The following is a 144,179-nucleotide window of genomic DNA, read 5'->3' as shown; positions in this document are numbered from 1 at the left end:
CAGGGCTCTGCTGGTCGAAAGGTTTTGAAAAGAGACAGATGAATAAACAGCAGCAGCAGCAGCAGCAGCAGCTTTCCCCGGAAGGTAGGAAGGTATTAGCAGTAATATTAAGCCAAATATAAAGCTGCTTTTAAGTTGTTTAACTCACCTGAGGACACACAATGACAATGTAATATGTTTTGGAGGCTCCCATTAGACTTCATTAATGGATTTACTTATGGTGCTATGTCCTTCCCTATTTTAATTGGCAAATTGTTTATTTGATGTTGTTTAGCTGTTGGATGATAGTATGAGGAGAAAATAACAACTTGAATGCCCCAAATTTCTATCCTAGTTTGGTGAGGTCCTCAAGTGGCGTTCAGGGACGACCCCGGGCTGTTTGTGGACGTTCTGAAAGGTTTTGAACAGCCACACACAAATATGTCATTAAAGAGGATTGTCCAAACACAGAAATTATAGAAATGAGCCGTTTACAGAATTGGGCAGTCCCTCAATTTTCTCAGTTGAATCGGATGTGTCTTTTTAATACAGAGATTATATGATTATACTATTCGCAATTCTACTTGACAATCAGATAAGTGCATTGGAGTTACAGATATGTGGCCTTCCGTCTACATGAAAGCAGAGTTTTAAATAGTTGAAGATCGAGGCCTTCCAGGATGAAGAATCTTAGTTCGGTAAAGTCCTCAAGTGGCATTCAGGGACCGACGACCAACGGCTGTCTTTGGACGTTCTGGAGCTTTTGAACAACTACACTTGAAAATAACTGAAAATGGAGCTTTTGGAACAAGCCCTCCAGGGTTGTGCTCTTATTTGTTTTTACGGCATGCACCATGAACCCATCATGGATGGTTGCCAATGTGTTAACATAAGTTGTACGTTTTCATAAGGAACTGTCAGGCTTAATTGTTTACAAGTCAACTTAGCTTTACTACAACATTACTACGCAGAGCTGAGGACAATCAATGTACTGTATTGTGAACCAATAAATAAATCCGTATTGGTTGTAATTGTTGCCATTTCCATGCATGCTTTGCCGCTAACTCAAGAACATGCTCAATGTGTCAAATTGTTCCTCTATGGTGTTTGATGTGACACATTATCGCCAACTACTGGTCTGGCATGATTACGTCAGTGTTTTACTTGTATCCTTTTTTTTTATTTTAATGCGCACTGACTGACTGACCAAAACAAATAAACTAAAAATAAACTATGGCTTTACATCTACTGCGGGTACTGATGATTCCAATCATTGACTTTCAGTGGGCAGCACTAGTAAAGAATGAAAACAAAGGCTTGGCTAGCTGTTCTAACCCTGCCAACACACCTGGCCAATCGCTGCATGAAGTGGCTGTGAAAATTATCCTACGCAGCCCTCCCAATTCCACTGTTGGAAAGGTGTAGGTGGAGAGGTCCCCAAAGCCATTTGACCATCTGACAACCACTTCTGATGGAGCACACATGCCTCACAGTTCTTGCCTCACAAAGAAGACACCCACTATTGTTTTTTTTATGTCATTATATTTTTCAGTGTTATATGTGCACCTGCAGTCTAAGCGTTGGCTGGGTTTCAACTAAATTATCCAACTCAAATAGACTCTTTGGTCTAATGTGGCTCCATTTCAGGTTCTTGATATGGAGAGGTTTGAGAACACTCTAGAGTAAAGTATATGGACTTCTCCTTCTCGCTTCCATTTTAAAATTCATCGAAAACAGTTCAATTTTGACACTTTCGACATGCCAATATTTAGTCTTTTTGATTCACCCTGCAAAATAAGACTTTTTGCCTGCCATGACGCCATATGTGTGTGTGTGTGTGCGTCTGAAGCCTCCCCATCACGGCCCACTATTGTTTTTTTTACTCTCTGTGAACTGCAAAGTAGGAGGCAGAGAGGCTGTGAGAGGCTTTGTCCGAGTGGAATGGAGCCTCACTGACAGTATGGCATTCACTCTAAATGTAAATGAGAGGGTTTTAGGAGTGTGCTGTGGCCAGGTAACATACGCCTACAGTAGATCGTGTTCCTTAGGCGCGGCTCTCAAACGATGACAAACGCTGTTACCGAGGCAGGAGGCCCGCCAATTGCCATCACACTCCAATCTCTTCCAGAAAACATGTGTAGTATGGAGGGCAGGCAAACAAAACCCCAGTGGAGACGGGAAGGGCCGTGATGCACATGCATACACTTGCAAGGACACTTTGCGCTCAGAGGCAAACAATAAGGTATTCATCAACAGGTAGACATGGAAAGTACTTTACCCACACATGGACACCTTTGCAAATAGACATCGTACAGTATATACACAGAAACAATTGGGTGAAAAGGGATAGTTCAGTATTTTTGAAGTGTCGTTGTCTCAGGCTCTTATGCCTAGTCAGTCTGTGACCTAATAGAGATGGCTATCAGCGCACTAAAAGGAGTTTAGGGGAGGTGTTGCCACATATACAAATGCTTCCCTAAAAAATGAATACCCTTTAAATGTTGTGCAAAATGTGGGATATTTCACTGCTGATTTACAGACTGATAAGCTGGAAATAAGCTGGTTTAGTGTACAATTGAACTGATGATTATATTTTAGGTAAGCATATATATTTTGCCCTAAAAAAACACTGACTTCTGCTGCAGCAATGTCTCCCCCAAACTCCTGAAAATGACTGTCCTGACAGCCATCTCCATAAGGTAACAGAATAATGCAGAAGCACCTGATACAACCCCACTTCAAACATACTGAACTATGCCTTTGAGAGGAACAGATGAAAACACAGCCAGACTAGTACCTTGAGAGCAGGCAGGAATAGGAGAATAACTGCAAACATACCCGTTGCCAACTATTTTATATAAGGCATCACATCCTTTAGTGGCTTTTATATGTCTTTAATGGCTTGGTCGGTCGGGTTAAGACTACTTTATCTTCGCGTTTGCATTCTTAATTATTCAAAAGAACAAATTGAAATGACCTGGTGAAGCCATTAGAAAGCTAATTTAGTCAGGATGCCCCTACTTTGTGCTCTCCAACCCAGTCTCACAGTTAAATGTGTAATAGCTTCGTTGTTCCACAGTGCAAAATGTAGTAGTTTCACAATAAAGACCCCCCCTCCCTCCCCCCCGCTATGCATTTGTAATGGGCAGCGTACATGTCACGTGACTTTCAAGTCCTCCCGGCCGAAAGGAAATCCAAGCTGTGACCGCCATTGCCACATTGGGTTTTTGATAACATTGTTAGTGAGAAATGTTTGACTTACTTTCACAATCTTCACTCAGTGAATGTGTACGATGTAGTTTGATGGTTATCACAAATATTATTCTGGACATTGCCAAGAAAACGTTAAAATGCAACATTTGTTTATGGTTGATATGCTGCTTTTTTATTGTGAAACTTCTACGTTTTGCGCTGTGGAACATCGTTGCTATTACACATTTAACTGTGAGACTTGGTTGTGCTTGCAGTACTACTCTTAAAAAGAAACCTTGCCATATATCAAAATAACTTGGAGAAACAATAAAAGCAATTGTACATTGTATTCCTACTAAGTATATGCTGAGAACATTTTCTAAACAATCCGTTTAAGGCCGTAAGCTATTCGGCTATCCACTCGCTCTGCTTCCCAGAACATTATGTTGTTTTCTGCAGAGCAGTATAGCTGTTTATCAAGAAGCATTTGCTATTGTGTTGCATTAAATCAAGCTTACATAACTTCGCAGTACACCTCCTGGTATCACAAAGGAATGTAGTATCCAAAACAAGCCTCAATAGTAGCTATACACTAAATCAAATAGTACATGTATCTGCCATGGGGTTAAATTTGGCCTGGGGTGTTGTGTAGGCAGAGATGGCAGTAAGTTAGGTACTAAGGTCAGTTTAAGGGGCCCTTTACACGGTGAAAACGTGACAGTTTTCCCGTTTTTGGTCTCAAAAGTTAAACCGACGCAATTTATTTGAAAACTTCACTCGTACACATGTTTTCAGAGGAAACGGGACGAAATCACTGTTGTAAGTATGCCAAGCCAATAGTCAGCGGTGACAGTTAGCCTAGCAGATAGCTCTTCCGGTACAATTTGATGCATATACCTTACTGTAACCGAAAATTAATGCCACTAACGTTCATAAAGCGTTTGGTGTAAGCTTAGGGTTACAATCGTTGTTCATGACAAGGTTTCTGTCCTCTTATTTCACCATATTGAACTTGTGAAAACAGAAGTCATGCTGATAGTAAAGGGGCTTTGTGAGCAGCTACCTTCCAAGCCCCATCCTCAGCGATTTTTACCAGCATCCAATAAGGAAGTGACCAAAACTGTAGTAGACCGGAAGGGCCACTGGGGGTGGTACCAAGACTGAGCAATTTTTCTTTGACTCACTTGTTAGACAGGCCGTTTTCAAAGTCTTATCAAACCTATTTACATCCTGGTCCACAAAACCATTTTAGTCTGTATTTTTAGGTCATATCTCCATGACAACACTGAGGGGGGTGAATTTTTTTGGACCACGCTAGTTTTAATTCTTTTGGAGGTTAAAATGTATTGGCGCAATCTCTTCAGTGACAGCTCTCCGCCCGTTGTCCCTCACTTTTCGGAGGTATACGTCAGCTATCTCCCTCCCCCCGACGTGAGGCGGAGTAAAAATCTCACAAAATGGTGATGTGCACAAACCAGGATTATTGGATGCCGTGTGAATAACTGAGGTCAGCCCGGATGCCATATTATTTACAATCTATGCTACCTTCCTGTTAGGCGTACTTCAAAATAAAAGTCAACTCACGTTTGTCCAGTGAAATACTATTAATGTTAAGCCAGTGAAATGCTTTTTACTGTGAAGCCGTAGCCTTAATGCTCCTTTTGTGTGAACAGTAACTTAACCGCTGCGCGCTGAACTATAGATAGTGTTTTTTTAATGTAGAGAGAGCCGTGTCCCTGGCATATATGGTGACACACGTTGATTTTGCTAGAAAAACCGGCAGAGCACAAATCTTTCCCCAGCCAAAGTGGCGGGTGGTCTCAATAACTTACAAATCGCTCAGACTAAATTGGCGAGTGTTATATTTGAGCCCTGCACGACACTCTCCGCTGATCACAGTGATGGTGCCGCGGAGACACTGTGCATGTTATGTTGTCTTCTAACTTTATAACTCGCGTGTGGGTATTTTGACAGCATATGTTATAGACTATGCATGTGTGAAGTGGAGCCGTGACGTCAGCGTTACCAGGGAAAATGGTTTAGAAGAAACCAAAACTGTTGTGTTTTCCAAAATTTCCTCCCTGGGAGTTGATCTCAAAAACTTGCGATTTCATGCCTGCATTTGCTGTTTTCATGTAAATTATATAGTGCATCCACCGTTTCGTGTTTTCGTATAAACAGCACCTAAGTTGTTTTTCACATTATCTTTCCATGATCAGTCACACCTTTGGAAAGAGGGGGTCATCACTAATGTGAGATCCTAACTGCATTCAAATGAATGTTAAGCTAAATAAGTTTACAAGAGGTTATAAAGAGAGCAGTGCAGGGGATTGTGTAAGGGAAATGCAGTTTAGTAAAGTAAAGTAACCGTTGACAGATGTGTGAACACAATCTGCTTCTAAAACGTTCATTGTGAATAACAAGCATTACACAAATTATACAAGTAGGCACTGCGCCCCTAATGACAGCTTTGTGATATATGTCTGCAATTTCTCGCCTATAATCCTAATTGTGGTAACAACAATGCTTCATTCAACTATTTATCCAGTTGTATGTAAGGGGATGCTATGATTTAGGCAGACACACACATAAGAACAGGCTGGTTTTGTGTTTCCATTTGTAATATGTATGTTTTTATCCAATGAGAGGAAATCAGATAACCCAGAACAATGACACAGAGAGAACATATACAAACTCCACAAAGAGATAGTGCAGCCAGCTATGAGGCATCAATGGAGCAGTCCAAGGCCTTTTCCCAACCGTCTCTTGGCTATAATACACCGCTGTCCAATCCTTTTATGTTGTATGTTTTTGGCAAGAGGAGCTCACCCTCACGGCAACATCTCATGTGAAACGTTTGAAGAAAGAATGCTCTGTTTCAAATGGTTCATTTGTTATGTTCTGTGATAATATAAATCAGTCCAGGCTAAGATGCTGTCTATGTTTCGGTGTCAGTATCTACTTAACATACTGTATTTGTTCCCTCTAAATTAAGAAGTGTTGCTGACGTAAAGACTTGCATGCTAGATTTGATGATTTTAAGACACCTTTAGCATTTTTTTTTCATTTTTTTTTCTACCTTGAATAGGTTTCCCCCAGTGAATGTGCTCTAATGCAGCGATGGCATATGAAATAGCATTACTGGGAAAGTGTCGATTTAGGAGGTTTTAAATGAAAGAGTAAAAATCGTTACATTTTAGTTGGAATTGATTATTGAAAGTTTGGGGTCTGGCTCAAAAGACTTGCACCACCTATGTTAAGGCTGGCTCCAAAATGTTAGATCAACATAGCACAGCTCCATGCCAATGTAGGAAACAACAAACAACAGTAGAAGCACAAGCTTTTCATACAACATTAGTGATGGCTACGTTAATTATGGACAGTGAAACAAGAGCAGCTAAAGTAATTCATGTCATCATTCATTTTTATCATTTATAACTTTGCTTTTCCTACTGTGTCCTAGAAGACCGCCCTGTACTATGACATCATATAGCCTGCAACACCCATCACTGGGGGGAACACATTGAATACGGTTCACTAAGTGGTTACTTGACCATAGCTTCGGCCTGAAATCTTTACTTTTTGAAGACAGTCCCAAAGTTGGTGGATCAGAGAACTCTGAAATCCCCTGAGGCCAGGACTGATGACACATTCAAAGCCATAAAATATGTATTTGCTGTAAGAAAAGGCATTTTGTGATGCAAACATATGATCAAAAAGCAGTGGAGTGTTACTATCTAAGGAACATAGTGGAGCTTTAGAACACCGTAGGGGGGCTGGCAGGCAGTGTCACAGCCTTAACAACATGTGATCTTCTGCTGGGGGGAGGGCGGGGCTTGGTGTGTGTGTGTGTGTGTGTGTGGGTGGGTGGTGGGTGTAATGGAGCGTCTGAGCCAGGTAGGGGGCAGGCATGCTAGCGGGTGGGGTGTGCTTGTGTATACTGTGTGTGTTGGTGTGATCAGGCATTGAAACACACATGTTTGTGCCTCCCCGCAGGTAAGTAGGGTTAGTAAGTAGGGGGTTGAGTGGCAGTAAACTACCTTGGAGTTGCCATCCGAGCACCACCTGCAGGAGAAACAAATGCTTTTCACAACACATAAACACACACACACATACACACACACACACATACACATACACATGCTCTTCTACACACACACATGCTGAGGCCTCCTTCGGGGCAGCTTTCTGCAGACTGTCAATCTGTAGGGCCCCCTCTCCTTTCCGCAGGCAGTTGGTCTGAGCAAGAATTTTTATCTCGCAAGAGGCACCTAGAGAGGACATACATATAGCACCAAGTATTAAGAAAAACAAATTCCCTATCACAAACAGCCTCTGGCTAATCTTTGAAGGCTCCTATCAGACTCCTTTGAGTATCCAATTCAAACACAACGCTTGTCGTGCCAGGCTGTCAAATGAATGATCTGTATTAAGGTAGCGCTCAGAGAAAGATATTGAAGAAAACAGGTGAGATGGAGTATATTTGATAATCACAAAGTTTTATGTTGCTAGAGTATATCTCCATCAAGTTTACCATCGAACATGAAATTGACCGTTGGTATCATTGAAAGAGAACAAACCATTTAATATTTTCAAATTCATAATCTCAATTAGCATTGAGCTGTTTTCTGTCAGTGTGCGGTGTGTTGGGGGTTATTGTTGCCATGGTAAACAAAAGAGTCAAGTCCTCTGGGTACCTTTGATGGGGTAGGCCGCTTAATCCAAATGTATGCAGCTCAGGTAGAAGCTTCAGGTCAAGGACAGTGTGGGCTCGGATCCCGACAGGCATGTTGTAAACAGAGCAGCCACTTACCTGCCAATCACCGGCCCATCGCTTGGAGGACCGGACACGGATCTGCAATATCCACAGTCAGCAGGCAAACAAGACGCCTGTGTGTGTGTGTGTGTGTGTGTGTGTGTGTGTGTGTGTGTGTGTGTGTGCGTGTGTGCGCGTGTATGTGTGTGTTGAGGAGAGAGCTTTTGCATCCAGAGTGCTTTTGACCTCCAGGGTGAGACAATTTGGAGTTCCTTGGAGCAGTTTCAGTGGAGCCGGCATGGCAGACCTCGCTGGCCCCCCGTCCTCCTCTATCACACCGCCGGTTAGCCTTAATCAGAACCGACATACTGTCTGTCCATCAGTTCATTCAGCGGACATGTTGCCTTCAAAGTCTCTGCTCTTGCCAGAAATGACTCTCTGAGTATGAAGGACAAAACAAAAGTTTCTAAATGTAAATGTGGAAGTGCAGCTATACATTGAATTACTATGTGTCGAAACAGTCATAAGTCATAAAAAATACATATTGTACCTACATGTTGCATTTACAGTATATGTAGCACTTACATGTGATTAAAGCTATATGTGTTGTGTCTGAGTTATTCAAGGTTGAATGTAGTTATTGGAAGTCGCTAAAGCGTCAGCTAAAAACAATATTATGTAAAAGTACATATGCAAAGAATACAGCTCACACAAAGGCAGCACTATGGTATTTGGTAGAGGTGTCTGGAAACACAGACACTCTTCTTGTCTGGCCCTGATTGGTAGAAGGAAATCCAATGAAATGTCCAAATGAGATTTGTCTTTTTAGTGCCGAAAGTAAAAATTACTGAACATACAGTAAATAGAATAAGCGACCTAGATGTACATGCAATAAAGCCTTGAGCTAAGCCAGGGCTTTCAAATGTTTAGGTGCTGGGCACCGGCGCTTGATTATATTTTAATTTTTATTTACAAACCTAATAATTTCATATCTGCAAATGTGGGCCATTTGTAAAACACCTACATTATGAAGCTTTGCAGTCTCCCACAGGTAGAGAATGGTGGACTACTGAAACAAGGAACTCTGTATGGTATTGTAGCCTACTGCCTCTTTCTTCTTTGGTTGGGCAGAGGCGTACTGCAGTGCAGAGAGCGGTCAAATCTATTTGTGTGCAAAATGTTTTAGCAATGGCCACTGCCAGTGAGAGAGGGATGAAAGTGTATACGGTAAAAATACACACAAAAAGTGACACGCATGTCAACAGGTACATGACACGCGCCTTTAAACAAGTTCATTAAAATGTAGACGCATTCTCCTTTGGGGGGATCAGTTGAAAACAATTGTAAGGAAAGTTAGAAGAAGAAGATATCAAATGTTCTTTGCAGTGAAGATTGTGGCAAAGTTTTAGAAGTTTTGAGTGCCCGAGAACAATATTCATTCATTAATTTCTGTGATTTACTGGCTCTAGAAAATCAAATTGAGATTGCATATCCATATAATAGATGGAGTCATTATTACCATGGGGAGATATAAGGACGCGCACAGTTCCATTCCCCTACAGCTGCAGTACAGCTTCTGTCTCAATGTGATTGCTCAATTGCATGTTTATCATCCATGACATTGGCAAAATGTTTCTTTTCTCCGAGTCACCTCATAAAACCCTCATTTACAAAAAAAGTTTAGCTGAGATTAGTCCATTAGCCAAATTACCTAGCCAAGCAGTTGATTTCCGAACGCAGTCTTCAATCTGCGGCACAGCGTGATACCTCGCTCCGAGAAGACATAAGAGGAGAGAGTGGGAGACGGAGGAGAAGGCAAGGAGTGCACAGGGAAAGCTGCTGCATTGCATGATTTAGCCAACCTTCACCTTTCCCTTGAGTTCAACCTTAAAGCCCCCGTAAACCCAAATCCACTAAATCCTTCTAGCTATGTGATATGTTGAGGTAATCGCATGGTAGTACACATCTGAAAAGAGTTGGGTTAGGGTTATTTATCAATCCAAATTAAAGATTTTGTCATTTAAGTTTGATCAGCTTTACAGAAATTCGGTTTGGATGAGGCAGGCTATGCTCTGGTTCTTATGACACTTTAAGTATGTTGAACCAAGCACGGCAGTTCTCTGCCCGAATGTTCTATAAAAACAATGAATTTAGCCATGGAGACCATTTGATAGTCCTTTCAAACGGTCTAGACAGTTAAAAAGGCTGTTTTTTTTAACAACCTTTCATAATATTTATAGAAATGTATTTTCATTCAGATTTTGATTGAGACACCCAACTTTGATATCATAAATTGATTTTGTTCTATTTTAGACCAGGCTCCCAGAGGCTTTGAGGAGTAAAAGACACATATTCTAAATGGTCATCACCGTGTACGTCTCACAGGTAAAGCCCCTATCTCACTGGGCTGCGACTGTTTGCGTCAAGTTGGAGACTGCATTCGCGAGGGAGTCTCTAAACTGTCTCTAAACGTTTGCGGCGGTCTCAATTTCCTCTCATGAGTCGCAGAGCCTCCCAGTCCTGTCGCTTGAATTTTGAACATGTTCAAAAAAAGTGTGCGACAAATCTAGTCTGAAAATAGTCTCAGAGTCGTCGCATGTGCCTCAAAACGCGTTGCAAACCCCTTCTCAATTTAGTTTCCGCAAGTCAGAAAGTGCGAGAAATGTGAGACAACTTTGCGAGGGTTTGGCAACATATGAAACTAAATAGCGACTGATTTGAAACAAAAATGAGACTGACATTCCGTTCGTGCGACGCTCGCCAGACGGTCACGAGACATAAATGCGACCTCCCGGCAAGTGTTGGCCAGGACACTCTGTGAGACTGCAAGTGAAAATTGTCGCTAATTCGCATCTTTTCTCCAACTTGTCGCACACTGTCGCAGCCCAGTGAGATAGGGGCTTAATTGAATATGAGGTAAGTCAAGGAATGTCCTTCACAGTGAGTGAATATCAAAATGACGCTGGGTATATGTAGAATGGATTTCAGACATCTCTCTGACAAGGGCTCTGATTTATGAGTACATACTGTATATCTAGAGTGGGAAGGAACTCCTGAAAAGTGCACTCTGCAGAGGATGCCTCAGTTTGGTTGCCCTCATATTAGGTCAATCATAGCAGTCTTTTTTCACACATGCCCATTCCGCGCGTTGCATACTCTCAATGCTGCCTCTCCTTTTCCAGCTTTTCATTACATTATCGCTCAATGGCTGAAGGACAGATTAAAAGGTATTTAATTCAGAAGTACAATGACTCAATTTTTTATTTTCCCCATGCCACTCTTTCTCACTCTATTCCTATAGTCCTGCTACTATATACACTTTGGGACAGGTCTGGATGTCCAAATTCTAAGGCTTGACCTCGTATTTGAATAAGTTAATGCAGCAGTGGCCTGTTTGTGGGGAGAGAAACGGGGAGGAGGTGGTGGTGTGGGGGAATGCCTGTATCAGTTCCATACAGTTGGCTCCGGGGAAAATTTGATTCCCTTTCAACTGTCACTCTCAAGGTGTCATTCTCCACCCGAGGTTGTTATCGCTATGCAGGCCCTGACAGCTTCAAGCCGCTTGCTCATGGAGAAGAAAAAAAAAGAAAAGAAAAGAAAAAAAACATTGCAAAGCTCTGAGATGAATGCATTTGGAAGGAGACTGAAATGGCATATCGTTTGTGAACAGACTTCCACTGATGCTCCATTATACACCCTCCCAATAAACATAGAGAACCAAAGCATTTTGTTATGTTTGTGTTATTCAAAGGTATTTATTGGATTAAGTTTGTAAATTCATGTTAATTCCAATTGTAATACCTATTGTAACATTGGTATGCCTTGGAAGGGTAGTGTAAACAATGTCATGCATATGGGTTTTCCAGTACGCTGTGGTTAGATGCAGTGTTTAACAACCGTATACACTGGCAAAGTGGCCTTACAAGACCGCAGAGCTGAGCTGGAGCCAAGAGTAGACCACGATGTGATCAAATCATATTAATAATGTTCAACTAATAACGGCAACTCATTTGGAAAGTGCACTTCCACGAAAATGTGCAAATGAGAGCTGTGATGACAGATTATAATGACCATGTAGGAGCAGCGGAACACACTGGCATGTTAAATTGATATGGAGAAAGTGTAAGGAAAAAGTTGCCTCTTCACTCAACCAGCATTAACATATTTTTTGGAGTTGTGCGTCTGTCCACCTGATGAATAACATCTAAAACCCTGCGTTCCAAATCATATACTCATTATTTATTTTTTATTCTACCTACTTCAGCTGATCATAAAAAGTAAGTTGCATGTAGGGCTACAATTGGGACATATCTTTACTTACTTATTGCATCAAAACATCATACCTTGAACTTCTTGCTTATCTGGGGCTTTGCTGGTGGTTTTCACACGACGGCTCCATCGATGTGACATTACTTCTATGTGGCAGAATTCCCAAAAAAATGCTGCTGTTTTTCCAAACTAATAGTTATGCCCCGGATGCAGTAGAACATCCAAGAATTTCGCATGCTGCATCTGACCACAGGAATTGGGGCATCCTAAATATTTTTCGAAATTACTAAGTAGCAGGGAAGTATGGGTATAAGATTAAAGAAATAAAGTATTAAGTTGAGCAAATGCATACAGTAAAGTTTCCAAGAGAAAGACGAGTGAAGGGAATGCAGCAAACCTCTAAAGAGCTGAAGGGAGACTCAGCTCTCTCTCTCTCTCTCTCGCTCTCTCTCTCTCTCTCTCTCTCTCTCTCTCTATCTCTCCCTCTCTCTCTCTCTCTCTCTCTCTCTCTCTCTCTCTCTCTCTCTCTCTGGGTGTGTCACCACAATATATTCCTGTCATGTTAGACACAGACCTTTTATCAATCGTTTTTTTTTTTATTTATTTAATTTAGTTTGACTATTCACTATAAATGTCTAGGTGCAGGTTGTGGAATGAAAGCTAATGACAGAATGACTGTATGAGACCAGTTCTCTGAAACTGTATATGAGCGTAATCATTTCCCAGAATTAAGACACACTAGACATAGTTTTCATCCATACAATAATACGTGACCGAGAAGTGGAAGCATATTCTATCAGTCCACCTCATCTGCCACCTGGACTGTGCTGATCAGAGTGCAATATATTGCATCAATCACTCTCGGGAATCCCTTGAATGAGTTCCAGCACACTGAATATGCAACACGCTGCATTCATTATTGATAACTGCGGTCGGCTAATGTAAGCGACCTGCATTGTAACAGAAGTTTGCTCATACAGGCCCATTGGGAAAGTGGTCTGAAAAAAAGGCAACAAGCATTCAAAACAACTGTATCTGTGAACAGTCTGGAGACTTGTGTGCTGTCTGATAATAATAGTATGTTTCTGTTCCTCCAGAGCAGTATAACCTTGGTTCAATGCTTTCATCTTGCTTTCCATATTCAAGGAAACAACTACAACAGGTCCTGACAGATATCAACTGTGTGCAGGTAAACATGCAGTATACTATGAGGGTATCATTAAAGGTTAAGAAAGTGAACTATGTAGTTGAATTAACTTGACTTCAGTGTGCTCTATTTTTAAGTGTTGAAGGAGATAAAGTAAGCTAGATAAAGTAAGCTATAGAGCAGTTAGCGAATGTTGTGGTTTACCAGTGATTTGGCTGCATTGGATTCAGATTGAGTGAATAGTTGTTGGAGTTGTCAATGCTGTCTCATTCCTTATATATATATTTTTTTTTTAGCTGTGCTAGATGCATTGTTCAAGGAATGGCAGTATTGGTTCACTTCAACAGACTTAAATGTGTCAACACGTTATAAAAAATGGTCATGTCATTGTTGTTTTGCTTTGTTTTTGATTGTAAGACATCATCTGAAATGTCAGGCTCTGTTGGGAGTATCAACATCATACAACAATAGAATCCATAAAACGCTGGATGTATATCCCCCAAAAAACTACCAATGATAATACTGTACAGTATATACCAAACCTAATCTGAAATGATATTAGGATAGTGTTGAGTCTGTTGACTGGATCAAACACATACTGATCATAATATCAGCCTTGCCTCCATGTGGCACACTATATGGCCCATCTCATATTATTTGACTGCTCAGTAGAGACAGTGCCCCCCCCCCCCCCCTGCCCTGCCTGACACTTCCAGTCTGTCTTCACATCTCTCCAGGAGAAGGCAAATAGAAACACACAGTGACGCCGGAAATCCCCCAACACCCACAGATTGTAATAATCTCTCCTCGTCTTTACATTCTTCCCATTCCTAATACGTTCACACAAAAAACTCAATTTATGGTAATCCCCCCCTGTCGCATATCCATAGCTGTTGTCAAAGCCACATGAGGGCAGCCAAACATGCTTTTTTCCTCTCCGTTCTGTATTTGGTAAGTGCGGCAGGCACAACAGCATTGTGCTCTGTGATAATTACTTCAAGCACACTTTCATTCACACACACTTTAGCAGCCCCATTCAATGTAGATTTTGGATTACCATATCACCGCAGTGTATTTTGAAGAGCGCACATAATTCAAAAACTCCTTGGATCTAAAGGCCTGCATTCCTTATATTGTCCAAGCCAGCTGAACACATGCTAATCTGCTTTGATGTTCTAGGCATGTATGTGTATGTACAGGCTCACATAAATGGACAATGGTCTTTGTCACATTCAGAAGCAGACATGATAAATCAACATACAGAATGTGAGTGGCGCTATAGCTTATTAATGAAGCAAAGCTGTTGTTGGCTTGGTAAATTCTGATAGCAAGCTCAATGTATTCCTCGCAGCTAACTGGCAACCACATGTTTCTGTATGCATGCAAGTCTATGTGTATCTATGTGTGTGTGTGTGTGGGGGGGGGGGGGGGTGTGTATGACTGTGGCTTTGACACAACTGCCTGTCAAATGGCAAATATGCTTTTGATATCATCATAAATCAAAACTAAATTATTTTGGGGGCACCTATAACCAATTCTAATTCTAGAATATATTTAGTAACCGAAACAGTGGGCCCCTTTTGCTGGAGGCTACATCAACAGTGAAACAGTAACTTTTAAGGAAGCTTTCTAACTTCAAACAGTGTGCAGGGATCCAATTTGCCCGTGGAAATTTTGTTTATTCAGTTATGCAAATATGCCTTTGGAAATGTTCATTTCTCTGACACGCCCAAAGTTACATAGTGCACCTTTAAGCTCACCTACTACTGGCTCCATCTACATATTAACTGGGCATCAATCATATCCCCGCCTGTGAGTATATGCTGGTCAACGTTTGTGTGTGTGTGTGTGTGTGTGTGTGTGTGTGTGTGTGTGTGTGTGTGTGTGTGTGTGTGTGTGTGTGTGTGTGCTTGCGTGTGTGTGTGTGCGTGCTTGCGTGTAAAGTTTGTGCTAGCAATGGACCAGTGGTATAGCTTTCATATATAGGGCTGAGCTGTGGGAGGTTGGCTTGCTAATAGGTTTTGGTGTGAGTGGCCCTGCTGCTGAAGGTAATATGTCACAGTCCAAGTCCTCCCAGCCGTGCGCTCTGTCTCACCGGCGTCCTGCCCCACTCCATCAAGCCCTCTGCACACACCAGCCTCTAGGGGAAACGCCTGCCCACCAGTGTCTACAAGTCTTTAGGTAATGTGTGTGTGTGTGTGTGTGCGTGTGTGTGTGCGTGCGTGTGTGTGTGTGTGTGTGTGTGTGTTTGTTCAAAATAAACCACTTCCCGCAAACCACTCTCTGTTGAAGGCGGGCATATAGCCTTCACTGTCAAGTAAAAAGAAAGGCTCACAGAGACAAATCAAATGGATAATTATTGGAAGGGCTCACATTCAAGACCATATGCTACTTCAGTTTTCTTTTTTCATTTCTTTTTTTCGTCAGTAGCTAGAGGCCCCTGTGTGTCATTATTAATCAATCTGATTCAGAATCACTGTTGTTTGGATTTTCACCACCAAGCCCATATGTTCTGACATTGGGTGTTAAATTGTGATGTCTTAGTAAACCGGTGAACTTTCTATTACAATATGAGCTGTTAAGTGTTAAGGTATAAACGTGCCCCTGTAAATGTGTCATGGATACACTATGAATGATTTTCCAACCCGGTTTTTACTCTCATATTTGATCATTGTGGCTGTTGTTCAAGGCAACATGTTATGCCTCACTTTCATTGTAGGGATATAGGGCCGGTTTCACAGACAGGGCCTAGATTAAGCCAGGAGTAGGCCTTAATGTGGACTAGTTAAACTGGGACGTTTAAGTCACTGTCATGGATATGGCTTAAGGCTGTTACTCCGCGAGAAGAAAGAACAAAGTTCTCGGTGACAGAGCTGCGAGAAGAAAATAACGTAACTTTCTTCTCCCAGCTATTGTTTAGCTGTTCTCGCAGCTTGTTCTCGACACATCACCCGGGCCGAACTTTCTTCTCGCAGCTTGTCCGAGAACTATTGTGTGATTGGTCAGTCTGAAGTCAATGAGGAAAGCGAAGTGAAATCAGCTGGCGCTACTGAGTCAATTACCATGGTAACAAAGCGCCGCGGTGAGGAGTTCGGCAGTTGAGTTCTCGTGAAGTATGTAATGTCAGACCAGAAACTTCTCGCAGCTCTGTCACCGAGAACTTTGTTCTTTCTTCTCGCGGAGTATGTAACAGCCTTTAAGTTTGGCTTAGTTTGTCTGAGACTATGAAGTCCTGGAGTAAGGTAAGTAAGCCTGATTGTAAACACCTGCCCACGAGCACATGCTGCTGTTCCAACGGTGATCATAAAAACCCAGAGTGGAGCAGAAACACCATTGCTTGTGAGAAAAAAAAAATGGCAGAGGCTAAAAAAATCCCGTCAATAAACTTTAATGAATTTGAAAAAAATCTCTTAAATAAATAGTTTGAAACCATCCGGTTATTGAATCTAAAAGCCATACTGCTGGGACTGAGCAAATAAATAGTTGGGCCGCAATTTGCAACAAATTCAATTAATGAAAATGTTACTAAGAGAAAAATACACCAACTTCAGGTTATCTTCATTATTATCGGTATTTCACATCTTTCTCATTTATAATTTTGACATTATATTTAATGATATCTGCACTGATAGACTCTGGGGAAAAACCCGAATCTCGCCTTAAAGAAGAGCTTGCCACAACCTTTCAACAAAGGACAAAAAATGACGTTGCATGAAAGTTAGCCCGAGAATTCCATGAACAGAAAATGCAATATCTGAAGGAAGTATGACATGAAAATGAAAATTCTACAGGTGGAATTGGACATTATTTAACCTTTATTTTGCCAGGCAAAATTCCTTGAGGTCAAATGACCTCTTTTCCAAGCAAGGCCTGGCAGAAAATGGCAGCAGTTAGAATGAATGAAATATAAGACAAACATAAGAAGAAAGCACAGACATGAGAAAACAGAGACAAATACATTCCAGAAGGCGAAGAAGAAGAACAATTTTGAGGCAATGAGAAAAGTTTTAAAAATCATTCTTAGTGATGAGTTCCTGCAATTTGAGTGTTTTTTTTAATAGTGTTCCAGGCGGTGGGAGCAGAGTACATGAAAGCCCTCTTCCCAAACTCAGTACGGGTTCTGGGGACAGAGGTGGAAAGAAAGTCCAGAGAGCGTAAACTGTATGACATGAAGTTGGAAGAGCGAGCTATGATTCAAACAAGATACAGTACTGAGACAATTGTGATTACTAATCACAGTGAAGATATAAGTAGAAAATAAAAGGTGTTCATGTTGTGTTTTGTCATTTTGTTATTCATGTGTGTCAGTATTTTAAATCACAACAACCACATTTGAAAACAGAATTGTTTTAGACACTCATTTTATTATGCTGAATACATCTTCAATTTAAATGCATCCATCTAATAAGCTCAAGTAAAGTTGTTATTTTCAGTGCATTTTCCATATTGAAAGCGGTCTCAAAATGTAAGTTTGTCAAATAAATGTTAAAGGTCACATATTATGCTAAATGCACTTTTTAAATATGTTCCAACATATCCATGGGTCCACGGTGTGCCTAGAGACTACCAAAATATAAAAAAAAATAACAATCTCTCCTTTTCTCACTCTCCCCCTTTCTGAAACCCCCACCCCTCCCCCCCAATATACTCCAGTCAGAATTCTCCTCGTTTCTGACCTCACAAACTGGAAAGCCAGAAGCTTCCACTGTGCAGCCCACACCCCTATTTCTTATTGGTCCACGGCCCTGACAGACAGAGGGCGAGGCGTATCTGGCTTCGCTTCCGGACAGGGGGCGGGGGGCGGGGGGAGCTCAAAGATTGTATATTTACGAGGGGAGCTGCAGCTCTTTTTAAAAAATAGGCCATTGTGAGATTAGCTGAACATCAGCATAGTACAATAAATTATCTGAAAGTTTTTTTCAGCAAACAATTAAAGAAAAACGTATTAGGGACCACTAAGACCATATAATATGGTGTATAATAGTACCGAAAAGTGTATAATATGGGAGTTTTAATAAGACCTATCCACAAGTACTCTTCTGCAGTGGGAGTTGGTCTTCATTTAGATATTCCAAATAGTCCATGCTCTCTCATAAACACCACTAAACTGAATTTAAACTCAAATTTAGACCTAGAGTAGCTCTAGTCGTCCGTCTTGCAATTGGCTTTGTTTAATCCAGAATAGCTTTAATCTAGGACTATTTTAAACTCAATCTGTGCAAGTGGCTTTGAATTAATCCAGCTCAACAGGCATTTTAGTCTCGGACTAGGCTTAAGCCTTGTCTGTGAAACCGGCCCATACTGTGGTAAAAGGCTAGGAGAATGGCCATGAGGACACGATGGTTTAGAACACCTTGGATTTCATACATTGCCCAAGCAATAAAATGGAAGGGTTTTCATACGCTGTAAATTGGCAATCACCTAATTAAAGGTGAAGTAAGCGGTTTATTTATGTTCATATAAATCACTCTTTATTCATACAGTGATCACTTACATAATGTGCGCGTTTAATGAAGCCGATCGTTCAGTCAGCTGCTCTGCATGTAATCGGCAAATAAACTTTTCGGGGATCCAATCACAAGAGAGAACGCTACAAACCGACAACCGTCTCACTCATGGCACGCCAGAGCGACACATGGGCAAATGTTTATGCGCCTACAATGGCGGAGCAGGTAAAAATCCTTGTCTGTCCCAATGTCTGTTTTGATGGTAGTTATCATGTTTTATCACACTTATGGATCTGAGCTGATGCTAGATAACTCGCTGCTTGAAGACCGCAGTGCATTAATGTGGTGACATGGGGATGAGGGATGGGGACTGCTAACTGCAGTAACTGACAGGGAGTTAGCTAAAAGAACCATTCCGCTTACAGCACCTTTAAGATATTGACGAAAAACACATGATTGTCTGTACAAATGTTTACATGAAATAGAATAGGCACTAAAATAAACATAACGTGGAAGCGATTGAATACAAAATGCCTTTCTTTTTTTGTATACAATTGATTCAGAGCCCAATTTAGATGACGGACCCTTAGTCAGTCAATTCTATATGGAGAAAATCCAGCATTTTCCAGTAGGGTGTTCAGATTTGAAGAACTTTCCAAACTTTCAAGACTGTGTTACTAACCCCGGAGGCTAAAATCTGATCAATAAGATGATCATAAGGGCCAAAACCCACATTTATTTTAGCTCTAGGGGAAAATAAAAGTCCATTCTGCCATACTGAGAAATACAGACAGAGGTTTGGTGGAGCTGAATGGCTTAATCAACCTTGTGTCACCTCGTTTGGCAATGGCTTGAATGTCACCGACATTAATTTCTATGAAAAAGTTACACATTATAGCTTTAAATCATGCTAACCAGTGTGTGCATGGATACAGTAAAGTGCTATTTTGAACAGTTTCTTGTGATATCCAGGAGGTTTGGACTGTTCAACACTATCCACATGAATGTGTTTACTCTCTTTTTACGCTAATTTCCCTGTCATCTCTCCACTTTAATAGTAAAATGAGAACACAATACCTGAGGCCAATGTGCACACTTTGGAGCGGTGGATATTGAAACCATCTCCCATTGACTTGTCTTTTTAAGTGGCAAAGAAAGTCAGAGAAATTCAAAAGACATTTGCACGCCCTCAAACATTTTCTGCAGCAAAGTGTTTTGTGTTGTAACATTATGTTCTCTTGAAAATATTCTGCCTTTGCTTTGTGAGCTCCGACTGGCAATTTATCACTTTGGAAAAAGAAAATCAGTATGTCATAGCTGATGTGCTGCTAACAAAAGGAAATGCACACGGTATAGGTGTTGTTGTACCCAACAACTTTTATCTCTCAGCTTTGGCATTAGCCAACACACCCTCGAATTGATTCTCCCTCCCTCCCTCCCTCTCTCTCTCTCTCTCTCTCTCTCTCTCTCTCTCTCCCTCTTTTCCCCTCTCTCTCTCCCTCTCTCTCTTTCTTTCTGTTTCAGTGGAGGTATTGAAGGACGCTGATTCCCCTTTCGCAGTTCAGGCGAGACCGGCCCGCTGTGTTTGCTGGTGGAGCAGACAGGGATGTATTGGAGCGAGAGAGAGAGAGAGAGAGAGAGAGAGAGAGAGAGAGATAGAGAGAGAGAGAGAGAGAGAGAGAAAGAGAGAGGTCACCGATATGATTATCCCCGAGTGTCAATACAAAAGGCAGACGGCAGGAGAAAAGGTCCCCGCTGAGCTGGAAAATGAACGGCTTTGACCTCATCAAACCTGCGGAAGTATCTCCAACTCGCTAATTAAGATTGAGTGGGAGAAAGTCATCAGTGCACGCAGGGCCCCGGCACATCTTCAGCCCAAGTTAATCATAAGAAAAAAAAAGGCGCACTCCACTTCACTGCCTCTTTGTACCCATCAAAAGAGTTCGCCCGGGACGAAAGAAGAAGGAAAATAGGGGTGATGTAGTTTTGAAGAGCTTTCATAATCATGGTAACAGCATTATTTCTGTATAACTACCAGTCCAGCCCACCCCCCCCTTTAAGTCTCCGGTACGAGAGCCATGCACTGCATTGGGGGGGTTGCGTGCTTTTAGTGTTTGCCCATTCCATCCACATGGTTAAAGGGTTTGATGTCCCAATAACAGGCTCGCTATTCACAATTAAATTCTCAGGCATCCATCACACGCTGCCATTGTAAAACCAAGCATAGGGCCATTATTGACTCCCATTAATACTGTATATGTACAAGCAGATGGCAATGGAGTGGGGATTGTGTTGGTGTGAGCGGGCGGGTGGGGGTAAAACAGCATAATGCAGCTCTGTATCTGTTTAAATATTCAGAGTTTGCGAAAAGCCAAGTATTTTGATTAACGACACAGACGCACATAAGCGAATGCAAAGGAGAGCGCATGGACTTGTCAGCCACATCATTATATGCATTGCGCAATTAGTAGAACAAACAGCCTGTTATCATCATCGAGTGCCCAACCCAGTCTCACAGTGAAATGTGTAATAGCTACGTATGTTGGTCCACAAACGTAGTAGTTTCACAATTGTCCTGAAATTGTGAGTAAGTGATGTGTTTTTTTATTTATTGTAACAGAAATAACATACAAAGATATTGATTCAAACCGCTTCTGGTTTCAGCGATAGTTGAACAGCAAACATGACAAACGTTACAAATTGACAAACTTTTCTGCCGATCTCTAGAATAATCTCCGTAATATCTTTCAAACTCAAGATGGTACACATTCACTGAATGAAGTTTCTGAAAGTTAAAAAAAACACAATTCTCCCTAGAAATATTATCATAAACACATTTAATAGCGATTTAACATAAAATATATCATTTTTCACAGATACTTAAGAGTTGCGTAAAATGTATGCTGCCTGTCCTAAAAAAAAAAGAATAGGGGAAATAAACATAAATAACTCTCAATTTTGAAGGCTGTGAAACCACTATGTTTCTTGCGCTGTGGACCAACGTAGCCTAGCTACACATTTCACTGTGAGACTGAGTTGGGCTCACGGATGATAACAGGCTGTTTGGTTGGTTACAGAGGTAAAACAAATCCTTGACTGAAACCTTATATAACACCGTCACCTCTCTTCTGACACCTTTTAGAAGCTCTCGTGGGTGTCTTGCTTGCACCTCTGCAGATGTGTGGTAATCACACATCCAGCGACACAGACAGACATACAGAGCGCGGTCGCTGACCCACACACTGGCCAGCCTTATCAGAGGGGAAAGATCATGGATGACCCTTTGATCACCCCGGAACACCTTGTGATCCTGGAGTAAGGTGTCCATCCCTACAAAGTGCTATATGTGAGTAATGGGTGATATTGGTGGTTGGATCTGATTATGGGTCCCCTTTTCATGCCTTTTCCCTGACACAAAAATATACCTGACCCTGCCCTCTGAATGGGCTTTCTGCAAATCGAGACATCCCTTGCATATGTGTATATACTGTGTATGTTATGTTTTAATATGCATTCATGCCTGATGAAGGTCATTTGACCGAATCATTGCTTCCTTTCTAATCAATTAATATCAGAAAAAAATGAGCAGGAGTTTTTTCCTACCCTGATAAAAAAACACTTAAAGTAAAGATACCAGCTCCGATGTCAAGGCCGCAGTCATATGACTTGCAGCCACCCGTTCTGTTCTGTTCCGTTCTTTTCCTTTCACTTTTCTGAAGGTCAACGTACAGCCGCCCTCCGCGTGGCTAGCCGGTCCTGTTTACCTCTCTGTGAAAGCCAATTACATATCGCCGCGGTGCTGTGCCAGTCAAAGCTGTTCTATTTCTCACACAGACACACACACACACACATACAGTATTTACTGTATATAGGCAAGCACTTACACAGATGTGACGCCCACGCACACAGACACACACACACACAGAGACAGACACCTGCAGCAGCATACAGCAACTCTTCTCGGCTGTGCGGTAAAAGGGCCCTGATAATGCCTTTTGACCTGTCTGTGGTGAAAATATATCGACGTGTGCACACGGACGATTATTTACAGCTCAGGGCGCATCAGGAGGCGAGTTAGCAGAGTGCATGAAAAACGATGGTTTATTTACCATGGGCTTTTATATCGGGTTGAATGTGAGATGATTATAAACCTGTCTTCATTATCTGAAAAATGGAGAGGCCTCGCTAATGTCTGCTGATTTATTCCTTATCCCTCAGGGGGTTTAGTTTCTTGATTTATGCGTCTCAATGACAGCTTATGTAATCAAACAAGTGTTGGTAAAATAATGATGGATGGCAGGTTGTTGTCCTCTGCAGTATACGATGGTTTTCACCTATTACACTGAATGATGGCCACCTTAGCTATATATGATCACGTAAGGGTGGATAACCTTCCCCGAGGTTGATCCCTCTCTCAGACGCCACCTGTTTGGATTGAATAATTTTTTGTCATGCTATTTTAAAGCTATAGTGCTTAAAGAAATTCGGAATAATAAAGAAAACACGTTTGATGCATCTACATGGGACATGGGTGTTATACCTTCTACTGTACGTCCAGGTTTTTTCTTAGCAGTAGAATCAACAACTGAAACATTTCTTGGGCTCTTCATTGGATTTATGCAGAGCTCCAGCGCCAGGGGAGGGGGGGGGGGGGGGGGGGGGGACGACGACAACAGTTTATAAACACTGACATCCTGAGAAACACAGAGAGGGTTTTGGTGGAGCTGATGGGCTTAGTTAACTTGTTCATAATGTGCGTAGTGATGGCTTGAATGTATCTGACATTTATTTATATGAAAAAGCTACGCATTATAGCTTTAATTCCCAGCTTTTCAAAGGACATTGAATGAGCTGTGTTCAGTTATCACCCACATGTGGTATGCCAAAAAAAATATAGATGTGTGAGAAACATGTGTTCACCTCACTTGTGCTGTGCTGTCCCCCCGTTCTTCTCTGCCATCTACAGATCATAGGAGGGAGTGCTAGGCTACCTTACGAGCACCTGCAAAGGCTTTCATTATGCATGGCTCTTTTCATGTATAAATACAGTAGGTCAGTCTCTCCAGTATACTGTACCTGTTCCGAGTCTCATCCGCTCCACCATCTTGTGCATATGTAGTAACAGTAAACAAGAGTTTTATTTTTTCACTTTTTTGTGTGTGTATTGGCTCCCATCCTGTCCTATAGCACCAGTGGATCCAGCAGAATGTAGGGCAGCAGATGAGTGTAGGTATCCAAAACAGATGACCGCCATCTGCTATTTGTGGTGTTGCTGTTGCTGTGGGGACCGGAGATGTTGCAGGAGAACAGAGGGGAAAAAGATGCACAGGTTTTTTTTTTCTGTCAAAGGGAATGAACACACAGAAAAGGAATTTTTTTCAGATTTTTTTTTCTGCTTCTTCGTCATGTCATCAAGCCTCAGGTACCCTTGGATAGAACATTTCTGAGCCGGAGTAAACAAACAAGAGAGAGAGTGTGTTGCATGCAGAAAGACAGAGATAAAAACTGTGGTAGAAACTTGTCTTATAGGTGAATATGGAAAAAAAATGTACCTTCATCATCATCATCAGTATTAAATATTTAAGATATTAAATGTTATGAATCAAAAACCTCTATCTGTGTGTGTGTGTGTGTGTGTGTGTGTGTGTGTGTGTGTGTGTGTGTGTGTGTGTGTGTGTGTGTGTGTGTGTGTGTGTGTGTGTGTGTGTGTGTGTGTGTGTGTGTGTGTGTGATTTGTGCGTGTGTGTGTGTGTGTGTGTGTGTGTGTGTGTGTGTGTGTGTGATTTGTGCGTGTGTGTGTGTGTGTGTGTGTGTGTGTGTGTGTGTATGAGTGAGGATGTGTGTTGGCCCGGCTGGTGTAAACAGGTCTTGCTCTACCTCCTCTAAAGGAGAGAAAAAGCCCCGGGGTGGAGCGGAGACTTGGGGCTCCATCTGGCGCCTGGGCAGCCAATGAAAAGAAGAGAGAGCGCGCGGTGCTGTGGGAGCCAGGGAGAAGAAGGGGGAACATCATGAAAAAGCTCCCGTTTGCATTTGGTCATCCGGTTCATTTGGCACCCGGCTGCTATAGGGCTTATATCAGGCAGGTGGCTAAACAAGAAGGAAAGGTATTATCAGCAGCCCTCGATGTTGCTTTTTTTTTTTTGTATCTGCCGGTGTCCTCTGATGCTCCTGTAAGATAAAGAATAAATAGCCAGGGAACTGGAAACCTGGTGTAGACAATTAGGGGCTCCTCCTGTGCAGTGTTTGGTGCTTGTTCCCTTCCTTATAAAATGACTATATCCTGTAACTACTTCTTCCCATGGGGGACAGAGCGTATAGTGCGTGTGTGCTCTGTGCGCCACGCTCCTGAAGCATTATGGGAGAGTAAATGATGGTAAGTAGAGAGCCATCTGCTTTGCCACTTCTGCCTGTGTGTGTGCCAATACCACAACCACCTCATCCTCCTTCACTCTGGATTTCTCAGGTGGGGTTGTGGAGCGGGTCGGAGCTGTCACATATTTATGCACAGACATTTTCACCAGATGTGCAGTCACAGAATGTAACTGTAGAGAGGAATCTCACGTTTTATTACTTCTCAAACTCACCATGTGGTTCACACGTCTGGCGTATATATCTCCCTTAGCTGTATTATTCACGGATATGATACTGTGGTGGTAAGGTAGATGTGTGGGGAAGGTGGCAACATATAGCCTCCTTTCCAATGAGCGGTGCGGTGCGGGTCTGAATACATTTATTTGCGTTTCCACAGTCAACAGTTGGAAAGGGTATCATAATAAGCGAGCCGAGCCACCATTATTTTCGTAGGGGTACCAAGTTGTCCCATAGGGTCCACTAAAAGGTGGAGCTTCACACTGCAGTCTGTTGACAGAATCATTTCCGTATGATATACCGCAGTGTGTTGTCACCTTGGCAAGACTAGAGAGTCTTATATTAATCCGTATAGAAAAAAATACAATTACTTTGCAGTTAACACAATGGCTCCAGTTTGTCAATTTTGGCTACAGGTGCTACAGGTGTTTGTGTGTTTTTACTTAAAGAGAAAAATGTTGATGCACAGCACTTTGTTTATCGTGTGGCATTTTCCCCTCTCCATTGAGTTAATCAGCAGGCTACACTGTGTATAAGGGTACTGTCGGCAGTGGAAACACAAACCAGATCTAGGGTTTACCGCGCCCTGCCGTACCGTGCCGAACCGAACTGTGCTGCCCAGTGGAAAAAAGGCTTTTGTCTATAGCTTATCATAGACAGTATTCTCTCTTTTCTTTCTTAACCACCAATCTGTTTTCATTTTATCGCAGCAGTATAACGCAGCAGAGAGATAGGCCCCCAGTGTCCTTGACAGTGGTGACACCAGAAGAGGATGGATGTTCAGCCGGTCAAAAGGAAAAGTCATTTATTTCCGTTGACCCAGCCGGTCAAGTGGATTGAAGCTTGAGCCTTTTGATTTGGCTTTAACTTTGCCTTTCTCTCTCCCACCCGCTGAGTCCACACTGCTCCCGCAATTACTGCAAACAGAGAAGGTGATGGGTCTAAGATTCTGTCCGGATAAGGGAGTCAGGACCCTATCTCTCCTGTTGACACCATTAAGCCATCAATGAGATGGAGGAGGTGGGGGGGGGGGGGGGCATTGAGAGGCTGTCAGTCAAAAGCTTACCGCCCAGCTCTTGTTTAAAAAACTGTCCGCCACTGAACTCCCACTGGCCTCTGTGTATCTCCAGACCAAAAGCATGCAGAGAAAGGCCGATGGACTCATTCACCACTTAATAGCGACTTATCTAATGCATGCAAGGGACTGTGGATGGCACACACATATTCTGGGATCAGGGGAGTAAGCCAGATGTGCTTAAAACCTCTGAAAAACAACTGGTCAAAAATAGTTATAAATAAATCAATTTATGATTAAAAGTTGGGTCTCTCAATAAGCTTTTACAAAGATATGACTGATAATAAATGTCCATTAATATTATAAAATGTAGTTTAACCGCCTTAACTGTTTGACAGGACTGTGTGGGCGTGGCCGTAGAACCAGAGCATAGCCCACCACATCTAAACCGAATTTTTTGTAAAGTTTATCAAACTTAATGACAAGTTAGATTTTAAGTTGGATTGACGAATATGCCTTTATCAGATGCTTACCATAATACAACTATAACTCCCCCCAAATGACATAGTAAGAAGGATTTGGTTTAAAGGGTTATTTGTCAAACCAGGCAGCAGCACTGAATGCCAGCGCTTGATACAGAAAGCTGTTCTAAGCAGCGATCGTCTGACAGAGAGAGAGAGAGAGACGAAACAACTGCAATCCAAGAGCATCGTGTTAATAGTTGAGGTTAATTTTGACAGCTCAGGAGCGTGAAGCAGTTTTTATTTTATTTTTTTTAGACTTCAAACCGTCACAGGCTAGATAGTGTCGTGCAATTGAGTGACTCCGGAAGCCAGTTCACCTCTAAGCCAGCGTCAGTGTCACCTAAATCTCTTCATGGTGGGACTTATCAAACAATACCAGATGCCTCACAGATCCATTTATAGCTGTGAGAGATGGAATATTGTGTTGTGACTTGGGGGGGGGGGGGGGGAGGTTGCGGCACATGTGTCAAGCGGTGTTGTAAAAGCCTAATATTTGATCTATTGCATAAATGTATGAGGAGTGTGTCACTAGCATTTTTATTTTTCACATTTTTGTTCAAGCGCCGGTTGAGGAGATTATGTCGCAAATTGAATCAGCGATTACGCTTGAATTCATCTAATTCCTCCTCAGGTGACAATTTGGGCCTGAAAAACAGACATGAAACAATCTCATACAACGTGCCAAGACAGCTGTCTCCAATCAAAGCAGAACGCCCCCTCCACTTTGCACGTGGAATCCTCTCCATATAATACTGCCTTTCTATTTGAAGTTGTGCAACAACTATGTTCTGTCACATTTATGGAAATTGAAGTGAAACGTAACACTCGGGTTTGAATCGGCATTAGAATAAGTTTGTGTCATGGGCTGTCCATAAGACTTACATTTATTTATTTTTTTGCTCAACAAAAGCATCAAGGTTTATGATGTGTATTTTCAATCTATTAAAGAAAAACACCATCTGCTCAGTTAGATGAATCTCAATGCTTCAGGAAATACCACACATTAAAATACCTAACCCTTCTTGTTGTGTTCCAACTCAATCAACCAATTTGTCACTGGCAACACACTGATGTTATTATGTGCAACTATTAAAAAAGTTTAAAAATAAAAAGTGTCCTTGTTAAGCTTTTACACAATGTAGTCTGTGATAAGTAACACAATATATTCAGAGTATTTATTAAAGTCATAATAATATGTAGATTCTATTTTGTATTTGTTTTACTGAAACATGAGTTGATTGAGCTCAGATCAACACCTATAATCTATACGTAGCAAACAGAAGTTCAGATCAGGGCCACTCGGTTCATTTTATGTCAATCCCACATACAGTCTTGCTGTTATTAATACTCACTTAAGCACTAAATGTGTGTTAATCCATAACTGAAAATAGTCCTCCTCAAATGCACTTTTCATTTACTCATCTTTGGTACATACTGCAATGCCCCAACCCGTTTTTAAATTTGAAACCACATATGTGTGCCTTAGGCAGAGAGCCACAGACATGGTAGAGATGTACTTACATTTAAATGCTACTTTTTCTGGGATGTGTTGGCAATATAAGAAACCTAGAATAATGGTTGGCTATATCCTTTAAAAAAATACGTGTCCACGGTTTGACCCTATACAAACACACACCAGTCCTGTTTCTGTCCTTTTTACAACAGCTGATTGGTACAGACAGAAAATAAAAGAGCTAGGACGTGCGTTGCAGACTCAAACACCTTTTTGCGTGATGAGAAAACCAGAGAGTAAGAGAGAGAGAGAGAGAGAGAGAGAGAGAGAGAGAGAGAGAGAGAGAGAGAGAGAGAGAGAGAGAGAGAGAGAGAGAGAGAGAGAGAAAGAGAGAAAGAGAGAGAGAGAGAGAGAGAGAGCGCTCAGTCAGACCATCTAAATAATGGTGGGGCTGCAAAAGGAGTCAGAGCAATATGGGATAGGATGAGCCCGCCTCCATCTCTAGTGTAATGAAGAATGACTGAGAGGGATTGCATTGAGGCCAACAACATCATCTAAAGACGGCTGGCCATTGCTATGCAGCGGGTGTTGCATTTCAGAGCGAGCTGAGAGAGCCTCAGTCCTCCAAGCGCGCGAGGGTTAGATTGCAAAAAAGACGAGTGCGGCGCAAGGTTAAACGTCTCTCCTGTTGCTATTTATCCCTCTAAATGACATGGCTCATTCATACAAGCAGCTCGCCTTCAAGGACACTAGCGGCTATATAGTGAAAGAATAAAACAAAACAGGCTTATACGCAGTCTAATGAAGACATCGGAAAGAATAAACAAAGAGAGAGAGAGAGAGAGAGAGAGAGAGAAATTTGGCAAGGGTAGAAATGACATTTAATTAAAGACTAATTCCTCATCAGCATCCAAAAAACAGCAGATGTAGGAAAACCTTTATTTATTATATTACAGAGGTTAAAAAGGAAAGAGCGTTCTTGCAGAGATTTCCCCAGAGCAGGAGGAACTTGGAAAGCAATATACTGTATGATTCTTCAAAACAGTTGGCCAACGCATGAGACGTTTAGTTTTCACAGTTGGTAACATATAAGAACTGAGCTGTCTGGGCCCCTTTTTTTTCTCCTCACACTAAATAAGTGCTGATAAGCAAAACAAGACCATATATAACACATTGGGATACATGAGATGAGAATGTGCACAATCTATGGAAATCAGGCGTCTGGCTTGATGCACCTGGCTGTGTGGCTACTCATGCATTGACTGTCTGTGTATAGATGTGTTTGATATGATGCAGTCCTTGAAGAGCTATGCAGTATAGGCTAGTTCACTGCCATGTTATACAGAGGGATAACTAAATGAAACGCCGCTGCAGGCCCTTTTTTTCCCCCTCTCTCTTCTCCACATTTCAATCCTGGGAAGTAGAATCATTTATTCACATCAAGAGGCTGCTATGTAAAGCACCCAGAGGGATTGCATTTGACAGTCAGTTTATTTATTCAGAATACATTCCCACAGACACATGCACAACAAGTGGAGTTTTTTTTTTTTTTTTTTTTTTTTTTTTTTTTAGACAGCCGTCTATAGCAAGGTGCACTTAAGCACATCTTGCCCTTGGAAACTTTTTTTCCCACACTGGGGCGGGCCAGCATCCCCCTGCCTGTGTTATTATGAATTCATATAATATGACTATTTCTCTCTCTCTCTCTCTCTCTCTCTCTCTCTCTCTCTCTCTCTCTCTCTCTCTCTCTCTTTGATTAGAAGTCCTTTCCGCTAAAATGATTCCATTCACTGCGAAAGGTAGAGAAATAATTAAGGCCAAACTCACTAAGGGATTTCTCTTCTAATTGGCCATATGGACTGGAAAGAAAAGTTTTATTGTTTTTCTTTTGTCTTTCAAAAGCAGATGTGCAGGGTCTTAGACTTCTGGCTTTAGAGACACTGTCATCTCTCCCTTGACGATTCCCACCATAATTACTATAGTATGCATTGTGCTATTTTAGACCATGCTAAGGTTAGCCAAGTTAAGTACAGTCCCAGTTTTCCTTCCATGGCTCTCTCTAGGTGTATGCAGTTGTCAACAAGCTGCTCTGAAGAGACATACTCAACATCATTGTAAAAGAGGGTCACCCCTCAATTGATCTTTCGAAGTTAAATAAAGGAAAATTAAATTAAATTAAATACTACCAGTGTTATGTATGACATCAGAGGTCCACACTCACTTCCTTGATGCCCTCTCAGGCTGTGTTCTATCACATCAAAGATGGATAGAAATGTACTTTAAGTGCTAGTTTTAATTATGATGACAAAAGGTCCCCAATTGTCACATCTCTCTCCCTGGGATCCATATAGCTGTATTGTCATGTCTTCTCTGTAATGACATTCAAGCAGTGCAGACAACAGTAGTTATTACGTTGCATGTTCTAATTGAGAATGACTTCACATGAATTAGTTACACAAGCAGCTAGCTACAGGGCTAGATGAGGCTATAGCCCTGCTAAGGATTATAATAGCCCTGTCTTATCCTAACAAAGAAATGTCCTATACCAAGAAGGTTAGAAGCCGAAAATCCAATCTGATGTTCTATCATTCAGCTATGAAGAACTCATATTCTTCATATGGTGCAGTTACTTTCCCCCAATCGCCATAGCAACTGTTATTCAGTTTGCTATGGCACATCGCCATCATGATGAAAATCTATTAACTTACAATCAGACAACCTTGTATAAAAGGGACACAGATCTAGTGAAAATGAGTAACGTGGAAGCAGACATTGAGAGAAAACTTACAAGAGCACCACAATATATTTCTTCCAAAGCCCCGTCAATTCAACCCCCCCCCCCCCCAACTAGTGCTAGCCAGTGTTATTTTGTTTGCACATTGTAGGCTACTCTATAGCTCAGGGCCATTGTCAAAAACGTCAAGAAGACCACAGGCACTGTGTCCTTGTATGTGTCATTTGCAACGCAAGAAATCCCAGGATAGTCAGATAGTTTTTTTACATTATGAAAAAGAAAAAAGTAAAAATAAATCACAGATTTGTGCGTTTTGTGTTGGTATTTCAGTGTGTTCAGATCTTGGCTTGCAGTACATAATAGGGTAGTTCCAGTGCCCACGTGATCCCTCCATAATAGCACAGAGAAACGCCACAAGCAAGAAGACCTGTTTGGAGATGAATCATGTCCCATCTTTGATGTAAGGGATCTATAGAGCCAAGCCAACATCTCTAAATGACTGTCACCTGCTGTGCTGCTGTATATCCCCCAGGGAGGCTGTGATCATTGGCAGGTTGCTGCAAACTAGACACAAACACTTGACTGTACCTCTCAATAGCAGAGCCCCATAGCTGCTAGGGGGAGAAGATGTTCTTGTTATTTATCCGTGTGTCTCTCTGTATGGATCTCAATGAGACCGGTGAGTGTCAAACGAGAGGACAGAAAGGGGGCTTATGTCATGAAACCAAAGCGTCAAGCCTACAGAGTTTTCAAAACACGTGTTCATTTCCGAGCTATGAACAAAGATGCAAGGCCAATTTGTGCAATGTGTAGCCTCCGTAGTCTCAGCCTTTTAGTTAGCCCATTCCACTAATAACATTATGTAGATCAAGTTGTGGTACAAAACAAGCCCCTGAAAAGTGCCAGCATATAGCTCCTTCATTCCCAATTACAAGTGCAAATTGCCTCAGCTTTAAAAATTAATCCACCGAAGCTGGCACCTTTGAATCCTAAATCTTCTTTACAAGTGAAGCATTGGCTTGATCTTATCTGAGTTTTCTAGGATGGAGAAACCTCTCCCCTAGCTTACCTGGTTTGCTGGTGACAATGCTGTGTCTTAGGAGTGATGGTAGGAATCTATTTTAAAGGGGGAATTGTGGAAAGTCATCACACATGCCTTTGCAGTGTATAGCTTCCTTTCGGGAGTGTATGGTTGTGAGTGTTAGTGGATTAGACGCATTCTCAATATGCCTAACCTCAACTGCAAATCACTATTAAGCAGAGGGGGGGGGGGGGGGGGGTTACATATAATTTACATATGAATGGGTATGACAGACACAAAGAAGTTTTTTATATTTTTTTATCTGTAGTATTAGACTACTTAGTGGATGCTTTGCACACTTCCCCGTCAGGCTGTCAAGTAAGAGGATGCACGCTCTCCCTATAATGCCTTGGTCATTTAGGGACAAGAAGTCACATTCCCATGTTTGATTATGGCTGGCGATTCAATGTGTCCGAAATGACCTGCCTATCTATCTATATAGTAGATTCATTGCATTATTTGTGATGGAGTCTGCTATTCCTGCACTGGTTTCAAAGTTGTATTAAAGCTATAGTGTGTAACTACTGTCGCCCCCATGAGGAATTCTGACAACAGAACAACACTGTCACCTTGGAAATTGTCTGAGCTCCTGCACCAATGTCTAGGGGGTGTTAACACTTTGTTAATACTGCCATGAGAAATACAGAGAGAGTTTTGTGGAGCTGTTTGGCCTAATCAACATGTTTTTGGAGATGAATTGAATGTTACCTACATTTATCTATATGAAGAATGCCACACATTTGCTACTAATGCCAACCAAACATTGTGAAGTAATTGGTCTGTGTGTTTATCCTGTTCGCACACACACTGACGCAAATGCACACATGAATGACGCACTACACATTCCAGACAATGATTTCACACTCTACCGCTGATCAACAGGTGCTAAGAGAGATGGGCTGCAGTGTGGCAGTAAAAGCAGTGAAGAAGATGCCAGCTAGTTAACAACACAAATGTAAAATTACTGTGCAAAAAGTGTTATGAGTGAGAAAACACACACGAGACATTTGTTAGACCTAACGGATACACACAATGCATTTAATGTGAACATCAATTTTGTGTGTTTGTACAAGAAGAACTCCACAGGGGCACCTTTAAGAGCAAGGCCACATCTCTCCACTGCACAGGGCCTCAGGTTGGTTGGTTTTGTGGGAAACTGCAGCAGGATAAAATGACATTTACTGCTATCATTTGACGCATGGCCATTTTTTTTAGCAGCTCACAGGGTCCTGGATGCACTGATAAGGACAGTGTTTTTACAGTATGTCCTTAGTCATTATTCACAGAGGCCTCAGAGACAAGTTGATTGTTCTACATCTTCACCAAAGAAGTCCAGCCAACCAGTCAAATCTAGTTTGCCAGTGACTGACTGTGGGGTGTTCCCTTCTCCTGGACAATGCATTTGCATAATGGAATTATGGGCTCAGCCATTGCTCTGTCTTTAGTGGACCATTAGGCAGAGGCCTTTTACTGGATTGTAATTAGTGGCTTCTGCCCTTCACCTTCATTAGCATGCAAATGAAAAAAATTCTGAAGACCCAAGAAATATATGTCAGTCACATTGGGATAAAAAATGCCAAAGTGATTAACAAGGCGAGCCCATGGTGGAATTGTCTATATCTATCCATCACAGTTTTAGAGCACTTGAAATGAGACACTGCAAAGTGGTTGAGGTCCTATACCAGGGTTGATCTCAACAAGCAGCTGTTGAAATGATTTTTTTTTTATGGCATGACTGGTGACTCAGAGCTCATTTTGACCAAAGGGGCTCTGGAGAAAAAAAAAATAACGAATCCAACCTGCTTTTGTGGCTAGATACCATTTTGCTTTCGGTGGTCCACTTTACTCTGTTTTACATCAAGGCCATTATTCTAATGTGCTTTCACCTTTCAATACATGTTTTTAACATTCCACTACCATTCAAACACACAGAATCAGAACACACACACACACACACACACACACACACACACACACACACACACACACACTCTCTCTCTCTCTCTCTCTCTCTCTCTCTCTCTCTCTCTCTCTTAGATATTTTTTAACCTTACCTAATATGACATTGTACTTGAACTCCTAAACCAGCTAGTGACATTTGCAAGTCTAATGCCCCTCATTTGAATGAAACGCTGCTTACCATGAATACAATTGAACTTTCAAGACATGTCAGAGAAGACCCTGCCAACAGTAGCCGTCCACAATAGACAAATTAATCACAGGAGGTACTATAGCCATCGGCGGGGCTGGAGAATGAAAAACATCCTTCCAGTTGTGACATATGCCAAAGGGAGGAGGGGGGGGGGGGGGGTCACTCTGCTTGTGTTAACCCTGTCTTATTAAGAGTCAAGAGTCAACACGGAGAGACAGCTTGAAGGCAGCTAGCGGTCACTTCATTCTAAAAAAAATATTGAGTGTTTATGGTCCTAATTGATTAAAAAGCTAGGGAGCCGTCTGTGATAGATAGGTTAGCAGGACCAGTATTTAGCTTATATTTTTTTGACATTTACTCATAATGTCATAACCTTAAATTCACATTTTTGAAGGGCAAGCAGACACAGGTCAGTTCTAGCATGGAAGGACAACAGACAAAACATATTTAAAGGGCTCACAATAAAAAATAAATAAACTCAACATTTTTATTAAAGAGTGAATGATGTGACAGTGACAGCCCCTTGAACGGTGCAGCTCAGCAGCCAATCACTGTTCATTGTCCGTCTATTATTATAATAGGTGCTTATGGAACAATGACTTTAATGCATCAATATGACTAATGGAGTCAATGGCTAAATTAATAAATGAACAAATAACTAATGAAAAGGGGAATGCAATGCACCTTCTTTATTGTCAATTGATTGCACACTTCTCTCGGGAAAGGAAATGGAGAAAAACATCAGTTCAAAATCATAATAAGTAAATGTCATAATATAAAAAGGCATGTATCAGTATAAAGGTGACAAAGCCAGGTTTATATTTTATTGTCTCTAGGATTCTTAATAGATAATCAATCATTCCCTAACCCTAACTAGATAGAGTCTATTCAAGTTTTTTTTTGCATACTGTAGTTTCAAAGTTGAGACATTTTAGTTACTATTGTTTATGCACTAAACGTTCATAAATCTTGCCATTGGATGCAGTTCAGGGTTTTTCAAAGTCTCTTGAGGAAGAACACAAACTGCAGATGCACTTAGCATTTTACGGAGCCCTTTTCCAATAAAAACCCCACCACAGGGAAAACCTAACAGTATGAATGAATATTGATTCTGGGGATTTGAACCTCGGAAAGTTCATTTTCAAAAAATGCAGCTATACGGTTCTGTATCGGTCCCATTTGTAATGCAGTTAATGCCTGTTTAGTGTAAATTCAATAATCTAAAAATGCCAAAAACCTGATGTAGGCCAGTGTACATTAAAGCTTTACGTGTGGACCTGATGTTATGTCAACTATAGAGGCCGGTGATGGTTTCACATGAGAACAGGGTTGGTACTTTAGCCAGAGGAATACACAAAACAGTTGTTCATGCATTCACTCAATGCATATCCATGCTCAGGAAGAAATGCTAACCCTGCGTGCCTATGAAGAGGGTGAGAGAACCATCGCGAGCAGGTCAGTGGTCCTTCAGACCTCCTGCAAAGATATAAAGTTTGTAGTTTTTAAGTAGTAGCACACATAATGTATAAAGCAACAACCAATCTTCTTCATAGAAATATTCAACAAATGTTTTTTTTTAATGGAGATGTGGGATATCAATTGAGGGTGGAGTCATTTGTGTCTGCACAGCATTTGAAAAAGTTTCTGCATTTCAATATGTGGAGTGATGCTGTGGAATGGATGAGTGCAGTGCAGAAGCAATGTCCAAGCAGGACCCACACAAATATGGTTTACACAAGGTACAGGGAGGAAGAAGGGCTTTGGTGCTCTCACAGATTGTTTATTTATGTGTATTCATATCGTTTATATTCTATGGAGGATATATATAATTATGAAGCCTATCTGATGATTATGAATTACTGGGGCGACTGTGGCTCAGGTGGTAGAGCGGGTCGACCAATGATCAAAGGGTTGGCGGTTTGATCCCCGCCCTGGAACCTGTGTTATGGTTGTTGTGTGCAAGACACTTCACTCACCTTGCCTCGTGTGAATGTCGAGAGTTAGCCTGCTATCGGTGTATGAATGTGTGTGTGAATGGTAATGTTGGAATGGGTACAGGTCTCCCTTGCAAAAGAGTCTCCGGTCTCAATGGGATTGACCTGTATAAATAAAGGTAAAAAATAAAATAAAAACTGAGTAGTGGCGAAGAGGTAAAATTAAATACGCAATACTCGTCCTCCTATTCACGAAAAGGAATAGGGAGCATTAGTTATTTAATCTGTTGGGTGTGTTTGTTTTCCTTCTCTAAGCTATATTTGTATTATTTTTACATGTTCGAAATAATGCCTTTATCTCTTCAAGTAGGACTATGATGCTTGCCTCAATGATTTGTCTCTGTGGCGTTTTTCCGATGTCCGATCTCTTAATTACCACTCGAAAACACTGCAATGATCAAAATACATGCTGTTACATGAGTGGACATACAGAGTTGAATTAATTATGTGTTTATTTTTTGTATTTTTTAAATATATTTTTTGGGCATTTTTATGCTTTATTGATAGTGCAGAGAGACAGAGGTGAAATGGGGCAGAGAGGGGAGTGACATGCAGAGAACGACCACGGGCGGGAATCGAACCCGGGTCTGCTGCTGGGCCCGGCCCGGAGGGGGGGGGGGACGCTAAGGGCGCCCCCCAGGATTAATTATGTGTTAACGATTTATTATTTATTTATTTTCATAATGAAATTCTAACTTCAAGATCTGCGGTATAATCAGGCATTTCAGATATAAAGGGAGAAATACAAGCGGGGGTGAAAACGATTAACTAGCTGTATACTTCAGAGGAGGAACAGCAAAGTGTGTGTGTGTGTGAACCTGCTGACCTTTTGTACATGTGCTGCATTGAGAGTCTTCTGAAGTGTTTAGAGAGCTTCTTACTTTTACACCATTATGCCTGCTGTGGATTTCCATCTGAATAGCTGCAGTGACACGTTGAGGTTTAACACATTTTTACCCGAGATTGCTTTTCCCAGTCAGCCATCACACTATGTTGCCCTAAATACATGTAATTAAAACAACTTCAGAATAAATTATAAGTATGACTTTTTTTATATGAAATACGTAATGCATATCGGTCTATACATAAAGCTTGATGCCTACTCATCACACCGGGGGAATTTTGTCATCAAAATATTTATGTCAACTTATTGGTAAGGAATAAGGAATTCTCTCAGCATTGATCTTAACAAGAGTAATCAGCCTTAATTACTTCCTTTTGATTATAAATCTGAACCCATGTATTGAATTGGTAACTGTATGACAAATAATCAATTTTAAAAAGCGCCATAAGCTTATTTTAGTTTCCCCTGAAATGCCCTATACATCCGTCTCATTATTCTGTCCGTTTATTGTTTGTATTTATTGATTTTTTTGCCCCAAATATCCTTTGCCAAAACGTCTCCTAACACCATATTACAATTTGTTAAATAATAGCTGTTTTATGAGAAGTGTGTTGAACAGTATGACGAGTTGACAGCCAGAATGGTAGCCCAAATGGAACAATGTATCATTATAGTCTTAAGCTTCTGCAGTCATAAAGAAAGTGTCATTCATCCAAGACATTTCTCGTACAGTAACTCAAGGTCAGGACATTTTTTTAAGGTTCACTGGGTACATTACATTTCATTTTATTTCATTCTATTTTTTACGTCCAAAAACCAATTGCATCATAGCTCAGCATGGACAGCTCGCTCAATAATTCATACAATTAGTTTTTCTCCTTAAGCAAGCTCTCTTGTTTCAGTAACCTGCCTCAACCTTCGCACTGGCCCCTGTCTTATTAATCAGCCCCCATCGATTTAGTGTTGAAACTAATTAAAGCCCTGACATGTGCAGTTGATTCCCCGACATCTGTATGTGTCGCGAATGCAAACGCACGCCCTCTCTGTCGCTCTGCTGCTATACTCACCGCCACTGACACCACAAGAGTAACTGCTTTAGCTGATGCCAAAGAGAGAAGTGTTTTCAGAGGATACATTGCCACCTGAAGACGATGTGTGAATACTGACAAGCATCTGTAAACTGTGGTTTATCACAACTCTAGTTTTCTTCTCTCAGCTATGTTACATTACGTTACATGTCATTTAGCAGATGCTTTTATCCAAAGCGACTTACAACTGGAGCACCCATTCGTACACCGATAGCAGCAGCTACCATGCAGGGTGCAAGCTAACTATCAGGAGACATTTAGGGTTCAGTGTCTTGCTCAGGGACACTTGGACATGTGGCGGGGAGACGGGAGATCGAACCACCGACCCTATAGTTGTGGGCCCACTACCCTATCCACTTCGCCACAGCCCCCCCATGTGGGTTACATCAGATGTGATCAAACCGAATACACAAAACATATTCTATAATTAAACTATCATTTAGACATATAAGAATAATCTGATTTCAATTAGGGCTGACCCTGAAAGGTCGACTACTGGATGGTTTGATCGAAGCAGCCCAATTAGGCTGCCAATTTCACAGTCGAATAGCCGCAACATGTGGTAAAGAAGCAAGGATCATTCCATATGTATGGGGGTGCTGAATGTCTGATTGTTAAGTCTCTCCCAATAAATCACGATGCATCTCCTATTGTGGTATAAGCTTATGATCAATGTTCCTATTGTACTTGAATGGTACTGCTGTACTTGAATGGTAGACTAAGTCGAAGACTCATAAAATAAATTCTAATAATAACTAAATAAGAGATAGTTTAGGTGAGTGTTTCAGCCCCATTGTCGGGTTTGGAACAAAATGGAAGCCAATGTTGCAATTGTGACTATGGATCAATAAGCAGAAAAAATTAATACATTATAGGACTATAAGTCGACTTCAGGCAATGTTCGACCATTCAGATTTGACTATGCTCATCTTTACTTCAATAACTACATTGAAAAAAATTACATCAACTCCTTCTCCCTCGTTGAAGAATATTTTTTTTTATTTCAAAAGTTGTCTGTGGACACAAAACGCTTCCTACTTCAACGGAGAGAAAGTCTATTCTCGGCATATGTGCACTGGAGGTTTCACCTTTCCTCATCGCTCTTGCGTAAGTTACCTGCCATTGGACACTGATTGGCTTCCAAACTAGTTAAGATGTTACAAATGTCCATGTCATGCTCGTCTGTTTAGTACAAGACTCACACTGAGATTCATGGTGAGAGCAGACAAACGCTTCACCTCAGCAGATCGATGTGAAAGCAGCCTTATAGTGTGAAAACTCTACACAGGGAAGTTCACACAGCCAAGTGATGCAACAATAAGCAAAGCACATTTTTGACTTTATGCTTTGAAATAGTCTGCAGGCGCTGGCAGAGGTTAAGAAAAGTGTATCAATACAAATGTTCGAATACAGGCAAAAATGACATTCTTACAGTTTTTATATCATTAAAAAGTACATATGTGTTAATAAATTACATTAGTACTTAAATGTAAAAAAAAAATGGTTGTGAAATAGCTTTCCCCTTTAAAAGGGAACCCTATTTATTACTTGATTTAAATGCGTGGGCATTTCATCTGCAACTCTTTCAATCCTATGTGCTGCAAATTTCGAAAAACGCTCAGAGACATCTTCTATAACTTACAGATACAGATGCATTTAAATACTGTGCAGGCCTCAAAACTGCTGACTCATTATAGCTGGTGCAAGGCCCACAGACACCAATAAGCAGAAATGCAATGCGCTAATTATCTCACACATTCGATACAGTGGGAAATTAAGTCGAGGTTAAATGGTGAAGCGTTTTTGCTGCCGGCTAAATTCCAATGACTCTGTGTTTTTTTTCTTTTTTTTTCTTTACAAATGTACAGTTTTTGTAATAAATGTTCCGTGTGCCATGATAAACACTGTTTATTATAGTATGAGCGCGCGTAACCAGACTCTGTGCCCCCTAACAATGAATATGTTCTACTCAAAGTAGCAGTGGTGGGTAAACAATTAGCGTATACAGCCCTTCCATGATGAAGCTTCCCACTGCCCCTGTTAAGACGTGGCATCTTTATACAGTTTATCCCCGCTGTTTTATGAATTCACAATTACACCTCATTAATGTGTCATTTGCATAATTACAAGGAACGGGGACACCATTCACTGTGGGAGTACAGACTATCTTGAAGATGGAAGAAAGAAAATTATGCTAGACATTCTCGTGAACTGTAGCAGCAGCAGATACATTTTGGTTCTGCTCTGTATTATTTTCATGTGGGTGGATTTTTTTAATTTATTAATTCATTTACACCTTATAAAAATTAGACACGACACACGTTATAAGCTGGATTTTGGTTGCAGCAATGCCTAATTGACAGCTGGATTTCACACAGCTTGGATATACCTTTGTTCTTGTTTTATTTGCCCCTAATATTCCCAGCTGCATTAATTCCCTAAAATTAAACGCTCTCTCTCTCTCATCACAGGCATGAAATATAGGGTGTGGAAAAAGCGATATCTGCAATAAAAGCTATAACTGGGCGAAAATTTAGTGAAATAGCTTATTTGGCCCTGCACAGGTACTTCAACCCACCCCTCTCTAGGTTATTTGTAAGATAAATGAAAGCACAGAAACAGATGACAGGTCTTTAGCTCAACTATAAAATGCAATTAACCAGCAAATGAGGCCAGGCAAGACACTCTGACCATTCGGCATGAGGAACAGCTAGAGGGGGGAGGGGGGGGGAGAGAATGGTAATTCATACTCAATCTGCAAACTGCTCTGGTGCCTTTATGGGGCTTGATAAATAGCGTTTGACATTTTAACTGCTGCTGATTGGGGTATTCAAAGGGATTTAATTGGGATTTCCAAGAATTGTTGTCATTGTTAGCAATGATCAAACATAACCCCATTTTGTCTGTTTGCCTGTTTGTTTGTTAAAATCAATTCTGTGGTGAAACTGTTCCGAAATGTTCACCTAGCGTTCCATGTCACTGGAAAATACTTTTTTAAACAGTCAGAGACAAGAATTGCTAAGCCTATAGCCACGCTAGCAGCTCTGTTAGGCTGCAGTGGCACTGCAAGATAAATGCTAACATGCTTACAATGAACAGGCTAACATAGCGATGTTAAGTAGATATACAAAATGTACTGTGTTAACAATCTTAGCTTTGCCTTTAGCCTGCTCACTTTTGCTAATTGACACCTAAGTAGGCTACAGCTAAGGCTGATGGGAGTTTCATAAATGTTGGAGGTCATAAATTAAAGACAAACACAAAGAAGACCTGATTATGACGCTCAATACACAGTAATGGGATCAACAAAATCAGCAGGCTTCGCCCTCTGTGAACCATGGAATGACTGTAGAAGATTGAATTGAAATCCAATAGCTGTTGAAATATTTCAGTCTTGACCGAACAACATTATCCTCAGAGCCAAACAGCTAGCATGGCTGAAAAGATAGCGGAGGCAGAGAAATACACAGGAATCCGATCATAAAACTTGATCAGGGTTGACTTTCCATCGCTCATCAGGGTTCAGAATATAATCTGCAATATCTCTGCGCAGCATGCCAGCATTTCATCAGGGGGGGGGAATGTACAGCGCAGTCCGTATACCGCCCACCTTCCCCTATCCAGGAGCAGCCCACAGGCCCCGGTGGGTCGGATACCTTGCCAAGGCCTTTTGTTCTCTGCCATAATACATCTTTATTAGTGTAATCCCGTTGCTCCTGTGCTTTACTCACACTCCATTAGTCTTTATCCAAATCATGTTGTTACAAACTGACTTGTCGTTGAAGGCAGGCGGAGAAATACTCTCCGGACAGCGATGATGGATAATTGATTTAACTTTTCTTTGCGAGTTAACTCTTTAGGGCATCCGGTCTGAAAAAGCCTCTTGGCAAAGGGACAACACGCAAGCAAGCAGCCCACAGTTTGGAGCTGGAAGCGATGAAATGAAAAGCCTCCTTCTGACAGTTACCCTGTAACCATGCGGAAGAAAAAGCTGGCTCTGCTTGCTCCACGGTTCCTCCCCCCCCCCTCAGTCTGGGTACACACAGTATTGCACATGGGGTCTCTGAGATTTATGGCAGCGGCTCAACATAGCTGGTTGTGGGGGGGGGGGGTGGGAGGGGGACATTGGGGCTTTTCACATCCCTCCATTTGTTTTGCACATTACTGATGTTTCCCTTAATGTGCTCGGGGGCCATCCCCTTGAGGAGCTTAGATGGGGCTGTTCTCAAGTTCAGGCTTCATTTAGTTTCCCCCCCTGTTCTTTCTCTGGAGATCCAACCTGACACACAGACCTCTAGGGCTCTCCAGAGGAGCTATTAATACAGGGGGAGAGGAAACAGAGCAGAGGAGGGTGGTGGTGTCAAGCCCCTTTAGATCCACCTGGAACACCAAACACTGCCATGTTTATTTAGATCCTACATGGGGAAATGGATGAATAGGGCAAACAATAGCGTTTTACTAACGGTGGCAAACTGATGCTTTCTTGGGTCCCTGATGAGCAAGTGGTTCTTGTTGCCAGCCAGGACTTCTCCCTCACTAATCACCAGACCCTCCACACATCATTAATATAACACTGACCCTGTTATATCGTGAATCACCCCCCGAACGGGTTTTTCCAAAATTGTTGATCACCTTTGATGTACGATCTCCGGTATTTTCATAGAATATGCAATTCTATAACAATAGGATGGCTTTGTACCAGTGCATGAATTATGTTCAGTATTTTTAGCATAACAAAAAATGTGGACCTCTTTGTGTACACATATATACTGCTTTCAATGCACCAAGCGCTTTCATACTGTTTACTGGCTGTAAGTGGTGATACCAGTGACATCAAATCACCCAAAATGAATTGAATATGGTTTTATCTTAACTGACCCATCACTGAAAACCTGAGCTGAACAGCAATGATTCAAATACTAGCTTGTCAATCAGAACTCAATATTGGCCTACAGTTCCCTCAAGCTTTTTAGTCAAAACCAAAAACAGGTTAGTGAAATACCCTTGTACGGGTGGACATGGCCATGAATAAGTGTCCTTGTGATTGTGGCTGTCCTTTGTGCAAAGTTGTTTCAGTTTCAATTTCCCCAGGCCAACCCAGGCAAAACAAAATACCTTGCAATTTACATTTGACATCAAGGGATGGATAACACACACACACACACACACACACAACCTAAATAGTCTATTACATTCAGCGGCGCACCTCCTTACCACTCTTTGCCATGCCTCAGTCTCCTCTGGCTAACCTCGCAAGTCGCAATGCCATAGCATAAGGACAATGAAGGGAAAGCGATAAATCTTTATTGAAGCAATTATAGAGCAAATGTTATTTACACCACCTAATTGGGGCCCGGGTATCTCTGTGCGCTCATAGAAAATTAAGGCTCGAGGGGAGTTGAAATGGACACCAATTAATTTCTGCTGACAGAATCAGCAAAACGTGCAAAATGGCAACAAAGGGAGTTTCCCCGAGAGGTAGTGACTTTAGAGGGGAGGTGAGAATAACCGGCCCTAATGTAGTCACAACATCACACCATTTACATATAAATAACTTCCAAAGAAATAAGAAACTCATTTGCGCAGCTGAATAGAAATCAATTACAGCCACAAACAGGGCCAGGCTCCATTTCCTCGTAGACCTTGAAAAGTACGAATGACGCGGTATGTGCTACGTTTCTAATGCTCTGCTTGGGCGCTGGTAGAACATGCATAATGTGCGCTGACGGACAGGGAGGGGTAACGTCAGCTAGTAAATGTCAAGTACACATACAGGACCACACACAGCTTATTAAAAAGCTGTCACTAGGAGAGGAGAAGCAAACAGGATGTACCAGACTTGATGAGGATTTATTACCCACTGCCATCTTTACTAAATGGCATTCTTAGACTCTCGGAGTCTTAAAATAAATCACCCCTGCCGGTGTGACTGTGTGGCTGCCGGCGTGTGTGTGTGCGTGCGTGCGTGTGTGTGCGTGCGCGCGTGTGTGTGTGCATGTATGTGTGTGTGTGTGTGTGTGTGTTAGTTATTGGGTCACTTTTGGAAAGTTGTTTTGTTTAGCATTAGTTTTTCACAAGGTAAGGAATTACATAGGGCACAGCAGGGCCGGTGGTAGCCAGGGGCCAGGGTTTGGCTGTGCCCACCCAATAAAAAAAAATAAAATAAAATAAATGTTTTAGGTGGAAGTCCAAACCCACTATCGGACGGACCTGTTCATTCGCTGTACAAGACAATGTCAAATAAAATTCAGACAATTAATTAATACTAAAGAATATACCATTACCATGCATTGCTTCTAATTATATTATTGGGTGGGCAGGACAGTCTGCCTCCTAGTTACCCACCCGCTTATAGTGGTCACTGGTCAGCAGAGCCGGCCCGAGGCATAAGCGAAATGAGCGGTTGCTTAGGGTCCCGACTGCCAGGGGGGCCCCCCCATTTGTTTTTTTATTTAGTTTTTTTTTAGTTTGTGTATTTGACATCAACATCATATTATGTAAATGTAAATTATCATACAATAAAAGGAATACAATGTTTTGGTAGATAGTTAATAGCTTAATAATTTAATTAGTTAATCTGGGATGTAATCCGAGGTTAACTGATCACGTCACCTTCAAGTCCATGGCATGCACAGTGTGTATTAAGTTTATTTAAAAATATTTGAAAATGGGGCTGCCCTCAGTTGCCCATGCACTGTGTATAGCCTATAGCCTATTTCAGCCTCGTCTGTGGAAAAAAAGATAACTGGACAACAGAGTTCTTCTGCTTCGTTCCTCTCACTGCATTTAAATGAATTCATTATATTACAGAGAAATATGTCCCGTAAAAGAAAAAGAGCACCATGCCCATCCCAGAGGACCCTGCATAATATTTTATTTCAAATTTATATTTCTATGGAAAATCCATGTGTCTTTCTTCAATAGCTTCTAATTCATCCGACCCAGTGTCTCCAAATTATTTGTTCACACAAAATACCTCAGATTTAGCCTCTTAATTTTCCTCTCAAAGTGCACCAGATTCATGCATTTCACTTTAAAAATGTAAAAAAAATCTCCCAGGGGGGCATACCCCCGGACCCCCCTAGCAGGGTTGTGACCTCGGCTGGCTACTATTTTCACCCTGCTGGACATCGGAGGCAATAGTGGAAAGACTATATCTATATAGTGTGTATACTATATAGCTCTGGACTACCACCATCCAGGTTGCCCAGTCCCAAAGCTTTCTCTTCTATCAGCTCAGGCTGCCTACAGTTAATACTGTGATTAAAAAAAAAGATACATTATGTTGTATATAATGTATATTAGGGGAAGGTGGGGTGATTTGTGCATTTTGGAAGTTGCAAAACCCATTGAAAACCGTGGAAGAAATTGGAAATGTGACCACATATTTAAGAAGAGCCATCCATTTGACTCATCCTGTAAAGAAGGGAGACACAAGGAATAAGATATAAGCACATTTAAGCTCAAAAAACTGTGTTTTGCCTTTCAAAGTAAAATTTCCATGATCAAGGTTTTTTGATTATTGTGTCTGAACAATTATAGACACGTTTGAAAACATTTGACACATGTTTTAGTGCTTTGGTATGCTACACTTTGAGTCTATATAATTAGCACAATGTCAACCCTAAATTGCTGCATCATGCCTATTATCCAAAATTCTGGGGATGGGGTGATTTGTGCGCAAGGGCCTGGGTGAGTTATAAGTAAGTAAGTAAGTAAAATGTATTTATAAAAGCACATTTATGACAGTTTGCACTGTCCAAAGTGCTGTACATAGTGCATTCAGTAGGTAAACAATGAAGGTAAAATAACAATAACCAAAATAAAAGACGTAAAGCCCATACATCCACATAAACACAGATAGTAGTGCAGAGGTAAGTAAGTAGTGCAGAGGTTAATGGGGAGGAAACACCAGGGTGTACATATGGGTTTTGAGCCTTGATTTAAAGGCAGAAATGGAGGGGGAATCACATTTGTCAGGTGGCAGTTGGTTCCACAAGCACGGAGCAACTAGTGCAAAGTACATTTCTGAGAGTTGTGCCAGTGGCATGGCTGTATACGCTGGTCACCAAAAGAAAGTGATTGTCTACAGTAGCTCAGAAGAGAGTGACATCTCAATTCCACTTAACGACACCACTGATGAGAGTTCAGATGGCCAGAAAGATGATGATGGTGACTTTGTCATTGTGACACAATGACGCACAAATCACCCCACGTAGTGGGGTGATTTGTGCGTCAAGACAACTTTTTTTCCGAAAGCTATATTTCTTAAACAGTTTATTCCAGATCCAAAGTTTTTATTGCCAGGGATGCACAACATCCTGAAATATATGTACATATTTGAGTTGGAGACATAACTGTCAAGGCCTCACTTTAAAATCACTTTGAGTAAAAAGTTGCACAAATCACCCCACCTTCCCCTATATGTTATTCATAAACATTTTGAAAAAAAAAACATGCAAGAATCAAATCTCCCACACAGCAACACTCAAAGTTTATTTGCATATTGTGTTTACAATTCACAGTAAATGTGCCAAAAAGCAGACGCAGAGATCTTACAAGGGCAAATCTCTCTGCCCAGTGTGCCCACCTAAAATTTCTACAGGCCCACCCTAATCTAACTGTCTAGAACCGGGCCTGGGGCACAGAGGGTATAGCCTCCATTTGAACCTGTGTGTCATTTCACAAGTAAATAAGGGCCTAGTGGCTTAGCCTTTGCCAAACTTTGGCTCCATTTAAAAGTTGTCAATGTGAAACAAACAGTATATTGTGGCAAATTAAACACACAGTTTCAAACAATCAGTTTAAGCAATCAGGGTCGCCACAGGAGCGAGGGCTACCCTGAATAATTTAAGGGGAGCAGAGCTAAACAGAAATCCTGTGGTTAAGATATGTATTGCTTTAAGAACTTAAGTGTCATGGGGCCTGCATGTATAGCACCCTGCCGGCAATTAAAACCAGCTCTGCCTTTCTTTGAAGAAGCCTACGAGTTTGATCTTGTGACACTTTATAAAATGAGATTGTCTAACAATGTGAATAACATCCTGGTGAGGTGCTCATGATTCTCCATAGGAAAAGCTTGATGAAGAGACTTTTATAAAAACAGGTTGAAGTGCAATAAAAGAAGAGGTGGAAATGATCCCACTCAAAACTAAAACATTAAAAGATTTCATTAGTTTGTGTTTCCGTTACGCCAACCCTTCTAAGAGATTTGGACCTGTGCCTTTGGAACATACTCTGCGTTCCAATTTGCATAATTTTACTTTTTTCTTTGAACTATACTGCAGTACATACTGCAGCTGTCCAGAAAAAGTAAGTATGCATGTAGTATGCGTACAGTTGGGACATACTAGTCATGACATTGCATCTTGAACTTGACCGCTTTTGGGGGGCACCCTTAGCTCAGTTGGTAGGGCGTCCCCCCCAGGCTGGGCCCAGCAGCAGACCCGGGTTCGATTCCCGCCCGCGGTCGTTCTTTGCATGTCATTCCCCCGCTCTGCCCCATTTCACCTCTGTCTCTTAACACTATCAATAAAGCATGAAAAATGCCAAAAAATATCTTAAAAAAAGAGAGCTTGACCGCTTTGCTGGCGTCAGTGATTCTGGAGAATGTTTAATCTTTTTGTGAAAATCCGTGAATATCTCCTCACAATCTGTTACCTGTATGTATTGTGTGTACATAAAAAAAATCAAGTTGTAATACACAGCCTATGCTCTGTAAATGAGCATTTTGCTAGCGATGGTGGCTCCCCTTTGTTCACATACCCTTTGTTTACATACCAGTTTACATAGCCTAGGGTGTGCATGAATACCAGCTTTTTGGTGTCATTTGACACCATGCATTGGGAGGGACATCCTTAATCATTTCCACCACAATAAATAGGAGGGACGTTTGGGTACTGGAACGCATGGATCACCTTCACCTGTAAGGCAAGCCCCAAGGGACATTGTTAAGTCAAGTGTGTCCACCACTTCTGTTCAACTGCTCATATCTACCAGGCCACTATCACTTTCAACCTGTGTCACAAACTGTAATCTACTCCTCACCCAGCAGAAAGCACTTGGCACTTAGTTGGTCATTGTGTGTGGTGCTGGATGAAACATCTTAGTGTGCCCTCAATCTGTGCTATGCAGTGGCGATTCTAGGGGGGGGGGGGGGGCCTAGAATCCCCTGAAATCTTACTGGCCACCCCAATAGCCCCCCCCCCCCAGTTCGGATGTTTTTTTTTTAGTTTTTTTTTTTTTTCCTGATATGTAGCCTTGTTCAGAGATGATATGTATTTATTTTTTTCTTTCTTAACTTTTTTTTTATAGGTAGTTGCCACGTTCATCACACAAACACTCCAATCCACTGGTATGAGATCAGTTTGCAATTTTCAAGTACTAAATTAATGGTAGGACTGTGGCCACTAGAACTGGTCTCTGGTCAGCGAAGGTCTTGAAAACAGCATAAGTGTGCCTGCACCCATGCAGGTGTATGGGCACGTGTATGGGCACGTGCCCCAGCAGATTTTTAAAATCTGAATAAGAAAATAAAAGTTTGCAGTTAGCAAGTGTAACATGTTCTTAGTAAGGGCAGAATTTCATAAATAAAGGTTTATTTTTTTAGCAAGATATTTGGTCAAAAGCTAGTGGTCATCCGTCCCGTCCCTCTGTCCAGTTTGTAGGCATCTGGCTGCTAGCAAGTTATGTTGTTTTGCTAATTTTACTATTCATCTGAACTGAAATAAATGTTTACTTTTTTCTTTATTCTCTTCGACAGAATGCTTAGATTACATGTTAAAAACAAAATCATGATTTGGGCATTTGGGATTATACATCATCTTTAAATTGGCTGTACAACATATCACATGCTATTCATTCAGGTGTGCGATGGCCGCCCCACTCTAGCTCTGTGGCCCACCTTGGCCACCCCAGTCAAAATTTCCTGGAAACGCCACTGGTTCTATGCAAGAGGAATTTTAAAGGTGTAATACATTTATCAGGTAATGTTTTCATCTATTTGTGAATAGTATGCATGCTGCCAGCTCAACCCTGTCTCTAAAGAAATATAATAATATAGAACTTTTTAGTATGAGCAATTTCTAATGCATATGCTGTCTGGTGCACATTTTTTTAAATAAATAAAACAGATGTATTGAACATAGCAAACTGCTGACTGTATTTAATTTCTTGGCAAATAAAGCATCATTAAGATTTGACGGTTGTATTTACGGAACTCGTAGCACTCAGTTAAGGTTAGTTAAATTATTTAATTCTTATTTTTTATTCAAAGAACCCATTTCAGGCAAGAAGCACACAGTGCTTTTCAGCATTGCAAAGCTAAAAGATAAAGACAGAATGTAAACAGCATTTAAGACAGCTGCATGAGATAAAAGCTGCTCACACTGATTTAAATATAATGAAAGGAATAAATGAATAAATATCCTAATGAAAAAGAAAAAGAACATACCCCTTAGTATCTGGTGTTAAACTCCTCTGCTTTGTATTCCTAACCATCCCCTCAGACTTTCTCCCTACGTGTTCTGTGCAGTGTAAGAAGGTCCAACTTCTTGTGTTGGAAATAGTCTGACAGTGAATGTAGTTGTGAACGTAATTTTTAGGAGAAAGAGTAACTTATTAAAAGGTATACACTAGTGTTTGAATACAGAAACATACGTACAGTATAATAAAATACTAACAAAATAAAATCCATTGTAAGGAGAAATAAGCTTTTACTGAAAGCATGTGGTGTCATCCCAAAAGCTAACTAACAGGGAACATATCAGTGAGCTTCCTAAAGAACATTATGGAATGGGCTAAAAACAGTTAAAGGTGCTGTAAGCGGAATGGTTCTTTTAGCTAACTTCCTGTCAGTTACTGCAGTTAGCAGTCCCCTCGCTCGTCCCTACGTCACCACATTAATGCACTGCGGTCTTCAAGCAGCAAGTTATCTAGCATCATCTCAGATCCATAAGTGTGATAAAACATGATAAAAAAACCATCAAAACAGACATTGAGAAGGATGTTTACCTGCTCCGCCATTGTAGGCGCATAAACATTCACCCATCTGTCGCTCCGCGGGTGCACCGGCAGTGAGACGGGTGCCGGTTTGTAGCATTCTCTCTTCTGATTGGATACCATTTTCGGGATCCCTGAAAAATTGTATTTGCCGATTACATGCTGAGCTCGGTGACTGAGAGATCGGAGGTATGAAACGCGCACACTATACAAGTGATCACTGTATGAATATAGAGCGATTAAACACATATATTAATATATATCGCTCACTTCACCTTTAAGCAAATCATTTCAAATCTGAATACATTTTGCTTATCGAGACTGCTCCTCAGATTGTGAATCAAGACAATTATCACCAGTGACACAGAGTCCTCTTCTTTTGTTTTTTACTGCTCCATTGAGGCGAGAGGCTACGAGGACAAAGAGAGAAAGTTGCAAAGTATACTCAACCCATTGTCTAAATCCTGGGTTATAGTGGACAGTACTGGACATTTCATGAAAACACAATCGCAACAACATTCAACATACAACGACTCTATTTTGGCTACACCGTTAGTCATTGTTATGGCTGCAGGTATGACTTTATGAAAACGATGCAACGGTTTACGATATTCTTGACCGAAGCATGGTTGAGGTACCGCCTTTGAACATATACAGAATGTTTTATTGGTCACTGGTAAATACTTTTGGCACATCCAATAACTTTGGATTGAGGTATGAGCCTGAGTGGTGTCAGCTGTTTTGAAGGATACAGCCATGGAATTCAATCAGCTGAACAAACTGGGAGCAGTCTTCATTTGGAAGTAGAAATGAGTCGTGGCACCAGTGGGACAGATGCAATATTGTCTGCTCTTCCCTCACTGGACAAGGTCAATTAGAGAAGGACATGGATCGGCAATCAAACCTGACACCAAAGATTGACTATGGTGATTATAGCCATGCAGATGGGGGGGGGGAGGGGGGGCTTTAAAGGTTATTAATAATGATTTATGGAATTAATTAAAGAAGTTAAGATAGGATTCCGTGCTTTAAATACATTATATAAGTCCAGCTGAGGGATACATTAACCACTTGCGGGGGAAACTCAGGTTAGAAATGCAATATGTTCTCTGAGTGGATGGGTTTGACGTTTGGGCTATTATTGGGTGAAGTAATGATTGTGATTACATGAGGGTGAAGACGGATAGTGTTAAGAGATGCAACATGGATGGATTCTGAACACATATTATTCCAGAACTGTGCGTGCATTATACCTGATTTATGATCGTTCCACATTACACGTTGAAAGGTATTCTGTCTATGTCTTTGCTGGGTTTGTTTCTACCTCATTGGGATGGTTTGTTGATCTGTTTGTATTAGTATTGTGGAGCCATTTGATGATAACTTATCTGCTGTTGTTTTCTTCACCTGTTACGCTTTTGAATGCACACTGTCTCTGATTCATTTTTCAATCCAAACATAAATTGCATGGACTATACAGCTCCCTGGGATGCATTTAAGGACAGGCTATAGGGCGCTCCACAAGATCACTAAACATATTGGAACTTGAGAAATAATTCATAATCACCATATTAAAAAGCAGGTAAAAAAAAGCAGCTATGATGAAATGTATGGCATTACAGCTTAGATTGTATGACCCACACAGACAGCTGTCTAAGAAATAAATAATAAATAAACCAAGTACAGTGTGTGTGTGTGTGTGCGTGCGTGTGTGTGTGTGTGTGTGTGTGTCGCCCCCAAAATTGACACTCTTAATCAGCCACCAAGCTTTTCGGAGGTTCAGTCAGCTATCTGTTCCCTCAGGAACAACAAGGAAATCCTGGAAATGACAAGATCTCAGCTGAGCTCCTGAAGCAGGGAGGATTCCAATGTACGAAAACTCTTTATCAGTATATCACTGAAGTCTGGACTGAAGAGAAAATTCCTCAACAATGGAAAGATGCCAACATTGTCACAATTTAGAAGAACAAGGGTGATAAGGCTATCTGTGGCAATAGTAGGGGTATTTCATTACTGGCTGTTGCTGGTAAGGTCCTGGCTAAGGTGAAGTTGAACAGATTGGTCAGTAACATCACAGAGTCAATGCTGCCTGAATCACAATGTGGCTGAAATCTGAAATCTTCCCGAAGACCAACTGTAGAAGTATTGATGCTCTGGTCACCCAGCACCAGCTGAGATGGCTTGGACATGTGGTGAGAATGCCCCAGGACCGTCATGGCCAACGCTCGGCTGGGGGGCAGAAAAAGCGCTACAAGGACCAGATGAAGACCACAATGAAGAAATGTAACATCAGCCCTGAGGACCTGGAAGTTACTGCTGCTGACCGCACCACATGGCGGCAGGTGTGTACGGATGGGACCCGTAGGCTGGAAGAGGACAGGACAGCCAGGAGACAGCATAGGGACGGGAGGAACACTCCTGTGGGGCCCACAGTGTCTACTGACACATTTACATGTCCTACTTGTCAGAGGTTATGTAGGTCTAGGATTGGGTTGTATAGCCACATTAAATCTCATAGATAGATGTGGAAAAATGGGGATGGGTAGCATGGGCATTGTCACTACCTGGAGCTTGCTTGTACGGAGCCTGGGTCTGTTGAAGGTGGCTATGCTGCTTTTAGGCTGTGTTAGCCATATGATAGGATCTGTAGAATCGGCATTGTCACTACCTGGAGAGCTTACTAGTACTGGGTCTGTTGAAGGTGCGTTGCTGTTTTTAGGCTGTGATAGCCTTGTAGTAGGATAGGTAGAATCAGCATTGACACTACCTGGAGCTTGTTTGTACAGAGCCTGGGTATGTTGAAGGTGGCTGTGCTGTTTGGGCTGTGGTAGCCATGTGATAGGATAGGGAAAGTAAAGTATGTAAGTGAAGAAGTATGTTTTTGTTCATTTAAAATGTTTTTTACAAAAGGTTAAAAGTGGACGTCATCATCGAAATCGATGGACAACCGAGAGAGAGAGAGAGAGAGAGTGTGTGTGTGTGTGTGTGTGTGTGTGTGTGTGTGTGTGTGTGTGTGTGTGTGTGTGCGACTGTGCACGCGTGGATGTAACTTGGTGGTGACCCTCTAGCCCCGTGGCCCATCATTCTCTAAACATCGTCTATCAGCATTGTTTTTGTTTTACTCTGGATGAGAAAAATAGTGTGGCCCTAAAGGTGATAAATATAGAAACAAAGGCAGCTTGGATATGTTTTTCTCACAATGGACTCAGAGAAACATAATACAAGTTATGGACTATACACATACATTTGTTTATACAAATTATATTAGTTTTTAGCTAATGAAGAAAAATATATACAGTACCGCTTTGTGACAATTAGCAACACAGACTATTATGTATGTACAAATGGTGTAGGCTATGTTGTTGCCTTAAAGGAAAGTGCAACCCTTAGAAAAGTGAATTCCTTGTACGCCCAGTGGCCAATTCAGACTGTGGGACAGCTCCTACAGTTTGTTCATTATTCCCCTTTGCAAAGTCGAAACTGACGTGATGGTTTGATGCATTACTGTGCAATGCTCCAGTAATTATTCTTTTCTTCAACAAGGCAGTGAAGCTGCCCTCCTCTCCACCCCATGTCTCACTCGTTTATTTCTTCATTTTCTCTCTCTACTAAGGAACAATCTCAGTCGTACTGGAGCATGGAAGAAATGTGACCAAGGGGAGTGGAGCTCTTTAGCTAATCTACTGTAGGATGGCTAGTTGGTGTTGTAGCACACTGGGCTATGCACATTTCTAACACACATGTTTGTTGTTTATTAGTCATTATGTATCCGGTAAAGCAAAAGGGGAAGTCTTAACACAAAATGCACATCTCTGCCGACTGCACCTTGGCAAAGAAGATGATGGTAACACAAAAAATGTTATTAAACAAATTGAAATAAAATTGCACATACATGCGGCTCCTTGTAGTTTGGCTTATTTAAAGCTAATGTACTTGTACGCGATTCTTGCTGTTTCTAAGTTTGTGCCTTCATGGTTGAATGCACTTATTGGAAGTTGCTTTGGACAAAACTGTGAGCTAAGTGAATGTGAAAAATTGTTATTTACCTGTGCCGAAACTGTTGTATATTCAAACGTACACCCACATGGGCAAGCTGCAGAGACAAAATAAAGTCTGCTATTGTTGCTTCACTGGCAAAGATTGAGGGGGGGGTCAAAGGGCCTTGGTTTAAGGCACATTATTGTTCTTTTTTTGATGAAGGTCAGATCAGATGGTGACTTATTCTCTTCCTACACAGACTTTTCTTTCTCTGCCAATCTGGGGATTTGAACCAGATGACCTGGAGGTTGCAATCTGGCTTTTTAACCTGTGTGGTGAAACTGTGAATTTCTGGTCTATTGTCAGAGGTGTCAGAGATCCACTGGGTGTAATTACAGGTCAAAGCATAACGTTTTCAGGAGACTGGGTAATAAGTATGTGATGTGTTTGTGACATTTCATTTTTCGTTCAGATGTTTTTTATTAAGTGCAAAGAAATGCTTCATACCGACTCAGTAGGAAGAAATGGACATTGTCTTGTATGTGTTGATTCACTGATGATATGCTCATAAAGACAGGCGGAGCCCTGATCAATCATTCCAGACACTGCTCACACACAGGTCTCAGAGTCAGTGCGGATACCTTTGATATAATAGAAGCTGTATCTGTTCCAGGAGACAGGCAAAGGGACGGATGTCAATACATGCTTTTTTATGTGGATTGGCCTTTTAGTCTTGCTTAATTGTCAGTGGTTGTTACACTTCTGGGTCAATTCTGGAATGAATTGGAAGCTGTGATGCACTGCTTTACACTTCAAGAAAGTGTTCAGAATTTCACAGAGCAGCTCTTGATTTGTGCCTCTAGACATCCTCTTCTCCATTACAATGGCGGCAATGGTAGTATTGGCAGTCCGGCCATAGCTTTTTTACCATTAGACTCTAGTTTATTTAGGTTGTGGAACTTTGAGAAGATCACTACGCCTCATTTAAAGAAAACTTTAAAGCTATAGTGTGTAACTTTTTCATATAAATTAATGTTGGTTACATTCAAACCATCACCAAAGTTGACACAACATTGATTAAGCCTATCAGCTCCAGACACCTCTTTCTGTATTTTCTCAGTATGGCAGCGTTTCCAACATGGTGTCGCCTCCATGACATTGGCGCAGGAGCTAAGAAAAATCCCAAGAAGCGCGCAATAAATGTTTCAGTTGTTGATTCTACAGCTAAGAAAAAACCTGGTCGTACAGTATAAAATCCATGTTCAAACCCTGAAGGTTTACCTCATGTAGATGTGCGGCCAGTATTTCCTCACTCCTCATGGGGGCAACACAAGTTACACCTTTAAAATGGATATTTACATTAGTGCAACATACACGTTGGCACCTCCCACTTTGCATTCTTTGTTGGGAGTTTCCGCATGGAAGAAAAACATTTTTGAAAAGTTGTTCAAAAGGACGAGCTAGCTCAACACTGAGAAACTGTTTAAATTATCAAACTAAGGTCAACGGCAACAAAGGAATTCAAACCAGCACTGTTGGAGGTTGTGTTTAGGTTTTCCAAATTACTATTTCTTTTGTGTGCGAGTGTGGCGTAGGTTTGCTTGCGTGTGTGTGTGTGTGTGTGTGTGTGTGTGTGTGTGTGTGTGTGTGTGTGTGTGTGTGTGTGTGTGTGTGTGTGTGTGTGTGTGTGTGTGTGTGTGTGTGTGTGTGTGTGTGTGGCGTTGAGAGTAAGAGAGAGAGAGAACAGAGAGAGAGAGAGAGAGATGAGCAGATATACGAGAAAGAAGAAGAAGAAGAGGTGAGCCAACTAAAAAAAAAAAAAACACCACATCCTACATGGTTCAGGAGACTAATTATACAAGAAGGCCAAGCTAAGTCGAGCACTTCAGAGAGAGAGAGAGAGAGACAGAGTGTGCTGGCTATACACAGGGACCCAGCGACATGGATAGCCCATTCAGAGGAGGGAAACAGCTTCTCATGCATGCCTTATTACCCCATAGACCCGCGCTCTGTGGCAGATAAGTCACCTACCCCTTCCAGCCCTACTCCTCGGCGGACACAGATCCTGTAATGATACATTTCACTTCTGGCGATTTTCTAGTTTGATAGGTAGAAACATGTGAAAGACAAAGGGGAAAAAATGTGTGTGTGTGTGCAATATGGGACATCATCTCTGACCCCCATCAAACGAGTTCTCTCTTCACATTTTGAGGTAAGGCGACATGAGTGCCAACCTCCTCATTTTCCCGCGGTCCATCTCTAATGGGATTTGGGCTTTTATATTAAGTCCACCTCCCCCCCTCCCTCCCTCCCTCCCCTTGTCCTGACACTGTTGTGTGAGTGATTTGAATATAGAAAAAAAAAAAAATTGGCTAAATCCACAGAGCAGGCTTCAAATAGGATTGTATGCGCCTTTCACTGTCGAAACAGGGGCCTTCCAGGTAAGTCTGCCCTGTAAAATGACAGAAAAGGTGAGGGGTGCGGTTATGTAGGGCACCGCTTACACACACTTACACACACACACACTGGCTCGCTCACAAGAGAAAGCGCTCTTAGATCGCCTTGTACAAATGGCTCAGGCAGATTTTCTGTCTGAATCACTTCGTCCGGAGGCCAGCTGAATGTCACTGGGGGAAGTCCATTGAACACGGACAGTCGATGCACTGTGTGTGTGTGTTCTCTCACAAGAGCTTTAATCATGTGCAATAATGGAGGGGGATGAGATTCTGTTAAATAAATGATTCAAGGTCAAGTAGGGAGTTACATCAGTTACATGAAGCGTTAAACTGCTTTCGGCCTTTTACTCTCTATCATATTAAAAGAAATGGTTTAAGATTAAAGTGGATGGGGACATAAAGAATAACACGCCAGAAGAAAGAGAAGGTAACGGGTGGACGAAAAGGGATATTTTTTTTATTTCAGGAAATGATTGTTAAAGTGATGTCATCCACCAATGATTTAACTAGAGGGCATTTATGTAGACAATGAAAACCAAAACTGTTACATCTCAATATGGATATTCTCATATACTGTACACCAATGGTAGGCCAGGACTGGGACACTCAGTTTTTATAGATGAATATTTAAACTATGACAATGATTGATGAGAAGGAAAAGGCTTAATTTCATGGTTTAAATTTTGGCCCGTGCTTCAGAAAATAAAGTATCTCAAATATTGTTGTTCGTTAAAGTATTTTTAATTGAATGCAGTTTTGATATGTTCTGCGTTCAGTGTAAGCTACAGTGCTTCACTTTTTTCATATAAATGAATGTTGTTACATTCATGCCATTGCCAGAAGAGTTGACACACTGTTGATTAAGCCTATCAGCTCCACAAAACTCTCTCTGTATTTCTTAGTAGTGGAATCGTTTACAAACTGGACTCACCCCCCTGACACAAATTAATAACGATTAATTAAATATTGAGGAATTCCAGATTTGTGCGTACAATTTCTGTATGCAATGTCGGAGCACAAGTTGTGTGTACCCGTTGGTCATAAGTATCGATACAAAGTGGTGGCAAATTTTCGGAAACTTTCCTCAGGAATTTCGGGAATATTCAAAATTGGGAATTATAGGAATTAACTAAATGGCGGTCATTCAAATGATATATTTTTTTCATATCCAAACATAAATCTAAACTTATAAACATTATGTTTTGTCATAGGCAGACATCCATGCAAACTAACACAATACAAAAACATTACATTTGAACATATTTATTTGTAAGTAGTAGAACTTTATCAAGTTTTGATTATTTTATGAAAAATCTATAATTTCACTGAACAACAAAAAGATGAATGTTGAGTTAAATATAACTCATTTGTCTTCCCAACCCATTCAATAAATTAAGGAAATTGCCCCCCATGTGATGGAGGAATGCACAGTGCATGTAGGGGGCGTGGCTTCAGTACCCCTGCTGTAGGAGGTGTGCTATTTGCAACTTGCCAAGTGTACTTCCATGAAATCTGGTTGTTTTAGTCAAGATTATGCTAAAATATATTTTCCCCACCTACTACAGTGTATTTAAAATCGCTGTTTAAGTCTCCATAAACCTGGTCTAGTAAAAAGCAATATATGATATCAAGTTGGGTGTCTCAATAAGCTTTAAAAAAATCTGATTTGAAGTTAAATGTTCATAAATATTATAAAACGTAGTTGAAAAACCTGCTTTTTACAGTCTAGAACGTTTGCCAGGACTGAAATAACATATTTAGAAGGATTTAGTGCATTTGGTTTGCTTTAAATTTTGTAAATTCCCGTTTATTCCCGTTAATTCCCAAAATTCCTGTTAATTCCCATGGAAAGTTTCCAACTTTGAAAATTCCCGAAATTTTGCAACCCTATTTTATGACCAAAACAAAAACTGTCGACCTATGTACTAGTCATTAGGATTATTATTCTGGGAACTATGAATGTATTATATACCGAGGACTTTGTACTTTGCTTAGCCTGTTGTCACTGGGACCAAACCCAGATAAACAGATTAAAATGGATGTGGATGAATGACCGTGATAATTTACTGTCCTTAATTTATTGACACGCATCTGACAGTGTGTGGACTTTGCCATGCATTCAATCTAAATCTGGCTGACATGTTCAGTGTCGTAGCTCATTACAGTAGGACATTGGTCAATTAGTAAGTGCCTCAACAGCCTTAGACACATGTCTACTTTAACTAGTTGGGACATTTGCATTTGTCTGATAACGTGCGATAAGTCAAGCTGATTACGGCTCCCTCTGCTCACATGGTTTAGGACTTTTTTTGGTGGTGATGTGAAAAAAAGTGAGGGGCACGATGAATGTCACGCTACCAAAATTGTTGATACTTGAGACCAATGAATTCTTATTCTATGTAATGGAAATGTAGGCTACTGTATATATTGTTGAGCTTAACTTTAGAATGTACAATGTGGTTTAAATAACTGTAGATGTTTTCATATTTTAACAAGATCTTAAGATTTTTAAATACTGAACCCTGTGATGGAAAGGTTCATTGCCAGGTACACATACAAGGAATTGGCCGTGGTCTGAATTCAATAACTGTACTCACTATGTTGTCAGAATGGGCCCCTGTCAAATGATATTAGATTATTATTACTGATACATGAACATGTAAGCAGCACTTTCTTTATGCTCTCTCCCCTGGCTTTGTTAATAGAAGTACAGCGGAATTCTGCAATAACTAAAGTGGAGCAATATTCTTTTTAGGGAGACCTAGAGAAGGTAGAGCCGTACAGCAGTCAATTATGCAGGTAATAAAAGCAAGGTTCTCTGCGCTGGCTGGAGAGACAAATGGTTGTCCTCCAACGATATTTTAATTATATTTCTAATATGCGGTTCAGAAGGAAGTTATGAATCAGATATAACCCCTAGGACTCTTAACCTGGAGGTTTTAATTTATGTTTTGAACCAAGTGTCTCTCTCTGAGCTTCAGAACCTGTAACCAGGAGTTTGTTTATGTCCTGATTGAGCTGTAGAAAAAAATCCCCGCATTCCATAGCTTGATATATAAAGGGTGCACGCAGACCAGGAAATAACTAGTTCACTTGCTTTGGTCCGGACCAATTACAATGTTCATATTTTCTTTCTTTTTTTTTTGTACAGTGCGGTTCACTTTCACACTGTCCTTTTCCAAGTAAACCAGAATGTCTAAACAATACCACATGTGTGCTAAGGTCATTCATTTTTCTTAGAAATGCATCTTTTGACTATGTATTACTATGAGTCAGATAAATTGTGGATTTAGAAAACTAACTGGGTACTGTATAAATTGAACAATTCACTATTTACCCTTTTTTTGCAACGTACTTGGCCTTCCATATACTTGGCACTGCAAGTTCATTCCTCCTGCACAGCTTGAAATCACAAATTATGAAATTAAAACGGCCATCTGTCAAACCTTCCACACCGGCTCCTTAACCAATCACATAGTCAACAGGTGACTGAACAAGCACTCAATGCAATACTGGAGAACTTCCAAGTAACTCTAAGCACTGCAGCCTCTTTCCCTCCCACAGTGTCCATTTAGACAGCACATTAGACACACATTGGACTATTTGCATTCACCTATAAGTTCCATTTCATTTGCCAGTCTGTTAACATTATACACTTGTTTTCAGAATAAGGGTTATGCAGAAGAGTATAAATGTGCAGAAGAGCATTGAATGAATCAAAAAGTGATATTGTCCCCTGCAGAAGGATGCATTTATTCCAGGAGCATCTTTTTTTTGTATTGGAGAGGGGTCATACTTGCATAGGGCCTCTTTGAGATCCACAAATACTCTCCTGCTCTTCACCCCAGACAGGCTTGGTTGGACAGTCATTTTATTTTGAATAAAAATAAAGGCAATAGCAGCCCAACCGGGGCCAAAAGCATCTGTAACTGTCAACTGGTTTTATGCGCCTCCTTTCTGGTTGCCTTTATTTCGTCCTGTTGTCTGAAAACACTCCCTCTCCTGATACAAGTTCAACTTTCAGCTCTAGAGAACTTTTCTGAATTTATGGTGAGACCTGACAGATTGATCTTTTGCAAGATGTCCTCCAAGTGAATGTGCCCAACAACACTTCAGAGACACGTGCACTTATAAAACATATCCTGCGTGATACACTTGCTTCCTACTTTTGCAAATCTTTTGTATCCATTTTTTTTAAAGATATTTGTTTGGCATTTTTATGCTTTATTATTATCCACATACATGTTTTAATGTAATAAATACATTAATCAAGTTAATCCAACTTAACTTGGTGCAAAATTAAGTTGACTTTCAAAATGTATTTCTTGAGTTACAAATGACCAGACTAAAACTATAACTCATTTGTAGAGCCATCACTATTGATCCCTTTCACGTTTCACATTATTGTTATTAATTAAGTTATACAGCCACTATGTGATAATGATGCAACCAGTGCCAGCAGACTCCTTAAGGTAGTTTTTATTTTATATTGGACAACACTTCACATCCCCTACACAGTCTACTGGTCAGACAGCACAGTGTGCTTAGTGGGAGGCTTCTTCAGCTCTACTGAGGACCAATATAGAAGGTCATTCCACACAGGCCATTTCACAGACCAGATGGATACTCATCTTTCTTTAAAGTTTAGAGATCTCAGGTCTTTCTGATGTCCACAGACGGATAGCCTCATTTCATGCAACCTTCTTCATCAGCCTGATGTGTCTCGTGTAGTGACTAAAATGGATTTGAAGGATCTTAACCTATTTGATGCCTTCTTTAGCTCAACCTGGATTTGAAATATAACCTCTGGCTCCAGTGGGGTCCAGCTGGGTCTCACAGAAGAAGGTCTATGGTGTCTTGGCGTGTTTCAATGTAGGTCCCCACCCAACCCGATCTCACGCCGAGGCGCGAGATACACACGCATGGACCGGCGTGTAACTCACGCGCCCTGCCTGAGCAGGGCGTGTGAGTTACGCGCGCACCTCCGTGGTCAAAATGGCGGCCGCTGTCGCGGCCGCCCGTAGTCAAAATGGCGGCCGCGGTTGTTTTTGTCTATATTATAACCTCTCCCTGTCCCCTTGCCCTAACCCTAACCACCGAGGGGGCTGCAGCTAGATAGTATTGAAATGCTGGGGGAACATGTGGTGCTATTCCTGGGACAACATGTCGGCCCCTGTTGGTGCTATTCCTCCGTTCATTTAGACTATTCCTCCATTCATTTTGACGGCGGGAGGTGCGCGCGTAACTCACACGCCCTGCTCAGGCAGGGCGCGTGAGTTACACGCCGGTCCATGCGTGTGTATCTCGCGCCTCGGCGTGATACCAGGTTGCCCCACCAGTTTGTTACTGTGTGGGACATTTTTTGATCATATTCCTTGACCCATACTGTGAACCCTGGTGACAGGAAGCAACAGAACTGTTCAAGAATGAGAATCTAGCCAACCTGTACTCTCGTTCTGCTTGGTCACTTCCATTCTAGGAGGAGTTCTCTTGGTGGCATATCTCCCAGGGGGCCTTGTCCTGCTTGATGTCAAGCTCTGTGGGCTTCAGTCTGAAATACCCTCTACAATGATTTCACACTTGGTTAGATGTGACTCTATATGATGGTCATATCAAAAGTATTGTCTGGCAATGGGATCGCCCAAGCATTGATAAGGTTGAGGTTTTGAATGAACGTATTGTCAACTTGCTGAAGTCGACAATACATTCATGGGGATGGACAAACAGAATATGAAAATCCAAGTTTCCTAATTAACCGATGACCATAGATACACACTGAGCAATAATCGGTGAGCTGAGTGTTACCTTTATCAATTTCCATGGCCTTTATATCACAAATCATATTGTGTACAGTGCTGCTGAGCAAGTAGGTCGACATTTGCTGACTACATGAAGTTTATTGAGGTGTAAATGTGAAAGAGGACATTAGCAAAGCCTACACTAATAGCATATATACTATATTCAATTTATTTTATTTTTTCCATCATACCTGGGGATTATTTAGTTTGAGGTTTAGTATAAAGAGATGTTGACACCCGTTTGTTAAAGTTGTACTTTGTGCTAACTTAATGGCCTTTGAATTGCACAGTGAGGGGATTTGATGTCTTGAGTGACAATGATTATGAGTTGATAGAAGTACAGATGAGCTGAGAGTAAAGGGGAAGCCCGCGGAGAAGCGAATGAAGGGTACCTTGATTGACTTGACGGCATGTGGCAGGAGTCATGAGGTGAACCCTTCTTAATTCCAACCACAAAATGACTTTCTCATTGTGTGTGTCCTTGCAGCGCTAGGCTACATTTCTCCAGTCACTGCATGCTCAGCCAAACAAAACTAAGGTAAATACCTGCTTCACCTCCCACACACTCACAAACACACACTTAAGAGAAACAAAATGTTTTTTTTCCAATTGACAAGAACATTACACTTCTAGATGATGTCAGAGAGTAAGTGGGGATGATTGGGGGGGGGGGGGCAGTATGAGCAAGAATTTTATAAAAAAAGACAGAATTTAAAAACATCTAATACAGGTGTATTGGTGGCTTACATTATGAAACTAATGACTATTGCTGGGTGGGTAAAGCTGTAATCCCATTTAACTTGCAAATGATCCTTGCTCCCTCTTGTTTTTTTTGGTTTTTTTCAGTTTGTTTTGCCTCAAAATAAAATAGAACAGCTGTGAATAGAATGCCTTTATGTTCATTGGAATTCTCCTGTACTACCCCTGTAAGATGTTACAAACACCTAAGATAAAAGGTGTTCAAGCACATTATCCACACATTCATTCATAATATTCCACACCATAAATAAATAAACACATACATAAATGTAGTAGTTAAAAAAGAGAAATTACACATTAAAAGTATTACACATTGGTGTAATATTTATCCCCATAAAAGGTAAAAACATTCAACTATGTTTGTGTCTGTTCAGAGATCGTATTGCCTTGGTGGAAAAGCTGTGTTGGAGTCTGTTTGAGTAAAAAAAACAAGTTATGTACAACAGGTAATAGTACAATGTAGACATTGAGAGAAGGCTGTGAACAGGTGCCAGATTGCTTCCATGCTCCAGTGCACAATGTGCAATATCAGATACTTTAAAGCTATACCTTACTTCTGTAGTCTTTTGTCACACACAGCTCAACCAATGATATTGGCTAATACGAGTACATATCACAATCTATAATGCCTAATTTGCTCTCCATTTTATAAATCTAATCTAATGTAAGTTGGTTTAACATGCCTTAGTCCAAGGGGAGGAGATCTGTCTCTGTACATCATACTTTAAAATAAAGAGTCATTCCGCCCAGAAAAAAAGAAGACATTATGAAGCTAGCGAAGCTCTCAAAGAAACACTTTGAGGGTGTTCTTCATCAAATGTTTGAAAGTCTAGTTTACATTAGTTAACATTGGCCATCTCAGTAAGCAATCAATGTACTGAACTAAACTGAGCATCAGTTCCAATGCAATGGACCACACAGCACTTTAGCATCACTTCTGTTTCAGCTAATCAACTAAGCGATAGCATCTGCTCTTTGCCGGTTCGGGAAGTCTAAATCTGTGCTGAAATGAATCTTAAAAGCATAAAGCAAGCAATATTATGAGAATATGTAGTCTAACGCTTTATGGCTTACAGTTTTAACGGTGTCGCCCTCGGGAAAATGATTTGTTGTCAACACATTTATTCAACAAAGTCATGTTAGGAGAAGGGACGAATCCATTATTTGTAACATCTGATAAAGATTACAATATCATAGAAATATACTAGGCCCATACGATAACAAAGTATGGCAGGGGCAAAATAAATTGTTGCATCGGTCAAATATTTCTAAAATAAATGGAAAATAAATAAACAAGTAAAAAGTTTAAAAATGTCACACTGCTTTTAATGTTAGAATGTCTTTAGTATATGGCATTTTTAGCATTATTGCAAAGTTTGAAGGTGACAGATAGGGACTGCGTTTTTATATTTTTACCATATATAAAGCACTACCATATGTAAAGTGCTATTAGTAAGTCACTGTTTGGAATATATATTAAACATTTTAGGAATGTTTTGAGAATAATACTGTATATTCAAAAGATTTGTATCGGACAAACTGCACCAACTTACCAACAGCTACACTGTTCTCATTTCAATGTAAATATCACAGGAAGATAGAACCACAAAATATTTTCAGTAAATCGTCATCCAAGATTTATCAGGCCAGCGAACAGGCAACCAGCAGCCTTTTCCCCGACCGAAAAACGACAAGATTCTTCCTGAAGTGTGAGGAAATTTCGGCACCGACTAATTCATTGTAATAAGGCAGACTGGCACATACGGTGGCAGTGACACTTCCCTTACATTCAAATTCCTAATCTGTGATGGTCTATTTTTGTTTTGTTTGTTTTTATCCCTCTCCGCTGCTGCCGCTGCCATCCCCCTTTCCTGTCATCCAGAGTATTGTCCTCTGTCTTGCGTTTCATGTAGTTAAGCATGTTATATATCTTATCAATACATTTTTTTTTTTATTTAAAAAATCATACTTTTCTTTATCTTCCGAAAATTATAATCATTATCAATTAACAACCAGTCGACATTGGCATTATTTAAAGGGCTACAACAGTGTCAGCAGAATGTGCCAAGTGGTATTATAGAATAAAAATTATATAACGAATGAGATGGAAAAAATAATCAATTACTAATAAATTAAATGTAAGTATAAAATATGTGGTTAAAATAAATTCAATAATATAAAATAAATGTATAAAAATAACAAATATGAGGTGTTACACAGATGGGAAGTGGGAGACATAATACAAACAAAAGCGCATCCTAAATTCATCCTAAAGTTGTAATACATTTTAAAGGCAGTGACAGCCATGGGGTGAGAGGTGAGGGCTCTGCTGCCCTGCTCAAGCCACGTGTGCAGGTTGAGCCGTCACACTGTTGTGCTCCACAGACTTGCTCTGGCTCTCACCTACGTAGATACACATCTGCTCTGATTAATCACCAGCCTAGCCCAGCGCATACATTTCATTATCAGCTTTAAGTGGGCGAAAACAACAAGGACCAGGGCATTGGGCACACAGCTGTGACCAGATGAGGAAGAGGGGTGGGGGTATATGAGTAGTGGGATATATGTGTCAAAGAAGTTTCATTTTCTTTGTGAAAAATGCATGACCTTTATCAACCTCTGTCAACAACTAGTTACCACCAATCCTCACTGCTTACTCTCAAGCCCTGTGTGAGCTACAATGGCTTGCTATTAACTAACGACTAAACTTTTAGGCCTTTGATGTTGTTATATAAAAGTCACTGACTGTATAGGAGGCGGGTTGCTGGGCTAAGTAATGGCACAGTCACAATGGCAGAGTATGGTCAAAAGCACCCACAGATGTATTCACTGCAGCTGCTCAGAGTAAGTATAAAGCGTTGCTCAAGGGCAACCTGACGAATGGTTTTGTGTTAATGGTGAATGCTACATGGCTGTGCAGCCTTCAAAAGGGTGGGAAAAAGCGCATTTAGTGAGTGAAAGTATTTTAGATGAGGAGGGATTTAACCTCCAACACATAATTGATGAAGAATGAACTCTTACATGAAAAAGGTAATTCACAGAGACGCTCTTGTCCATCAGCTCTTCCATTGATTTTACCATGGTTCGTGTCCTTGCTTGTCAAGTGCAAAGCTCCTTTTGAGTTTACTGCCAACGTAGAGCTACACTGCCATCCCCTGGCAGCCTCTGTACATTACTGTTACTTTCACCCATGCATGCTGTGCTGCAGAGGACACCAAACGTGTAAAGAAAGAGCACTGTTATGCAGGCCTGGTATTCAGCAATGGAACTTGAAATGAAGTAGGTCAAGGAGATTTAGATCTGGGCCATTATTGTCAAAGAGAACAATGAGCAGACTTAAAGGCCTACTTCACCGGTGGGAATATGAAGGTGTATTGAATTCTGAGATCCTATGTAGTATAAATGTGCAAAAAAAAAAAAAATCGGTTCATCCTAGCCTGAGAAAAGGCAGAAAGAGTGTTTTTTTAACCCTATATTAATCTTACTGTGACATCACAGTAAGATAAATATAGGGTTAAAAAAAAATTACTTTGTAAATATTACTGTGATGTCACAGTAGGAGAAATCACAGTAATATTTACAAAGTAAGGTTTTTTTTAACCCTATATTTATCTTACTGTGATGTCACAGTAAGATTAATATAGGGTTAAAAAAACACTCTTTCTGCCTTTTCTCAGGCTAGGATGAACCAATTTAAAAATTTTTTGCACATTTATACTACATAGGATCTCAGAATTCAATACACCTTCATATTCAAACCGGTGAAGTAGGCCTTTAAAGAGTAATTGGTAGAGAAGGGTAGGCATTTGTCATGTTTGATCAAACTGTGCATACCTAATAAGGGTTTCACGCAAATTTACGAAGGAATATTTGCATCATTGCAACAAATGTCATATTCGCCATCTGCAGGTATAATTGATATGAACCGGCCTTCTGTCGCTTGTCCAGGTTAAAACACCACAGACATAATAGTGTAAAAGGCTTGAATGATATTATATGGTTACATTCTTACTTATGCAACAGTGGTGAATACATGTCATTTTCAATCCATCATTAATCGCGTCTTCATTTCAAGTTTGCTTTCATTCACACTTCACACTACTACAATGAATCGGAATTGTGTTTTTAAATTGTAAAAAAAAAGGAAAAAAAAATATAGAAAAATCCTGGGGATGTCTGATTCGAATATTTCAATATTTTATGTAAAAAAAAAAATGTCAACCACAGATTGGCATTAAAGGTAAAGTCACCAAAACCACTGAGCGCAATGATGATCAGTAGAAAATGACAAGGACATCCAAGTCATAACACGTTTTTTAGCCGAAAACATTCCATTACGGCTAAATAAATCACTTAAAATGCAGGTTCTGTTACATGACGTTGGTTGGCAACACTGTCCTGAGGATGATATGGCTTCTCAAGGAGCGTTGGTGTGGGAGCATAGAGAGAGAAACTCCCTGAGATTCAAGAGTTCTGATAAGCAGGAGGTAGAAAGACACAGATGGCCCCTCTGTTTCTGTCTGTCTGCTCGCTATCTGCTGGACAGCCTGTCACTCAGTCTCAATCTATCACTCATTCTACTTTTATTTCACACACACACACACACACACACACACACACACACACACACACACACACAGACATAGAGAGAGAGAGAGAGAATGAGAGAGGGAGAAAGAAAGAAAGAAAGAAAGAAAGAAAGAAAGAAAGAAAGAAAGAAAGAAAGAAAGAAAGAAAGAAAGAAAGAAAGAAAGAAAGAAAGAAAGAAAGAAAGAGACAGAGATAGAAAGAGAGCAAGAGAGAGACTTTTCTGAAAAATAAAACTCTTCTTTTATTTTGCAGATGAAATGCAGCACAATCAGTCGCAAGGTTAGAACATGATACAAATAAATGTTAACTGGCCAAGAGGTGGCAGATTGACTTCCAGTAACAGAAGCCATACAGCAGTTGTCCTCCTTATTCACAATGAATAGTTGTTGGCTTTGGTTTACAGCAGGATGGAGACAAGGGGGTGACTACAAACTAGGGGAGACAATCTTCTATTCTCTTGGCACACATATACACTGTGGCCAATGCAGCCTCTGGTGGCCAATGGAGCCACCATACTTAATCGACTCTACAACTACTAAGTAGTCTTGAGACAGGAGCTTACAGACAGTGAGCTTACAAATGCTAGTTGGTAGATTTTATCATATTTTCGGCTCTGAAGATAGAGCTAATACACACTTACAGTATTTCCCGAAATATTGACTATTTCTTTCAACCCAGGGATAATGTAATGCATTAAACATTCCACTTCCAGTTTGGTTTCCAGTTTGACCTGCTGGTTGGTAAGTGCCAATTTAGTAGACAGACCCTGGGGAACTACATACACTACAGTAAAACTCAAGCCAGCAGGGCCATCACTGCCTGACTGGGAGCTATAAACCAGTTCACCAAATTAGCACTACAACCGTTCCAAGATGAGGTAATGATGCCGTATCTTTGGCTTGCCCCTGCTCTTCGGCACCACATGCTGTTATAAACACAGATACAGCTGGCAAACGTGCTGCTTATTATCGGTATTTCATCATTGCAAAAAATGAATGAATTTGGCAACTATGGCTTTTGGTTAAATATGCATACATAGAGGGATTACAGTAGGTCAGTACGATTTGTTATATTGGAAAGTGAACTTGAATAACCAAGTCGTTTTTTTGTCTGCATTCATTTGTGAAATTGTGTTTAAAATCCTTAGTGACTGACCGTTTAATATCACAGTACAGTGGAAAACTATTTAATGGCATGAAAAGTAAAATTACAATTCATAAAAGTTTTTGTTCCTCTTTCAATTTGTCTTAGCTCTTAATAATACAATTTCAACACTGTGATACACATTTCAATAAATAGAGAGAGCTGATCCCTGGCCTGACTGCCAGCTTCTTTCTCCAGGGTAAGTGCATGTTTGGAGCCCAGGGAGAAGCCAGCATGTCCAGGCTATTGTCTACATTCAGCAGACGCACCATGGAGGCTTAGCAGGCACACTTCACCGCCCTGAACCACAGCAGGTCAGCAGCCCTCAGCAAGCTCTCCATGGTCAGCTGGGTAAGGTGAGCCTGGAGGGGTAGCTGTATAGTCTACCAAGCCTGACAAGACCTCCACCTCCACCACTGTCTGCCATAGCGGGGTGAGGTGAGGTTATTAAAGTTCCTTAAGTTTACTATTGCATTGTGTGTAGACAGATCAGCGTCATACCATTGATTGGCCTAAAACAAACAAAGAAAAATGGCTCCTCACATGCCCAGGATGTTGTTTATGGTGTTTGAGGTTGAGGATGATGCCCTTTCATGCAGCGACAGGGTGTCTAACAGACCCTCCTGACTGGAGAGGAAAAAAAAACATTAACATCATCTGCATACGCGTAGACAGAACGAGAATGATCAAAGCTGCAGGGCCATGGCAGAGAAATACAGTAGGCCTGCTGCTTACCAGTACAAGCGGCCAAAATGGGCTTTTCTCATGAGGGTGGCTGGTGTCTCACTTAAAGATAAGGTAAAATAGAATAAGCACCAAATCAAACTTTAAGAGGTGTGTCCTTTGTGTGCTGGGTAGTAGTAATTCCCAACTTCAGGCCTTTGAAATAGAAGTACCCAGTACCCAGCATCCAGTACCTCCTACTCATCATGACATGATTGTGGTCTGTCTGTGGCCTAACAAAGCAACATACTGCCATGTCATGTTATAATCATTTGGGTTTTGATACTCACTGTCAGTTTGGCTGTGAAAACCCCTTTTATTTTCTCTACATGTTCATTTTAACCAGGACATCTCTGGGGCTTTCTATGATGAAACAGTGGGTTTTTTGGACGACATGTAATGTATCAGAAAGGCGGAAAGTGAATGATCACGGTGCACTATGGTCTCTTTCCCCATTCTTCACTTTGGTGTGCAAATGAGCCGGTATCCTGCTGAAATCAAGGATTGCTCCTTTAAATATTTATCAACACATCATGCAAAATGAATGGTGCTAGAGTGCTATAATACATATGCATGCATCATTTGCGGTGTTAAATTATGGTTTTTGAGTTCCTCCTATATCTGGTTTCCCTCAAACAGCTCTCGCTAACATTATAACACAAGAAAACACATTAGTATATCATTAATAATACTGTAGATAAGCCCAGTGACACAAACTTACAATACTGCCTCTTGTACTATGATTTGCAACTGGTTCCCCTCGCATTTGATGAAATGCATTCTGGAGTAGAAAAGGCAAACGTTTGAACTACCTAAACAAAACTAGCTAAAGTATATTTCCAGCATGACCCATCAATGTGATCGTCATGGTTCGGGGAATTTGATTACGGTTCCATTGAATTTCCATAGACTTTTGATATTAGCAATGTGTTTGCTCTTGTGACTGGAAACAATTGTGACAGACTCAGGGTTCTTATAGTACAGATGGCAGATCGGAAAGCTACAATAACGCCTGGCCGTGACTTTCAGAATAAAACGCTTGTTTGCATTTGAGCACACTTATTGGTCCTGTTGCATTCAGGTCACACAGTGGACCAATCATTTTTGTCCTTTAAGATTAGCTTTTCCCTTTGGTCTGTATTATTAAAAGTATGTAGACACAAACGGCAGGTATATCCTAGAGCAGGGGTCTCCAACAGGTCGATCGCGAGCTACCGGTAGCTCGCGGGCGGGTTTTCAGTAGCTCGCCTGATAGGTTGACCGACTTGAAAAAAAAAATATATATTTTTTTTTTTTTTTTTTTTACAAGTTAAAAATCTGATGAAGGTAAATGCACCTCTTCCCATGGTAAAAACTTTGCGATTTGCGGTAAATAAATGTTCACATGTGTCTCAAAGCGTTTCTCTATCAGCTGGTGTGTGTGCTGCTCTGCGGCTCTGCATGCGGCCATGCATAACTACGGCATGCACTGTCTTTGACCTTTGCATAAATGTATTTAATAATTTTAAGGGGAAAACACATTGTATTTAGTTATTTGTAAAACAGCCTGCTATAGTAGCCATACAAGATTTATTTTCTGAATTTCAATGCTGCTTTATTTTTACGTTTTAAATTGGGAAATACATGTTCCAAAACGACCAATAACCTCTGTATTTAAAAAGAAATCAAGCAAGTAGGCTAATAATAACCATTAATGAATTATAGCCTATCGCATCACAGTAGGCCTAATTGTCCACAATAATCTCACAACAGCCCATATCTAAAAAGGAACTTTAAAAATGTACAACTGTAAGGTCAGTTGTCTGTTTTATTCAAATAAGCAGTTGTTTATTTCTGTAGTGCGTATTGGCATCTTTGAGCAAAATACCCCCAAAATTTTCGGCGCGCCGCGTTGCGCCGCGCCTCCTCCCCCCCTGGGTGGTGACCACCTTGACTAAGACATTTCCTGGGGGAAACACTGTTGCGTCACAATAACAAGTGTAATACAGACATTGATGTCAATTTTCACTGATATGTGGCCCACAAAAAGTGTAAAGTAATGTGTTCTTGGACCTTTGATGGGAAATTATTTATGATAAGCATTGGGTATTGCAATTTCACACATGTACAAACAGAAGCTTAATTCATTTGATGTGTGCTATGTAAATAAATATAAGCGATTTGATTCAAGTAGCTCTTGGCCACTTGAATTTTTTCAAAGTAGCTCTCAGTTGAAAAAAGGTTGGAGACCCCTGTCCTAGAGCAATGCGGCATGTTTCTATACTCAAATACTTTGATCATAGTAACACCATCATGATACAATATGACACACTGCAGTTTGGACAGCAGCTACTCCTGAGCTCTGTTTCTGGCCTGAACAGCAAACACTCTGAGTAAACTAGTCCAAACTTCCCAGACTCTACGCCTCACTGTTGAGCCTGGCTCTCACTTATCCAACTAAGCGTCTTCCTTTTAACACGGCAACAAGCCTCGTCTAAAGCTCCTTCCCACTGAAGAGGGAAATCCAGGAAGTAGACAAAGCCTGCCTGCTGAGTCTTGGAGCACATTACCAGGTTAGATCTTAGGAAAGAGCTCTCTCTCTCTCTCTCTCTCTCTCTCTCTCTCTCTCTCTCTCTCTCTCTCTCTCTCTCTCTCTCTCTCTCTCTCTCTCTCTCTCTCTCTCTCTCTCTCTCTCTCTCTCTCTCTCTCTCTCTCTCTCTCTCTCTCTCTCTCTCTCTCTCTCTCTCTCTCTCTCTCTCTCTCTCTCTGTCTCTCTCTGTCTGTGTGAGTGGTTGGCCTGCATTCCTCTCCAAATCCCATCTTCAAAACCCTCTACATTCGTGCCAATCGAGTGAGGTTTTGTTTCTCTTCACCTCTCAGCCTTGGGAAAGAATATATTTGCATCTTCACAGCATGTATCTGCATGTGAACTGAAAAAGGCTCAGTTAACTGCTGGTTGGAGTTTGGATGGAAGCTGCACCTAATCCGTTCTGTCATTAATAAGAAATGATGGAGCAAGATTTGTTAACAAAAAAAAATACATATTTTATTTCTCATTTCCAGACAATGAAATCTGCTGTCTTGGTCATCCCCTGAACTTTCCTCTTGCACCACCAGAAGGGGAAACTTTTCACTTATTCTGGGGGAAAGCTCAACATCTATATGAGATGGATTAGACACAACATTTTGTACAGACTTCCATGGTTCTCAGATTACGTCTCCCGATAATGTTGGTGATCTACTGATTTCTTCCGTAGCGCTATCATGATTGGTTTGTGAGAGTTGAGAGAAAAAATAGCTCTATGTTTTTGGGATTTTCTTAGCAGGTTAAACCTAAATTATTCTCAGAGATTAAGCATCTGGACTTCGTAAAGGCCCCCCCATTCAGACACCTAATGGACTGCATTAGCCCTTACCGGCATTATGTCCTTCCCATTTACATATACAGTGCAAAGATTATACGAATCTTGCAATATATCACCACACTCTCAGTTTACCAAGGGCATATCAAATACTGGACTGTTAGATTGTTGTTTGATTGCATTGCAGTGACTTTTATTCTGGTCAGTCAGTGAACAACTTAAACAACAATGGATAAGAGAGGTTTTCCGGTTTTAATTTGCAACATTATAATTACAAGATTAAAAAACAGACATTATTCCATAGTCTCTCAATGAACGAGGAATATGTAAAAACCCAACGATCTGCCCAGGTGAAATAAACTGGCGGTGTGTACCCTGGATAAAGTCCCAATAGTACTCCCAAAACTATACAACACATAGGTTTCTTATATGGATTCTAACATGTGAAACGTGGAGGGATGTAATAACAGCACATCTGGATTTAATTCTGCAAAAATGATCCATACAAATTCATAAAGCTCTGGGATTATTGTAAAAAAATAAAAATAAATTACTTTTGATTATTTAGGCTCAGCAGATAGAGATCCACAGAGCAAAACACATTATATACCTCATTAGATCTCTTACGTGTGTGTGTGTGTGTGTGTGTGTGTGTGTGTGTGTGTGTGTGTGTGTGTGTGTGTGTGTGTGTGTGTGTGTGTGTGTGTGTGTGTGTGTGTGTGTGTGTGTGTGTGTGTGTGTGTGTGTGTGTGTGTGCGTGAGAGCGCGTGCGTGCGTGTGCGGTGTGTGTTCTCGTGTTTGATCATAAAATCAAGGGGCTTTGGCAATGGAACTTATTTCTCAAATTAGAAGCGATATGTTACACGTTAAACAACTTTGACGTGTTATGAATAATATATCCGGCAAGATACCTAACGCTTTCCAAGAAACTAGAAAAAAAGGTGTCAGTGGTGGAAATACTGTTTGATGCCTTCCATATGAGCTAAACGAATGTAGAGGTGTTACATTAAAACCTGTGGCTACAGCCCTGATGTAAATTGATATACAATACTTATTCAATATGTAATGTAATGTTTTTTTTATTTTAAACTGAAGACACATTAAGAAAAAAGAACAATCATAAATAATACAACACATTATGGCTGAATTCCATTTAGCTGCTTTGGTTTCATGGCCCTGATATTATGAATTATCTGCCTACTAGTAACATTAAAACTCACATAGTACGTCTTCTTCTTTGTCTAAACATTACTAATTCACACACCATATCTCATTTGTTTTCATGAAACAAACAAAAGAAAAAAGATAATGTTTTTAGCTTACAAACGCTGCAAGGTGGATTAGTATTATTGTATTTCTTTTACGACCGAACAGAACAACACTATAGCTGTTCCCATTGTTTACAGCCATGCTTAGCTAACAACAAGTGAAGGTAGTTAGCTACTATAGCTGCAGCTTTATATTACAGCCATGGCAATCGCATTAATCTTCTCAGCTAAAGGCCTTTGCACACCGGGCGCGTTTTATTCTTGCCATTAATTTGAGCGTTATTAATCATTACCGAACGCACAGCATACAGAGTCAATACAAGCTTCCACATCAGCGCCGTAATTTCGCTTTGCCAATTGGCGGCTTTTATGTTTTCGAACTGAGTTAGATTTTTCTAAAGACGTCGCTTCCAATTAGCCTGGTCCAACCAGACCATCGTACTTCATTTCATTTGTACAGAAGGTCTGGAAGTGCTGTAATTGGCAAACGTTCACTCACTTGGAGAAGGGTGTCTGTCGAAGTTTAAAACTATTGGATCTGCCCAGTGCCACTCTGGATTAGCCAGCCAATCGCATCACGTTTGGTGTGTCATGAGCCGGCTTTTGACGGTGCGTTCCAGTTGGACATGGAACTCGGAAATTTCCGACTTCACTACATATTGTAGTCTATGAATCTACCGGTACCTGGCAACAGTAACTTGTTAGAGCCTAACGTTTAGTTATTTGGACGAGAAAGGTTTTAGGCGTTCATACTTTCGCGAGCAGATGCACTGGAACACAGACAGGTCGGAACTCGGAACTACCAAGTCGGAAATCTCCTTCTTCCGAGTATAAAGGAACGCAGCATTCAACTGAAACTGGAGCGCGACTTCTCAGCCACTCGCTCTGTTCGCTGATTGGACGACTGTAGATTCTCCGGAGAATCTGGGAAATGCGCTGTACACCCAGACTGACTACTGAAGGGAAAATTAAATTTGGCCGGAAGTAGGCGGGCGGGCGGGCGGAGCCAGGCTAGCTTCCAATAGTGAGACGCGTCAAAATTCACATTCCAAATAATTTGCTTTTTCGTGCCGTTTATTCGCGTCGCGCCTGCCTGTGCAACTGCCTTAACTCTTAGCACCAAAGCAAATGTGCGTATTTTACCCTAATGTAAAAGCTACTCTTTTAATGCACTGACGAGTTTACATAAAAATACTGTATTTTCCATCCCATCCATCTGGCTTTTCTGTAAACCATGATCCTTCCCTGAATCTCACGTCAACACATTCAGTTCCCTGTTACCTTCATTTATTAAGATGCCTCCAATTCATCACCTCCACCTCTGAAAAAAGGAAAAAACCCTCGAATAGAAACGGAGAGACCAATCTTGTATGAATGGGTTGTTACTGCTTCCAAAGAAAATCAGATATCCTGCAGTCAAATCATTCTTTTATCAAATCATTTGTAGCTAAATTGAAATAATTGAACCAATAGAAGTGTATGTTATAGCATTCTATACATTACACTGTGTGTTGACAGGGGGGAATGGAATCAGCAGGGGCTCGGGGAATATGCACCTGGATCGATACTGATTCTCCATTATATCCTTAACACTTGCATGGGAGTGCAGGTGGCATAAAATTGAATTCTAAGTGGTTTTTAAAAAGGCCTTAAAAAGTCTTAATTTGATTAGGACCCCCTGGTGGTAGACTAATAGAGGGAACCAGGTATTTCCCAAGCTAAAAGCTGCTGGTTAAAAAAAACATGTTAATATCCTACCCTGGGTGACAGAGTATATATTCTTTACATGGATCAGCATATATGCCCTCTACGGTGCACACCCAATCAGTGCAATACATTGATTACAGTACCAATCACTTCTTGATCCTGGCCACTATGACTGCATGCTAGCCTTCAGTTCCTGCAGGATTTCGTCCCCACTGCTCCAGGCAATGACTTTAGCTCTTGAGGCTCCGTTGTCTTCCTGTCCTTCCAGCTTGGCCAGCAGTTTCTCCAGACTGTAGCCCTTCCTGGGCATCACCACGTCCTGCCCTCGAAGACAGTACGTGGGGCAGAGATCGTTCCCACCGTCGCCCATGTAAAACGTCCGCCGGTACTCCACTCCCTGGTCCGACTGCTCTGAAAGGAACTGCTCCAGGACCTGTCTCTTGCAGAGGTTGACGGGGCAGTGCTGGCAGCCGTGAGAGTGGTGGCACCTCACCTCCATGTGCCCGCGCTGGTTGAACTCTGCTGGGTTGGTGTAGACGCGATCGACGGCCCCACGGAGCCCCGAGGCCTGGAGGATCCACTCTATGAACAGAGTGTTGGAGTCAGAGATGACGATGCAGTCCACGCTGCCTTTGTGCTCCGAGATGAACGTCAGCAACTCAGTCATTCCAGCAGTGAATGGGATGGTCTCCATCACACTGCGGACACGCTCGGGGCTCACCTCCTGCTCCCCTGGGTGGACACACAGACAGACAGACAGACAGACAGATGGATGGACAGACAGGCAGACAGACAGACAGACAGAGAGACAGGACAAAGGGTCACAGGACTGAAGTAAGGTTAGGAGTGAGACAGATATTGCCCCGTTTTAAATTAAGTCGATACGTTAACAAGCGCTTTTCAAGTTTTTTTTTTCTGATTGATTTTGACTAAAAGTTGTGTTCCCCAGAATCGTGGTTATTTATTTTTCTGTATGTGTATTTAAAATATGTTCACGTTTAACAACAATCTGTTATAGAATACAAACAAAATGAGGTTTAAAAAAATTTAAAAAATTGATTTGAAAAAAATATATGTTTGCTGGATGGTCCAGCTCCAATTTAATATTCCAATGCAAAGTTAAGCTACCGCTTATAGTCAGTGTTGGGAATAACGCCGTTTAAAAGAACGGCGTTACGTAACGCCATTCTTTTTTCAGTAACGGGGTAATCTAACTAATTACTTTTTCCGCCGTTACACCGCCGTTATCGTTACTGAACGTTAAATGCGGTGCGTTACTTTGAATTGATTGAATAAACGGTGTAATCCGAACGCACCCCTGGCTCCATACTACACAAACTGCTAGTGAGGAGACCGGTGTGTGGATGACATTAGAACTGTCAGTTAGCGCCGTCACGTCAGCGCCTGTTTAGTGAAGTTTCTTTTTCTTTCTCTCTCTGTTGTGTGAGCTACGAGCGTGCACGTTGGCGCAGTAACCACCTATCAATCCACGATTGAAACGTGCTCTCCCTGAGTTTGTTTGCATCGCCCTTGTGAGTAAATGCATTGAGTTTCCCGATCTCTATAAATTATAATTTATGCACGCTATTAAACGGACGTGATTCGCCGGTTGCAACAGCTGTTTAGCGTGTCATCACGAGCCGAATATTGCTATTGTTCTTTTCCTGGGATCTGTATGCTGCTGTGCTTGTTAAAGAAGGAAATAAACAGCGGATACATCCTTACTCCTCCTCTCATCGTCTCATGCTTCATAGTCTGACGTTTTTGGCCTGAAGTGGTGTTTTAGCTGACACCCCTGAAGTGAATCCAGTGATATAGCAGATCAGCACGGTACATTCAGCAGTTTCCTCTACTACTTTTGTTGAGAACAAAATACTTGAAGTGCAGGATAAACCTCTTGCTGTCTGTTGATGTGCAATACATATTGAAGGTGATGTAGCTTACAAGTAGGCCTACCTGTCTGTTCTACTCATTTCAACTGACTTGTGAAAACTGCTCAGAAAAATCAAAATTTTGACATATAGCAACTTTTTTTTTTACAGTAGGCTAACGCAAATAGTTACTTTCCCTGGTAACTAGTTACTTCTATTATAAAGTAATTCAGTTAGTAACTCAGTTACTTTTCGGAACAAGTAGTGAGTAACTATAACTAATTACTTTTTTAAAGTAACGTTCCCAACACTGCTTATAGTACAGTGCATCAACATTAGCAATTTAAGCTTAAAGAAACCACTGGGACTGTATAAGCTGTTTTTGTTGCTGGAATACGCAGCTGTGATCCGGGCTGTGGAAAGGAAATCACTAAGCTAATAACGGCGATGATTACTCAAGAGATGCTGCCTCTGACGCAATGGTTGAATAATAATGAGCCACAGACTGAGCAGACTGTGTGGTCGGACTTAGACCTATTTCTGCTGTACTAAGGAGTTCATTATTTATCTAATTGTATACTGTATTTAACCTGCTGGCATTTGTATTTACAATGGTGACTCACTTTAGTTTGTTAACCATGTATTATTACCACACTGTTATAGGCATACACTGTTTGACGTTACGTCGTCAGAATTCAGACCCGCCTATTTAATTGAATATTTGTTAAAACAACGTGTTATGGCCAATTAGCATTAAGCATTATTTAATACTGTGCATCGTTATCCTGCAGACAGTTGCGTTCAAAAAATAGATTGAGAAAAACACATGCTCGATGGCTCCTCAAAGAATTAGTGCAATACCTTGATCTTGGAATTCACTACTCCTCGTGACCATCCCAATGACTGAAGCAGTTCGCAGGCTGGAGGTAGCAATATATTGAGCAGCTCTGTGGCATGTTGTGAATGAATTGTGAACAGGCTGTAGAATGCTCACCTATGTAGCCCATCACTCTGTCCATGAACTCAGTCCAGTGGCCTTTTCTGTAGGAGTTCTTCACAGAGTCAGGAAGAGTCTGACCTGGAAGGCATCTGGCAAAGGGAAGAAAAAGAGATCAGATTTTTTAAGAATTGGTGACATTGCTTCCCATTAACATGAGAAATTAAAGATCATATAGGGTGCTGTATAGTCATCCTATCAGTGCGGTATTTTAATAATAGTTGTGTTGTCACATATTCAACAGGCCTTTATAAAACAGAGTGATAAAACTTTTTTTTTTTTTTCAAATACATGTGTGGGTGCTGCAGAAACGTGTAGGCTACGGTCTTATCTGAAAACCACACCCAAAAACATTTGAATATTGGAACACAACCTAATTTAAAAAAAGAAAAATGTATAAATAAGTCTTCAAGTAGCACTTCTAGGCCTATTAGACCTTCATATACATTGTGCAGCAGTAAGGCCTACCCAACTTGTGTATCTGTAATATATCATTTATTGATTTAATTAAAAAATGTTTTTACCTAATCACCCAAGTGTCACTGTTGTCATCGACCACAGTGTGATCGAAATCAAACACCATCAGAGTCTTCATGTTTCACCTGGATGAAGAAAGAACAGTTTAATAAAAGAAACACTGTAGGGCCTGTTATCATAAATAAATAAATATTTCTCAGGCATACTTCCTAGGCTAATTAGCAACATTAAATAATTTTTGTATTGCGCATGTTTGCAATGTTCGTGTAGTTGTGACATAATGTTTTGGTTGACACAATACACTGTACAAAAGAACGGTCCTACTTGCATAATCAGCTGCTCTGTCTGTTGATCTTTGCCCAGCACACACCGTGTATGACTGCACTCAACTGTAACTTCCAACGGTTTCTCCTCAATAAATCGCTCTCCTGTCTATGCCGATTGAGCCAAAACATCCCAATTAATATTGAAATGTTAACATATATTTACTTTCCACCGTTTAGGTCAATTTTAAAGGCAATGTATTTTAAATTACTAATTATTTATACGGAGTTTGGTGTGAACTGGTCTCCATACACGTCAACTACCTAGCGACCCGGCTAATCCTTCCATTACAGTTCAGATCACACTCAAAGTGAATTACAGGTTACACAGTTGATTCGACAGTAGACTTTAACCAAGGTTAGGAGACATATAAATACACTTTTTAGGTTAAAACTTACGGTGATCCACGGCACATTGATTTACCTCAGCCTATCTCACATCAGTCCACCGGCTCGTCTTCCTCGCCTTGTTGTTTCGTTTCAAGATGTGCAACAATTCTTGGCTCACTACCGTCACCTGCTGGTCAAGTTCTGTATTCTTCTTTTTGATCAAACTATTCCAATTGTAGACTATTACTAGTTAATATGCTATATAAATTATTATTATTATTTTAATGCACTTGTGTAGAATATTTTGGTAAATACCTCCGACCAAAGCACCTAGTTAACCACCAGGTGGCACTCTCGCGCGACCTGAACGACGCCTGAACCAAAACAGCGAAGAAGAAACTCCGACGGTTGATTTCCTGGTTGTTGGATAGAGTGGAGAATCACCTTCCGTTGGAGTTGAAGCTGTTTGTTTTTCTGTTCTTTGCAGCATACTATTGTAGTTTTTTATTTCCTCCATAATGTTCAAAGGTTTAGGGACGTGGTTGGGGCTGGACGAGCCGACACTGGCAAAGATGTCAGACGACAAAGAGAATAGCCAGAGCGAGGAGCAGGAAGAAAAGGTGGTGGAGGCTCAGAACGAAGTAAACAAACAGCAACAACCACAGCAGCCAGCTGAGCAGGACGGGGGAGCAGAGGAAAACCCCGAGCTAAACAAGGGACTCGGTGGTGAGACGGACATTAACTGTTTATTTACATTTAAATGGCTAGTTATTTAACGTGAAGCTAGAAGCAGGTCGTGCTTCGCTCTCAAGGGTTCGAGGCTGTAGCGGTCTTATTGTTCAGTATGTGTCAGCTCATCAAGACACTTATCAGGAGAATGTACAAGTTAATGACAGCTTCCCCTTTAAAGGTGGAGTCAGCGATTATGGCGAAAGCGTGTTGTCATTGTCATTGTCAAAATAATTTTTGGTCAAAATCAGTGAATATTTCCTCACGATCTGCTACCTTTCCTTAGGCCTACTGTGAGTCCGCTTTAAAAAAAATCTGGTGTAGTTCATGTAGGTACATACAGTACACAGCCTAAAACTGGTATGTTGCTAGCTAAGGTGGCCCCCTTTGTTTACATACCCGTTTTCTTTTTACAGAGCCTAGGCTGTCTATTAACGATTTTTTTTTCAGTGCACACTACAACACAGTGCACACAATATAGTCAAAAGCAGCTTGTGAAGAGATATTCACTTATTTTGACAACAAGAGTTGTCACTAATGTTTCAGCTTTCCCTGTGTCAATAGAAGCATCCTGACTGTCTGTTGCTGCTGACATGTGTGTTGTGTTTGTTATGGCAAATGTTTTGTAGCAACAATATGACATGGTTGTCTTCTGCCCTTCCTCCTCCTCCATCCATAGAATACATCTTCAGCTTTGCCACCAGCGCTAGCAAGAAGTTCTCTGACTCTGTGGTGGGCACGGCTCAGACCATCAAGAAGACTGTGGAAGAGGGGAAGATAGACGGCATCATAGACAAGGCATGTACTGCAGCTCCTAGGGCACGTCTGACTAGTTTGGCAGCATTTAGACAACTCTCTGAGCTAGCATGTGTAATGAATCTTCTTTCTCTCTTTCTCTCTCTGTTACACTTGTGTGTCTACAGACTTTTCTTGGGGACTTCCAAAAGGAGCAGGAGAAGTTTGTCCAAGAAAATAAGTCAAAGAAATCAGGTAAGAATCAAATCAACAGGGGACTTTTTCTCTAAATCACATTTATTCAGTTCAAAGAAGCCCTTGTTTTACGGTGCAAACTAGCTTCCGAAGTGGTGGTCCAATGCACTGACAAACAGTGTACTCACTTTTTGTGTCAATGATGAGATTTAAATTTAAACCCACTGTATGGTGGGCAGAGCATTAATACAGCTTTATGAGGATTTGTATTTTTCCATAACTCAAGTAAAGTGACATCCCCATATCTGGCTTCGGCTTCTGTTCTCGACAGGGGTGTGAGGGTTTGACACCCAAGAGCCACTGAAGTGCAGTTTACACACACACACGTGACAGTGAAACAGCCATCCCACCCATGTTGCCTTTTCTAGTTTGGTACACTGATCATACAGGAACACGGAGCACACACTAAAGACGTTCCTGTTAAATGCAATAACAAGGATGTCACGTGATGTCACCTGTCAAACTGCCTGGGGTTGTCGTGGTGACACAGGATCATGTGACAGACATGCCATGGGAAAACACACACATCCTGAGGAGGCCAGATGTACACCGCGAAAAATATACTATATAATAAAGGCATTCCTGATACTACCACACACAATGTATACTTTATATAAGGGACATTATAGAGTTTATATACTGGACTAACTGACTGTAACTGGCAGAGACATACAATGAATGGCAGAATGCTGGGTTATCTTTATGAGCTTTATGAAAGTAAATAGATTGGCCTCTTAATATCCTGCAAGCATGATACGCTTTTGAAATGCAATACATTGAGTCAACAATACTTTATTTGTAGAGCACCTTATAGAAGTCCTTACAGAGAAGATTTTCACCTACACTCCACTGTAGGTGAAGGCATGAATTTTGGTGTTGCGCTGATTAGACGGCTTTCTCATCTCAAAAAGACCGCTGCTTATAGGGGACAATATATCAAGCTACATAGCTCAGACATCCTCTACGCTTGACTCAAGGCTCTATATAGTCAAGCTTAGAGGACGTCTCGTTTTGGTAAAAATACAGTTGTAGCACATTATCTGCCTCATGACTATAGCAAAGATTCATCGTTTGTGTTAAAATCACATTTTGCTGATCAGTTTGTGATGCCAGAAGTTCGGATCCTTAAACTGTCATCTTTCCAATTGTACTGCAGTCTTTAGCCTAGCCGTTGAGAATATTCTCAAATTTGTATTTCGTCTTTATTCTTGACATTATCTCTTTTTTTCTTGAAGTGGAATAAGAAAATGAGTCACTTAAAATGTAATCTTGCTGTATTTGTGGAGGATGTGGTCATTCTAATCACACTACATGCCTAACCGCTGCTATTATCAGGAGAACTGGGTATATGCTCAAGTATATCTGATGGAGATAAGAGACTAGTGATTGATTAATGAAACAGCTCTGAAGCCTAGTTTTGTCTGATGGTTTTGTGTACATTGTGTGTGTGTGTGTGTGTGTGTGTGTGTGTGTGTGTGTGCGCGCGCATTTGTGTGTGTGCTCTCGTGTGTGTGTGTGTGTGTGTGTGTGCGTGCGTGCGTTTGTGTGTGTGTTTCCAGAAGCAGCAGTGCCTCCATGGGTCGGCTACAATGAAGAGGAGACGATCATGCAACAGATCCTGGCTCTGTCAGCTGTAAGCAAACACACTATTGGCATCATTCAACACGTCTATTTATCATAATGGCAGCCTTTGTTCAGTTATACACAGCTCATATGACCTTTGTTTTCTACCAAACTGACCTCTCTGTCTGTCTGGCTGGACAATAGGACAAGAGAAACTTCTTGCGAGACCCTCCCGCTGGCGTGCAGTTCAATTTTGACATGGAGCAGATGTATCCCATGGCTGCAGTGATGCTGGAGGAAGACCAGCTCCTCAACCGCATGCGCTTCGACCTGGTCCCTAAACTGTAAGTGTGTGTGTGTGTGTGTGTGTGTGTGTGTGTGTGTGTGTGTGTGTGTGTGTGTGTGTGTGTGTGTGTGTGTGTGTGTGTGTCTGTGTCTGTGTGTGTGTCTGTGTCTGTGTGTGTGTGTGTCTGTGTGTGTGTCTGTGTGTGTGTGTCTGTGTGTCTGGGATTGTTGACAGAACACATTTATCACTTTTACCTGCAGAATCACCATTAATATTTCTTAAGTATTTTGTCATTATCGTATTCATTCAAATGATTGGAATACATTGCATGAGCCTGCAGTTTACTGTGCTTTGAAAATCCAGTTTTTTTTCTCATTGTGCATCTGCAACCAATAACGTGCAGAACAAGCTAAAGCTGTCTGGTGTTAATACACAGATTTGGCTCCGTAAACGGGCATGTAAACAAAAGGGGGGCCCACCATAGCTAGCAACATGCCGTTTACAGAGCCTAGGCTATATATTAACACTGGATTGTCTTTTGCAGCGCACACAGTACGTACATACAGGTCATGGATAGTGAGGACATATTCACTGGTTTATGACAACAAGCATTGTCCAGAATCACTGTCACCACCTTTAATTGGTTGACGTGCTTTATTTTTGATACTGTTTATTTTCGTAACTTAATATCCATTGCCATTTCATCTTTGTTCTCTTTGTGTATCTTGGTGTCTTTTTTCTTCACACTTGGCTATATTGTAAACATATTAACCAGTTAAAAAACAACTTATAATTGAATGATGAAATAAAAACGATGTTATAATCAAATGAATGGTGCTGTGTTGTGCGTGTTGACAGTGTGAAGGAGGAGGTTTTCTGGAGGAACTATTTCTACCGGGTGTCTCTGATCAAGCAGTCTGCCCAGCTCACAGCGCTGGCAGCACAGCAGCAGCACAAGGAGGGAGAGGACGCTTCACCTGAGGACGTGGTACTAACAGGTCAGACCTACCTGCACATGCTTTAACCAAGGGCCTTTTTACCTGATGTGATACGCCCTTCATATCAATACGCCTGCTTGCTCCTGTCAATAAAAAGCAGAGATATAGAGTGTGTGTGGGTGTGTGTCTGTGTATGTGTACCCACGCCCACCAACAGGGTCATTGAATTAAGCAGACACCACATTGTGAGTTGCATATGGAAAACTAACATCACTCTTATTACTTATTTGTAGACAATGTCAGACCAAAAACTCCACCAGTTTCCATCAGCGACAAACAGAAGGTAAGACAACTGAAAATAAGAAGACCCGGGGCGAGTGTGTGTTGTTCCATGTAATATCTTATCATATTCCCCAGGAGTCATTCTAAATCTATTGTGTTGTCTCTTAACTCAGTCTCACATAGAAGAGGAGGAGATGTCCACCAGTCCTGGAGTGTCTGAGTTTGTGAGCGACGCGTTTGACTCCACAGACATCAACCAGGAAGACCTGAGGAAAGAGATGGAGCAGCTAGTACTGGATAAGAAGGACAGCCCTCCCTCTCCTGAAGGTGTGTTTCTATTGCTTCTCCAGCCAAAATAGACAACATACTCTGCCCGTTTGCTATACATTTACACGGCTACTAACTTAATTTGAAGCAAAATATTGATATAAGTCTGGTTTGATTGACTTAGAAATGGTCGCTAAGGGTACAAAAGAAAAATTGTCCGCTATATGGTTGGAACTTCTCCATAGCAAGAGTACCTATGTAAGTCTGTGGCCAAACTTTGATTAGAGTCTTTTCAGACATTAACCATGACTCCAATTTTCCTTAGTTTTTTGAAGGAGTAGTAGGCCTGTGTAGCCTCACTGTAGTTGCTGACAGTGGATTACTATGACGGAACCTGATCGGACACAACAATGTCCATAGCAACGCTCTGTCACTCATAAGAACAGTGAATTATCCCCATCAGTGGCCATTATCGAGAAATAACGGACCGCAGACTGCCGTGATTTACCAATCAGAACACAGCATGTACAGTCATATGAAAAAGTTTGGGAACCCCTCTCAGCCGGCATTATAATTGACTCTGCTTTCACAAAAAAAATATAAAAGTGGTATGTCTTTAATTTAGCAGGAACAGCTAAGTACTGGGATGTTTTCCAAACAAAGATTTTTTGAAAAGCAGTATTTGGTTGTATGAAATAAAATAAAATGTGAAAAACTGGCTGTGCAAAAATATGGGTACCCTTGTGGTTTTGTTGATTTTAATGCCTGTAACAGCATGTAAAACTGATGAATTTAAACACAAAGTTGGTTGGATTATGTTGTTAAGCCTTGAACCTCATAGAAATGTCTGTTTAATCATGAGAAAATGTATTTTAGGTGCCTAAATGCAAGTTGCACTTCTCTTTGACTCTCTGCTGAAGTGAGACAGAATGGGATCATCAAAACAGCTCCCAAAAGATCTGAAAAACAAAGATTGTTCATTGTTATGGTTTAGGGGAAGGCTACAAGAAGCTTTCCCAAAGGTTTCAATTGTCAATTTCGACTGTAGGGAACGTTGTCAGGAAATGGAAGGACACAGGCACAGTGGCAGTTAAACCCAGGCATGGCAGACCAAGAAAAAAACAGGAGCGGCATAGGTGGAGAATTGTGAGAATAGTTGCACACAACCCACAGATCACCTCCAAAGACCTGCAAGAACATCTGGCTGCAGATTTTGTATCTGTACATCGTTCAACAATTCAGCGCAATTTGCACCAAAACATCTGCTTTTTATAAAGACCAAATAACTTAATTTTTGTCTCATCAGTCCAAAGCATTTTCTTCCAATATGAATCTGGCTTGTCTAAATGAGCTTTTGCATACTCCATGCAACTGTATCTGTGGCGTGGGCGCAGAAAGGGCTTCCTTCTCATCACCTGGCCATACAGATGTTTTGGTGCAAATTGCACTGATTTGTTGAACCATGTACAGATACACAATCTGCAGCCAGATGTTCTTGCAGGTCTTTGGAGGTGATCTTTGGGTTGTGTGCAACCATTCTCACAATCCGCCGCATATGCCGCTCTTGTACTTTTCTTGGTCTGCTAGACCTGGGTTTAACTGCAACTGTGCCTGTGTCCTTCCATTCCCTGACAACGTTCCTTACAGTATAAATTGACAATTGAAACCTTTGGGAAAGCTTCTTGTAGCCTTCCCCTAAACCATGACAATGAATAATCTTTGTTTTTAAGATCTTTTGGGAGAAGTTTTGATGATCCCATTCTGTCTCACTTCAGCAGAGAGTCAAAGAGAAGTGCAACTTGCATTTAGGCACCTAAAATACATTTTCTCATGATTAAACAGACATTTCTATGAGGTTCAAGGCTTAACAACATAATCCAACCAACTTTGTGTTTAAATTCATCAGTTTTACATGCTGTTACAGGCATTAAAATCAACAAAACCACAAGGGTACCCATATTTTTGCACAGCCAGTTTTTCACATTTTATTTTATTTCATACAACCAAATACTGCTTTTCAAAAAATCTTTGTTTGGAAAACATCCCAGTACTTAGCTGTTCCTGGTAAATTAAAGACATACCACTTTTATATTGTTTTTGTGAAAGCAGAGTCAATTATAATGCCGGCTGAGAGGGGTTCCCAAACTTTTTCATATGATTGTATCAGGTGCTGTGTAAAAATCTGTATTATTAGATTACCTAAGACTTTGAAGAGATGCATAGCGATGAGGTTCATGTATTTGTATGGGATTCTGTAAGATTAATAATGGTAATATGGCAACGTTGAAGCAGATACCACTTTGATTTATTACCGTTCAGGAAACACTGGCTGTTCCGGTCTGTCTGCTCATAAATCGTTCACAGGGAAAAACCCAACCCATTGCATATGCATTAATAATACTTATATTAAAAAAAGTGTTGTTTTGTCTCGTTTCATTTCAGAGGAAACATTTTTTTTTTTTAAATTCAAAACAAAAATGTCCTTGTCGTAGTGTTTTATTAAATTCACTCAGTAAATCCTTGTCTTGCTTCCCCCTTTCAGAGCCTGATGAGCCAGCAGACTGGGAGAAGGAGCTGCAGCAGGAGCTCCAGGACTACGAGGTGGTGACTGAGGAGGACAACAGAGACGACCAGTGGGACCAGGAGATAGCTAAGATGCTCCAAGCCGACGAGCCCTAAACAAACTGCTGTGTGTCTGTCTCTCTGTATACGCTGACCAGGGCTCAGTATGGATCAATACGGACCAGTGACACACAAGGGGGGGGGGGGGGGTGAACCTACACATCCTCTGCCATACCCGACTATGATTAGTATCTTATAAACATTCACTTTATATGTGATGAAGGTGTAGATCCAATCATAGCAACAACAAAAAACGGTGTGTCAACTCTGATGGGGAAAAAGCGGTTATGTTCAGGCCTACTAGTAAAAGTGCTACTTTTCTGCTCCTTCGTACATTAGTTTCATTGACTTATCTCTCCCTTCCCCCATCCCTTTTTGTGATTGGGGGAGAAGCCGCTAGAGGGCGCTCCAGTACCGAGAACCATGATTTTTTTTATAATGGCTGTGCCTCTTTGAAAATCACATTTCTTTGTTTTCCACTGCTGCTTTCTGGTGGGATGTACAGTATACGTCTTAGTCTAGTTCCAAGTACAGTAGAAGTCAAATGTAAAGTTAAGTCTATGTAAATAAAGAAGATTCTAACACTAAGCTTCAAGTTGCATTTTCCCTTTAATGACACCCGCTTTGTACATTTTAAATAACATTTTTTTCCTGTTTGCACTCACTGTTTACTTTGTTCGCCTTCAAAAAAAAAACATCCTGTGCGTGTTCTTTTTCTATCTGTCATCTTTTAATACAAATGTATCTGTCAATACAGAAAAAATACAATTTATTTAAGGTGAAGTCCATGGGCACTACCGTAAGTTCTGAAATAAGATAGAACAATTTATTTTGGGATTTTTGAATGAGACCTTGCTGTAGATTAAACTACCCAACTGTATATAATAGTTCAAATGAGCTCATCTCTAAATTATATAATCTGTAATATAAATAGAAAAAGCAACATTGTTGAAAAGAGGTAGGCCTAGCTCTGTCCAAAAGTAGAAAACACTACTGTATGTAATCAGCGTTTCAGACAGAGGTTGAAAAGATGAGATTCAGCAACGGCACTGAGAGATAAAAAAAAGGTTTTTTGGACACTACATCATGAAAACAGTTTCTGGAATAACCCCAAATTACAATGTGTAACCTTAAAATTGGCATGAGGTGATATTTAAGCTCAATCTAGCCTATTGTTGGCTTCTCTTTTCAGACCCTGATGAGCCTTCTTCTCATCTATGTATAGGAAAGAAAGAGAAAAAAAAACAAGTGTTCAAAAAGGGTGGGAATGTTCTCTCTACGTACTGTCTAACAAGCGACTGGCTTAATGCTTGTAAAACAGGAGTGATTCTGTGTTGGTTCTAATGGAAACATTATTGTTCAGTGGGCATCATTGGAGAGAGAGCAGCTGCCATGGAGATAATTCAATGTGTTCCCCGCTGAAGTTTCAGTGATGGTCATCCCTTCATGTCATGGTATTCTATTTAGCCTCAATACTGCTGCCTTAGCTCCACACTATGTACCACCTACAACGCTGAGTTGATAAAGACTTACTCAGAGATACATAGGCCTACATTTAAAGCCCCTGTATACTCAAATTCACAGACTACTTTTAACCATGTAATTTGGGGAGCTAGTTGCATGATAGTGAGCATTTGGAAAGAGTTAGGCATATTTATCAATCCAAATTAAAGATACTGTCATTTAAGTTTGAATAACTTTACAGAAATGTGGTTAAGCTAATGCATGCTATGCTCTGCTCTTATACACAATAAGTATTTTGAACCAATCCCATCAATTCTTTGTCTAAACATTGTGTATGTTGCCAAGGAGACCATTTTGAGGCCACGCCCACACAATCCCTTCAAACAGTCTAGACAGAAATTTTTTTTGATGATTTTTATTAACATTTCCCTTCAATCAGACTTTGATATCATAGATTTTTAACTGTTTCAGACCAGGTTTCAAGTGGCTTATTTTAAACTGTAGGCCGGATGCATAGACGGCTGAGTAGAAAGTCAGCGGAGGGAGTGAGTCAGTAGGTGTGGAATGATGGAGTGAGGGGGCCTGGATGTTTTTAGTAGTAGAAAGTCTGTAATCATGACAAACGACACAAACACATAGCTGTGCCTGTGCCAGCCTGACAGCATGACTTGTCTCTGCATGCTGCTCCTTACGTTTCGGTTGGAAACAGATGGTGTGCTGTCTGGAGTGTCAACACTAGTCCTACTACTCCCACCACAACCAAGATGAATGAATTGGAGGATGAATTCTCATTTTGCACACTGGCGATCAATACACGGATCAATATATGCTAATGTCTGCCATCCTTCCTCTCTTCTACTTGGGTTTCAGGTATGTGTGTGTCCAGGCATATAATGTAAGAAGACAGCTTAATGAATAGGCTGATTGTCAACACTGCGCAGTAATTTCCCTCTTTGTCTTGTCTATTTGTCTCACTTACACACACACACACACACACACACACACACACACACACACACACACACACACACACGTACACACACACACACACACACACACACACACACACACGTACACACACATACACACATACATCACTCCTGTCACAGAATCACAGGCAAAGTCCACCAGCTGGTCTCTCTAGCGAGACACACAGTTGTCACCATGGTGACTAAGCCCAGTCAATGAGGATGTGTGGTGTGTTTATTGCTCCTGTGTGATGTTGGTTTAACAATGTTTTAATAATGCATAAAGGTGGGCCCGTGTGTGTATGTGCTTAAGTGTGTGTGTGTGTGTGTGTGTGTGTGTGTGTGTGTGTGTGTGTGTGTGTGTGTGTGTGTGTGTGTGTCTAGCCCACGGAGCCCGCAGATTGTCTTGTCTCTGCTCCAGACAAAACAGAGATGATAGAGATAATGAAAGACTGAAGCACATACATCACACAGTGTGTTTCATGTGCTGTTAGGCATGAATCCTCTTTAACTCGGCCTACACAACCAACTGATCTCCTTTATTCTAAAGCAATGGTCAATAGAGCACTCTCTCTAGCCTGCTACTATACAAAAGGGAAGTATGTTACTGAATTGGGGGGAGTGGTGAAGCAAATGCAAGTGTGAAAGGTGGAACAGAGGAAGAGTGAAAGGTGTTGGAGGATGAGGGTGTAAATATAGGGGAGGGGGTGTGTATGTGGAGAGAGAGAACAAGGGAGGAGTTGAGATGGACAAGGCATGGTTGAGCTGTTGTGACCAGTAGACCACTTTTATAATGACCCAAACGTGTGTCGAGTGTTGGGACATTTCCTGCCTTTCGTCTGAAGTCATAGTTCATCTTGTATAACACAGAGGTCACATTGATTCAGACTGGAATACTTATCCAGTTTGCAGATGAGTAAGTTGATTTCTGTCTGGATAGATTTTTTTTTTATTTTACTTTGAATTTTGGATTTGAAAATAAACGTAGCATTTAAATTATCCACCAAAGCTGATTTCTTTGGTGATTAATACACCACTAATATGTTATGGTCTTTTGAGTTGTTAGAGACATCAAACAAACTACTGGCATTAAAATTAAGTCCAATATGCACTCTTTTATCATTTTTTCACTATAGCTGTGGTCACCTGCAGTATAGAATCTGTCTCATATGCTTTCAGATGTCTGTGACTGAATTCCCCCCCTGCCTGCTGTCACCATGGGTCAGCGTGTGCGCCTACCACAGCACTTTTACACTTGAAAGGGAAAGGACCAAAAATAGGACCCACAGAAACCCACTGCACTGCAATAACCCCCCTAACCTCCCAACAAAACTGGGTGAAAAGCAGTATAACACAAAACTGCCAACTCCAATGGTGGATGGCTGAACTTGTGAAAGACGTACAGATGATTTAAGACCCCTGTAAAGCTGCTGTTCTCATAGAGAATGCTGGCCTTTCTGCTTTATGACCGTTCTGTAACTATACAGGGTTTAGCCCCGAGACCCCAAAAGGCTCTGAGACTATTGTTGGTGAATTTAATGAGAAAGGGTTCCAGTGTGCATGGAAAACACAAGGAAATGTGTTTAGGAAGTGTCCTCATTTAGATTCATATTGAGATATTTGAAGGAATTTTGGCTTAGAGGGGTTTCAGAACACCTTACATTTATGGTTAAAGTAAGTATGATTTGGATCAAAGTTCAGATTTGGTCAAATTAAATTCTTATCAAGGCCTTGCATGAGACATTAGGCAGTAGGCAGTTGTCAGCTTTAGTCCTCACCAGTGCAAAGTAATGCCAAGGTGTTTTTCCACTCTACAATGTATCATTGTTAATACCGTGGGCAGTGGGAAGGTGCGTGCTTCCCCTCACTGTGCGGCGTATTTGCACAGTCGCCCATAAAACACACCCTCAGACAGAACCCAGCTTTAACGTATTTATCCCAAAATAACACGTAGACCCGACGGATTTGAGTAAACATTTGCTTTTGCACATTATCCTTTTAGTGGCTGCTGGTGGGCTAAACCATAATTGCAGGATGTCGCATCGTAATGCTAAGAGACTGAATTCCCTAAAAGTACCCTGTTTCATTTTACACTACTCCTGCAACTTGACCGCTGTGTCACGTGATAGCAGGCCACAAAGGCATCCGTCTTCATGTTCAGACCGTCAGAGATGCCTTTGACCATATTAGGAGCTTTTTGACAGGAGATTTCATTACACACACACACACGCGCGCGCACACACACACACACACACACACACACTCAGAGACACACACAGGGGCCAACATAACATAAGTATGAGAGACATTGTTCGCCGCTGACAAGTATGGAAAAACATTTTCTGCACTGCTGCACCTTACCCCTGTCAGAGGCATATAATAGTTGATCTATTAAGGAAAGAGGTCAGTCCCCTACAACGTCTGCTATGGTTTTTACATGGAGATGGATGATAAGATAAGCGACCGACTTGTGTAGGCTTGAGATTGCATGCTGAATCCAAGTCTGTGTGTCTCACAATGTTGGCTTGTCTTTTTTTAATATCTTTCGGGAAACAAATGTATTTGTCATTGTAATCATTCTATTGTGGCTGATCATATTAGGTATGTGTGTGTGTGTGTGTGTGTGGGGGGGGGGGGTTACGATTCCAAGCACACCTGTCATCACCAAGACAGAGGGCCCTTTATTATCCAAGCCAAGCCCACGCAATTTAACTGACAAATCCTGCTTCAGACAAACACACACACGCACACGCACACGCACACACACACACACACACACACACACACACACACACACACACACACACACACACACACTTCAACCACTCATGTAGACAGTTGAACAGCAATGAGGAGCCAGGTGCGTATTCTACCCATTTCCTTTTTTCTCCACTTCCTTCGCAAGTAGTTTTTTCCCCTTCTTTTTTCTCTTTAGTAATATATTTCCTACTATAAGCCCTACATAGGACTTTAAAGAGGTTAAGGTTGAGTGTTTGGTGGGAAAATGTGTTTTAAATTGTTGGGCAAGCACGAACAATGACATCTGATAATGCTGTGGGTTTAAAGATTAACCCGCTCTAACACCTGCAGCATATGAAGGTGCGTCACTCACACACATACAGTATTTTTGTGCAAAGCAGAATACACATTTGGTTAGAAGTAAAGTACATTCAAACTTAACCCTGTTTGACAAATGTAATTGTCAAGGAAGCACCACATACAATCCCCCACTATAAGAATGCTGCATAAAATACAAACACAACAAGGTGGACATACATGGCCTTTGCAAGTTGACAAACACCCATAGGTCTGGCAGAAAGGTGCTTGCCTTCAGTATATTCAGTGTTCGGTTCACTTCAAGAAGCCAATGACAAAAAGACCTCAGAGAGACCTTGTTGACTCAGATCTTGCCACACAGCCAGATGTTTATTTTGGTGCGGTGCCCATAACTAAAGTCAACTCTCATGTTTACTGGAAGACTGGGTTGCCAGAACAAGTTCCTATTTGCTTTTTTGATTCATTTTCTTTCTTCTCTTCTTTCTTAAATTGTTTTCATAAAGGAAGCAATAATCTTAGATGAAGCCATGTGGCAAGTTTCAATTCATTGTCTGTTTAGTATAAACATCACATTGAGACTACAGACATCAGTTAAATATTTTGCTATTTATGCAGCTTTACAGTTGCCTATGGATTTCACATGTCACACAGACAGCGCTTATTTTCATCAAAAGCAGTTATCAATGGCATGTCAGCCTCTTGGTGATGAGGCTGTGGTCTGTGGTGACTTCTGAAACCTGTACCAGTGCCAGCTGCCTGTGGCATTGGAGTGTAATAGGCCTAAACCGGATCTACCACTGTTTTACTCACTGAAATCAATGTCACAGAAAGAAGAAAACATTAATGAAGTCGACCTACACCATGCACACATTACACATAGGTCACTAATGAGGCATTTGGAGATAGACCCATGGTCCGTGTTCCCAGGACTGTTTTGGAGAACATCCTAAATTGAGCTCTGAGATGAACAAGCCTTGACACAGTAAATTCCATATATCCAATTATACATGTAGGGGGATTTTAAAATGCATTACAAAATAATCTAATTTGATTTAGGTCAGTAGCAATGATATTAGGCTACATGCTTGTGGCTTTATTGAACAAAAGCATAGGCTGTGTAGGCCTAATGCAGAGGGTTGTCCACTTCTTGTTTTGAGAGTGACTTGGGGAAAGGGAACTGACTTGATTGTACTCTCTCACTAATCCCAGGCAGCCCCACCTCTGCGCTCCCAGTCACCCTGTCTGGCTTCCCCATTTTACACCTTGCTGCTCCACAGCAGTCAAGTGAAACACAGAGGGTAGAATTAAACCATGGAATCACTTATTCAGTTCTTCAAAATAAAAGCACATATTTTGTCAATGAGAAAATCACAAAACAGAAGCCACTGACGAAAGCCTACTTAAATTGGCTTAATAATATGTGTAAATGAATTGCTTTACTCTTGGCTAAATGAGGAACTGACACTATGAGCACCCATTCAGGTGCAGTGACCATAGGCTACAGTAGGCTAGTAGCATTCAAAGAAAAAAGAACATCTGATGCAGTTGTATCCTATCTATTAGTAGGATTTTACCAGAACATTTGCAATAGGGTAAATTACCATTGACTGTTTTTTTTCAGCGCTGGGGCCACGTCTGTAGGATTACTGTAAGTCAACCATCTCCCAGGAACCATCAGGGCATTTGATTGGACTGTCTTGCAGTTTATAAATCCAATCTTAAAACCTCCCTGTTTCTCTCTGCCTTCCCTTAGACCCGTATCCTCAATGCTTGTCCCTAGATTGCTAGTCTTACTTGTCTTATTTCTGTGCGTTTTGATTGGTCTTCTTATAGTGTTTGATTATTTTAATAGTTGATTGTATTGTTTTTAGACTGCATTGTTGGTTGTGCCCTGATTTTTTAAATGTTATTAATATTTAAGTATGTAGGTAGAAAAAGCGAGCAGATTTCTACATAACTTAGTTATACATAGGCCTAAATTGTACCTGTTTATTACGGTTATTTCGTTGAGTGATGTATTTTGAAAAGTCATTACCGGAAGCTTCATTGACAGAAGCGCAGCCTAGACACCTTGCTCACGCTGGCTTGGAGAGTCTCTCACGAGCGGAGTCTGTGTGAAGGCTCTAACCGTCAGCACGGAGTCTTGTTTTTTCGTACTTTCTTTAAAACATATATAATTTTTTTTTCCCCGACCGTCTCACATGTGTCTTAGTTCGTCAGAAATGGCCCGAGAAACAGCAAGTGAACGCCAGTAAACTTTGAATTCTACCCCGGGTGAACCTGACTCGGATATTTTTGAGCGTCCATCCCAGGTTGTCATCGCCTAAAGTAATTTTTCATTTTTTTTGGGGTCCAGCTTTTTGAGGAACAGTGGGTGAACGTTTTAACTGCAGCCTTGGAGCATTATAAAGTCTTGTAGTCAACGGGGGGACCAGTTGCCTACTTCTGACACTGGGAAACTGCTCAAGGTAAGCTTAACCCTAAGGAAAAATAAATACTATCGTCAATCATGACATTGCTATGGAAACAAGCTAGGCTAAAGTGTTTTACAATTGAATTAAACCTGACAGTCATTAGCAGTAGCACCTGCATTAGTGACCCCCGTGTTACAGTTGATGATAAGATGCTAGTTAAAATGGTTTCTTAAGAAAAAGTAGGCCTATTTATTACGGATCATATTCTGTAGAGGTGAATCTGATGGGTATGATTTAAATGAGCATGTTTGATACCGTTTTTTTAAATTTTTAAATGTACTAGGTACCAGCTATGTATAATTCATGACAACATTGACTGGCTTGCATTGCATCACTCTAATGTTTGCAGTTGATATATTATTCATCAGTTATTTCACATGTATTTCAACAACAAAAATCTTTTGTCTGTCTGACTGTGTGTGTGTGTGTGTGTGCGTGCGTGTGCGTGTGTGCGTATGTGTGTGTGTGTGGCATCCTTGCAATTATTTACAGTAACATTAACTGGGTTGTGACAAGTCGAGTGTGATATTTCCTCTGCCCCCATAACCTGAGAAATGCTGGGTTCTTCATACTGGTGTTGAAAGGCAGACATCAGAGACAGGCAGCAGGGACTACCATTCTCTTCTTACAGCTGTGAACATGCGGTTTCCTGGTTGCATGAATCAAAAGACTTCACTAAGTAAAAAAAGAAAACAGAAAAAAAGTAGTGTGAAAAACCTGGGCATGGCGTCAGTTTAAACAGCCCATACTCATCAGATAGATACACACCGAAAGCAAACAAATGAGTCTTGAGAAATACATGTGAACACTCCATTTCATATGCAAATATGGCAGCGGGATGTGTGACTCATGGCAGGAACCCCTTCTCCTTTGTGCCCAGTTCATTTTTGATAATGAGGAAAAGAAAGCCCCTGATGGCTATATGAACCGCCTGACCCACACCACCTTAAACTGCAATGGGGGTGATTTAGGCCTAATAACGTGGCTGGCTATTGTCCGTGCTCAAGCCTGTGTGTGTGTGTGTGTGTGTGTGTGTGTGTGTGTGTGTGTGTGTGTGTGTGTGTGTGTGTGTGTGTGTGTGTGTGTGTGTTGTTTTATTGATTTATTCATAGCCCCCAAGGAACTATCTGCAGCATTCCACCTGCTCCTCCAATTTCCTCACAGAAAGACTGGAAGATACAGATAAAGGAGAAACACACACACACACACACACACACACACACACACACTGGCGCAGCACTGCACACTGTATCGCTCCAGCAAGCGCTATCGCAAAGAATGCAAGGTCCCAAAACAAACGTAGCCTAGGGAACATTCCCCTCTCAGACACATTACGTCGTCTTGTCTTCCACCTCATCTTGAAAACCTGTGTCTGCCTGTGAACGGAGGACTTTGATGCTCATTCCTTCTTTGACACAGTTCCGTCTGGGTGTTTGTTGTGTTGTTTTGCGTTGAGAAGAAAAAAGGTCCCACTAAGTTCTTACATTCCATTAGATTGTATCTTGAAGCTTCCTCAGTAGCTACTCAGTAGGCCTAATATGACTGTGAACAACTCTTGCTTTCACACGCAAGTCCTGAACATGGTGTAAATGAACAGCAGCCTTGGCACGCAGTCACTTCTTGCATTGTGTGTGACCGAGGAGAAACAAGCCTGCATCTTATCTCAAATAGCCATGTTGTCAGCAGTTCACAACATTGCACAGTGCATGCTTCTCACTGCAACACCTTTAGCCGAAAGTACAAATGCACTTGACCACTGAGATTAGTGTGTCACTTTCAGGCGCACTTGACTGAGTTTCTTTTTTGTAAACTTAAAAAATTTAACAATTATACTTTGAGAGCTGTTTGTGTGTGTGTGTGTGTGTGTGTGTGTGTGTGTGTGTGTGTGTGTGTGTGTGTGTGTGTGTGTGTGTGTGTGTGTGTGTGTGTGTGTGTGTGTGTGTGTGTGTGTGTGTGTGTGTGTGTGTGTGTGTGTGTGTGTGTGTGCATGTGCCTTTTACCCATTGGCTTAAATAGCCTCCAAAGCATTCAGTGATCTTTGACCTTTATTCTTTTCGCTGTCACTTCAGCTCTGCAGTTGTCTGAGGCCGGACAACAAAGAGCAGCTTTTGTCCCTTGGATTACTCTTCCGTGCACATTCTTTACCCCTTCACTCTGCTGCTGCTAGCAGAGAGAGAGGATGGGGCAAGTGCAAGCTGAAACTCTCCCAGGACAGAGTCCAAACCCACAGACTATCCTAAACTGTAAGTGTGGGGGCTTTGTTGTTAGCTGAACCTAGGGGAATGACAGTTTTTTATTCAACAACATTAGAAGGACAGACATGGAAGGTAGTTACAGATTATTTAAAATCTTTGACAAGGTAAGGAAGAGGTATATTTGCAGTATACTTGACTGAAAACAGGTAATGTGTATCATAGGATTTTAAATTTAAATCTGAGGTACAGTGAGTTGTATCTTTAAGTCTCTGTCTCAAATGATACAAAATCAATATATGATATAACGGTTGGGTGTCATAAGATTAAAATGATTATTAAACTTAGTTAAAAAACTGTTATCTAACAGTCTCCTTGGCAACAGTCATGGTTTTATAGAACGTACTTTTGGTACAGAACTGCTGTGATTGGTTCAAGATACTTATTGTGTAATAAGAACCAGAGAATAGCCCGTCTCATCTAAACAACATTAATTTAATTTAATGTTAATTAAATTAAATTATTAATGTTAATAATGTTAATAACGTTAATTTGACACCCCTAGTTTTGCCATCTTAACTTAAGCCATGTGACATACGCAGCTCTATGAGTCTGTGCCTATTTGGTGCTATGAGCTCAAAGCTCTTTACCGAAGGCAACTATGCTGGCAATGATGATAAGCTGAGGTTCTGCAAGTATAGTGTACGTTAACCATGTTGAAGTACGCTCAACACAAGCAGTTAATATAAGAGTGTTAAACTTTGAAAATTAGGAGTGGACATGATTATGATCACATTCATCGACTGTTCTCAACACAACTTAATCGTACCTGGTTGGTTGTTTGGGTCCTCATCTGAGTGTTCACATCTGCCTTAACCAATTCAACCACACTTAACAAGGCAGGTGTGAAAGCGCCCTCAGCCTTGAACATCCTGCTGAAATTACCTTGCGCGGTTAGAGTTTCAGATAAAAATGCTTCAGCTAGCATCTTTAAATGGCTCAGACTGATAGGAGTTGATAAACTACCTACACTGTCTTTCATGTTTGTATGATGTCTGGGTCACACGTTGTTGTGACTGTCATTCCAATGTGCATTCAACAACAAACAAAGACTTGCGAAGATGATTAATAATAAAGGCCACAGCTCGCCTGAGTGCCACAGTGTGAGTCAGACCCCTATATGATGCAGAGATGGGAAGACACATGGGAAATTTTACTGGAAAGAGTGACAGAGTGACAGACAGAAAGGTCAGGGGGGGTTATGGAGGCCTGTCTCGTTCACACACGATTGGGTTTGCTGCAGGATGCATATGTTCAGACATCAAGGCCATATCAACCTGCGTGTGTGTACGTGTGTGTAGGAGTGTTAAGTGCATCGAGGCAACAAGTTTCACAATGAGTTTGCCTTTGTACATTAAAGTGAGAATGAAAAGTGTACGGCGTGTGAGCAGCGTTCCAGTCTGCTTCTTGCACACTCATCTATTTATGCTGATTTTGGATAGTACCTCTCGGTATTTATATACTATCTATATGTATCACACACATACGCACACACATTCTTCTACTTGTATCTTTGTGAGAATACTTGTTGATACTTGTTGCATTCACTTAGCCCCTTACCCTAACCTTAACAACCAGGGGCCGTATTCACAAAACATTTTAAGGCTAAGAGTAGGTCCTAACGTGCTGATTTAGGAGTAACTCTCAAAAATAAGGGGCGTTTCACTCCTAATTTTAGGACTCCTAACTTTTTAAGATAAGTGTAATTCACAAAGCATTTTAGCGCTAAAACTAGCTCCTAAATCTATAAAAAGCTAGGAGTCCTCGAGAGGACTCCTAAGTCACTAAGAGTAAATCACAGACAACCCTTTGATGGTGTTTTGGAGAGATGTAATGCTAGTGAGCTTTATAAAAGGTACCTTTAATAGCTGTAAGGGTTTAATGATCTTAGTAAAGCTATATTTAGAATATATTTATATTTAGAGTATAGACACATTTATATTTATTATATTGTTATAAAAAAATATTTATTAAGTTAATTTTCCTCCAGTTGCTTTGGGTTTATGATGCACTGAAAGTTACTGTTGGTGTCACGTTTGGGTTTAATTTCCTACTAGAGTAGGCCTATGTGGCGCTTCGCAGCAACTCCTCCGTTCCACAGATCCGCTACTGTATAGTTGCGTGTCTCGCCTTTTTCCTTCCGCATGTACGATTTCGCCGGCTGTTGTTTCTAAATTGTGAATTTCCTGGTTTGTCGCTGTCTGACTATTGCTGCATAGTCCGCCATTGAGAGAAATACAGTGAGAGTGCATGGCGTGCAGCTGTTCAATGAGGACATTTTTCCGATTCAAATCATTGTAAAATTTAAAATGAATAGACCTATGTGGCGCTATTGTAGGTTAATTGTGAACAAATGTGTGGGAAACCCTGCAGTATCTTGGTTCCATGTTAAATCAGTGTCACTTGTCATTAATTGTATATAAAAACTCTTTACTTTAATACAGCGACACGATATGGATATCTCCCACAGTGTTTCCATCATAAATTCACTCTTAGCTCTCATTCCCTCTCAGCCAATCACTGTGGGCATAGAAGGTATGAACATGACATCATCCATAGCAACAGGGTCAACACCACCCTCTAGTCTTAGCTAAGGAGTCCCTCCCATTCCTTAGTAAAAGTTGGTCTTATCAGCTTTGTGAATAGGTTTTAAGAAATTACTCCTTACTAAGAACTTTTAGTGCTCCTTAGGAGTACTCTTAGCGCTAAGATAAAATGTTTTGTGAATACGGCCCCTGAACTAAATGCCTGACCCTCACCAAAACCTAATTCTCACCTAAACCTTAAAATCAAGTCTTAGCCCTCAAACAGGCCTTTGAATAGGGCGAGGACCAGGCAAAATGTCCTCTCTCCGATAGTAAAAAGCTCAAACTGGTCCTCACAAAGTTCACACGAACAAACACGACACACACACACACACACACACACACACACACACACACACACACACACACACACACACACACACACACACACTGGGAAGTGAAAGAAAAGGGGAAATTCTTGCACTGAATTGGTGCTTGGGCGCCGTGCAGGGACAATAGAGAGGGTGTGGGGGCAGAGAGAGAGTTATTTTACATGTCGTCATGTCAATTCAGCAAGTTAAAACGTGGGAGAATCTAGTTATTTGAGCTGAGAAAGAGTAAATAATCGTTCTGTTTTTTTCAAGACACAATTCAAAGGAAATGCCCCTCTTTATGTGAAATGCACTAAGACATACAAACACTGTTCCCTATGCTGTGTATTTCTACGTAGTGTTAATACTTTGAAATTGAAAGTGTGCAATTACAGACAGTCATATAGGCCATACCGTAGATTTGCACACATGCATACACAGAAGAGTTTTGTGTTGTCTGTGGGGGACACGTTCGCTTGCTCTCAAACATTTCTAGAGAACTAAGACGTTCACTGTGTGTCCACACTGTAGCGCTCAGTCTGTGAGTGGGGGTGACACTGCTTTACTGTTTGCCTCAGTGCATCTAGATGTCTTCTTCTAAAAGCTTGTCTGTCGTCAGAGAGCAGAGAGCTGTATGAGCGGGATCCTGTGGAGGCTGGTGTGTGAGTGTGAGTCACACATTGATGCTGTGTGTGACTTCAGTATGATGCTGAATGACTGTTGTAGAATCCTGTGTTGTGACATCATTTCACCCCAAAAACACAATATATAAGTTTACTCCTCCTGGTTCAGTCTAAATTGTATTTTACTTTGAAAAAATTCTACCAAAAATTTAAACAATACAATGATGTGTTACTACTAGGGGCTTTTATAATAATATTGTTGCAAATTTTTAAAAGGCCATGAATGTGTCAGAGCTTAAAATGGCATGGACAATCTAGGAAAATGTACTGTAATGTACTCTAAAAGTCTAAAAACTAAAGGAAGTTGGTCATAAATCTCAATAAATAAATTGCTGATCAGGAATTCACTGTCACTTTTAAAAAATCTAGTTTGAGAACACATACATTTTTATTATTAATCTGGATTATAATAAATTATAATGTGTATTCCAATCCTAAAATACTGTTTGTATTTAGTGAATGTTATTCACTGATCCTCAGCTGCCTTACTCGAGTGACATACATGCTAGCTAATAGTTGTCTCCATTTTGTCTTAGTGTAGATGTGTAGAGAACAACATTAGCTGAGCTGACTGATGAAGCAGCAGGGTAGTGGTTCAAATGGACTGTGCAAAAGTAGGGTACTTGTACCCTTGCTGTAGATCAGGGGTGTCCAAACAGCGGCCCGCGGGCCGCCCACTTTTTATTGGCCCGCGGCCGATTTAATTTTTAAATAATTTAAATGCTTTCCTCAGTGAAAAAAGTTTGGACACCCCTGCTGTAGATAAAGGTTTGGCCTGTTGCACCTATAAATAGTTTTTTTTAATTCAGATAAACTATTACAGTTCTAACACTATGATGATATGATACATTACACAATTAACAACCAACATGATAACTAAGCCAACTCCATCCACTGATAAAGACTGAGAGATGTGCTTAATATGTATTGTCCACATTGCTCAGTGTATCTGATAAGTAGGTCATACCGGTTAACAACACCACACTTCAGTATCGTAGTAGACCGTCTTACATCCATTGACACCACATTAAAACCAGTGGCGAGCGCACACCCTTGAAACTGAAAAAAGGGACCTCCTGGAATACACCTTTTCCACTGGTGGGCTTTCACACCGGCAAGACGCTGTACCAGTTATTGAACCTAATTTTGAACCGGGTGAAATGAAGTCAGCAAAAAAGAAAAACCTGCAGTGTTCTGCCAAGGAATCTAAATGCTTGGTGGCAATTTGGTCATCAACCAACTTCCAGGAGAAGTTAAGAGAGCATAAAAGGTCTGGTTCTGCTATGAACACAGGCTGCTTCACCAGAAAATACCCCGGTTCTGAGACTCCAGAATGGAACCAGAGCCAAAACCAGAACTGTGTAAAAGCAGCATGAGGCAGTTTGGGAGCTGGCTGGGAGCCGGTTTGCCAATCGCGAACAGTTATTTGCATTTCCACTGTGAAAGAACCGTCTCTCTGCTGGAAAACTGGTTCCAGAGCACGACCAACTCTTTCTCTGGTCTGGAACCATGATGCTTTATGTCAGGAGTTAGGGAAAGGATTATCCTCCTGACCAACCAGAACAACTAAAACTTAAAAACAGCTATGATACATGATCAAAACATAATCGTCCTCCGTTGCCATCGCAACCAGCAGCACTTTTGATTCACCGTATTGAGCCAGTGTAGGATTGCAAAGCAACAAGCGCTAGCCTTAGCTAAATCATTTCATTTCTCTGCCCTTCTCTGCTACAGGGTGTGTATGTGACTGTATGCGTGTATAACATAACTTCCGCATCATATAACCACTGTGAAGTCACACCTTAGCACCTTTTCTCCAAAACTATGAATCTTGTGCTTAAATAAAAAATAAGGGAAGTGCCTAAACCACAAAGCAAACAATTCATAGAGTGTGGTTGCAGTTTCACATGATCTGCTAGCACATTAACAGATGTGAAAGCATTATGTCATCTTTATTCTTGTTGAATAGATTGTTTTTAATAGATGGTTTAATAGATTGATAATATATCATATGATAGAATATTATATCCTAGGATGAAATGGTATATAAACAGCCAGTAAATATACCAAAGAGTTCATTCATCTTTAATGCAGCTTTACACTCTATTGTACGAGTCATATACAAGTCATTAGATTACTAGAACACTGGCCAGGTGGATTTTCCCCAAATATTACGCAACATATATTTAACAGTATTCAATGCACTTAAGTCAATGTGAAACAGAAAATGTAATGTGTCTGTGAATCAGAATTCAGAATTACTGTATATTGCATACAAGCACAGGAAATGACAACAAAACCCCCTCATCAAAAAAAGGTACACTATCGTATCAGCTTTTCCCCTCAGTTTGGCATCAAGATATTTTGGTATGACATTTTGTTTGTCTTTAAACACAAAATTAAAGCATTGTAACAGCGATGTACAGTACTTATACTATGACGCCAAGTCATGGGTCCAATCAATCAGCTCTATTGTTATTGACAGCAGAAGCTGAAAAGCCCCTTAATACATATTTCAGAAAGACATATTTGTGCAGATCACTGTATATTTGATTGTTATATGTTTCATTATGAAACTAGCCAAAACCAGATCTTTAGTCTGACTGGTACATTCTAAGACTAGCTCAGCCTCTAAAGCCTTAAAGCTATCCTCAAGACCTCAACATGATGAGAGCTATGCCTGTACTGAATATGTATGCTACTTGTGCCACCCAACACAGTGACTTCACTTGTGTCCAATTCCAACTAGTCTTAGTATACAGGTCCAAAATACATCCCTATTTGTGCAATGTCATGCTTCCTACTTATTACATTATATTTTATTGAATTAATTAATTTACAGAAAGCTGTTGATACCTGTTACTGTTTCACTTCCAAATGATATGCACGCTTCTAGCATATTGAAAGTGTTGAATTGTCATCACTTAGGACAACATTGTTAATGGGTATTGCTTAAGTGTCCATATCAGTCTGTGTGGTGTCCTACAGTATATCAGCTGTGTGTTTGAGCGTACGTGATCATGTGTCTTTTTTCTTGTTCTTTCCATTGTTTCCTTTCTGCTGTGTCTGTGGTTAAGCATGTTCCTCTCTGCTCACTATGTCTGTCTTATTTCATGTGAGGACAACCGCAGCTCTTCTGTTTCCTCTCAAAGATCAGCGTCTGCGTCTCTACACAAGTTCTTCTCCCTGTCATGAATACACACTGTACAGTAACCCTACACACACTCAAAGAGCCAGTCATTTCAAATAGTAAGGTGTGAGTGACAGTGTTGAGTGAATGTGCCAACGCTGTGGCAAGTGAGTGATCACCAGGCTGGCTGAAAGTGTGTGTGTGTGTGTGTGTGTGTGTGTGTGTGTGTGTGTGTGTGTGTGTGTGTGTGTGTGTGTGTGTGTGTGTGTGTGTGTGTGTGTGTGTGTGTGTGTGTGTGTGGAAACTGTCTGAGATGACTTTGCGTCAAATTGAAAGCGATATAACTCAGCAGAACAGAATTGTTTGTGTGCGTATGTGTGGTTAATTTGTACACGTCTGTCTGGTTACACTCACATGATTCTCAGTTGGTCTAATATGATGCAAAATGGTGTTTTTTTAAGGAAGTCTAAATCGTCTTCTTTACAATTCTAAATACTGTAATGTCTGCAGTATGGGCGGCTGTGGTGAAGTGGGTAGGGTGGTCGTCCACTGGGTTGCAGGGTCGGTGGTTCGATACCCCGTCTCCCCGCCACATGTCGAAGTGTCCCTAGGCACGACACTGAACCCTAAATTGCTCCCGATAGCTTACACCCTGCGTGGTAGCTGCTGCTATCAGTGTATGCATATGTGTGTGATTGGGTGGATGTTTACAAAATATAAAGTGCTTTGGGTCTGTAAAAACCAGGGAAAAGCACTAAAGTGATGTCCATTTCAAAAGTATGTTTTTCCTTGGAAGAAGAAAACCTTACTTGCTGGTTGCGAGAGACGGGGTGATATAAAGTGTGAACTGTTGGCATGTGTGCCATGTTAAAGGGGAAGACTGTTCCCATTGATAACAGCTCAGAAAGGCGCCTGTGTGTATTTTGAGCCTGGACTCATTTGTATGCATTGATAAGAGACTATAACAAAGCAGGCGTCGGGATAAGAATAGTATCATTGAGAAAATATATTAGGTCAAATTCAAAACCTGTGCTACCTCTAGATAGTGACTTTGTTTAACATAGAGTATGTGTTTGCTCATAGAAGGATACACTGTACTTGTGTGTTTATTGAATTTTATTTAGGCTTTTACAGTGTTACAGTAATTTGGCAGCAAATGCTAACAATGCTTTTTCAGTGTTTTTTTTTGTTGTTGTTGATGACTCACTGACTATGCAAAATTGAACTTCATATTCTTAATGTCTTCCTGTTTTGACTTTGTTTCCCTCTTGCAGTTGTTACCAATGGAGCCTCGACTGATGGATAGTCTGACGGCTGCGTTCACCCTGGCCATCCTCTTCTCCACAGGTAAGATAACCACACTAAGGATTTAAAAAAATGATATTTGAGTAGCTCTTTTAGCCTCATATTCATTCTCACAACTTCATTGATAAAAACTGTAGCTTTTGTTCACCATAAGGTTTTTAGATAGAAACCAAACTTCAAGCATACGGTGTGTAGATGATCTGATTAGGTTTTGGAACATTACACGTTTGTGAAAATAAAAAGTCTGATATTACAGTGTTCCAAGTTGTAGTTACAGTAAGTTCAATGAATAACCTCATTTTCATAGTGTGTTCGCACAAGCAGTAATTTAGTCTTTGTGAAACCACGCTGTTGATATAATGTGTGCAGATAGATAGATAGATAGATAGATAGATAGATAGATAGATAGATAGATAGATAGATAGATAGATAGATAGATAGATAGATAGATAGATAGATATAGCACTACAAGTCCACATCGCTCACATCAACCTGATAAGTAGGGTTTGTACTTTTAACCACACCACTCTAGCGAGCGTACACAAACTTGGTGTGGCGGTGGTCTACAACGCTAAGCATAGTAAACCCACAACATCACATTCGTACACCCATTGACACACCACAGAGCTGCATGTCAGGTAAAGCTGGAACTTGTAAACATTGGGTCTGATTTATTCATCTTTCTGAGCAGCTGAAGAATGATATAGGGCAGCTAAAGTACTGGCTTCAATATTCAATATCTGCTCACATGTGAAAAACCCAGTATTAACTTTTCTGACAGACAAAAAAACAAAACATTAGATTGTCTCGTACTACAGGTATAGTAGTTGCCGGTTCGATCCACAGTAGTTTGCAAAAACATTTCACTGCTCTGCCTCTTTCTGAGGAAGGTGTGTGTGTGTGTGTGTGTGTGTGTGTGTGTGTGTGTGTGTGTGTGTGTAACATATTAGCTCTGCATCATAAAACCACTGTGATGTCACACCTTAGCACCTTTGCCCCAAAACTATGGACGCTGCGCTTAAATGATCAACAAAGGAAGTGCCAAAACCACAAAAATAACCCAGTCATGTAGCGATGCATACACACAGAGCTTGCAGTTTCTCATGATCTTCCTGCACTTTAACTGACGTAAAGTATTCTACATCATATTTGTTATTGTATTACGTATTTTCTATTCATTCGATATTTATTTATATATATTGATATAATAGTATATATTAACAGATATAAATTATCACTGTAGTACTTCATTTAAAAAAAAACATAGATCACACCTTATGTAGTGAATACAAAACACCCTTATACCATCAGCGCTACCCCTTAGTATGGCCTTAGTGTTTGGGACATTTGCTTCGGCTTTAAACACGGCATTTAAGCACTTTGAAAAACATACTTTTACTAAGCTAAGCCATGGGTCCAATATGGCAGCTGTATTTCAATGGACAACAGTAGCAATAAAGCCGGTAATAAATGTTTTAGAAGGGCATATTTTTGCTATCACTTGTGTCCAGTTCCAAAAGCAGTTCAAACACAACCCTGTTTATGCAATGTCATGTTTTCTATTTATAGCCTAACCCTACATTGCATATTCCCCTGAAATAATGTATTTAAAGTAAGCAGTTAGGTCCAGTAAACAAACCTACTGCCATATTTAAAGATGTTAAATAGGATAACATAGTTAATGGGTAATGCTTAACCAGCCTTACTATGTGTGTTTCTATATCAGTCTTATCAGTCATAATATGATACTGTTTAGTATCATATTATCAGCCATTATTTAAGCCCTTACGAAAGTGGTCTCAAAAATGTTACTTGAAATAAACAATTGAGTCGGAACTGGATCATATCACTTTGGTGCTGAACATTGTATGTAGTGTAAGCCTGTCTGTGTGGCCATGAATTAGTTTGTAATACTCCATTGTTTGTTTCAGTATTGCATCCAAAACTTTAATGTGCAGTTAGCTGATCTATGTTAATTAATACCAGGAAAAACCATATGCCGATCCTTCAGTGTGTGCCTACTTTTGTCTCTTTCAGGTTCAAGTGAAAATGATCTGGAGTTGCACTTCTGTGGCACCTGGCGCCATGGCAGGGCCTCCTTGAGCCTGAACTACAACCTCTCCCCAGGCTGTAAAGGGATCTTAATCTCAGCCAACGAGAGCTCCCTGTCCATCACCGGGCAGATCACTGCCAAGTGCAGGCAGGCAGAGGACATTCTCCTCACACAGTCTGGGCTCTATGAAGAAAATGACAGTCCATTCTGTCTGTACTGGGAGCCACTGCTGGACCAACTCAAGCTGCAGGTAAATCACAAACAAGAAATGCACATTTAAAAAATAAATATACCCCAGATCATTTTTCACTCTATCTGGCTCAATAACATGGACATAATGCATTAGAGAAGTGCATTGTGTTGCATTTTTAAAACTGGCTCAATGTGAGAGCATGTCGGTCTATCAAATTGAGGGTGTGAAAACAAAACTTTCCAAACATCTAATTTTTTTCTTTTCGGTCTACACTTTGAAAGTGAGGTACTATTGTGTCATGCTAAAATGCATATTACTTAAATGTGTAAGACTCGTAATAGTATCAAGTAAAAAAAATAATAAACAAAAAGCTGTGGGCAGTGTGTACCATATGCTAAATTAATTCCTAGCTGATGAGAATTGTCGTTGATGTCTTATTACGTGGTCCAGGTCAGAGAAGAGAACTTCACTCTGTGTAAGCCCAGCAGCATGCACGGCTCCTGCTGCACTGATCTGTCTCATGCCGCCAACAAACCAGTAGCACACTACGGCATCGTCAATGGACGGGCCAGAAGTGATGTCATCACCAGCAAAATAATGACAGCCTACAACTTCACAGGAGAGCCCACTGACTGCAGTAAGGCAGAATGCATTGTTTGTCTATAATATAGCCTACTGTTTATTTAGCTAATAAATCAGATTGTCCACATCGATAGTTAACATGTTAACAAGTCAAACGATATATAACGTAGCAGGATTACTTCAAATAAAAAGGCTCAAATCATAATTCAACTAAAAATCAAAAGATGATACAAAATGGACTTGTGCCTCAGATTTGTGTTTAGGTGCCAGAGTTTAGAGTTTAACATGTAAACGTCTTTTTTTTGCAGAAAAGTTATGTGATCAAGCCATCCAGGGATCCACCAAAGTCAACATGTAATTTCCTCTCTCTCTTTTTTTCCTCTGAAATGCTCCCTCACATATGCTGGGTGTTTTTGTCAACATCCCTTGTTTACCTTCATCCAAATGGCCAAGCCCAATGTTGTGAAGCTTTATGTAATCAACTGCATTAGCTCTGGATACAAACAGGAAGCTACTCTTTATACTTCTTTTAACAGGCCTTCTGAAACCACAGTTATTAACTGAATGTCATGGTGATGTGTGTGTGTCTAGAACTGGCAACGCAGTGATGGGGTCCAAGTCTACAGGGAAGGTTGACCATCCCTGTGCTCACAGCTCTGAGGTGGACATGAAGGGAGATTTCAGAGGCGCCAACATCACATCACCTGTAAGAAAAACACACAATAAAGAGGTTCTTATGTTCACATTTAGAAGGATAGTAGAAGTTAAAGCAATATTTACTTTGATATCTGCAACAAATAAAACATCTAATCACAAAGTACCTTGCGCAACTTGTCTGGATCTTTCAAACATATACAGTAGGGGAGAACGGGGTAAATTGTCACACGGGTTGGTTGTCACAATCGTTATATCTCGGAACCAGAAGGCGCTGTCTGTGAAATTTTGGTATGTAAATATCCACAATTGGGGTCAGAGGTCACCTACATAGTCTTCCTTGGAGTTAGACTGCTGAATTTGAGGTGAGAGGACTGTTTGTGTTTTTCATGTCAAATTGAAAATATTTAGCTCCTCAGTATTTTTCTTCTAGGCTTTTACACAATGGGTTTATAACAAAACACTTGTTACCCATAAAAAGTGTGAAGGGTAAACTATAGTTTAGATTGTGGGTTAGCAAGCTAATTAGTTGTCAGATGGTTGTTGGCCTTGATGCTAGCAAGAAATTCAAGTTGGGGTTGGTCGTCACATTTTTTGGGGGGTTGGTTGTCACATGTTATCCAAAGGCTGCAGCCAGAAAAGGAACACAATAACGAAATAAATTGTCAAGCTGTGTCCTCACTGACACCCCAGAGAAGGAGAGAATAGAGCAGGAAAAGGCAGCTAGCATGCAAAAGAAAAAAGGGCAACAAAATCAAAACAACCCAGTGCATCCCAAACTAGACCAGCTGCCAAGTTATGTAAGTTATGTAGGCCTATTTGTCAACTTGACAATGCAATTACACGTTCAAATTTTGTTGTGCTTTCTCGTCTTCTTTTTAAGATTATTCCCATTAAGATAACATTGTGACAAACAACCCCATAGTGTGTGACAACCGACCCCTTGATGGGGTTGGTTGTCACAATGTATAAGGGTGTCTTTGACGATTAATTTCTTCTTTATTACAATAAGATAGAAAAAGTGAGGTGTACACATTTCAAGCCAACACCTTAAGCTTCAATTTAATGTAGGAATGACTATTGAAAGATGTTTAGGTGATGAGCAATTCTCACTAGAGTAAAAAGTGTGCCTATTTACCCCGCTCTCCCCTATATAGTGTGATCGTCATCAGTTTGCTCAGTTTTCATGGAATTGTAGATGCTCAAATTGAGCACATTAAGGACTTTGTGTCCATATTGGTGTAAAAGTTCAGTTTCAGAGTTCATTTTTGATCTAGGAAACAACCATAGAAAAACTGTTTACCCTCAAGGTCCATTCATATCATGGAATCATATAAACGGATGTCTTGTGGTTCAGGAATAAACTCTGTACTTCAGATTTGATTTGAATTTCTTCAGGTCATGTGTTACTACCTACATTCTGGTCTAGACACAGACACATAGTGTACTTTTGGCTGCATATTCAAAACCAAGCACATTTCCTGGACACACAAACAGAAACAGTAATATGTAATCATAAGTTATGCAAGTTAGCATGCATTCAAGGGATTAAAGGCTCAATGAATTGACATATCGTCTAATTCAGTTGAAGAAGTCATTGCCAGGTATTGCATTTACTTGTCTCTGCTCCAAAATAGAATACAGCTCAACTGAGAGGGCTGATCCAACCCTTAGACTGTCGGTGTCCACCTTTAATCAGGGGTTTGCTTTATAGCCGGTTTTTAACCCAGTCAATGAGTAACTGTGAACGTTTTCATTCAAGTGGAGGTTGGTGGTGATTATGTGAGAAAGTAGGTGGGAGGTTAGCCACATGAAAGTGGAGGATAGCAGTATTTTACCAACAAGTAGAGGACAGACTTTGAAAACTGACATTTTTCCTCCAAACTATTCTAAAATAAGTCCATTTGTGTAAGTACCCAGCAATTCACATGCAGGTCTACTGATTACAACTGTGTACAGTATGGAGTGGTGATGCATATTCAAAAACAGGGCAGCAAGGCCGTCATGTCAATGATTTGAGTCAACATTTGAGAAAGTGAAAACATTCAGTTTGTATGTGAAATCCATATGATTTGATACTGATACGATTAATTATTGGCGTGTGTCTTTCCTGTTCATTTTTCATGTATTGCCTCTAAAGTCCTTTTCCCTGTATATATATTCTGTTTTCCAGGCCACATCCGTTACCACTGAGCCCACTATCACTGTCCAGATCCCACCAGCTCTAAAACAAGCTGCAAAAAAGACCAGCAAAGTAGAATGCACTTTCCACAAAGACAACTCCTTGTTCCAGGTAAGGCTCTGTTTGCCTCATTGGTCTTGATCTAGGTTACACTCACAAATAATACTTAATTTCTACTGACATGAATGCTTCAAAGACTGAACTACTTGTGTTCTCCAGTGCATTGATATGTCGGCTGTATCATATAAGACAGTTAAAGATGGATGTGTGTGTGTGTGCGTGTGTGTGTGTGTGTGTGTGTGTGTGTCTGTCTCTGTGTCTGTGTCTGTGTTGCAGGAGGGTCACAATGAGATCAGGATTATTGATGATGTGGTGGAAATCACTGTGGAAAACGAGGTCATCGCTGATCTGTCAGAGCCAATCAGGATAGGCTTTCACCACGATAAGATACCTGTACGTTTGCCTACATCAGTGCACTCAATTGTCTACTCTATGTTGTCCAAATCTTTACTTCCAAATTGTATTATTAAGTTCATTTAAAATAATATACTAGAGGTATGTAGTATTATTTGCTACAAACAGTTACTAAATTATTTGGTTATATATTATTATTGTTATTCCTGAATGAATGCAGATCCAATACTGAGTGACTGATCTCTTAAACTGAGACACAACAGAACCAATAATCTGTTGTCACCTCAATGTGCCATTAAACACGTCGACGTGTCAAATGTTGCTTTGCGGATGCTGTTGAGAAAAACAAAAAGCTCCTCTTCAGTTTTCTGACGTCTGCTTTGTGAACACAGAGAACACTGGGAAACCACTTGAACCACTTCTTTCTACCTCAGATCTTGCGAAAACAGACAGTGCCTGTTATGCACTAATATACTGTACAGTCTGTTTAGTGTCATAACTCATCTGTATCATAACATTAGACTCCGACTTGTGACACTTTAACTGTTATGTGAAAAAATGCTTCATATTTTACATGATGTATGGTGCCTTCACTTCAAAACTACCTGAAACGTATTTTTTCTAATGAGTAAAAATGTGCAGCCTTTTAATTGGATAAGGTTACAGCTCATGTCGATCTCTCTTTATTTCAGAAAACACATTTAAGGAAGTGTGTTTCATGGGACACCAGGAAAGGTTGGAACCCTTTTATAAACAGCATTATTTATTGAACACATATCTACATTTCAATATTTATTTACCACTCCTACTGATGATAATTGAGCATGCCTAAAACTGTATATTCTTTGCGCAGATCCGCTGCACGTCAACTGGCTGGCGGATGGATGTGAGACGAAAGCGGTCGGTTCCAAACACACCGAGTGCCTGTGTAACCACCTGACCTACTTCAGTGTGCTAGTGGTGAGAACATGCAGTGGTATTCTTTGAGCAAGAAACAAACATACAAGAAAGAGAGAGAGGAAGTAAGATAATGGAGGAGAATGTTTGTTCTCAACATTATTAACATACAATCTACCTACACAAACCAGCAGCTAAAAACGATTTTACACAGACACCATGACACATATCAATTTATAGTGAAGGAAACTACAACAATTATAATAGAAAACAAAAAACAAACATTGTTATTGGAGTGTCTAAAGGCCCTGTCTCTCTGCTCATCATTGACTCTGTGTCCATTCACAGCAACTAAAGCCTCGACCTGTGCGCCACCTCCTGGCCCTGACCGCCATTACATCTCTGGGCTGCGCTGTGTCTGTGATCAGCTGTGTGGCTCTCATCATTTTTCTCTGCAGGAAAAGGTAATACTGCTTTTAAATGGCGGATGTAGTTTATCAAAGACAATAAATATATAGTTTAAAGCCTCTAGAAACCTGACCTAAAATATTAAAAATTCATATATGACAAAAGGTTTTACAGGCCGCCATGGCAACAGTAATGGTTTTTAAAGAATGTTTGGACAGAGAACTGCCGTGATTGGTTCAAAATACCTATTGTGTAATAAAATCCAGGGCATAGCCCGCATCATCTAAACCAAATTTCTGTAAAGTGTATCAAACTTAAATGTCAATATCTTTCATTTGGATTTATAAATATGTCTAACTCTTTTCAGAGGCTTACTATCATGCAACTAACTCCCCACATTAGATAGGGTTTACAGTGGGCTTTAAAGATGTAGTAACCTACTCATTTCTAACCCACTCTCCCTGTAGCGGGCGATCTAAGGAGCAGTCCATACCCATCCACTTGGGCTTGGCTGTCTCTCTGGTCTTCCTCAACCTGCTGTTTTTCCTCACTGGGGTGCTGGCCAACGTGGGCGGGCAGGGTGTGTGTCTGTGGGTGGGGGCGGCCCTCCACTACAGCCTGCTCAGCTCCTTCACCTGGATGGGCATAGAAATCTTCCACACCTTCTGGTTGGTCCACATGGTCTTCAGCCCCTCCCCAAAGGCCCATGTGTGGAACCTGGTCGGCTTCGGTGAGAAAAAAAACATTTGGAGAAAAAACTTTTGCTTAGTGGTACATTTAGTTGAAGCTGATATTAACGTACACACTTTGATCATTCTTTTCCAGTTCTCCCTGCTGTTCCCATCACCATCCTGGCTGCAGTAGGCGACATTTATGGAGTGAGAGAGGTGGTGCCAAGCGATGACCTAAACAATCCTTATCGGATGTAAGCAAGATGACTTGGGCAAAGATATTAATAGCGATGCCTGGATAATGTACAACATCCAGGCACAGTTGAGCCTCATATCCACTGAGCGGTTCATTGCGGCTCAGCACGCATTTATATGCGTTTATTTCCACTGTCAAAAGTTGGGAATGTTATCAAGATAAGTGAGCTGAGCCCCACCTATTTTTGTCACTCTTTCCTTGGGCTACCAAACAGTCCAAAGGGTGGAGCTACACACTCCAGTCGACGGAATCATTTCTGTGTGAGAGATAAACCGCTGTGTGTAGTCCCCTTGGCAAGAGTGTAAGGGTTCTGTCGGCAGTGGAAACGCAAGCCAGATCTATGGTTACCGTGCCTTGCCAAACTGTGCCCTGCCAAACCGCACCGTGCCAAACCTACCTGTGCTGCTCAGTGGAAATGAGGCATAGTTCACAATGTCTCACAGCCCATGTTTTGACATATGTCTTTAGCAGAGGAGTAATGTAATCTTGGCTTCAGAAAACGAGGCATTTTATTAGTCCTGTTTGGGATAATTTGTATCTCCCACTGACTACTCTGTGTGTTGTTTGCAGGTGCTGGATGCTGGATACCCCCAAGGCCTTGCTGGCTCACTATTTCACCAACCTGACCCTCATGGCCATGCTGGTCTCCTCTGGCGTGGTGATGCTCTTCCTGGTCTATAGGAAGATCCGCACCAGAGATGAATGGAGGCAGAACCGTGTGGCTTTCCTCAGTATCTGGGGCCTCAGCTGTCTGTTTGGGACCACATGGGGTCTCACCTTCATAGACTACGGACCTCTCGTTGACATCGTCCACTTCCTCTCCACCATCCTCAACTCTTTCCAAGGTCAGTGCTTCCAGGTTACTGTGCCACTTCAGCACATGCACACTTCTACCACAGAACAATCACAACAGGGACTTGTGTATAGTATGGCATTCAAGGTGGAGTCAGCCATTCTGGAGATTCAGATTCTCTGATCTGTTGTCAAACTCACTTTTTGGTCCAAAAATCTGTGACTATCTCGTCACGATCATCTTCCTCTCTGTACTGTGTGAGTGTTAAAAAAAAGATCTGGTGTTAATACTCAGCCTAGGCTCTGTAAACTAGTATGTAAACAAAGGTGAGCCACCATAGCTAGCAGCATACACTTTTACATATAGCCTATGATGTGTATTAACAACACTGGATTTTTTTTCAGTGCACACACAGTGGACAGGTAGCGGATCGTGGGGAGATTTTCATTGATTTTGACAAAAAAGTTATAAGACAACAAGCATTCTCCAGAATCACTGACTCCTACTTTAAACAATGGGACCAGACTTTATACTACAAACATATATACTGCTCCGGATGATATTAAACTTGAAGTAAACCACAACACATTACATGTTTGGGTAGATTCACTGCATTATTGCCACCTTCACTCAAGGTTTAACTATTCATAGTCCGTCTTTGGACAAGGCTATTTTCATTGTTGCCTGAGAGATTGCTGAGTGTGTATTTGGACGCCAGTGGTCCATTGTATCAGTGTGGGAAGGGCTGTGGTTAATCAAGACCTTGTGGTATTGGTGCCTATCTGATACAAAGCTGTTTCCTCCGTTATGCAGAACACTTGTTTTGATTCAGGTCCAAACACTCAACTTATTAACCCTGTATTTGCTGCACATTAGTTTGGCACTAGAATTATACTTGTACCAACTGACGGTTTAGGCATACAGCTAGAGTATGCATGGCCTTATATTCAGAGTCGTTCCAATGATAGAAGGTTTTATTATTTTATCTTACTTTGTGTCAAAAACGTACACAGAGTATGTAAATAAATGGTTAGACATATTAGGGAACTGTATTCACTGTCTTGTCAATCTTTAGTGTATCTTAACAGGGCTTAAGATACACTAAAGTAGTCTGTCCATAGGTTATATCATCCACCTGCCAACCCCTCTAAGGCTCACTAATTAACACTATTCTGTTACATTGGGCGTAAAATGTTCTAAACGTCATGTTGTGGTTTTACGGGGCATTACGTGGCAGTGGATTTCCTGTCTGGGGATGTAGTTTTAGCTGATAGATATTGATAGATGTAGTGGTAGTATCAATATTTTCACCTAGAATCAAATAAGCATATTTCCCAAAATTATAGATTATTTATTTAATCTAATTCATGCCAAAAATAATTCTTAGACGATAACTTCTCTCCTCCTCACGTATCACAACTAAAACCTTTAGCACTGTATATACAGGCACTAGAAAGTTGTGTATTTATAGCAGATCGTATATGTGTACAGTCTGGAGTATATAAATATATATACAGTATATATAGATGGCTGCAGAGAGTACACTCTTGGTTCTGTGTAAACAACTCAAACCAAGGCTACAGTTTTGCGCTGTAACAAAGTTGCCTCACTCAGGACTAAAAGCAGGGATCACTGCCTGGCAAACATTCCCACCATCTACATAGCAACACTGAAATGTTGCTAAAATGCTCACAGCCTTGTTCAGTTGACTCAATGAAAACATGCGTAATACACATACACACATCCTGTGAAAGTTCATGAAGCCAGCGGAGTTTATTCTTTATTTAGATTTCACATCGTTACAGTGCACTTCCAAGTATGCAAAAAATAATGTACAAGTGACAATATCCTGTGGTCAAATGTATATATATTTTTATTTGAGTAACCTGAAGTTGAGTCAGACTTTAATCACATAAGTAAATGTACTTGTGTATTTGAGACCTGCCGTGGCGTGTCTGTGCCTTCCATTTATTGCATGGTCTTTTGGCCCAGTGATCCAGAAAAAAAAAAATAGATAATAAAGAAATCAAAAGAATGATAGATTTGTTGTGTGTTCCCCCAGGCTTCTTCTTGATGCTGCGGTTCTACATGTTGGACTGGATGAAGAAACAGGCGGGTGGTGGCTCCTCTCTAGGCAGCAGCAGCACGGGATCCACCAGACAACACATGCTACAGCCCCAGGAGAAGAGCTAAGATACATGGACTACAAAGATGGCTGCTCATAAATCAAAGTCAAGCTTTTTTAATGTAAATTATACTAATCGTATTATCAAAGAAACAACGACATAGTGGAGAAATGCATGTTCCGCGATATCTTAGATTTACAGTTTCTCTGGCTGAAATGTCAGTTTGTCAGGTAACTGCTGTGAAAGGGAAGAACTACATCCTACGCCTCAAATTTATACACCATGTTTATACAGTGTACATCAGTATTACTGTAGGTGTAGTGATGGTGAAATGGTATGTCAGCACTGGTACTACCACCAAATCAACCACCCTTCAAATTTTTCTTCATCAAGATTTTTAGTCAAATGCAGTTTGTGACAATTTCCTTGATTAGAGTTACCGTTGTAACTCTAATCAACACAATACTGACTGGAGATTGCTTGCTGGAAGTGTGTTTTTATGTAATCTCAATTCCATCCATTTTGCAGTCAAAACAGGATAAATAAAAGTACATTAATCCGATTTGCTGATTTTCCTCCTCTGGGACGGTGGAGAAAAAATGCCACCATCACTCAGGAAGTCATAATTCAGGCCTGGAGCCTGTATGTGTATAATAATAACTAGAATAACTAGACTGGCTCTAGTTATAGAAGGGACAGAATTTATTTGAGATTTTAAACTGGACTAAATGTACACTTTGTTTCCAGAAAAGGAATACATGGGGAGGTTAAATGATTACAGCGCTGTGATTTGTATTATGTTGCATATAAAGAAATGTATGTTAAATATTATTGAATCCTTGAACCTTAGATAAGCTTTTTTATTTTCAATTTTGTACAGCGTAAGCGTTAGTTTTTTTATAGCTAATTTTCTTGTAAAGTAGCACTTTAGAGTTATATTGTTTTATAGGACCTCAGTGAAATCTCTTTTGTACCGTTTCAATTTGTATCATAGAAAACATTTTATATACAGTACAGTATGCGTTGTATAATAATAATAGCTGGATGTTTAGATCACAAACACGGATAATTCCATATGATTTCAAGACTGTATTCAGGCATTCAGTCAAACTATTTAAGTATAATAATGATGAGGTCTTTATCTTCAAAGTGGACCAAAAGGTGTTTAAATTTCATATGTTTAGTTGGCAGAATGTCCTCTGTTTTAGAAGAGAAAGTTTTTTAAAGTTTTGGTAAGTAGAAATTTTCTTCATCTCTCCAGCAGAAGTGAGTTTTTGGATACTGTGATATTTGCACTTTTTTTATTTGTTTTTTGCTTTTCTTAAGTGAAATTTCATGTCACTCAAATGATTGTGTATATTTGAGTTATTGTGGCTGTATATAGAGCATACTACTGTAATAAAAAAAAATCTTCTGGTTATAAAGAACTAGTGGCTGTGTGTGTTGTTGAGTGTTCACTGGTGCACAGTAAGCACATTGGAGGCCTGCTGCTGTCTTCCGGATCAGTCACCCCTCCTTCTTATCTTGGCCTGTGTTGTGCTTCCTCCCTGGGGGTTACGCATTTGTTGTTCTCTCCAAAAAAAACCAGCTTGTTTTCCATTGGATTTCTCAATGTGTCTGTTCTCAATGTCTATTTCCCAAGGTCTTCATTCTCAGTGCTGTCTGGGAAGACCTAACAGATACAAGAACAAATTACAACAGCATATTTTTGTTGTTGTTTCTTTTTATAACTCTGACCTAACTTGTTTGTCCTCTGCCAGCCAATGCAGACAGTGACCCTCTTTTCTGTGCCTTTCCAACCATAGTCACAGAGCACAATAATGTAAAATAAAAAGAGGTTTCATTCTATGTTTTTAGATCCTTTTCTTCCCCTAACTTTTCATTTCCAAAGTGCGCACACTGACCCACAGACTAGCACATCCCAGCTTCCTGCAGCCTTTGGCATTAAGATACGACCATGGCTCCTGTATTCGTGAACATGCCAGTGCATTGGTGTAGTTTTGTAATGCTCTGGGAGAAGAGAACCCAACTTACGCACGTGTGTGTGTGTGTGTGTGTGTGCGTCACTAACATGATAATGGCAGACACACTTAACCCCCCACTGCCCCGTGTTCCTAACAGGACCCCTCTAATGATGTGTCTGAATTTCACACACTGGCAGCGACTAGGTTTAACATCAAGCTGACAGATAGATAAATCACACACAGTTGATTTGTTATACAGATATAAGAACATGAGTAGTAGCCTACTTAAAAGACTACACAGAACAACACCTCAAATACTAAAATGTTCAGCAATGGTATGGTAAAGAAATAACTTAGACTCAGTAAGTGCCAATGTAAAAGGAAACAAGAACAATTGTATCACTATTGTATGTGGCAGCTGCTGATATCTCACTTACCCAGTGATCTTAGCCACTTAATCAATAAAGGAAGTGGCACAACGCAATGTTATGATCCTATGCCCCATTCATAATTCATTTTATGGAGAATTTGTATGAAGCAATATGACAAGAAGAGTGTGATATTGCTTTTTTGTCTTTTTCTTCTATTCATTTGTATCTATTATTTACTATCTATGATTTGTATACGTTTTTTCTCTTTTTTTATTATTACTTGGCACTTAACTTTTTTTCTGATCTCAGGCTTGTGATATAGGCTCAGTTAATAACTAAAATGTATACTGCGTCTTATGTAGCCTAGACAATGTTGTTTAAAAAAATAGAGATAATATAATAGTGTAATTTAATGAGGAAAACTTCAAATGCACCAATAAAAATAGGATAAAAAAATGTGATGTCAACTTTCAGAATGCAATGCAATGTGTGTAGGCTACTTACACCACATGTTTTTCTTTGTAACTGTCCAAAAAGCTTCTTAATGAAGTTGTGATGAAAAAGAAAATGAATTTATCAATTTTTTGGCTCTTGTACTGCCATACTTAGGTGTGACTGAGGCCTGCCTACACACCATGCGGTCTCAAGAGAGAGCAGCCTACATCCCAATGCCTGCTAGATGCATGCTTTGCTCCTACATGGCTGTTATATATTGCCGTACAGCAGCAGCGTCACATGACGCGTACAGTGAGGCCAGGCAGCCCCTGTTAACCGCTTCTGCATTGGATAAAGGGACACCGTGTTGGCCGGCTGTCAAAACCCAGCAGCCAGGAGGAAACCCCGGCCCAGGTAAAGACTGGACACTCCCACCGAGGAATTTAATTTCTTTATTTTTCTCTAAGTGATAACGTCTGCGAGCTCATTGATGATACAGTTGACTTTAGCGACGACAACGAGACAAAGGGGGAAGTCAAGTACAGGTCCGTATGGAAGAGCCGGCAAGCTAAACGCACATAGTCGAGAAGCTACCGGAGGACATTCAAAATTAAAGCTACATTTGATAATGTCGTAATTTCTTATTATTTGAAATTGTCATGAGGCGAGGTTAACGCAGACAGTAAAACATAGAGTAGGCTAGTAGGTCAGCCTATGTTTCTGTGCTAGTAATGTTTTAACATTATACTTGGTGCAACATTGGCTAATTGTTATTATCAAAAGTTCTTAAAGCCTGTTTTTGGATTTATCTTTAGATTATGAGAAGATGTTTTGTTATTGTTCGGCTATCACACACGCACAGCTGTGAAGCGTCACTCCCTTTACATTGGCCCAGTATTATCTCGTCTTGCCTCGTTGCTCATAAAGCCTATGTGATGTCATTTGTGTTTGTTTTTCTATCCAGATAAACCTGCCTTGAAAATATTCAGTTACAGACCGATTAAGAGTGAAAAAAACAGCCTAGTTCCTCTGGTTGTTTTGACGGATATAACCGAGGCTTTATTTTGAAAGTATCAAGCAGAAGTCAGGTTTATTCATGTGTGTGTGACTTGACTTGATGCCGGTTATTTTTGGAATCCCGGGATGCTCTGTAACGTTACAAGAAAATGTGTTTTTTTTTTGTACGCTATTACATGTTCATTATTATGTGGCATATATTTCTTCCAATATATAGCAAAGGCCATACCAGTAAATAGACCAATCCCTTCTGACCCAGCCTTCACCCTGAAATGAGATCATCCCAAACTGCTTTAGGTCCTAAATGTACCTCATCTTGATCCGCCCTTTATCTGTTCAGAGGAGTCACCCTTCTTTTCAGCATGATCTTCTGTTATAACCATCAGACTACAGCTAGGATACCTTGTAGAATATTATGTGTTTGTTTATGAACAAGATGAGACTAGGGTAGCAGATTTTAGTCAAACATTTAAAAAAAAAAGTGACATTTTTTGAAAGTATAGGCTACTCTCATAACAACACATTTTTCTCACAGGAAAATTGGATCGCTTGAACACTGTTTGAAGTTAGAAAGCTTCCTGAAAAGTGACTGTTTCACTGTTGTTGTTTACAGCAGCAGGGCCCACAGTTTGGTTTACATTCATATCTTACGTTTGGTTCCAGGTTCCTCAAAACAATTTAGTTTTGATTTATGATTATGGAAGAATTCATTGATAAGAATTATTATGTAAAGATAAAATATGTTTTGTAAAATAACTACGGGACTGTAAAGTGCTAGCCATCACAAGATATTCTGAGAGTGTATTACATGCATGAGGAGTGTAAAAAAAACAAAAAGATGCTTTTCCATGCTTCGATCTTGCAAAGGGAAGAGCAAGCAGGCCAGCGTCTGCAGAGAAGATACAAGCTAACAGTTGAATGAAAGTGACGTCATGTATCATACAATGACTACTGTGTTGAATATTGAGGCTTACTATAGGCTACAAGATCCCCCTAGCTCTGAACCCTGATGAAGCACACAGTTCTCACTGCCCATCACACTCCTGTTAAGTCTTCGTTTGGGTCATTGACAGAGTTGCATAACGCCTGACACTTTTCACAGGGTGACACACACACTGAAGTTCACACACTAGTAATGAGACTCATCACATCATAGCAACGCCTTGATGGGATTTAACATTTGACTGGAGGATCCTGCTGTTGGTTATCTGTGTGTGTGTGGGAAAGAGTCATGACATATTAAGTGAACAGCAGCATTGTTGGTTTGGATTCATTGATTGGTTTGTTATCAGCGGACAAACAGGAGACATAATGGTGAGTGTGTGCAAATGGGAACAGATGGCTGATGATTGAAATGAAGCATGTAGCCTATACCTCCCATGAGCACAGACCAGCACCAGTCCATTGTGACAACTGAGCTTTCTGTCTGATAAACACTTTTGTCCTTTTAAAAGGTACATTACATACAGTACTACCTGCTCGTCCCCCTCGTCTATATGCCAGTTCCTCTCTAGCCCTGCCTGTACATAGACCTACCTATGTGTCCCTTGTTACATGATTATGGAGGAGGACACTATGAAATCATATGGGCAGTTAACGTTTGACTGCGAGTGGTCACGGTCACCATGTGTGATGTTTTTCCTTGGCACTCCAATGTTAAATGCTTGGTTAAGCCACGTGTGACCTTTTCAGGCTCAACATTGTAATCTGGGTTTCTACTAGAAACAATTTTCAGGACGTAGTGTCCAAACACCCTGTGCCATTCTTCTTTTCAACCTCTGTCTTAAACACTCAGTTTCAGAGCCTGTCTCTTTAAGCCCCGCCTTCTAACAAGTGCAGTCTGCTCTGTACAATGTATTGCATTAATCACATCCACCAGTAGCAAGGAGGCTACCAGCCTGTGGCACTGCTGAGGTGCTTTGACAGCGCTGCCTTCAGCTCGTCTGTATTTTTGTGTCGGGTGTTTGAGAGAGACTTTTCAGAAGGTCGACATGTAAATGCTTTTTTTTGATTGGGTTAATGTTATATTTTAATATTTTGAGATGCTGGATTTTTGATTGTTCATGAGCTTTAAGCTGCATGCACACTGTCCCCACTGAACCCCCCCTCAGTAACATATATGTCATACTTCTGCACTTCACTGGCCTTTATGTTCATCCCTGCATCCTTGCCTACCACTTGTTATTGTCATGTTGATGAACCAGCGTTTACTTAATGAGGGTTTAAATATCAAACACTCCTTAACTGACCAAAACTGACTGTTGTACAGGTTGTTCCAGAGGCTGCCAGTGAGGGACAGGGGCCTGTAGTGTCCACATCCCCCAGACCAAGGCACCATGGCTGACCAGGAGGATTCCATCAAGATGAATGGGGCTGCCGGCCACTCCTCCAGCTCTCAGGAGCCTCCTAAAGAGAGCATGCAGCTGAAGAAAGAGATCTCTCTGCTCAATGGAGTCAGTCTGATCGTAGGGAACATGATCGGCTCGGGGATCTTCGTCTCCCCTAAGGGCGTGTTGATCTACAGCGCCTCCTACGGGCTGTCCCTGGTCATCTGGGTGATCGGGGGCCTGTTCTCTGTGGTGGGGGCCTTGTGCTACGCCGAGCTGGGCACCACCATCACCAAGTCGGGGGCGTCTTACGCCTACATCCTGGAGTCCTTCGGGGGCTTCATTGCGTTCATTCGCCTGTGGACGTCTCTGTTGATCATAGAGCCCACCAGCCAGGCCGTCATCGCCATCACCTTCGCTAACTACCTGGTGCAGCCGCTCTTTCCCACGTGTGAGCCGCCGTACGTAGCGGCCAGGCTCATCGCTGCAGCGTGCATATGTAAGTTCTCCTGAGCTACACTGTGTCCTGCCCACATACACACATATACCAAGAGCATCTCTGAAAGGTTCCTCTCTCTCCCCCAGGCTTACTGACGTTCATCAACTCTGCCCATGTGAAGTGGGGCACCAAGGTGCAGGACGTCTTCACCTATGCCAAGGTGGCAGCACTCATCGTCATCATCATCACTGGAGTGGTCAAGCTGGGTCAGGGTGAGTGGGGTCACTGCAGTGCTCTTCAAAGTGTTCCTGATAGAACTGAGCTGAGCTGACTACACATGGCAGTATATATCTCACACGGAAATGATGATTATGTTGAGCAATCAACGGACTGCAGTGTGTAGCTCCAAACCTTTTGGTACCCCAAGTAAAGGGTGAATAGAGCAGCACCGTTCGCTTAATTTAGTACCCTTCCCAATTTTTGACAGTGGAAATGCAGATAAATGCATGCAGAGTGGCACCGAACTGCAACGCTCAGTGGAAATGAGTCTTTATTCCCACCCAAAAGGACTGATCAACCCACAAAACGTGTACCTGAAAGATTTAAAAACTTTGCTGACTGTTCCTTTTATTGCATGGTCTGTGTCTTAGGTAACACCAGTAACTTTGAAGGAGCCTTCCAGGGATCCTCTACAGATCCTGGACACATTGCCCTGGCTCTCTACTCGGCCCTCTTCTCCTACTCAGGCTGGGACACACTCAACTTTGTTACAGAGGAGATCAAAAACCCAGAGAGGTAACACTTCCTCTTCTGCTTCCCTGTCAGTAGATTAAGTTCAGTTTATTTCATTCACCGTCCAATAAATAGACAATATACTTAGACAAACAATAAATAAACGTTATGTTAAAGGTCCCCTATGCACTTTTTCATGTGTTTTTTTAACATAGGTCCCTAGAGAACAACCCTCTCTTTTTCTCCACATCCATTTCTCTCAAACCAAGCTCACGGATATCAAACTTACTTACTAACACTAACTCTACCTCCACCTGTGATAAGCACAACCCCATATACCAATCAAAGCCTGACTGGGGCTTTAAAGACACTGGCTCTAAAAACAGAGTGTTTCAGCAATGGCACTGTGAGAAATATAAACGGGTCTTTGGACAGAACACCAAGAAACCTAGTTGAAATACAGATTACAATTTTGAACCTGAGAATTTGCATAATATGTGACCTTTAATGCTTTTCTAGCATTGAAAACAAAATATAAGAAACAAAACAGGGTTAGGGTTAGATTTGATAGAAAGTGTAATCAGGGGCCCTTCAGAATAGCCTTGAAATGATACTGTCGTTCCAGGAACCTGCCCCTTGCCATTGCCATCTCTATGCCCATTGTCACCACCATCTACATCCTGACCAACGTGGCCTACTATGCAGTGCTGGACGTCAGCGCTATACTAGCCAGTGACGCAGTGGCAGTGGTGAGTCAACTAGCTAATGACATGGAGAACCACATGCAGTGGTGTGTGAGCTGAAAAAATCAATTACTAAAAAAGATTGATTTCTGTGTCCGGTTTAGACATTTGCAGATCAAACTCTCGGCGTGATGGCTTGGATCATCCCCATCGCCGTGGCTCTGTCCTGCTATGGAGGCCTCAATGCATCCATTATAGCTGCCTCCAGGTAGAACACACACACACACACGCACGCACGCACGCACACGCACACACACACACACACGCACACACACACGTCTCACACACACACACACACACACACACACACACACACACACACACACACACACACACACACACACACACACACACACACACACATTTACTCTGTCTGTGTAAATGTTCTGTTTTATATGACCAATATAAAAGACAATTGCTTTTCCTTTACACATAGTGTGTCATTCCTGTGTGTTGTGTCCAGGTTGTTCTTTGTGGGCTCTCGAGAGGGTCACCTTCCAGACGCTCTGTCCATGATCCACATACAGAGATACACCCCCATTCCTGCTCTCCTCTTCAATGTACGAAAATGGATCAATACATGTACATTTTGGTGGAGGTAGTTAGTTAATACGGTAGTTATAGTAGAACTGTAAGGTGGAGCATTCTCATACTCTCCTTGATTTTAGTTGAAAACTTCCAACGATTTTAAAGGAACAGTGTGTAATATCATAGTATTAAGAGGTATCAAGTGGTAAAAGTTCTAGATTGCAACACTCCCTTGCTAGCCCCTCTCTTCAGGAGAATTTACATAAGCTATACTAAGGAAGCCTTCAAGAACATGTAGCTAGTTACTAAAGATCCATCAAAGTCTTTCTACAATATCAAGTGATGAGATGAAGATGTATTTAGTTATTTATTATATAGTACTTCTACTTTGTCTTCAAACTGGTGCTTTTCCCCAGGACACCCACTGTATATGATAACGCGTAGGGCGGGTTAAGTTTTGTGCTACTGTAGACATATAACAGTGCAACCTGGCGGCGGAAAATGTTCATATACAAGGTTCTTTCTTAGCTTATAAAATAAACAACAACCTTTGTTTTCAAGCAACTATACACACTTATTATAGGATAGTTTTGAATATTATATTCAATTTCTACCACATCTGTTCTGTAAAACGCAAGTACATTCTACACAATAAACCTTTAGTACATTTTGTATTCTAAATAGAAAATGTAATATGATTTTGAAAATGTAAATGAACTGTCAGCTTTTTGCCAGCTGATAAATATGATCCATTTTTATGCAACCCCCCCCCCCCCCCCGCCCCTCCTCCTGCTGTGTCTCCTGCTCTGTCCACTGTCCAGTGTGTGATGTCACTGGTCTACCTGACAGTAGAGGACGTCTTCCAGCTCATCAACTACTACAGCTTCAGCTACTGGTTCTTCATGGGTCTGTCCATCGCCGGGCAACTCTACCTCCGCTGGAAAGAACCAGACAGGCCCAGACCTCTCAAGGTAAGACACTACCATCTATCCATCCATTGATCCATCCATCTGTACATATATACTGTACATCCATCCATCCATTTTGTGCTGCTTACCCAATTGGGGTCACAGTGGGAGTAGCGTGCACACATTCTGTGCAGGATGGGGCTTTAAAGGTAGTCAGAAATTCTGGAGAATGCTTGTTGTCAAAATCTTTTTTTTGTCGTCAAAATCAGTGAATATTTCCTCACGATTCGCTACCTGTCCGTACTGTGTGCACTCACTGAAAAGAAAATCACATAGCCTTGGCTCTGTAAATGGATATGTTGCAAGCTACGGTTGGCCCCTTTGCTAGCACACATTTTATCTAGGCTACATTCCAGTTTATAGAGCCTAGGCTGTGTATTAACACCTTTTCAGCACACACAGGTAGCGGAGATATTCACTGATTTTGACAAATAATTGACAATGCGTTCTCCTGAATTGGCTCTACCTCTAAGTTGAATCAATAATCGGCACATTGATTATGATGCTTAGGGACAGAAGATACATTTTATTTAATAAAAAATGTCAACCAGTCATTCATTAAAAGCAAATACTATCAAATGAAGTGTACCAAACCCCCCCCCCCCCCTCCTGCTGTGTCTCTGTGCAGCTGTCCCTGGTCTATCCGGTGGTGTTCTGTATGTGTGCTGTGTTCCTGGTGGCAGTGCCTCTCTACAGCGACACACTCAACTCTCTGATCGGCATCAGTATCGCCCTGTCAGGGGTCCCCGTCTACTTCCTGGGCATCCATATGCCAGAGTCCAAACGACCGCCCATTGTCACCAAGCTACTGCGTGAGTTCACCACACGGCCAGAACAGCAGGCCACTGTTGTTGCAGGCCATTTCAGCTTTATGCTTGGGCTGTGTGATATGCATTGTCTACGATAATATCTTTATTATAAATAAGTTGTTTTTATAAATATTATCATTAAAGGCATAGTTCAAATTTTTTAGCTTATTGCTTCACTCTCTGGCTCAAGAAAGAGCGACAGAAACTGTTCATGTAACTGTGCATGCATTCTCGATATAGAAACGGTTAAAGGTCGCTCATCCAGGTGAGCTTAGCTCAAACCCTGGTGGTCAGGGGGAGCGAGTCAAAACATTAACAGGCAAAAAGCACGACATTCTGTCTAATTCTAAGTTTTGAACAATGTATTAAAGGTCTAATATACTGTTAACAAGAGCCAGCTAGAAGACAAAGCTTTTACAAACCAAGTTTTTTAATTTTCTTACACATTTTTTAAGGAGGCAAAATATAGTAATTTTTTTTTATATCCGCAAAATCTACAAAAATATTGAGATTTTATTTTTTGTCAATATCGCACCCCCCCACTGCATTGTATATGGTTCCTAATTGTCTCTTTAGCAGTGTAGACACAGCTTGCTGACATGTGGTCGTCTCTTCACCGCAGGTTCTCTGACTCACTTCACCCAGTTCGGCTGCTTCTGTGTGCTGACAGAGTTGGACAAAAGTGAATAGCATCACCAGCACGCTTCCAACCGTTACCCAGCAGGCACTGCAGCCTCACAGCTGACAGTCACCGGGCGGAGCAGACCAAGGATTCTTAATGACTCTTTTATTGTACTGTACCACACCATGTCCAAGTGCTCCGACTTTTAATGAGACTTGTTTACACTGAAAATGCTGCCACACAATCCTGACGATCCTCACCTGCACATATACCCTGGAACTCAAGGACATTCAACTGCAAGGATAGGCCGCACTGTTATACTGCATATTGTGGATAGCATTGGTTTTATTCCTTCATCAGCACGCTATTCAATTACCTCTATTATAAAGGATGTACCTTGTAAGTTATACAGGTACTCATATATATCTATGCCTTTTTTAACATGTGTCTGTGAGATTCTACAGGTGCTGCACAACCTGATAATGATGCAAGTGGATTTTGTTACGTTGATTTAACCCATTTTTAAAGGTCAGCGATTTTGGACAATGCTTGCAAAATCAGTGAATAACTCCTCACATTCCGCTATGTACGTATTGTGTGTGCACTGAAAAATGTCCAGTGTTAATATACAGCCTAGGCTCTGTAAACGCTCCTGTTGCTAGCCAAAGTGGGCCCCCTTTGTTTAGTTAAAAGAGGTTAGGCTGTGTATTAATACCAGCTTTTTTTTGTACGGACAGGTAGTTGGATCATGAGAAGGTATTTACTGATTTTGAGAAAATTCTCCAGAATGACTGACTCCTTTGACTGAAAGATAATGTGTGTGATGTGTGTTTGTGACATGTTCACTTTCTGGATGGAAAAAATGAAAAACATCTTTTGTTTCTCTGCTGCTACATGAAGGTTTTGAGTTATCAATATATCATCCTAGTGGCATTGCCTTTATGTACTTTTGTTGCCATTGTCTGATAGCATTTTGTTTTTGAGTTTTATAATGTGTCAACTCAAACATAGCGTATAGGTGAATTACCCGAGTTCACTCCAACCTTCCTGCTCTTTATGTAAATGCAATAAATCCATATACTGTCCTTCTTCAGTGTTCAATGTGCTGGATTCAACAGACAACAGATGGATTTGGATATCCATTGAGGGATGAGTTGAATTAGTCCGGTATTGTAACATTTGCACAGCCTTTCTTCTGATTGGCCTTAAATACACAATGCTTCAAACCCACTGTCACTCAAAATCTAAGTAAAAAGTATGTGAAAGAATGTAGTTGCAACAAGTGTTTTTTAATATTGTTTAACCATTGAGGAAATGTATGCCAAGCGAAGTGCATTTCTCTTTACCTTCCTCAAATTGAAAGATACATTTTTATTGAATTATGAGATTGTATGTAACAAACTGATCTTTTTAAGCAGATTTTTTTGTTCCTGTGTATTTTTCCATGCAGGACAAACTAACACTTCAGATGTTGCAAGTTTATTTTGAAAGCTTTCTTTTTATACACATCTACATATTTACAGTAAATTTAATTCAACAAGCATCCAAGGGAAACAATCGGAACTTAAAAAAAAAAAAAGGGGAAATTTCTGAACCAAACACACTCCAACAAAAAATGATGCAGCACTTTCACATTATGCAAAAACCTTAAACACACAGTTATGCTTACACACACGCACACTCACTACCATGCACAAAATGCAAACACCCTAAATTGCAACCACACACACACGGTCCAAGACACGCCTCACTTACAGAAGTGTTAACAGCACAAAGCATACCGGGCATATAACACTAATATGCAACATTTCTAACACACATTCACTTTGAACACAACACCCACACACAAGTTCACTCCACCATAGTTTAAAAAAAAACAGACACTCTGGATCCTTGTGAAAATAACACCTACTCCTTCACCGTCTGTGTAGTGGAGGAGGATGGATTTCACCCTACAAACACCCTCACTCATTCATGGTAGAATACCCCTTTTTTCAACAGACTTCTTAATCCCAGTTCAGACCAAAGATTCACCTTACAACTCCTTGCGACGAAACGGTTGAGACGTTTTAAAACTGGACCTTGCGATTTGACATGTTGAATCTTCTGCGACGCCTTGCAACGCGCTGCAACGAGCAGTTCACACCGCTCCGCTTTCTCCCCCGCGACGTACTAAAACTGTCTCGTCGCAAGCAGCTGCAAGGCGAAGCTTTGGTCTGAACTGGGCTTTATATACATTGGCACATAAAATGGAACGTTTTGAACATGTAGGGTACCGTTGCTGTTGATTTAAGACTTGTTTCTCTTTAAACTTCACTTGAGGTTGTGGTAAAATCTGAAAAAGTGCTACAGATAAATTGCTACAATGTAGGATAGGATTTCTTGAAAGCATATTTTTTGTCAGACTTGTTTTGGTTAACGTGCAGTCCTCTCACCTACACAGAGGGTCAAATGGAGTATGGTGTTATTTGTAAAAGGGGGCTTTGGGAATGTCCACAGACAGTGCAGTGCGATAATGGACAGCTCAATCAGAATGATATTTGTCCTCGTCCTCCTCGTCTTTGTCCTCTTCAGCGCGGCCTCCCAGCTCCTGCAGCAAGTCTCTCTGGTAGCTCTGCCAGCTCCTCCTGCTGTACGAGTGCTCCTCCTCACAGTAACCTGGATCAATGACACACACACACCAGAAAGTCAACAACCAGGAAAAAAGACTTGATTGTTACACTTGCATACGTGTGTAAAGCCAAAGATAAATAAAGCAGTTTGGGTGAGATACTGAGAGGTGTTGGCGACACTGACGTCTCCGGTGTGATGGACGCCGGGGATCCGAATGCTTCTTTCAAGCCTGAATACACAGTGACATGTCCCAAAAACTGAATGCATGACTAGAGAAAAAGACCAGGCCTCCCTATATAAGATTCTGTCTACAGCCGACAAAGTTACCGTCACCACCGACGTATGGACAGCATTTAAATGAAACTTTTTTTTTTTTTGGGCTTCGATGCAAATTTAGAAGTCTGAACATTCAGCTACAGCTGTGTTATTAAAAAGGGAAGAGCAGTTTGCACTCTTTATCAGCATAACACCCTAGCCTGGAAATCCAGACCCTGATATCTTGAACGATAGAGGGTCTGGCCACGATCATTAGTAATTTCCAACTCAAGGGGCGGCTTCTACTCGTGCATTTCAAATGCCACTGCACGCAGTTGGATAGCACTACAACCAATCAGAGCGATGCACAAGGCGACGTAAGCCCCTTTCGTTTAGCGAACAGCTGTTAAATTAAACGTTTGCCGTTGTCGGTCGGCAAAATAGAACATTCCACTTAATTGCTAATGAAAGATTTGAGTGCCGTCTTCCAAATCGTTAAGGGTCGAGGCCAAAGCAGTCTCAAACTCACACAACATATCCGCAGCCATATTTGATGTTTACTATCACGGCTTCGACGTCGCATGCACGTCACTGTCGTCATCCGGTTACGTCCTCCCCAGAGCACCATATAAAAGGGCTCTGGCCCGCCCATATTAGATAGAACCAATTGAAACGTGAGCCCAGATTTCTGGTCTTCTTGATAAAGCTTCAACGGAGCGTGTCCAGACCAACACGCGCAGCAAATTTAATTTGCCAGTGCCTAGTGGTAGGTCTGGGAATGCCAGGCTACATAACACCCAGCACCGCAAAAAAAAAAAAAACACAGTATGTCGATACATTTGTCGATTCATGCCTCTGACAAGTCGACACGCAAAAGGATGAGTCATTTGCGTACATACTTGTTTGTTATCTCGATGGAAATGACTGGATGTGAAAATCCAAGTTAAGAATCAGCAGCCTAAGTGCCAACCAGCACACACTAGAATACCCGACACTAACAAATGCTCACCACCGTAGCGCTCCTCTCTGTCACTGTCTCCTTCACTGTCATCAGGATATTCATTCCTCCAGTTGGCTTCCTCGTTCTCATCATCCTCATCATCATACACTTCCTCTTCATGAACCACAAGGTCAGGCACCTAGGACAAAACACATGACATTTATCTGAAGGACTGGTGTGTGTGTGTGTGTGTGTGGGGGGGGGGGGGGGCGGGGGGGTATTCACACAGAGAAACCTCAGAGAAATAGAAAAAACAACAAGAATAGTGCTGTTCTAATGTCTAAATCCTGTTGTCTATGGCCGTTTTAATGCATTCTTTTACTGGTTCGGTTGGTTAGCCAAAGACAAAACTCCCCCTCCGTGGACAAGAAAGATATATTATATTCTACTTTCTTAGCATAATCAAATATGCACAATTCCCTGTACAAAGTTCTCTGGATCTTCCAGGTCCAAAATTACAAAAATGCAAGAAATGTCACCCCCCAGTGTTGAATGCTATGTACTTCAGACTTAAGGATAAAATATTGATGCACTGACAATTTTCCCAAAATGGTGGTCTCATCCGGCACATCAACTTGTGGAGATACTAGTTTATATGCTACTAATTGGCCCTAAAAGCATTGCTTAATCCAGTTTTGAGTTGATAATCTACCTCAGCCATATCTTCATTCACTCACTGCGGTTTTCAGCACTCATTCATCTGTCCGTCCACCCATCCACACACACCAGTTCTCCCTCATCGGCGTAGGCCCTGACAGACAGGATGTCCTGGATCCAGCCGGGGGCCACAGTCTCCTGGTAGTACAGGTCATAGACGTAGTCCTCCTCCTGCTCACGGTGCTCTGAGCCCAGGCTCTGTCCTGACACGTCAAGACGCTCACGCAGCAGCTTGGTGCTGTTACACAGGATCACCTCTGGGTCTGAGGGCACCATCTAAAACAAAGACACAGACTCAATTCATCAATACTGAAGACAAATCCATACTAACAATGCTGAATAATGCCTGGACGTGTAACATTAAACAGATGAACAGAGGCAGGCATCACACTATACAATAAGGAGGCAAACTACTAAATTGTTTACTCCCGTGAGCAGCTGAGACTTGAGTCGGTGAGACAGCTGCATATCAAAATGTTCACGTTTCTGTTGGTAAAGTACGAGTATAAAACACAGCGGGCGTGGACTGAACCTTAAAGTTTCAAGCTGTCGGGTCGATGCATGACGTACTGAGCCGCTCCAGACATCTTTCCAGCGGTTAAATGAGGGTAATCGGTAAGAGGAGGAGAATGAAATGCTTATCAAATTCAACACTGCTGATAATATAGCAAAAGGAAATCCCGTTTAGAAAATTATAAATCACACACACAGACCACACTAATGAAAATAACTTGTTGAATGTGAATCCAACTGGAAGGCTACAAAAGACGTGGCCTGCACCCAGTTTATAGGAGTGATATTGGTTTGTCTAAAGCCCTGCTTTGAGAAACCTAAAGCGGTAGACCACTCGTTCTTAGCTTGTTCATAACAAGTTGATATTAGCCTAAAGGCCAGGACACACCGGCCCGATAATCGTGCGTCGGACATCGTCGGAGAGTCTTGAGGGGGCGGGGACACAAATCTGTTTGGTGTGTTTGGTGACATCGGCCGTTGTAGATGTCGTCGGGCTTCTTTTCAGCCGATTCAACATGTTCAATCGGCGTAGGGCAGTCTTTCAGCCGGAGCAATTTGATTGGTGGAGGGCTCGTCCGTATCTGCTCTGTCACGGCAGCGGAGCAGATATTAGTTTCACTTTCGTCAAACAAGATTTAGGAAGCTATCGATAAAATCGGAGAATGTTCGGATTGTTATGTAGGCTAAAACACAATCAGCACACAGCATTAGATCGTCCGTGCATGACGTTTTCACATGTTTTCAGAAATAGTTGAGGTAGTTTGGGCGAGGAGCGGCCACGTGTGTGTGTGTGTGTGTGTGTGTGTGTGTGTGTGTGTGTGTGTGTGTGTGTGTGTGTGTGTGTGTGTGTGTGTGTCTGTCTGCAGCATGCATTCTCTCCGTTATAATGACAGCCTACGTTATGATAACAGCTACTTAATGTCATCCGGCGCAAGCGCAGATCGTACGGCAAGCCGGTAGTCGGCTCGTGTGTCGCATTTTTTTTGACAGCGTCGGGGAAAATGAAGCTGCCTGCATCGGCAGACTCCATTTTCTGGCGACGGTTGGTAGTCGGACCGGTGTGTGTAAAACATATGAGGCCCACAGATATAATCAGTATTGTTGAAGTAAAAATGTATAATATGAAGTATGGTAATTAATACCGTAACAGAAAAATTCCTCTTCCTAAATTATTCCTATATGCAACTAGGGATGTGAACAATGTGTCGATTCTCGGCTCGATTTTCGACTCGTACTCAAGACGACTCCAAAAATAGAAATCGGTAAATCGGGTGTTTTACTTTATTAGATGTTTTGGGGACATGGGAGACGTCCGTGATGCGAGTTCACGTGTGGTCGCGAGCCCACGCTGCAGGCGCTTCATTTCTGCGATGAGCGCGCATAACATGTCCGGTGTGGGTCAACAGTGCAACATATAAAGCATAACGTTATAATATTCGTCTACGACCGTGATGTTAAATCACCTTCACTCAAAGCCTCCGCCCGAGCAAAGCAGCGAGTAGCGCTGTGACGGTGACGATCACCGGGAGACCTCGCAAGTATGAGTGAGTGAGCCGCGTGCAGAAAAACTCTGTGGTTTGATGGATAACATGATAACCGGGGGTATCCTGCCCGTTAACGGTGTCTACGGGAACGGCTTTCGCGATCTGTTTTTATTAGTGCTGTCAGTTTAACGCATTATTAACGGCGTTAACGCAAACCCATTTTAACGGCGTCAATTTTTTTATCGCGCGATTAACGCTCGTCATGGCCTAGCAAACGTTGTGTTTTTTTCACATGCTGTTGTATCAAATAGTAATGTTAGAACAACTGAAACACCACAAGCTATACATATGGCTCGCAGGTAAGTTACAGTTCATTCAAAAGGAACATGTCCTACAGCGTAATTTCACATTAAAAGCATTTAACTGGCAAAACGTCAAGTCAATTCTGACTTTTATTTTGAAGCAGAAACCGGAACCTAGCACTTCCTAGCTCAGCTGCGCGACCTTCACTAGTCTTCCGTGTGTGACTCTGGGACCACGCGGAAAAAGAACAGAAAAGAAAGCTTATCATTTGCAAAAGTCTTACTTATAACCCTGCGCGCACACCAAAACCTCCATGAATGTTAGTGGCAGCCGGCAGTCATTCATTTTAACTTTAATTTTCGCTACGAAGGGCGACTAGAGCCTCGGCTGCAGCTGCACCATAGCAACCACAGGTGCTCGCAGGCGTATAGTGTGTCCACTCCACACAGTCTGAAATAAGCCGTGGATGAAAGACTCCCAAAACATTTAGGCCTACAACAACCAGTTTAATTTAGCCTTAATACTAATTTGTTTTATACAGGCTACCCTATGTTGTTTTATGGTTTGGTAAGAAGTTCCAATAGGTTTGTGAATGCTGTTCTGGGGGGGGGGGGGTCTATATTGTTATTTGCAAATTATGATATTTTAGAAGAAATACACTGAATTACAATGGTGTAGACATCATTGTAATTCAGTGTATTTTTTCTAAAATATCATAATTAGAATGGGTGTGATAATTGCGAGTTAACTATGACATTAATGCGATTCAATATTTTAATCGTTTGACAGCACTAGTTTTTATGTCTCGAGTCTACACAGAGCCATGTCGGCCATTTTTTTTTTTTTTTTTTTTTTTTTTTTTTTTAAATGGCACAGTAAATCGATCGATTTGTCGATTCATGCCTCCGACACGTCGACACGCAAATAATGAGTCGTTTAACATCCCTATATGCAACCAGCTACAATAATGCTCAAATCACCTTGCCAGAAGACTTGTCCCCGTCTTCTTGATCCTCATGTACCAGATCCACCACCTGGATGTCCCCCAGAGCCCACAGCTTGCCCTGCTCTTCCCCCCTCTCCTCTGCCTGCTCCTGGGCCTCTGTCTGGGGCTGTGTCTGCTCAGCGGGGCCCGTCAGCCCTGTGCGGTGGCTGGACAGGATCCTGTAGCGCTCTTCTCTCCTGGTGCTCCACTTGGAGCTCCGCAGGTCTCCAATGACCCGCTGTGAGCTGGCTGCAGAGGGCCGCTGAGCGTGGGCCACACGAGGCCGGGCCAGGGCCTGTCGAACCTGGGTCTGAACAGGGGCATCCTGGGAAGGAGGTGAGGGACTGTTAGCACCATTACATGGAATCAAGATTATATCTGCCTCTCAAAAGGTAGAGTGAGCTAATCTGGAGTGATAATAACACAGGCATTCTCCAGAATCAGTCTGACTCCACCCAGAAGTTGCACTAAACAATTCTTCAAAAAATACCCAAGCAAAGCATTTCTTTATTTTCAAGTCGAATACCTGCCTACTCAAAATGTCTCAGTGAGCAGAAAAATCATAGAAAGTATACATCATAGACGGTATATATAAAAGAAAATACATTGACAGCAAATTAGTTGAATCACATTTCCCTTTATAATACACCTGAAAAAACAAAATGCATGCGTGTGTATGTATAGTATTGTGTGTATTTGTAACTATTTCTATGTGTGTGTGTATTTATTGTATGGTGAATACTCAAACAACTAGAATGCGTTTACCAGCAAGGCCAATGCATTTGCGATGGACGTGACTAAAACACATTCTAATGTAAAAACATGACGGCTTTGGTTTTAGATTGAAGTCAAGTTCCCGTGGCCTGCAAACATGTCACAACTACATTCATCAACAAAACGAGCTAACCATTGCACAGGCTAATTATGTGCGTACGAGTACTGTTGGGCTAACAACACTGACTAGCCTAAGTGCTATGCTAACAGTGACTAGCACATAATGCACGCCGCGTCATTGTTTACAGAAGAGTAGCTTCATATTTGGATGGCTAGATTAATTTAGTAAACGTCCGCAAATAGTTACGTCTTTACCAAGAGGGTAAAAACAAACGCGTATTCGCCGTCTGGTCTGACTTGACGTTAGCCGGCGGCGCTACGCTAGCCACGGTTAGCCGCCAGCGGCCTCTCACCTGTGTCGCTACGGTCGCCACGAGTTTGAAGACAGAGTTTTCCACCGCGGCCTGTTCGGGCTCTGGTACCGTCTCTCCCGGGCTTTGGGACGTCTCTGGACGGATACGTTTACACGCCAGCAACAAAGCATCGGCTGGGTCGGTGCCCCGCTTTCTCTTGACTCGCAGAATGGTCGTGTTTGGGTCCATGTTGTTGCTCTGTCAGAGTTTTTCTGGCAGACAGACAGTCAGAGAGGATGAACACTGGTGGGCTGGCGCTCCGCCTTTATTTCCGGGTACAACAGACGTCACAGCACGGCGGACTGCAAATAATTGCATACAACATACAACCTACATGAATACCTCAATATGTGTTTCTGGCAGTGGTGTAGTCTACGTGATACGCAGGTATACACAGTATACCCACTAAGAAAGCTCCAGCATTTCCGTATGCCCACTAAGAAATGCGAAATGATACGTAACCATTTCGATAGTGACAGAACTCAACTGTCATACTTTCATTGATAAATTGAACCCGTGCGCTGTGTCCCCGTGGAATTCGCAACGGACTTATAATAGATGCGGTACCAGGCATTACCCACGGCCCTTTTCATTGCGGACTGTTGGGTAAAAGAAAGGGCGATGTCCAACCCGAAAATACTGGCAGCGCGACGCAACATTCAGCTCAGTAGTCCCCTCGGGAGACGCGCACGGTGCTGTCGGAGCTCACCAAAAACGCGCAGGGACTTATTTTCTCCCAATGAGGAAAAAGTGATATTCTCAGTTTGCATAACCGGTCTGAAATTCATATTAACTTTTGCGAGCACTTCAAGATCGGATCATCAGTGCAGTTTTCATAGGCTATTAGGTGGCGACTGATTCACCCCGTCAACTCATGCACTGAACATGAAAGAAAACCAGAGCCGGCCCGAGGCATTAAGCGAAGCGGTTGCTTAGGACCCCCGCCCTGTGTGTTTGATATTAACATCATATTATGCAAATGTAATGTATCATACAAAAACATTTGGAATACAATGTGTTGGTCTAGATAATTAATAGCCTAATAATTGAATCAGTTCATCTGGGAGGTAATCCGAGGTTAACTGATCAAGTCACGTTCACGTCCAAGCACAGTGTATTGAGTTTATTTAAAAAAAATGGAAATGGGGCTGACTTCAGTTGCCCATGCACTGTGTATAGTCTACAGCCTATTTCAGCCTCGTCTGTGGAAAAAAAGATACAGTAGCTGGACAACAGAGTTCTTCTGCTTCGTTCCTCTCACTGCATTTAAATGCATTCACTATAGTACATAGAAATATGTTCCATAAAAGAAAAGGAGCACCAAGCCCAACCCAGAGGGCTCTGCATAATATTTTATTTTAAATTAATATTTTTATGGAAAATCCATGTGTCTTTCTTCAATAGCTTCTAATTCACCCGACCCAGTGTCTCCAAATTCTTTGTTCACACAATTCTTCAGATTAAACCTCTTAATTTTCCTCTCAAAGTGCACCAGATTCATGCATTTCACTTAAAAAAATGTTAAAAAGGATCTCCCGGGGGGGGCTGACCCCCCTAGAAGGGCCGGGATCTAGAACAGACTTGTGTTTATCTATTTTAGAGTCACCAGAAGGTGGGAAACAATGTATTTTAATATAAAAGAAATCTGGGGGAGACCCCCATACCCCCCAATTTCATTTGGGAATAGAAATCCTAAGCTTTGTGTTTCTAAAGGCAGGCTAAGGTGTACAATGTTTTTGCCTTTGCTGCACCTAATGCAGAAACAACAAAAGTGTAAACTAACCACGGTATAAGCCATATGTTTAATGTACAAATGCTATGCTGCATATTCAAGAAGAGGCTAGGAGGGAATCATCACAGTATACCCACTACAAAGAGCTACACCACTGGTTTCTGGTAATAAAAACAATATGTTTAAGGCTGAACAAGAAAATATAGGCGTATCTATTTTATTGTTGCTATACTGTGTAGCCTACCATTTGACAAAACAAACATGCAATTACTATTTATGGGAACAATGGCATCACCTACTTTGAATGTGAAAATAAATAGTAATTTATGTTTCTATTGTTAACCTCTTTATTTTACTGGGGACATTTCAAGGGCCTATTCATTGAGCAGAATGTCGTTCTCATTTAGTTTGATAACAGTTGTCTTAATGACTTGTATCAGCCGCAGCAGTTGTCACACGCACGGTAATAGTTTGATAGGCCATTTTATAGGCTATTAAATATATGAATATAACAGACAGACACGTTTTTGAAGGGAAATACCTGCTAATAGAGGAGTTGGGTTAACTCATAAACGAGCTAGTAGACCGAAAAACAGCCTTTGTTCATTCCCAGGGTGATTGTGACATAGTTAGTTAGCCTATAGGCTACATAAGACTGTGCTCATCTCTCACACAGCCCATTAAATCATATCTTATGTTATCCGCTGTTCTGACAAAATGGACCTCCTCCTTACAATAAAATCTCTCTTGACAAGTTTCATATCGAAAGTAAACGCAGCATTAAGCGCAGCTGGTGTCGTTTCGGTTGTCGTCAGGTAGAGTCGCTGTAGGGCACGCAGAGCAGCGTCTTTGCGAAGGGTTTTCATGTGAATAAGAACTTGAAAAAGCAGCAACGAAGCTGTTTGAGCTGTAAATACATAATGTTGAGTGTGTGTTGTGGATTTATTTTTTGTGAGAAGTGTCAAAAATCTGGGTCTCGCTGTATTACTCAGGCTGCACTACAGTGTCTATTCACAGGCGCGATCCCACTACTGAGCGGCACGGGGGCTTTGGCCTGCTCCGTTTCCGACCTGGGCCGGTGCACCCCTCCTTAGACGACCTGGTGGTCCCGAGCTCCCCCAGGAGCACCATATCGATACCGAACTTAGTGCGGACACCCGATCGGCATAGTCCACTGCAGCTCAGATCTCCTGAGCTCAAACGATCCGCCAGACTCAGCCTCCCAGTAACTTGGATTACAGGCGCGCGCCACCGCACCCGGCGACTGATCACTGTGCTCATAGGGTTTTTGTCTTGACCAGAGTGACGTCATCACGCAGCACGCTGAAAAGGAAGATTTATTTTTATTAACAGATGCGCAAATTACAGCACAATACACTGTTCAAACAATGTGTTATGTTTCAATCCATTCATTTATAAATATTATTTACACAAGAAAAAGATTAAGATTAAAGCATCTCTCACACAAAAAGAAAACGTGTATAGGTCTATCCTACTTAACCTAATTGTTTTTTGTATGTGGCCTATAAATGTGTATTTTATATACTATCTATGGGTAGGTGGGGTGTCAACTCCTGATACAAAAGAGGTGTCCCCAGGTAGACTACAACAGACGTCACAGCACGGCGGACTGCAAATACTGCACAATACATTCGTAGACTGTAAAAATGTAATTGCATACAATGTATACAACCAACATGAATACCTCAAAAGGTGTTCCTGGTAATAAAAAAATATATGTATAAGGCTGAACAAGAAAATAGGCTTAGTTATCTATTTTATTGTTGCCATACTGTGTTACCATTTGACAATACAAACATGCAATTACTATTTATGCAAAAAATGTCATCCCCTACTTTGACTTTAAAACCGTCATTGTAGTTTTACAGTGTGGACTTGTGTCATATCTGTTTGTATCAGCCGCAGCAGCTGTCACACGCGCGGTAATAGTTTGATACTGTTGGCCAGGGCCATTACATTTTTTTTTTTTTTTTGTGGTGCACAATTAATGTAGGCTACTAGCACGCGCGATGTGTGCTTTTCCATGGTCATAACTGCGCGAAAGGCCGCGATCTGCAGTAAATAAATGTGCACATGTGCTTCCAAGCGTATCAGCTGCTCTGTGTATGCAGCTTTGCGGGTGCGATTGTACCGCAGTGCAAGTGTATGGTCCATTATTTGTATTTAGTGTGTCTGCATAATATTGCACCAGTAGAACGTTGCATGTTTGCACAAAATTTGTACCGTCACATAGCAAACAAAATTACACAATTGTAAAGTCAGTGTCTGTAGATTTTTTGTATTCAAATAAGCAGTTGTTTAGTTCTGTACTGTGCATTGGCATCTTTGAGCAAAATACAGCCAAAATGTTTGCCGCGCATTCCATGACCCTGGACAGTGACCCCTTGACAAAATTTTGGGGGGAAACACTGTAAGGTGTTGCACTTAGAGTAGCCTACATTTATTTCTATGTTTTTTGATAAGCTGTTGCACTCTTAGTAAACCTAGGCCTACCTGTATTTTGATAAGCTGTTGCACTTTGAGTACATTTATTTCTATGTATTTTGATAAGCTGTTGAAGAGTTAACCTATTGTGTTTTCCTGAACTGATAAGATTGTTAAACACTTAAACAACAGGCAGCCTATGTTAATCACATAGGGATTTTTGTTGATAAACTGGTGAACTCTATTTGATAAAATAAAGACAATATAGGCACTGCTATGTCGTTGTATAGTGTTTTACAGTATATGTAGCTATTGATGTGATGCTCATAAATTTTAGGCATTTTTTTCTTGCCCCTCATTTTGGATCATTTCAACCAACCGGCCCCCATTCAAAACTAATTGAATAGCCCTGCTGTAGGCTATTAAATATATGAGTATAACAGACGGGCAAGTTTTTGAAGGGAAAGACCTGCTAATAGAGGAGTTGGGTTAACTCATAAACGAGCTAGTAGACCGAAAAACAGCCATTGTTCAATCCCAGGGTGTTTGTGACATAGTTAGTTATAGGCTACATAAGACTGTGCTCATCTCTCACACAGCCCATTAAATCATATCTTATGTTATCCGCTGTTCTGACAAAATGGACCTCCTCCTTACAATAAAATCTCTCTTGACAAGTTTCATATCGAAAGTAAACGCAGCATTAAGCGCAGCTGGTGTCGTTTCGGTTGTCGTCAGGTAGAGTCGCTGTAGGGCACGCAGAGCAGCGTCTTTGCGAAGGGTTTTCATGTGAATAAGAACTTGAAAAAGCAGCAACGAAGATGTTTGAGCTGTAAATACATAATGTTGAGTGTGTGTTGTGGATTTAGTTTTTGTGAGAAGTGTCAAAAATCTGGGTGTCGCTGTATTACTCAGGCTGCACTACAGTGTCTATTCACAGGCGCGATCCCACTACTGAGCGGCACGGGGGCTTTGGCCTGCTCCGTTTCCGACCTGGGCCGGTGCACCCCTCCTTAGACGACCTGGTGGTCCCGAGCTCCCCCAGGAGCACCATATCGATACCGAACTTAGTGCGGACACCCGATCGGCATAGTCCACTGCAGCTCAGATCTCCTGAGCTCAAACGATCCGCCAGACTCAGCCTCCCAGTAACTTGGATTACAGGCGCGCGCCACCGCACCCGGCGACTGATTACCCTGCTCATAGGGTTCTTGTCTTGACTAGCGTGACGTCATCACGCAGCACGCTGAAAAGGAAGATCAATACACAGTTCCAACAATGTGTTATGTTTCAATCCATTCATTTAAACATATTATTTACACAAGAAAAAGATTAAGATTAAAGTATCTCTCACACAAAAAGAAAACGTGTATAGGTCTAGCCTACTTAACCTAATTGTTTTTTGTATGTGGCCTATAAATGTGTATTTTATATACTATCTAATTTATAAACTCATGAATAGATCAGAAATGAACAACATTTGGAAATGGAAACAGGAAATCATACAGCATATGGGTGGATGACATATAAGCCCCCAAAAAGGTTAGAAATAAATATTCAAATGTTTGACATGAGAATTATTTAGTTTAGTTGTACTGATTCTTACATTTCTCAAAATGTATCAGGTCTTTTAGATTTTTAATTTAGATATGTATTTATTCACCGATTTGTTTGAGTCTGTGCATAAAATTGTCATATGATGTGACATGAACGTTTTAAAATGATATTGGGATATAGGCTACTTGTCTTAAGTTATATCGTATCTTTATTATATCTTATCTTTATTGAGATTCAGCATTTCCTTGTACAAAAACATTACATTTTGCATTATTTTTCTTAATCATCGCCCAATGTAAGACATTTGGGAGGCCTATATTTTAGATTAATTCCAATATATCTTGTTATAAATCTAACAAAACTACTTGTCAGTATAGCTTATAGTATTTTCTATGTGTTCCAGTGAGATTTTATAATTAATCACTGAATAAATAAATTATAAAGCCAGAGTCAAAAAAGTAAGAGAAGTTGAACCGGTAATTCAAAGCAGTGAAGTTGTCGCCCCCCTGTGGCCACATACCGCAACTACAGCCGTGTATAAAGCTAGACGCAATCACATACAAGTAATACTCCCGGTTAAACCTTTCAAAATAAAACGTTATAAAACTAGACAGATTTTCATACAAGCAATACTTCCGGTAGAGCAAAAAAAAGAAGAAAAGTTGAACGTTGTATTCACCTGCAAACACCGAGATACAACTGTAGTTTTCTCTTAAGTGTCTAAAAGCAACTGCTGCCACTCTGCCCAGCTCTGTGTTCATAATTACAGCAATTATGAGTATGACGATGCAAACAATAACAGATATTTATTTCACATTTGGGCATTACTGGCATTTTTTTGTGAATAGAGATAAATAGAATAGATGGATTATGTTTTTATTTGAAATATCATCACAAATGCTTTAGGCCTATCTGAAGTATTAATAGTTCACACACACACACACACACACACACACACACACACACACACACACACACACACACACACACACACACACTAGATAAAGACAAATGTAATACAATTAAATAAAAGCGCTTCTTAATTTGGCAAAAAAAAAACTGCAACCATTCTCAAGACCCAACCATGCATAACACCTCCCTATTAAAACACTTTAGACTAAACACTTAGAAGAAAGAGAGAATTACAGGTGTACCTCGTAAACGTTTTATTTATGAAAATCATATGGTGTGACGGTTAAACCTTTCAAAATAAAACGAAATCATATGGCGTGACGGTAAACCCTCTACACACACACACACACACACACACACACACGCACAGTTTTAAAATAAAATAAAATAAAAGGGGGGGGGTAGAGGGGAGGGGGGGATAA

At 41.0% G+C, this 144,179-nt stretch overlaps 5 protein-coding genes across 6 annotated transcripts; 3 read left to right on the top strand and 2 right to left on the bottom strand.

The window, feature by feature from the left end:
• Nucleotides 1-73,992: 73,992 nt before the first annotated feature.
• On the bottom strand, nucleotides 73,993-80,156 carry phospho2 (phosphatase, orphan 2). Of its 2 annotated transcripts, none has more exons than XM_080053708.1 (4): nucleotides 80,119-80,156; nucleotides 79,419-79,496; nucleotides 78,892-78,986; nucleotides 73,993-76,758 (listed from the first exon to the last, which is right to left on the bottom strand). In XM_080053708.1, the coding sequence occupies exons 2-4, from the start codon at nucleotides 79,487-79,489 to the stop codon at nucleotides 76,193-76,195; spliced, it is 732 nt and encodes a 243-aa protein (XP_079909834.1). In that variant the 5' UTR covers nucleotides 79,490-79,496; nucleotides 80,119-80,156; the 3' UTR covers nucleotides 73,993-76,192. The 2 variants fall into 2 exon arrangements, with proteins under 2 accessions (XP_079909834.1, XP_079909833.1); XM_080053707.1 differs by having other exon boundaries at nucleotides 80,094-80,154.
• Nucleotides 80,157-80,452: 296 nt separating this feature from the next.
• Nucleotides 80,453-88,289, top strand: LOC307249399 (synapse-associated protein 1-like). Its single transcript, XM_080026093.1, has 9 exons — nucleotides 80,453-80,750; nucleotides 81,433-81,551; nucleotides 81,677-81,743; nucleotides 83,303-83,376; nucleotides 83,511-83,650; nucleotides 84,451-84,590; nucleotides 84,824-84,873; nucleotides 84,986-85,139; nucleotides 87,622-88,289. Exons 1-9 carry the CDS (start codon nucleotides 80,543-80,545, stop codon nucleotides 87,756-87,758), a joined length of 1,089 nt encoding a protein of 362 aa, XP_079882219.1. The 5' UTR covers nucleotides 80,453-80,542; the 3' UTR covers nucleotides 87,759-88,289.
• Nucleotides 88,290-95,305: 7,016 nt separating this feature from the next.
• Nucleotides 95,306-118,570, top strand: adgrg1 (adhesion G protein-coupled receptor G1). The gene is made up of 15 exons (XM_080033272.1): nucleotides 95,306-95,658; nucleotides 105,900-105,972; nucleotides 107,968-108,233; nucleotides 108,627-108,813; nucleotides 109,067-109,112; nucleotides 109,350-109,464; nucleotides 111,586-111,705; nucleotides 111,931-112,047; nucleotides 112,701-112,743; nucleotides 112,862-112,968; nucleotides 113,254-113,369; nucleotides 113,781-114,043; nucleotides 114,139-114,238; nucleotides 114,811-115,085; nucleotides 117,096-118,570. The coding sequence occupies exons 2-15, from the start codon at nucleotides 105,909-105,911 to the stop codon at nucleotides 117,224-117,226; spliced, it is 1,950 nt and encodes a 649-aa protein (XP_079889398.1). The 5' UTR covers nucleotides 95,306-95,658; nucleotides 105,900-105,908; the 3' UTR covers nucleotides 117,227-118,570.
• A 4,712-nt stretch (nucleotides 118,571-123,282) lies between these two features.
• On the top strand, nucleotides 123,283-128,182 carry slc7a6 (solute carrier family 7 member 6; the record flags this gene model as incomplete). The annotated part of the gene is made up of 9 exons (XM_080031270.1): nucleotides 123,283-123,772; nucleotides 123,859-123,984; nucleotides 124,363-124,507; nucleotides 125,070-125,193; nucleotides 125,292-125,395; nucleotides 125,651-125,747; nucleotides 126,537-126,686; nucleotides 127,312-127,495; nucleotides 128,115-128,182. The coding sequence occupies 9 exons, from the start codon at nucleotides 123,283-123,285 to the stop codon at nucleotides 128,180-128,182; spliced, it is 1,488 nt and encodes a 495-aa protein (XP_079887396.1).
• A 1,384-nt stretch (nucleotides 128,183-129,566) lies between these two features.
• slc7a6os (solute carrier family 7 member 6 opposite strand) lies at nucleotides 129,567-137,388 on the bottom strand. The gene is made up of 5 exons (XM_080034513.1): nucleotides 137,112-137,388; nucleotides 135,920-136,249; nucleotides 132,709-132,915; nucleotides 131,992-132,121; nucleotides 129,567-130,772 (listed from the first exon to the last, which is right to left on the bottom strand). Exons 1-5 carry the CDS (start codon nucleotides 137,298-137,300, stop codon nucleotides 130,639-130,641), a joined length of 990 nt encoding a protein of 329 aa, XP_079890639.1. The 5' UTR covers nucleotides 137,301-137,388; the 3' UTR covers nucleotides 129,567-130,638.
• Between the last annotated feature and the right edge of the window lie 6,791 nt (nucleotides 137,389-144,179).

Source organism: Ammodytes marinus (genome assembly GCF_949987685.1).
Source record: "Ammodytes marinus genome assembly, chromosome: 1".
NCBI lineage: Eukaryota > Metazoa > Chordata > Actinopteri > Uranoscopiformes > Ammodytidae > Ammodytes > Ammodytes marinus.
Note: the sequence above shows the minus strand (reverse complement) of the source record. Positions and strands in the feature narration are given on the sequence as shown.

Excerpts from the sequence above, each read along its gene's own strand:
- adgrg1 (XM_080033272.1), top strand. The coding sequence starts at position 105,909 with ATGGAGCCTCGACTGATGGATAGTCTGACGGCTGCGTTCACCCTGGCC. Across the intron at positions 105,973-107,967 it reads GGCCATCCTCTTCTCCACAG|GTTCAAGTGAAAATGATCTG; the intron begins GTAAGATAACCA and ends TGTCTCTTTCAG. Across the intron at positions 113,370-113,780 it reads ATTTTTCTCTGCAGGAAAAG|CGGGCGATCTAAGGAGCAGT; the intron begins GTAATACTGCTT and ends CTCTCCCTGTAG.
- slc7a6os (XM_080034513.1), bottom strand. The coding sequence starts at position 137,300 with ATGGACCCAAACACGACCATTCTGCGAGTCAAGAGAAAGCGGGGCACC. Across the intron at positions 136,250-137,111 it reads TGGCGACCGTAGCGACACAG|GATGCCCCTGTTCAGACCCA; the intron begins GTGAGAGGCCGC and ends CCTCCTTCCCAG. Across the intron at positions 132,916-135,919 it reads GGGACAAGTCTTCTGGCAAG|ATGGTGCCCTCAGACCCAGA; the intron begins GTGATTTGAGCA and ends TCTTTGTTTTAG.
- phospho2 (XM_080053708.1), bottom strand. The coding sequence starts at position 79,489 with ATGAAGACTCTGATGGTGTTTGATTTCGATCACACTGTGGTCGATGAC. Across the intron at positions 78,987-79,418 it reads AGTGACACTTGGGTGATTAG|ATGCCTTCCAGGTCAGACTC; the intron begins GTAAAAACATTT and ends TCCCTTTGCCAG. Across the intron at positions 76,759-78,891 it reads CAGAGTGATGGGCTACATAG|GGGAGCAGGAGGTGAGCCCC; the intron begins GTGAGCATTCTA and ends GTGTCCACCCAG.
- LOC307249399 (XM_080026093.1), top strand. The coding sequence starts at position 80,543 with ATGTTCAAAGGTTTAGGGACGTGGTTGGGGCTGGACGAGCCGACACTG. Across the intron at positions 80,751-81,432 it reads GCTAAACAAGGGACTCGGTG|AATACATCTTCAGCTTTGCC; the intron begins GTGAGACGGACA and ends CTCCATCCATAG. Across the intron at positions 84,591-84,823 it reads TGAGGACGTGGTACTAACAG|ACAATGTCAGACCAAAAACT; the intron begins GTCAGACCTACC and ends ACTTATTTGTAG.